The sequence below is a fragment of the Zeugodacus cucurbitae genome, chromosome 5 (assembly GCF_028554725.1).
Source record: "Zeugodacus cucurbitae isolate PBARC_wt_2022May chromosome 5, idZeuCucr1.2, whole genome shotgun sequence".
In the NCBI taxonomy this organism is placed as follows: domain Eukaryota; kingdom Metazoa; phylum Arthropoda; class Insecta; order Diptera; family Tephritidae; genus Zeugodacus; species Zeugodacus cucurbitae.
In genome coordinates, this window is record NC_071670.1 from 68,731,744 (window position 1) to 68,875,922 (window position 144,179).

Genomic DNA, 144,179 nt, shown 5'->3' on the forward strand with positions numbered 1-144,179 from the left:
CGTGTAAATCATCGTAATCAATTTGAGCAAAAAACTAAGCAAAAAGAGAGCAAAAAAGATGTTGAGGTTCAGATATGTATGTGTGTTGGTAGCGACTTTTTATGTTTGTAGCCTCTTCAGCGAAATAATAAAATGAAATAAACTTGAATTTGATCTTCTTGCGATCATTATTGTGTGTGTCTGTATGTTCGCACACGACGAACGTCAACCGCAGATCAGTCGCGCAGACGCTCAAGTGTCTTTGGGACGCTGAAATTAAGAGGCGCGCAATAAAAATGCGAAAAAAATCGAAGTTTCAGACGGCAAAAGTTGATAGATGAGCGTTTATTTTAATTATGCGCTTCAACAAGAGGAAATTGGATTAGTCGGAAAGCGGACCAGAATTTCAGAGAACCTTTGAGCGCGCTGAAAAAAAAAACAATAAAACGAATTAAACAGCGAAATAAAAGTTATAAAAATGCGCAAACAGCCACTTCAGCGACGGCAGCAACGCGAAACACCGCCGCCTGAAATGTGAACTTTTCGAGCTGGACATTTTTTTTCCAACAACCTTTTCTTCAATTTAGGTAGCACTCTGCCACACATCCTTGGCTTGACTACACAAGAAGTGCCTTTGTTGCAGTTGTTGTTCTGCTTGATTATCTGCTGTTTGTGTTCTCAGGGCCGGCATCTGATTTCAGACGACATTAAGCGGCTCTTAAATGCGCAATTAAAGCAGATTTTCTGCAGCTCATCAGTTTCGTCAAAAAAAACTACAGCAGCCGCCAACAAACACTCACACAGAGTCTTGAATGACTTGTTTTGTTGTTGTCGTTATTGCTTGTCAGCTCAGCTGCAGCAACTGCATGCGCCGGCAGAGCTCATTATGAATTTAGTAGCAGTTGAAGCACGACAACAACTACAACAATTATGACAACAAGTAACTTCAAAATATTTATGTGCAATTGGGAGCCGTCAACAACAGCAACAACTTTTATGAGTCCGTTTTGTGTAGTTTTCGCCAGTTCTTCGGTGGCTCTAAACGCAATTTTTATGACCAGTTCCTGTGAAAAGCTACAGCTTAGTCTTGTTTGCGGTGCGCTAAAGTATTTTGTGCCATAAAAGTGTGGCGTGTGTACTCCACTATACTCCACTTCACTCCGCTCGGTTCAGCTGTCCACTCGTTTGACTGATAACCATAAACCTCAAGTTGTCCCTAATAAAATTGCTGCGCTCATCAGTACCGTCATCAACTTTGCTGATTGTAAAAAGAGCAGAAACCTGAAGATGTGAGTACAAATTTATGACTGTAAATATGTGCATATATAATATTATATATAAAGATATATAGGTCTGTTTGACTTCATTGTTGAAAAACAAAATGAAATACTACAACACAGTTCCTTAAGTAAACATCTGATGTGAAATGTATAAAATCTTATATGGATTGAGTCAAAAAAATATTTTCAAACCAATTTTTGTATAAAAGAAAACAAATGAATTCAAAAATATTATTTCATTAATTTTTTCCTTTTTTTCCAATCCAAAAGCCTTGCTGTCTTCATCACATCTTCTCCTCATACTACATCCTTCCATCTTCGTATATTCATATCCTCCACATGTCCAATTTTTAATGACGGATATCGTCAGTAATTTATGATGGCTCATAAATTATTTTGGAATTTTTTGTTTTTGATTTGCGGTAAATTTATACTGTACAATTTGGAATTTTTATTAATTATGATCCCTTCTCGGGTGTGTATTAAGTTAGTAGAATTAACTATAAAGATGCATTTGTGAGTAGGATTATGGCAGATTGATGACTTGTACGCTATGACTCACATGTGAGTCAACTGACAGGATTCGAAGACGAAACAAATTTATTGAATGGAAGTATTAAAATCAAACTGATTTTATAACCCAACATTTTTATCTCTACCACAGAAGAGAACTAGGCTGAGTAGGCCTTTGTGGGCAATACAAATGAGATATTATAATTGACCTCACAATCTCTCAAGAGATCTATCGCACTAAGAATGTTTCACTTCTTTATAATAGTTTAACGGTAAGGAAATCGGAAAGGCACGCCACTATTGTCTATAGAAATCCAAAACAAAACTAAATAAATATGGTAACACTGATAAGTGATTTCTTCTTCTTCTATTTATATTATATCAGCCTAAATCAAAACTATCTTATCAACTGAATATTAACCCATACGAAGGAAATAGATATTGGCATTTTAACGACACAATTTGGAGTTGATATTGCACTAATTAGAATATTTCTCTTCGTAGCCCATGCCACTGGCGCCTGTACTCAGCATCCCCCACAATTGTGCACGACTTCATTGTTTCCAATTTGCAGCATCACTGATTTTTCAATTACCAAACGAATTCATTAATATTAAAAATCATCGAAAAGTTCTATATAAGTATGCACGAAAGTCTATTGTAGAGAATCCCGCACTCCTACTGCCCGTTAAACGCCCTTAATCAGGCGCAATCACATTTTTTACGCAACATAAAATTCACCACAATCAAATTGAACAAATGAAACGCTCGAACAGTGGAGAGCATGAAGAGTGAATGTTGCAGGAGACGAGCTGCTGGCTAAAAAACGAAATGAGTACAAATCGTACTCTGGAAGAAAAGAAAAATGTGTGAATATTGAAATGGAAATGAAAATGAAAAAGTGAAAACTACGCGCAAATGACGTTAGGCATCATTTGCGTTGATGACAGCCTTAAAAAGTGGAACGGAACAATGGCGAGCGGAGCTGGTAGCGCGACTGCGGATCTCCCAAAGGAGTCTGAAGCGCGAACAGTGAGCGCATTGCCTCGAGGACAGTAAATAGTATATGAAATTGCAGAAATTAATAACTGAGTGGGTGTTTATTTCAACAAATATTCACATAATACAATAGTACGTAATTGTATGCTTGACGGGCGGGAGCGGCGTGTCTATTGCATTGCAAATGGGAATTTCGGTCTCTAGGGTATGGAAAACAATTAAACATTTGCTATGCTTCAAATTTTTTTGGAATTTTTTTGCACTGTTAACTGTTTGCATTGACTGAGAATTGAATTGGAAAATGTAGAAGTCAATAACGATCGTTGGATTGGGATGGATTTCTTAATTTTAATTTCAATATCCTTGAAATGATAGGATTTATTTAATTTTGTTTTAGAAAACAATTTTGTTATGGAATAGACTTTAATGCATTTTACTTAAAATTCAAGGGCTAAATCATATCTTTTTTAAAGAAGTGTAGTTCCTGGAACCTACTTGTTAAAAAATAAAATAACCAAAACCAGTCGTAAACTCTACGACCAAAAATGATGCGCGCTAAAAAGTATGCTTCAGTTATATCTTCTACCCTTAAAAATATGCAACGAATAGTGTTTTGCAAAATTATTTGGACACATTGTTGTTGCATGTAGACATATTTATTTCTTGCACCAAAAAACATATGTTTTCAACACGTTGCAACAGAACCATCAATGAAGAAAACATTTAGAACTACAACAACAACACAGGCAAATATAATAAAGACCACACATACGAGTGTGAGCAAATTCTGCGATGAAATAGGTTAGTAAACAAAAATTGCATCAATGCAAATAAACATTGAAGGAAGGGTGGTGAAATGCCGAATTGGTACACGTACATATATATGTACATCCGTTCGCCAATACAGGGTGCACCGAGGCAGTCAAAGACGTTTGATGTATGTAAACAATGTAAAGGCAGTTGCTTGTCGATATGATACACTAAGTTGCATTGTTGTCGGTCTCAACAACAAATTTCGATTGCTTTGTTCGCACTTACGTAACATACACGTGAATATGTAATCGCCTCTGTATGCATGTAAGAGCAACAATAATAGGGCAACGCAATATTGCACTTCTGCTTCCACGCGTTTGCAATTTTGTCTGTTTTGCCATTGTTGTTTTCGTTTTTTTTTTCTGCTCTTCATTGCTTATCTATCCTCCGTTCATTTGGGCAAAGATCTAAGCGAGTTTCACTTCCCTTTTCTCCATTATGCAGCAAAAGCCGACAATTACCCGAGAACTACACTTGAATGCCTTACTCACCCTCAGCTCATTGAACATATTCGTTCTTTGTTTGGTCGTGTACCATACATATGTATGTATATGGAGAGATAGGGTTGCCAAGATACGCGTTTACTTTCGGTATTGATCGTGCTTGCTGGGTGAAGATCATTAATTTTCAACACAACCTAGAATATGCTTCCGTCTCCGAAGCCTATTTCTTTTAGCAAACCACCTAGTATTGCTTTTCCATAATAGAACCTAGCTCTAATTACAAATATCTAGCATAAAATTATTTAAGTTGGCTTCTAGTATGAAATCTGAATGTTACCTCAAAGAAATGAAAATGTACTCATTCCAATGTTTCTTCTCTAGGATTTTATATTGAATATCCGAAACACATTACTCTCAATAACATGCGACAGCTCTCGGCGGAGTTTCGTAGTTACAAACTGTTTATTTTTGGTACACGTTTTTCCAAAGTACAACAGCTCTGAGCTTGAAAGATATGCAAATAATGAGTATTACTTTTCTACAGGGTACTTATTGTGAGCTTCGATGTGGCACATTGTTTTCATGCACACCCTATATATCTGCTGCACAATGGCTTTCTTTGCTTACAAGTTTTCGTTACAAGTTTCGTCGTTTGTTTCCATCAATGAGAAGCTTTTTATACCCTCTACGATACTTTTCTATATATCCTCCAATATTGCTTTTCATTTGCGTTGAAGCAAGGCGTTTGTTGGTGCCTCTATTTTTTACCAAAAAAAAATTAGAACAACAATGTACAGAGACAAATAAAACGAACAGCAATGCGAAGCAAGGAAGCACAAATGCTCGCAGGCCCTTTTGATAAGAATACATGCGACAGCAAGGATAAAAGTAGAAGGAAAGTAGTAAGATTACAATGCGCACATTCGATGCGAAGACTTACAAATATACCTTGATATAGATGTGTCACACACATGATTTCCTTTACATGCGCTCGCCTTCGTGTGTCCTTGTAATGGAACTCGACGTACAGCGGCATCCTGTGCACTTGTCCTAACGAGAAGCCAGCGTGTTTACACCTTGCAGTATGTTTACTTCTTATAGCGTTCTTCATTTGCGTTCCAATATTTACCTACTCGCTATCTCTCTGCGCTAGTATTTATATTTGCTCGATAGAAATCGCAACGACGAAGGACGCAAGGAAGTGCCATCCGAAGACAGGCGCCACGCCCGCTACTCCCACCACTCGAGGGCATATCTGCGCTTGGTTGTCGTGGCGTATTTTGTTGTGTCAACCTTCATTTATGTTGTTATTTCACCTGTGTGGATGTGTAGCCCCGCTCGCCTTGCCAAGGAACACAATTTTGTTGCACAACGAAGTAAGCAAACATTGTTGCTTGGATTTCTCGCAATTCCTCGCAGGCAGTTTTCCCAAATTGAGTGACTGTCACATGGACCAGGACTTCCAGTTTGCCGCTGCTTCTGCCTCTATTGTTAATATCGTTTTTGTGTTTATGTTTCGTTCATTCTTTGTGTCACCTTTTGTGCAAATATTCGTTCTTTTTCTTTTAAACAAGACACAGTGACACAGGTGAAGACAGATCTTCTGCTAAACCTGTGAGTAGAAGATTAATATTGTCAAGTTTAAAAATTTTTCTGTCTTGAATTCCTTTCGAATAGCAAGATTAGTTTGAAGATGATTAGTTAGGTGATTTAAATGAAGTGGGCATACACTGAACTGGGTTCAAAAACCTTCGTCCCTAAAGCTTGGGTCATAATGTGACAATTCTAAAACGTTAGAAGTTGGTTCCAAAAAATATTCAGAAAAGCAAATAAAATCGCAAGCTCTTGGAATTTTCCCCCACCAACCGTCGCAGAACCTCGGCTAGTTCCAATATTCTCTGAGCCGGTAAAACAGTTTCCAAAAACAATTATCATCTATAAATATTATATGAGTAGACCTTTACTTACAGAAATATTCTCAAAGATTCTACTTCACCGGTGGAGAGTGTCACCTGAGACTAGGACGGGACTCTGAACTAATTTTGAAGTAATGTGTTTTGAAACTGTTCTGGAAATAGTGAGACGATCTATTGCTTCGGTTTAGTTAGGACATTTTCTACAGATTTTTATTATTGTATTTATTTTATACACAAATTTTAGACTCAACTGAGAACATTAATCCTCAACACATTTAAATAGAAATTTAATTTTGATTTGCACTAAAAATTCTTGAATTAATTAGATGTGAATTTAATTTAGTCTAAAAATCAATCTGACACATTTCGCACGAAATTAATACTCAATTGGCTCTGTGTTGCATGAATATTTATAGCAAAACATACGTAAATTAGTAGATTTGTCACATTTCTTGAGAGAAAACACCAAAATGCCACAAATAGAATTGCTAATCCATGCGCAAACCAATTTCAGATGTGTTCACGATTTTATGACCAAAATGTCACATTAGCCATTGTGTGGTGGGTCAACGAAACCACACAACCTGTGCGCCGACTAGAGCGCTGTATATAGAGTTTGTGTTTTATGAGGAACTTTTATGTATTTTATTTGACACTTAATTAAACATGTAAATTATGGACTTAACTTAGTTGGCGGCGCGGACGTTTGTCTTCGTACTTAGTGGCTCGTTTCGCATATTTATAGTGGAGAGTTAAGAACCATTATATTTAGTTTGAATTAAGATTGAGCATAAAGATAAATACACACAAATAGACTTTCGTGTTTAAATTAGTTACATTAGTTACGTATTTAGGAGTTGAGTGACAGATTAGAGGCACATTTGTTGCTCATTCACTGGGTGACTCTTAATGGCGGCTTTTATGAGGAAATCTGTAAAATTAGTACCTAAGATGAGTCTGGCAGATAAGGCTGCTGGAGAGGCTGTTCATATTAGTGTCGCAAATGATTCTAAATTAGTTGTTTTGTACTGTTATTAGTACGTATGAGGTTGTCTGATCGGAGTACTTAAAAAGTTTTACTTAAAGATTGCTATGACTCTGGCTGTTGATATGGTTTATTACCAAAGACAAATTCCTTATGTTTTTTTTAGAAATAGCCCAGAGAAAAAAGATCGAGAGCAGAAGAAGATAAAAATTTTATTTTCAATTTGTAAACTGAATTTTTAAACATCATTGGTTGGGTGGTCTGATAGTGGTCATAAAGAGTAAGGTGGCGTAAAAACACAGCGAGAGAGACTCAATTTAGTAAGTGCATAGAGCTTTAAATTATTACAAAGCGGACGAATGTTTAGAAGTAGTGACGACTAAGGACTAGTTTCAAGATTGTTAAAAAAACAAGTCCGAACCTCCGAACCTGGAAGCAAAATGTCATCACACGATCATGAAAGAATATTCTAAGCTCTTTAGTATTTCTCAAAAGGTCTATATTGATCATTTCATCTAATGATTTAATATGTCTTCAATGATATCTGCTGTGAAAAGTCTCGAACTATGAGAGTCCACAGATCGGTTGAGGATAGAAGAACAATCTGGGAGAAATAAATTTCCAATTGGTTGTATCTAAGCCCATTATATTTAGAAAATAATTTTCAACAACTTCACAATGCCGGTAGTACAAACTTATCAGAAAAGGGTAAGCCCGACTCAAACGCCAGTAAACAATAAGAAACATGAATGGTTTGTTTTGAAACTTTACCTTTTGTTTCTATTATAGTGGTAACGTGTATTTTATAGCACTCTCGTTTTGTACACTTGTCAACATATAGTATGTTAACTATTTTTATTATTCCAACTAACTGCTGTGCGTTGTTGTTGTGCTAGCTGTGAACTCGCCATCTCCGCTGCCTGTTGTCGTGGGCATTTTGTAAACTTTTATCGCCACCAAGCAGAGCTGACCAGTTCACCGGTCGACCAGTTTCTTTATCGCGCCCATTCGCTATTTATGGCTTTCGATTTTGTTTTGTACCAGCTACTCGCTGTCGATATGAATATTTTATTGAACTATCTCGCGCGTTCGTCGCCTGCCTTCTTCTCCGCAGCATTTGGCCGGATGGGTCTGTGATTTTTTGTGATTTTGTTTTTAATGTAATCAGTAATCAGTTCGTAATTTAGTCAAAAGTATTTCGTGGAAACGTGAACAAAAACACACGTGGAAATAGTCATTCGAAGTGACAGGCGACATTGTTTATGGGCTGGCAGCGCAGGTCGTTGCAGGTGACACACACACATACAGACATTTGTAGAGGTGAGCGATAAACGCCTTAATTTCAATTTCATTATCTGCAGCTATAGCTTTATCACTCGCTGCAACTGCTACGGAAAATACAAAAACAAAGCAAACCAACAACAACAATTAAATTTTGTTGCCTAGCGAGCGCTGAGGCTTGATTAATTTGATGTACAATTTCATTTGCTAAGATTTATTGCTGCGTTTGTTGGCACTGTTTGGAGATACATATGTAAATCCATTTTGTCAACTCTTTTGTTGCTGCTTTTGTTTTGTTCGTGTTTATTGCGGTCTATTGTATTGTATTGTGTTTTTAATTTCGTACTAAATTTTAATTCGAATCGCTTCGCTATTGAATTCCCAACTTTACATTTTCAGCTTTGAGTGAATTCCACTTTAAGCTATTTTTAATTTCTTTGCATTTGCATTTTAAGCTGATTTATATTTTATTCAAATACATATACAAAAAAAATAAAGTTGTATGTAAATATGTATGTCAATACATCGGTGCGCCCGTTTAACCGAAAATTAACAAAGCTCAATAGGTTTCTGCTGTGCTACACGCTTAGTTTTCAAACAATGCGCTGAATGAGTCGTTTTTATTTGTGATTTGTTATTTATTTTCTTCCCACTTATCGTCGTCTAAGATCAGTTGCTAATAATGAATTTACAGCTTGCGGGGACAATGCTATTCATTATTGGTGCGGCGCACAATACAAAACGTTCAAATTTTTAACTAAATACGATCTACATATGTTTTTCTTTAAGCACACACACACAAACACACATTTACTTAGAGCGATGTGGATATCAGCAAAATTCATTTCTTCACATGTGTACTCGTATACAAAAGCTTCGAGGTGGCCGCTTATGGCGACTTGTTGAAAGCCAAATTGCTCGCGATTTATTTTATTGGCTGCTTAATAAACGAAGGCTTATTCTTTCGAAAAATCAATAATTATGAAGAGTAATGAATTGCAGCGTATTATAATAAAATAGTTTTTTATCGACCGCTTTAATGAGAAATTTGTTTATTGATTTCAGTGATTTAAAATATAATCATTTGAATTGAAAATTTTAGTTTTCTTGGAAAAAAAATAAATTTTTCTTTAGAGATCTTCCAACTGATTAACAATTTATTTGACAATGATAATATACATATATTTGAGGTGTTGAAGTGCTTGGAGCTGCGTAAGCTTTCCTATAAAAATAGATCGCCGGAGTTAATGATAGTTTTCCAGAGTTTAAAGTAAAATAAATAAGTTTCTAAGCTTTAATTTAATCTAATAATTTGCGAAGAATAAAATTTTGTTATGGATCGGTGAAAATATCTACTTTTCTTTTCTTTAAATTGCAAAAGTCAACGGCATTTAATTATTTACATCTAAGATGATGATTTAAGGACGATAATATATAACTAATGGTTTCATCTACTTCTGATAATTTTATAATCGAGATCACACAATAAAAATATGCTTTTAGTACTAGCTCGGCCGATACAATACTCATAACAAATAGATACCATTAACTTCGACTACCTTTAAGCGTTCAATATTTATCTCACAATAACTAATTTGAAACCTTTAAAGTCACTCAAGCGTTGCATAAAAGATTAATCTAACATTCAGCGTATTAGAAAGTACTCCTCGGATATCATTCTTGAAAGAACGTCATTCCACGACTAATTTGTATAAACTGAAAATGAATGATACTGAAGAAGCCTCCGCTTTTGCACAATATGAGTTTGAAATGTAACATGAAAGGCAAAAATAGCACCACTAAGCAATTTCGGCTGTACCTACAAAATAAAATAAAAAGTTAATCAAGGAAGATGAAGAACAAACCATCGCTTATTGAAGACAACGTCTTGATTCGTGAAACGTTAGGGTCACACGTAACTTCGTTCTGTGTACTGTCGGAGGTTAAACTGTTACTTATCAATAATAAACCCCGACATACCGAACTCCCCTTTATCTGTGGTCCGACCCTTTCGAATCAGCTAGTTTCCTGGGCCTCCCGTTAAATGACCACGATGACAACTAGATTTAGGCTTTGTGCTTCAACAACAGGGAATATCCTGTTTGAGTTATGAAAACCAAAAGCCGTCGCCATGTCTATACAGATACTTTCAATCATAAATCTTGAACTCTCTTTCTTTCTCTCTCCATTAATATTTTGAATGAGCTTCTATTCAATTTACAGTTCGCATCCTGTTGTTTTCTCATATCTTCAGCATTTGGCATGCATTAAGTAACCCAACTGCTAATGATTTTTTATTAGATTTTCTGTTAGAAAATAATTTTATGTTTTCATTTCATGAATTCAAATGATAATTCTTCCAATTCATCTAAAAAACAATGTTGTCTGTATTCGTCAAATCCATCACCTGCATTGTACTCAAATCCCTTTAAAGTGACTTGGCAAATTTGCTAAGATGTATGAAATTATACAGTAATAAGCTCCAAAACTCAATATTTCCTACATCGCTTATCTCCAATGTTGTGTGTGAACAGTATATCAATTGGAGTATCAGAGCAATTGTTGGCTAACCATACAAAATACTACCGAAGACCTGCAGCGACACATAGCGGCGGACGCCGGCACTAACACAACTCCAATTAGACACCACCACCAATGCAAGTGCGAACACCGATTAAACTGCGCAACAACACCCGTAAACAGCCCCCATTACAACATCGAACAGAAGAGCCACTTAACAACAACAATTCCGCTATTCTGTTAAAACAACAAAGCAATAGCTGTTGTGGTGGAGGCAAACATGTTCAGCACGCGGCAAAACAACGCGAACATGTTCGTAAACAATTCGAAAACGCTGCAGGGGCTAAGCGAATGGTTGGAGCCCCACGTTCCGCTGCTCCTGCAACATGTTGCGTTGGAGTTCGCTTGGCACTTGCGCACTACTAAAATCATGCAGACGCTGCAATTGGGGAGATGGGCTGTTGCAAGTGGAGAATTTCCTGTGCAGTCGTCACTGCAGAGCAGCGGCTGCACTCTACAGCTATTTTCTAGCAGCGCTGAACTAGACCAACTTTCGCTGCATGCTGGCGTTTAACCTCAGCGAAGGTTAGTGGCGCTGCAACAGCGGCTGCTTGAAGGGTGGTGTGCAGCCTAGTCTGCATGAGGGCACTTCACTGATGGTCAGCGTCGCTGCTTGCTTCGACGCGCACAACGCCAGCTTGACGATGGCTTGCGCTGCTGCTCTCCTACTCTCCACAAAATAATCCAATTAGTGTGGCTGGGTTCTATGAGCATCTTGTGGTGGTGGTGCATTGTTTGTAGATTCGGGTTCGCCTGTCAGCCTGCCCGGGATGACTCTGGCTTAGCTCCGGCTGTAGTATGTGCAGGCTGGTTTTCGCTGGCATTGCTGTTGTTGTGCCTACTAGTTCGCTGTATACCGACGATAAACGACGATGGCAGCGCTGCCGACGTCTGGACTTCGGCGCGGTCGTGTCGATTTTGTAGAAAATTTCTGCAAAACACAGTTTAGTGTAGACTCCCCGAGGTTTCGGTTGTATCGACAGTAGTTGTAGTGCGTGTGAGCGAGTCGCAAAGCCGTCGGTGTTTTGATTATTTGGATTGAAAGAAAAGATATTGTGCTTTTAGAAATCTTCTTGTTTTTTTGTTTCCTAGCTGAGCCACACAGTACGCGCTGGCTCTAGCGGTTTTGCGAAAAAGTGAATATATAGGTGTGTACCGAGGTCCACGGTGTGTGCGTGTGGTTGTGTGTGCCACAGAAAAAATCACGTTTTCAAGCGGTCGATTAAACTGCGATTAAAGCGTGACACCGTTCGTGTTGTTTAGCGCTTTGTTGTTGCTGGTCTTATTGTTTATTATTGTACTAGTTGTTGTTATCGTTGTTGTTTTGGAGGTCAGCGAGCGCCAAACGTGTTGTTCACGCGATGCGAGGGCAAACGTCACAAAACGGGTGTGCAAAATCGATTGCGTGAATAAATATAAACAAAAATGAAAGCCAATGTTTTTTGTTGTAATTTTGCTTGTTTTTGTAAAAAGCGATAACAACTGCAATTTAATGAAAGGAAAACAATAATTAAATTGTTGTGTGTTTCGCTAGTAGTCAGGGCTTATATGTAGATAGAAGTGCAGGTGTTTTTTTTGAATGCAATATGGCAACTGCAATAATTAGGAAGTGGGAAAATACTCGCATATTCATCTGGTTTTATATAGACATTTTATTTTAGTCGTTATCTAAAGGCGTGTTTTACAATATATTAATATATAACGGCAGTTAATAAAGTAAAATGAAATGTATTTTTTGAAAATAAAATTTTTAAAGAATAAAATCCATGCAAGTCCATTTAATAAAATTATGTTTTGGGACAATTCGTCTCTACTTCTTTTGTGTTTTTATGGTCTATTGTTATTTAGGGATAGGAAATTACTTTTATAACTCGGTAAATTGTACGACTTTTATGTCTAAAAAAAAATAAGTTTATAAAAAAAATATCTCCAAAATTCGTTAAAATAATAAATAATTAAAATTAGCCATTAGAATATGAAATCGAATCCGTTTGAATATTTTTTCAATAATAAGTAAACTGTTTATTTTAAAATATATTTTTATTGATCCACAAAAATTTTATTGAAGGAAATATAGTGGAATTTGATGTTATTGAAATAAATAAATCATTAAATTGCTAATTGGAAACTTATTCTCGAATCCAATTGGAAATCATCATCACTTTCTGTCAATATTATCTCTTTAAGGTCACCTTATTGCTAATTTTGTTTGATTTTCAGACCGTTTTGAATACTGAAATTTAAACTTGCCTAATTTGTTGTTTAATTGGAGAACTAAATATATTGGCTCTATAGGAGTTTCACCAAATTCAACCAAATAGCAATACTTTAAGCATAACTCAGGTGTTTTATATTAATATCAGACTATTTCGAAGTACCTTAGAGTATTGGATGGATATTCACGCACATGTTTAACACTTAGAAATTGCATTTAAATTACCTTGGGGATATTTTCAAATAGTTAAAAACTTAGAAGGAACTCTCTACCAGTGAACGCTATGATAGACAAAATCATATTTTGAATGAAGAGCTACTGGTTTCTTTACAAAATTTATGTATTTTATTTATTTATAATAAAACAATCAAACCGATAAACTATTATTTAACAACAAACCCGATTTGCTTGCAGATAAAAAATCAATCACTAAAACACAAATGATCTCAACAAACTCTAAAAAGTGTTTGAATAACTCTAACTAAAACAAATCGAAACGTAAGCGTGAAAAAAAAATAAAATATAATAAAATAAACAAACATTTAAGAGTCTAATAAGAAAAGCAGAAAAATTAACAACATGCCACATAGTATAGCTGCCACAGGTGCAGCATACTGCAGCGCCACTTCAGCGCAGCTGCTGACACCCACTACACACAAGCGCTGGCTGACACTGCTGCTCCTCGGCTGCGTGGCCAGCTTGTGCGGCACGGCGGTGCAAGCCAGTCCGTTGGTGCCACGGGTGGAAGCACAAGACCTAACGGGCTATCAGCGTATGGCGAAATCACTGAAAGAGCCGAGTTCGAATGCGGCAGAGACGCGTGAACAAAGGCGACGTGTGGCATGCCGCCGTGCTTGTTGGGCCAAGGTGAGTACATACAAAGATAAGCACTTTTTATGATAAACAAAAGCGAAACAAAAGGAAAATATGTGCAACAAAGCAAAATAAACAACACTGAAAGCATATGCATGTATGTATTGATGTGTGCCTGAGTGTGTGTTTTGGCAACACATGTTTTCGTGTCGTGTAATTGAGGGGGGGAGAGTTAAATAGAATTGATAGCAAATCCCTTTATGCGCCGCATTGATGGAATCCTATTGAATTTGTTATTTTTGTTTTTCAATGATTCTTTTTTTTCGTTTGCGAATTTCCGCAATTACTTTGATGGATTTGTTGGATTATTTTCGGCGTTGTTGCACTCCAATACACACGGAAATATGTGCATACAATGTACATGCCACATCCACACAGGCGCACATATGTTTGTTTGCTACAGATGCGGGTTGCTTGCCACAGCGCTTGCCAAAAGGGGTCGCTGGACACACACATACATGCCATACAAAGCCTGTGGCAAGCGGAGCATCGACTTGGCAGGCCTTACATGTGAGTCACTAAGTATTTGCCACATAGCCATACCCACATTCAACCATCGGAAAGTCCCCTTACTTATTACTTCCTCCTTAACTCAACATTTATATTCCCACCCGCACCGTTATGCCGCCGCAATGCAGCGGATTAAATGTTTTCATTTCGCATTTTCATGTTTTAATTTTGTACACGCTTAGAATTTTAAGCAGTTGGAAAAACAAATCAACTCTCCAAGCCACTACCTTAACTTGCTTACTTGCCTAACGGTACATAGTACTTGGTATGCATAACTCGGTCGTACGAAGTGCATAAGCGCTCAAATACACTGACAGCCCAAACAGCATGGCAAAAGTCCACAGCCCTCAGCCCATGTGACTCAGTGCTTAGCCCTCTTCTATCAAACCGCCTTCATTTCGTTTGTTTCCAGTTCCAAGGGCTCCTGGGGGAGGATTCGCTGTAATTTGTGGACAGTTGCATTTCAAATGCCTGCAGGGCAATCACATCAGGGCGCCTTCGACTAATGAAAATATACTGGCAAATGCTTGTAGTACCCGCATTCGTTATGAGGAAAGTTGCATTAGTTGGGCTGTCATGCCCATTTGCGCATAGTTCAAAAGTATTTGGGATACAATTAATTCGGAAATATTATTTTAAAGCTTCATTGTAAAAAGTTTTAGTTTTCGGACATATTTCAGTACAAATTTGGTTTGAGACTCTTATTTCTATTTGATTTCACGAAAATTTATTTATATAATCATTTATTAATCCTTTAATGTAAGTAACAGAAATAAAAATAAAGAGCTCAGTTATTATTACAAATTAAAGTACAAAAACTGTATCCTACATTTTCTAAAGAATTTTAGAAACCGAAAAAGGCAACATTTTTCCTTTGTTTCCTCTTTTTGTTGTCATAATTTTGTCGTAAAAATTAATGTCAACCTTTTACTTGTTTAAATTTTCTCAATATATTTTGTTAATTGTTAATCGCCAAATGATAATTTAACACTTCAATATTTTAGTTGATTTCGGAAAAGAACTTAGATTTTTAAGTTTTGGGATATTTTGTGGGATCCTCCAATATTATATGAGAATTTTATAGAAACTCCAGCAAATCCCCGGAAAAAGCTCATCTAAATATATGTCTTAATATATTCATGGCATAATATCATATCAAGAAGTCGTCTCAGCGAATGAGGTTAACAAAATTTGCATCAAAATTTCAAATTAGAACAAACAGATTACTGCCATTACTCCTTCACATATGATTCTCAATTTTATACTTTTTAGAAACAACCTCAAGTTTAGAATTGGTAAATATTGATATGAATCATCAATTTATGCAATAGTATAAAAACTGAACTCTTCTATGAATCCTGATGCTAAAGAGAGAATCTTTGTGAAACTTTCCAATATAATTTTTTGGAAAATCAAAATTCTGTACGTAGCAAACACTACATGCGCAGAATTTTGTCTTTGTAAGTTGTTTCGTAAACATTAAAGAGAACGAAAAGTTAAATAAGTAGTAGGAATATGTATCAGTAGTAGAAGTTATTTACAATACTATTTTTTTAAACATTGGAAAATGTTTTATGAAATACATTCTGTAGAAAAATAATAAGAAATTACTTCAAATATTTATTTGAAAATAATTTCTTTCAAACTTTTCAAAACTAATAATGGCTAACAATCTCTAAAATATCGCCGCGAGTAAACTTTCATGAAGATAATTTGTTTTGTTTAATTGTTATATTTATTATTTTTATAATTTTGAAAAACATTTTTTCAGAAGCGGCAATTCTACTCATAACTGCTTTACAACTACAAGTCTTCTGAAATACCTGTTTTCTCCAATATTCCAGTAATATAACTACATTATCAATTTTATTCCATTAAACATGATAAACAAATGATACTGTACATTGCACTAAAGTTTTTAAGACTTTTGGTCTTTCAAATGACAATGATTATTAATAGAGAGCAAGACTAAGGCAAGTTATGTTAGGATATTCACACTAGTATTATTAGGAGGACTATATGATACTATTAAAAATACTTATTTATTTAAAAATTTTATAATAATTGTGAATACAATATTTGTCATCACAATTTATAAATGATGAAAGGCTTAGAATATAGAATGTTGAAACATTATATTTCGAATTATCGATTTTTCGATAGTGGACAAAGTATCCTTCAGGTGTTAACTTATACTGGATCAGTTTCGATTTTTTGTGAAAGTCCTTTCGACCCCGACATTTTTTCTGCGGTCGTAAAATTTTTTTTCTATTGGGACCAGAAAATAATGCCACAAAGAGCTTACAAACAATATTCCACGTTACCACTTTTGCAGCTTTTATTGTGGGCGCTACAGAAAGTTGCTTGTGAGTAACATTGGGACAAGGTGGTATACAAAAATTAAAAAAGGAAGTTTTCATAATAAAAAAATAAAAACATTTTGGTTTAATGTAGCGTCTCAGTACGCTCGAAAGTTTATTATTTTTTGCAGAGACACGACCATGCCTTTGATAGTAGTCAAAAGAAAGGATCCATCAACACCAAAGCTCTTGCACAAATACAAAAAAAAATTTGCTACAAAATAATAATATTTCTAATTTCTATATATTTATCAAAATATAGAGATGACCCTAATGTGCATATTATTTATATATTTTATATGAGAGTATAATGTTTATGCTCGCATAAATACCATATGACATTTGACCCAAATTGACCTGATGGATCGGCAAATAAATACGTACACATACACACAGCAAGCACATACTTGTATATTTAAACATTTAACAATGTTTTTTCAAACAATAACTGCCTTGAATTTGATTTCGAAAATGTGCAGCAGCTGTGAATTTGCATTTGTTATTCGGACGCAAAGAGGCCAATCAAAAGTGAACAACGGCAAGCCGACAACTTTCTGGGACAACTTAGAAGTGCGCAGCACAAACATGTGTGGATAATATATACATACAAATATATATGCATTGACATATAGAAGGTACAGAAACTAACGGGTGATTTTTTTGAGGTTAGGATTTTCATGCATTAGTATTTGACAGATCACGTGGGATTTCAGACATGGTGTCAAAGAGAAAGATGCTCAGTATGCTTTGACATTTCATCATGAATAGACTTACTAACGAGCAACGCTTGCAAATCATTGAATTTTATTACCAAAATCAGTGTTCGGTTCGAAATGTGTTTATCGACAAATTTTGTTCAGCGATGAGGCTCATTTCTGGTTGAATGGCTACGTAAATAAGCAAAATTGCCGCATTTGGGGTGAAGAGCAACCAGAAGCCGTTCAAGAACTGCCCATGCATCCCGAAAAATGCACTGTTTGGTGTGGTTTGTACGCTGGTGGAATCATTGGACCGTATTTTTTCAAAGATGCTGTTGGACGCAACGTTACGGTGAATGGCGATCGCTATCGTTCGATGCTAACAAACTTTTTGTTGCCAAAAATGGAAGAACTGAACTTGGTTGACATGTGGTTTCAACAAGACAAGTTTCAAATAAAGAACCGATGAGATTTTGCAAATTTTATGCGTTTTTTTTTTTTTAAAAAGTTATCAAGCTCTTAAAAAATCACCCTTTACTATGTATATGGAAATGAGTTTGTATACAAGTATGTGGAAACATTAAAGGCAACTGTGTGGACTGCGATGCCTGAAGAGTACATGGAAACTATTACGCACACTTGGCACTCAACTCGTATTTAGATTAAATTAAATTTTATAAAGTTGTGCAATTCACGAAAAAATAAAACTTTTTGTTGCACATTTCCATTGGGAATGCTCGAGTGAAATTCAAATTTGAAAAGAGCAGCGTCAAAAAAACTGGGCAAACAGTTGCATATGCGGCAGCAATGGCACTATTGGAGGTATGTGGCATGCAACGATATAGATAGTATATGTAGGTGTGTGTGCCACAAACAAAAAGTATGCGTGTGTGTGTGTGCCATTTCGTTTTTGACAATTTTGACAATTTCATTTTGTGCATTGCTGACAGCATTTTGTCGTGCAACGTGGTTGTTGTTATTGCTGTTATTACATTGCAACTATGTTGCATAACCGAAATGGATTCACTATGCAACGAGTTGTTGTTGCCACCCGGAACGTATGCTTTTGCGGGTTTACAGCCAAAATGTGCCAATTTCTGTGTACTTTGCATTCGCAAACGTTCATCGCTCCAACTGGTTGGTTGGTTGTTATCTGCTCGTATTTATATTTGCTTAGTTGTTACATTGCAGTGCAAATGCGCTCGAGTATGGCTGTGTGTGTGCATTTATTGTGCAATTATTTGCATACTCGCAAAACAATATGCAAATTGATAAAACGGAAATGCAGCACTCAAACTCAGCATGCCACACAAATTACTCGCATACACACATTTACATATTTATATTGCACACACGCATACTCACAAATGAAACTGCTTGCTGATGATCACAAGTAAATGCAAATATTTAGGGAAATGAACTGTTTCATGTGTGGCAAAAGTAAAAGTGCTGCAAGGCACATATACATATAGATGTGAGTGTGTTGCTTGCTAAGCGAAAGTTCAATTTGAAATGGTAATGGTACATGGTCACTTGACTGTTCAAAATATTTAAATTAAAAGGAGGGAACTGCGAATAGTTTGTTACTAGTTTTTGAGAATATAAATTCATTATTGCCAAATTGAAAAAAAAATATACAGGGTGTTCCAACTTGTATCTTCAGTTTGTAAACACTGAATAACTTTGATATTTACTAATCGATGGAATTAGTTAGAAATACTTTGAAATCTCGAATTCAGTGCAATTGTAACACCGAAAATAAACTCCAAAATACATTGGAAAAAAATCAATGCACGGCATCAAACATACTATGAAGAACATCCACCAATCTTCATCTTTTGTTTGACCACGGGACAGTGAAAGATGGTCAATATGCAGTTCATCAGGGAAAAATATGCTCAAGTGTACCGCTTAAATAAAGCTCTCTCTTGGAAAATGTTGCTCAGTAATCATAAGAGTTGTATCGTCGTCGTTTTGGAATTTATAGAGGTTGAACCTGATTTCTGAAAGCAACTTGTAGAGAGCGATGGAACCCATTTCACATTGTTTGGATGAGTTAAGAAAGAAAGTGGAGAACGAGTCAATATAATCCTAATAAACACGAAAAGTCATTCCTTGGAGTGGCAAACACTTCTGCACTTTTCAAACAAAAGAAACAGCCGTTAGAAAACGATATCAAGAAGGTTCTACAACAGATTATAGGGTCATTGCAACATTCTCAGGAATTCGACATATCTTGAGTAATTTTGTACGGATATTGGAAGAAGAAAAATGCTCAAAAATATCTTCCTGTATGTACTTCTGTATATGAACTCGAGTCAAACATCCGCGAAGAAATAAAGGATATACCATATCGGTATGATATGCTAGAATTATCGATAATGTATCTAAAATGATTTTAAAATAAATCGTAAAAGTACAAATTTAATAAAATGACTTAAAATAAAATGGTTAAAATGATAATATACAAAAAGTCCAATAATTTGGTTTAAGGCAACAACAAATTTCAGAATATTTCCAAGATCTAAAAATTTAGCTTCTTGCGTCCCAGCACTGTTTAGCTACATATATAAGCCATACATCGTCACTAATTTCATACAAATTCTCACTTTTATATTACCTTCCACCGAAATAAATATATGAACATATAGCATCGAAAAGCTTAAGCTTAAGCTTATAATCTATATATGTATAAACACTCAATACTCTTTCATTTGCAACAACACTCGGATACTCTTTGCAGCATATTTATTTTTAATCCAAACAGAAACAACACAAGCGCTTTTATTGTGGTTTGTAATGCTGGTTGAAGTAAATAAAAGTAGAAAAACACAACGATTCTAACCCCGCTAAGCGCACCTCAAATCTACAGTTAAAAAAATAAAACTCTCCGCTAACACTTTTCTCCCCTCCCTGCACTTTTCACTTGCTGCTTCTAACGCTTTGTTTCCGAAATATCGATTTTCACACACTCGCCTAACGCTCTTCGCGCCTTTACACTTATGACCATACACCAACACACACATACACATACATCCACATTAATAAACACTTCAGCCGTGCTTGCTTGTGTTTGTTGTTGAGGCGCCGCAAAATCTGCTACAAGGTATTTTGCGAAATTTCAATGCCACAACCGGAGCACACGGCGCTACTCATCACATTTTTCACCTTTGCGCAGGCCACTTGAGCGTGCATTCAACCACCGGCAAGCGGTGCGCTGTGTGTGTGTTTGTCTGTTGCTGATTTGCATTTGTAGTTGTTTTTGGCTTTGAAACTTTACGCGCCCAGGCCAACACTTGAACTTGCTACCCGTCGAATGAAACTTTCAATGTTACCAACACAACAACAACAACAACAGTGACCATCACACACATTCATAGGAAGGCAGCCGGTCCGTGCGCCTGTTGGTATGCTTCAAATTTATTTCTGCGCCGCATTCATCACTCAGCGCATTCAAGTATACTTCAGTTTTAAATAGAAAATGTTGCGCACACCCCCTCCACGCGCTCTCCTCAACTCATGCTACTTGAACGAAAATATTAATGCAACAACAAAATAGTAAATAATAAAAAAGGCGAAAATATGTCGAAAAGCAATCGTACAAAGTGAAATGAAAACCCATTCAATTCAATTTCGGCGCTCGAAATGAAATGAAAAATCTGAATGAATGAATGAATGACTAACTGACTGACTGAGCTGAATGAGTGAATAAATGAAATGAGCGCGCCGCAGCCGGGTGAATAACTTTAATGTGCGCTTACCCGAAAGTCGGCGTGTGTTCGGCTTCATTGCTCAGCTGGCAAATGAAAAATTGAACTTTACCTTGAGAATTAGTTAAAACAGCAGACGCACACAGTGAAATAAAGTGTGTTTTAATTCAGACGCTGAATGCTGACTACAGCAAGGGTCTGGCTGCTGTCTGCTGTCTGGAGTCTGATTTTTTGCTTTCCTCAGCATTCGCATCATTATTTTTCTCGGCTACAAGTGGCCACTTTGCATTCATTTTGGAACAACATTTCGACTTCGAAATTTACATTTTCATATTTTTATTTACAACAACACCCACTCACACTAATACACACGCAAACATATTTATATACTCAGCTGTTGGTGCTTTTAGCCAGCCGGTTGGCTAAGGTCGTGTAGTGTGTGGAGTACACTGTGGCTGCCTCAGCCAAGTGGAGCGGCAAACAAATCTGCCAAATTAAGTCGAATTCTCAGCTCACTACGGTGCGGTGTGTTGTCGGGTGAGATATGCTTGTAAGCACTGTTATATTAAATAATATAAATAATATACATACATAATTTGCAGACTCAATGTGGCATGTTGCACTTAATTTATTTAATCAAATTTAAGTGCACTCTCATGAGCGTTCGAAATCATAACATAAAAGGGGTTGCAACTACTTTATACTTTATGCTTTTACATGCGTAAAGCTGTGTGTCTGTGTGTGCGTAGACAATTTCAATATGCCATAAACACACATCCATAAAAGTATTCGTCTTTTCAAATCTGATGATTTTCCTCAATTGCTGTAAAAAAAAAATGAAATAGTCCAGCTCTCAAGTGCCGTTTTTATTTTATGTACGCATAATTCTCAATTTTAACTGCCAATTGAGTTTGAGGAAGTTTTCATATCGTAAATTGCTGACATGCAATGAACCATGTGATTTAATTTTACCACTCTCTGTGGTTGTTTTTTTCCTTCTTTACGATTATAATGCTTAATTTATGCATTTGCCTAATTGTAAGAGTAAAGAAAAGAGAAAAGGAATGGATATCATTTTTAATTATTCGACTTTAGTTTTGATTGGCGGATCAAAAGCGTTGCTAATTAGTGGACTCATCAATTATGACACAAGATTATGGATAAAGCAAGGCATAATTGTGTAAATAGTTCGATGATTTACTCAAACCTAATGAAATCAAATCCAAAAATAGTAATAAATTGTAAATTTAAAGCCAATGGTTTGGTAATTTGGTTCCATACACTGCTTTACTTCGTAATGACCAAAGATCAACCTGACTTTATCGAGTTCAAACTTCATATCGAAAACTAATTCAAGACAAGATTAAATAAACGATAAAAGAATCTCCAAACATTACAATGTAATACACCTTACTAGCAACTTAGGCCTTAGAGTGACACAGTGAAATGATCTCTTTGGATGCGGTTTCCATAACTTTTCCGAGCTTCTCGGTTGAAATATCGATGATTCCATAACAAATGTGTGCCTTAATTTCGTCAGTCGTCCGGGGCTTAAGCATAACTTTGAGGCCTAATTAGTTAATGTAGCCTCTTTTGAACATCAGACGCTCTATGATGTCTCATAGACCTCATAGAAGTATTCCGTTCCTTAATAAGGCAACTCTGTCTCTATGAATTCGTTAATATACTCTTTTTTCTTTCAGCGTTTTATGAGCCGCCCTGTACAGCGATTTTCGAACCATCTTTAATTAAATGCTACAAAATCACTTCCAATATTTATAATATAAATCCGCTATTTAAATGTTCTCACCACAGTGTTTACTTGTAAACAACGATGATTCCTTTCCAATTAGTTAGTCTTGGTCCTCTTATCAGAAGTTACGCACACTTTTGAATAAGTTTGAACTTTCGCCAGTATTCACAAAAAATTAGATTATAAGCAGACGCGAGTGAGCAGCTCACGCCCATCACTGTAGTAAACTCAATATTCAAGCTTCACATTTACACTCACCGGCTACAAGTACCGCCACTGGTGAAGTAAGTAATGGCCGCTGATAAACACTTGACAGCAGCAGCGCTAAGTAGACACTTAAATGAAACTAACTGTTATTACTTAGTAAACGTTGCACGCCATATTGAACCTACAAGAAGTCTGATTAGCACACGCGCTAGCTTGCAAGCTAGCACCTTGCAACAACAGACAGCTGTGAAACGTGCAACATACAAAAACATGCTACCACAGCCCAGCATCTACGCTGGCGGTCTGCGTCTGCGTTCGTGTGCGCTATCAAAATTTTCAACTAAATATTTCCCGTTTTTCAGCAGTACTTGCTGTCGTCCGCACTGCAATTCGGGCAACAGCACAGCTCTGGGATGCCTGCAATAACAATAAAAGTTGTAATGCTGGTGTCGGTGTTGCAGATTTTTCGTGCTAATGCGCTTGCGCGTCTGTGTAGTGCAAATTTAATTTTTTTCCGCTTTGTTGCACTCACCGTGCCACAGCCGCAAGCAGCATTATGTAGTTGCCACCGCTGTTGCAACGCGCCAGGAAGCGTCTTAAAAGACTTCACCTTTGTTTTGGACGCGCGCTCGCACACACCTCCAGTTGCTGCAGGAGCCTATGGCTTCTGTTGAAAGCTGCCAAGTGTGCCATTAGAGGCCATAATGGCGAGAGAAAAATATCTACGGAGAATACTAAACCAATGGGTGGATGGCCGTTGGTTGCAGGGCAGGAGGTGAGCGTGAGTTGCCATGAAGCAATTAGGAGTTTATGGCATGTGTAAACACATACTCATCTTGCAGCATAGATACTAGCAAATGAAGTTACCCTTGATTAGCCACATTAAAAGACCACAAAAGTGTCAGACAAATGGCAGTTATGAGGTTAATGCTGATTTATGTGGAAGACAGTGAGAAGATCGTTGAAGACACAGTAAAATACTTTGAAATTGGTGTTCATAGTAGAGACTATAGAAGTGAGAATATAATAATTGAGTACTTAAAAAAATATTTGAAAAGTCTACAATGAGTAGTGTTCAAGTGACCCGAAAAGGTAACATAAGGGTTAAAATTATTTGATTCATTAAGTCTTTTTGAGCTCGTTGAAGCCAAAATTCATCAATTTTTCCACATAATTTGGAAAAAGAACACACTTAATATGCATCTTAGAGATATACTTCGAAACCCTTAAGAGTTTTGATACAAGATATGACGAACAAAATTATACATTTTGGCTCTAAGAAACTCTATATAACGATGTAAAAGAGCTCATGGCAACCTACAGCTTTTCAATGTTTACTATGCCTATAGATGTCACTGCAATATCAGCATTGTGTCTGATCATTAAGCTTTGCCTTAAGGTCTAAGCACAAATTCCACTAATGTTCACATTGAGGCCATGCGAAAGGCAAACTCATGGCAACATGTGTGCGAAATGCCTGAGTACACGTACTTTTCCCGATTTCCCAATCTCGCACTCGGACCTTTAGGTTAACGCGGCACAAAGTCACAACTCAACAATTTTAATGGCGTAAACGCAGCGGGATAAGCCAAAAGCGAGGAATGTTCTAATACCGTATACAATTTTTTTTTTGTTTTTCAACTTTACTGTGCTCATGTAGTCCCAAATGTACGCGCCGAACGACGCCAGACACCAAACGCCAATCTAAGCGCAACTGCACACAATCAGCGCCGCGCATGAGCTTCAGCATGAGATAGGACCGAACTGTGATGAAAGCCAAAGCGCGGTCCGCATTTCCTTTGCTGTCGCTGCTGCTGCGCTCCATATGTCATTTCTACGCACTGTCAGGCTGACAGCCTGTCGCTGTCGTTCATCTATCTTGTGCTGGCTGGCTGGTTGCTGCCGCCGCATCGCACATGTCGCCAATCATTATCAGTGGACGTCATGCGGCAGTGCGCGACTTGCACAACTCGACGGTTGTGCGAATCTTCGCCAGCAGCCAGTGTTCTTCACTCAGCAACCCATACTAGCGAGGCCGAGTCATGCGCGCTTATCTCTCGTCTGTGCACCCATGCACCGCGGTTTCGGTGCAACTTGCCACATTTTGTTGCACGTACCATTCATATGTCCATTCGGGCCGTCGTCCATCTATTTGTCTGCGGTATGGCTGACATGTTGCTGCCACTGCCACGCCAATGCAGTTGCTTTTCAAATTACACTCTTATTGTTGGAGCTTTTATTGTAGCCCTGGCCGCGGCGCGGCGCATGCGTACGTGCAGAAATTGTTGTGTGTAATTAATATTGTGTGGCCGGTGCACATTGGCCGCCAATCGGTTTGGCGGAATTCTTGGCGCAGCAACTTCCTTTTCAACCACAACTCAAACGGCTGGCAATTGCGGCATTCACATTTCAACGCAAATAATTACAAGTTGTTGTCTCTCGCCAACAACCTGCGCTCTTCGTTCCGCAATTTCTTTCATCATTTATTTCTATTATTTGCTGCGGCGTTGCATGCAGACGTTGCGCTCCAAATGCGAACTGATGCCGCTGTACGCTGGCTTGCTTGCTTGTGGCATGCAACACATGCGTTGGCTACGTGTAACTCATGCTGTGCTGCAGCTTCAAGCGTTGAGCGTGCAGCGCAATCACAATTACAGCCATTCTCGGTGAAATTCTAATAAAATTGTTGATATGTGTTGTGCGCATGCGTAACAAATGCGCGGCAGCCAATAGCAAATACAACCCAGCACTCAACAGCAACACTGAATAGCAGCGCGCATAATAAAAAATGAAAATCACTAACTTCAGTTTGCCAACACAATTGGCGAAATCGCATGCGGAATTCATTTATGCTTTTGCATTTTCAAGCATATTTCTTGCTGTGTGTTGCAGAAACACATTCATACACTATGATGATTGCAATTAATTGATTCCTTCAGCTTCGGCGTTTTATTTACCGCAGCCTTTGATTTTCTAGCACACACGACTTGACCGCGTTTCGCTTGATCTTAACGCTCGGAGGGCTTCGAAAAAGTAGAAACGTAGTATTAGGAGAGGATTTGGGAAGTTGTCGTGGTTATGAACCGATTTCATCCATTTTTCACATGTATCATCAGGGTGTCAAGAAGGTATTATGTGCCGAATTTCATTGAAATCTGTCTAGTAGTTCCTGAGATATGGTTGTTGACCCATAAGTGGGCGATGCCACGCCCATTTTTCATTTTGTAAAAAAATCTGAGTGCAGCTTCTTTCTGCTATTTCTTCTGTAAAATGTAGTGTTTCTGACGTTTCTCGTTAGTGAGTTAACCCGCTTTTAGTCAATTTCAACCTAACCTTTGTTTCGTTAAGATATCTCAATTTTTACTCAAGTTATCCGTTGCATGGACAGACAGACATTCGGATTTTGACTCGTCTCGTCTCCCTGATCATTTTGATATATATAACCCTATATCTAACTCGTTTAGTTTTATGACTTACAAACAACCGTTAGGTGAACAAAACTATAATACTCTCTTAGCAACTTTTGTTGCGAGAGTATAATTATAATACTAAATCAAAAAGAATAATACTTGAGTAAAATATAGTACCACGCATAGAGGGTCTTCAATGACTAATACTCAAATGACCCGAAAATGTAACATAAGGTTTAAAATCTTTGAGGTAATAGTTAAATTGAAGATAAAACACACCCATTTTTTATACAATTTGGAAAAAGAACACACTTTAAATACACTCTGAAGATATATACTTTCATCTCTTAGAGTTTAGGAAGTCATTGTACTGAATTCGTAAGTTTTTTCGTAGCCTCTCTCAGCTCAAAGTAGTTACGTAATTTTCCAATACAATAGATTGTTGTCTGCAATTGCAATTGTGGTCTATATGATCACGAGTATTCGGATATATACGTGTCCATCTCTATCTATCTGGTACCATTAGGGGAAGATTTGAGTCGACTTTATTCTTTTTGGACACCATAAAAGATCATCAGAAATGCCTTTAGATAGTTTGAACTATCTTAGATATTGATCGACGTGTTTGGGATAAGATCAAAAGGAAGCACAGAGGTCCTCATATATGTTATAAATGGGACAAACTGAGATCAAAAAAATGGCGGAGAACACCTTCCGTTCAATCACGTTTAATCTGCTCTGATCAATATTACATATAAATAATATTCCATTATAAATACTACTTCATATTTTTTAGCAACGTCAACTGCCATTTATCAATATATTACATGGCACAAGGTTGAAGCACGCGTCCGAACGCAGTGAGCGCTTTGTCGCCAAAGTTAAAAGCACTGCGTCGGAACAATGTGCGGATAAAGCTGATGTCATACCAACCATTGTGCATTCCGCTGCCGACCTCTTTTGTAGGTGCAACATAATTTTGCTAGTCTACCGGCAGAGTGCTCCACATGGATACCTGTGTATCTTTATGCGCTTTTGAAATGTCTTGCGCCATTGTCTCTTTATAAATATTAATGTTCATATGTTTATGCATTAACTGTGGCAAAGTGGAAGAGGTAACTTGCCTCGATTTCATAGTCGTTGCATCACCGCTTATCCTCTACAACTACATCTTAAAGACTCGCTGGTGCGCTCGTGCCTCATGTCGCACCTTCAAAACGATTGTTTGCTTTCGCTGCTTTGCTTTCTTTCCAACTGTCATGTGGTGGTTTTGCTCGTTGCAATGCCATAAAATAACATAAATCATAACTTTTGTTTGGCTTCTTTGGGTCACTTGGCGATTTTACAACTTTTCGATGGCGCTGGAGTTCACTTGCGACTTGTGAGTTGCACGAACACTTTAAGCTTCTAACTTCACAATAACATGTTCACGGATTTACATGTTGCAACATGCGAGAAAGTTGGACATTTTTCTTTGTGGTTTTAGTTTAAGCGAGTCCTAAGTACCGTATTGACTTTTCCCATATACTGGTATACATATATTCTTTTCTGGTAGCATCATACAATTCTATATTAAAGTGATGAACGAAAAGTATACAAATATTTTACTCTTTTCAAGATTTCACTCTACGCTACCACCTCTCCTACCTCCACTGACATGCCGAAAAAAAACTTCGAAACCTGTCTCCGCTAATAATACAAGCAATTAATACTGGCCTTTGGCTCTCCCAGTCGACAATTGAATTGCTCTCGCTTAGGTGTCAGACAGCAAATTGATGTTGTCTGACCAAATCGTCATTTATCCAATGCGCCGACGGACGTAGCAAGGCAAGATAACCAATGCAGTACCCGAGAGTACCATCAATCATCCGTTAGCGTGAAGAAATTTTGAGAGCAAAGATAGCTATCATTAATTATAAGTTTGCCGCTCATAACAGCATTGAGGCGAGTAATCACCTGAGCAAATGTTGAGCGAGCATAGAAGAGGATATCAAACAGACAAAGACAATTCGATTTCGAGTAGAAAATTAAGTTGGAAAAGCACCTGTTCTTTCACTGCAGCCGCAACGAGCGGTGGCGGGAAGCGCCACTTGTGGACATGTGGTCACACTGCCACAAATGGAGTTAATGAGTCATGTTATGGCAAATATTAATGGATTTGCTTCGAAGGTGTAATTAGTCTGTTGCTTGTTTTTAATCTCCTGAATCGATTATCATTCGCCTTCGTAATCCTAGCTGCTGGTTTTGAATTTTTCACTATTAATGTGCGACTTTTCCTGTCATTGCGACTCATAAATTATTCAGTGCGCTATAAACAAGTGTTTATTGGTATTATTATGGTGTGTCATAAATTCAGAATTTTGTTCAGCTTTAAAGTAAGTTGCGATTTTATAACCTCACTCCTTCACAGCATTGCTTCGAAGTAAAAATTGAGCTGCGTTTTGCTTTCTAAAAATTTAAGAATTTGTTTTGAAAAACTCAGCTAACTCAAATAAGAAAAAAAAACGTGGAATGAGTTATTGAACAATTAAACTTCAATTGGGTCCCGAAAAATAGATAAATTTCTACTTTCTAAGCACCTAGTCATCTATTTTCAGATTTGCTTTCATAGGAGGAGTTTTTAATATCAAGTCAACAAAAATTCGCGTCCAATATAGATTTAAACTTGGTAGAATGATTTTTTGAATTATAGAACCTCAATTGATTCCTGAGATATAGGTCTCGTATCTGAGGAACTAAATAGATACTTTTAAATTTTGCAACCAGAGGAACTAAATATCCATTTTCGAATACGGTATTAAACTTAGAGTTTTCTATGGTTAACTTAGCCATGACAAGACAACAGAAATTGATATAAGGCAATATATTGGATATGAGGATCTTTCGGAATAATTTTTGGGAATATTTGTTCCTCGTTCCCGACATATAGGTCTCTATAGGGCCAATGAAATTTCGACTAAAATTTGGTGGAAGGCTGTTTTGAATTAGCGAACCTCAAATGATACCTGAGATATAGGGCTGTATCTAGACTTTGAGGTACTATGTAACCTTTTTGGAAATCCGATATGAAACGGAGGTTTTTAATTGGTCAAGGCTAGTATGTGAGCCAATCAAATTCCCCATCGAGTATAGTCTTGAGTTCAGTGGAATGAACTTTTGAGTCTTCCTCCACTTTTTATTAAAGTAGATGAAGCACTGGTATTTGCGAAGCTACATATTTGTTTCTAGAAAAAAATGCATGTAAGTTCGTGTGTTTATGTGCCTGACAGCAAAAAAGGCACAACAACAAAATAATTGTTTGAGTTTGCAATCAAAATATGACTGCTACAATTGCAATCAACAATTTACGAGATCTATCTAACTTATGTGTGCCTTAGTGTGGCACACACAACTGTCGGAGTTGCCACATGCTGCTCACGCCATGTAAATTATTTGCCACACGGACACAGATGCTGGTGCATGCAGAAAAAGCTTTATGCACAAGGCAACTGAGCAGAAAATTAAAAATTGTAGCAGCAAAAAAGAGCGGTAAAATAATTGCAATTGCTGTTGCAAGCAAATGTGTGCAAATAAAACGTAGCAATGCAATGGCAAAATATTGCAGACAAACTGTGACTGAGAAAGTGCACGTAATGAATGTGCCGAGCGCCGAGATTTGCTGCCAAGGAGTACAGGAAAATGAAAACATTGCGAAATCTAATTGAGGCTGCTGCATGCCACTCAACGGTGCAACGTGGCAAGCAGGCGAGTGAATGTTGGTGCAAAAGACAAAAACAAAACCACAGCACTACTACCTGTTAACGCTCAATTCATGCAATTACATAGTTTGCTGGGGGGAGAGATAGCTAACAGCGGGAGTGGAGGAGAGGAGTGGGTAGTGCGAGCAACTCGGACAGGCTGCAGCGATCACATTTAATGTTGAACGTTTTAATCAGCAGCAACAATAGAAAATCACGTATAAAGCAATGCTGCAGAAAAAAGCAGAAAATAGCAACAACAAAAACTGTATCACTTGCCTTTCGCAGCAGTGGCATCAAAGCAAAATCACCAACGGCACAAAAGCAGACGGGTCAAGAGATACTGAACAACAACAAGACAAGGAACCATGAAGATACAAAAAGTTAATGTAGTTGTTTTGTTGTTGTTGTTGTCGGCAGTTGCAGATCTGCATGTGCGATTGCGCTTCTACGATTCGATTGTAATCTCTGGATACCAGCAAAGACAGCAACAACAAACTAACAATTACACACACACACACAGACATTCGGTTATATAGTCATTTGTTGTTGTTGTGTGTTGCCTTCCTGGTATGTGCAAATTTCTACCTTTACATTTTAATGCAATGTTCGCTTTTGAGTTATGAGATCACTCGTCCGCAGCGTCGCGTCGCTGAGTGGCCACCGAGGAGATCATGATACTGTCAACGGATTGCATAAGTCCCCAGTGGACTATACACGCTGTACATGCAGTGAGGTAGCCCTAATGGGTTGAAAGAGGAAGCGTTGCTGGGTCTGCCAGCTGTGGCAACATCAGCTGCAGGTCAGTTTCTGCTAGTGCTTAGATCTAATCACAGGGCTTACTTGGAAATTTAGTTGGTCTAGTGAAGAGCTCGGGTATTCCGCAAATGTTTAGAGGAATGTGCCAAAAATTTATTTCGCTGGAAAAATATCAAATCTAATTAAACAAGGACTTTTAAGATCTTAATCTTTTGTTGGTTCCTTTTAAGGTCATATAAATTTACAGAACTCTATTTTAAAGGGACTCGTTTTAGATCTCATTTTCTTTAATTCTATTTCTAAGATTGTTTTTATGACCGCAGAAAACCTTTGACGCATACTCCGGAGAGTATACTAAGTATCAGGAACTGGGGAGCCAAAAATGTCGTATAAGTTGAATTGGTTGAGGAATGGGTTCTTAATAAATAATGCCGAAATCCGACAGGCAATGAATTTCTAAGAGAGGTTGAAATACCATTGCGACCTATTTTGAGTATTTTTTTGGTCTCATCCGCTAAAATAGATGGTAGAAGACTCTTTACTACGATTTGACGATTCCCCTCACTGTCACTTTCGATGACGTAACTTTGCTTAAAATCTTAATACCTGTGAACCAAAAGCAAGCATTCTAGAGGCCTTAATCTTTCACAAAATGGCTTTATTTCTCTCCAAAGATCTGATCCTAACAGATATTCGAAATTTTTGTCTAAAGTGGTTTATGCAGATACAGAGCATTCTAGAATTCAATAGAAGAAACATGAGTCCTCACTTTCATGTAATGTAATACCTAAGCAAAGTTATGTAATCCTAACCTTATTTTTTATTTTATACAAGAAGTAATGAATTTCCCCCAGTTTACTTTTCCAATTTCACAAAATGGATGCACGCACTTGTCCATCAAATAGCGCGACTTGAGGCACTTGTTGCATGCAACAACTGAAATTTAGTGCCTCACAATTTTTTGCACAACCAACCAACATTTAGTTATTTTCCCAACAATTGCCGTGGAACACAATGCTCGGATGATGATGATTGTTGCTGTTATGGATACTTTAAATTGTGTACTTGCAACAAATGCGCCCGACGCGGTGCCACTGCGTTGATTGGATGCGCGCTTTATGCAAGTACAAACAGCAAGCAATTTGAGCAAAGTTGTCCAAACAACAAAAGCAACAACAAAGCGCTGTAAACAAACAAAATAAGGAAAACAACAAATTTAAAATCTTCAGCTTGTTGATCGAGTTTTTTGTTGCTGTTGTTGTCTTTGATATTGCTGCTGCTTTCGAGCCTCGAAATTTTGTTTGTATTTACTTGTAGTATTTTCGTTTTTTTGTTTTTCTTCGTGCAACGTGTCTGCTGTTGTTGTTTTAGTGTTTTATACTTGAGTCTTCTTTTATTGTCTTTGTTTTCTTTTGCGTCATTTTTGATGATTATTTACATTTCCTTCAGCTTAAGAGACATTGACTGACTTACAGTGCGGACAGACAGCCGGAACGGTACCGCGGTTGACGTACGATGAAATGGATATGTATGGATGTATGTAGTCACGCTGAACGCGGCACCATAATCAAGCGAACCCAGCACCGCTCTTCGTACCCCATAAGCGCGGTAATCGACAACGTTGCCTATATTGCGCTCGAGCTGACCATTTGGTCGCGTCGTATGTGTGGCTGGTGCTGCTAGGGAGTCCATTTGCACAGCCTGTTTGTGGCTGGCTTCCCCACGATCGCGCTTCGTCTTCACCGGCACACTCTTCCCGCCTCACTGCCCCGACTATGGCACCACACGCGCACAACGAACCGCCCTATGCTCGTATTCTTTATTTGCCGGTGACGTTGACCGGCTACCTGCTGCGCGTATGCGTCGTTGGATGTCTCTGACAAGGCAGGCTCCCTGCCTGCACGACGAGCTGACGGACTAGTCGACTCAGCCGTGGCCATACTACGCCGCTGTGTTCGCGTTGTGCGCATCGTATTTGGTTTTTGGTGTTCTCTTTTTTTGGTTTTCTGGCGGAGTCGTGTGTATCCATTAATGCCATCAATTGGAACATTACTTAAGTATGGGTTTCTGGCTTGCTGTTCGTCGCGGCTCGATTGCCTCCACAGTCATTTGGTCATCTTGTGTTTACTAAAGTCTCCGCTCGCCTTCCGCTTCACCTTCGCGCACATCAACGCTGCGTTCTTCAACATCAACGCATACAGGGAACACACATCCGCATGCTGGTCTCGTTCCTTAGGCCTCGCAACGACAGCCCGTTGTTATTATTATCAATGTTTTCTTTCTCTCATTGGTTGTTGCTTTTATTGTTATTATTATTATTTCTTGGAGCTTTTGTTTTTTCACGTCTGCAAACGTTGATTACGTCTGTTTTCTTAGTTGTGCAGCTGAATCTTGCGCTAATAATAACAAATACTTTAAGCGCTCGTCGCCATGTAGCCCAGTTCCAATTGCACGTGGTGGAAGGCCAAGTCGAGCTCGAAAAATCAAACTAATCCAACACTGATTGCTGCTGACTTTGAGTCTTACATCACGTTGCACAAACACAGCCACAAACGTGCGAACGCACTCGAGTCGCCAGCGGATTGATGCGCTCAGTTCGTACACCACATCATCACGGAGTACGACGGCTTTTTGCCATGGTTTCACTCGCGTGCAACATTTCAACGCTTGCCCGGCAACTTGCGTTTTGGGAATCAAGTTTTCCGCGGCTCTATGGTTTCGCATGCATTTGGGTTATCGTTCGTTGCTGTTCCTGCCTCTGCGCCCTTTTCTTTGTTTTCGCAGCTGTAATGATGGCTTTGGTTCTCTTCGCTGCAGCCCCGTCTCTTACCTTGTGACGACAGTTGTGCAACATTTTTGGTTCAACCTCCAGCAGCCAGTTCATTAGAAGTGGGCAGGCGCAGTAAGCGTCTCTGCGCTGTCCTCTGCATGGAAGTGAGTAGATAAATAAAGCAGAGTGACGTCGGTAAATTTCTGAAATTAAAGCCGAGTCGAGGTAAATTAGGGAGTAACTGTTGAAAATCTGCCGTCAAGCTTTGAGCTATCAACTCAAGATAGTTGTGAATTTAGTTCGGCTGAGCTAAAATGCTAAAAGCAAGTGGAGGTTCGGAGGTTCTGAGTTAAATATGGGTAAAGTTTAAAGGTTTTGATTTGTTCTTTATGATATCTAGCTTCGACTCAGAATCGCTAAAATGAAGACAAAGCTTCTGGTGGAAAGGGATGGATATGGATTCTGGATTAATTTTCGTTACAATAATCCTCAGAGAATCACTCACAATTCTTTTGAGAATAGAGGATTAATGCTTCATCGAACCAACTGTTCATCGTCATTTTCTTCTGAAATCATTATTCAGTCGATGGTATCAGTTGTAGCCAAGGTTGGTCAGCTGTGATCTGAGAGCTAAAGTTGAGTTCGCTGTCTTTTCTAAAGTATTACTCAGCATTTTTAAACACAAATCCTTATATAAGATATCATAGATTTACCCATATCTTTTTCAGGGTCTCCTACAATATTTGCAGTATGGTCTATGGGAAAGTCAACTACAATGTTTTACAAACTCATTCCATTCGCTCGTTACAATCTATTTCAAGAATATATTGAAATCTTGACATTTAAATATATTCTATTATTGCTTAAATCTTAAGAAATTATGTAATAAAATCTAACAATTTAATTCAGAAAACCATTACCGCCTTCTGAGAGCCAACTACTCAACGTCTTAATTAAATAATTCGCTCAAGCTTAAACTTAATCAACAGCAGCAGTGTAAATAAGACTGCCATAGAAATGAAAGCAAAAAATTAAAGCAAAATAAGCAGTGATAAATAAACATGAAATTCTTACAAAATGTTCAAGCTGGAAAGCACAGCATTTGAGTAGTTGCCGCCTCGCTCCTCGCCGCTGTGGCATTCATGCAGCTCTGGTTCGTTCCCAAGTCCCAAGTGTTGGCTATACAACTGATGAAATGCCAGACATTCTACACACATATCGCCATTGCAATTGTTTGCTGGCACACACACTCACACTCTACATGCTAGCACTGTAGCTTGCAACACAGCTCTCGCTCCTCGGCTGCCAAGGCAGTATATCAGCTGATGCATGCCTCATAAAGCTTCCGCTGTCGAGTTGTGCTGCTCGCTGCTCATTAGACTCTGCTCGGTGCTTAATTGTATTGTTGTTGCTGCTGCTGCACTACACACACAAATTGTTATTATTATTGTTATTGTTTTTGATTTCATTGCTGCTGCAGCTGTTTTGCGGCTGCTGTGGCCTTTGAGTGTGTCGGTGTTGCTGCAACATCTTCATTTTCATTTGCGGTTTCCACTTTGCGCTTAGCTAATAAATATTTCTCTTTCATGCTTCACTTTTCTACTGCTCATGCACTTTTTATGCTCTCAAGTAAAAGTTGTTGGCTTCTTCTTCTATTCTTAAAGTGGTTTACCGAGCTTATATTTAGTATATACGAGTGAAACCTACGGGGAGAAGTGAACTAGTTGTAGGTTAAGTAACTCAGGTCTAACAAGTCATTAGAATATTTGGTTCTACAAGATCTCAGTTGTTTGATTTTTATCAGATATATATGAGTATCTCCTTCAATTAGCTGTAAAATAAAGATTAAAAGAAGTTAGAAATGTCATATTCGATTCGCCACTTTTCCGCTCGCTACTTTCGAGTTCTTTTAACAAACAATTCAATTGATTTTAATAAAAGAGAGTATGTGAATTCTTCATTAAAGTGGTATAACTGCTTGCCTTGTCACATTTTAATTATGCTTATCTCTGTAATTTATACCAGTTGTTGTTCTATTTGCTATTTGCGAAAATTCGGCAAAACAATTGTTTTATGCTGTGAGACATCTTTAAAATCAAGCTCTCTGAAAGGTTTTAGATGATTTAATAACTAAAACTAAACGAATCTACAAGGATATAACGTTGGACCTCATCATCTATCATAGGAACGACCAATTTCGACCAGATCTTATGAGATTTTTTACTAAGAGGGTATTCTATATAAGTTTGTTCGCATATAGTATGTTGAAATTGAAAAGGAATTTTCAACGATGCTTTCCGTAAAGCGCTTCAAATATGAATATATTCGGTACACTTTGATCGTTAATCGTCGCAAGCAAGTTGTGAGAATGCTCAGAGACCTTCGATATTTTATATTTAGCACTCTTTTGAAAGAAATAAAAATAAGTAAGCAGATGGCGCCACAGACTCTAAAAGTAAAATAAAATATCCTCATTTCAATTAATATTTCAAATTTCAAATCTGAACTTAACCACCCCTCTCTCCACATTTTATCCAAAGCATATTATCAAATGTTGTAGATTACTTATGAAATTCAAGCAACTTTTAAAATTATGAAAGACCAAAAAGTGCGATAAAAAATTCTTAAGAACTTCAGTTGCCTGCCTTGAAACTTTTTCCTCCCTATCAACGAACCGAGTGCCTCATACATATGTTCAAGCAGCCACTTCTCGAAAGAGACATGCAAATGTACGGTATACTATACCCACACACACACACAAACATATGCGCGCAAAAGTGCACTTGTGGATGCCACTTCAACATTTTGGGACAATTTCTAGGGAGCGCGTCGCCGTAGGTGGAACAGGCAATGCTGCCCTGCCATATGCAAAGCAGCAACGAAAACAAAAGCAACACACATATATGTATACATGTATGTAGGCTGCTATGCGACGCGGCAGCGCGTAAATTGGGGTTAATATATGCGCGCAGCCGACGCTAAGAACAACAGCAATGTTGACAACCATATTGTTGGTAACTGCCACAACGACGCGGCAGCAGCTGAGGAGGAGGCGCAGCACTTTTAAGTTGTTTTGTCGTTATTTATTATTTTTGTATACATATTAAGTTTTCCCCCTTTGCTTGGATGCAGACACATATGATTGTTGCTGTGTGTGTTGCATATAGCCTACCGCTGGCTGTGGTACATTTGCTGCAAATAGCGGGGCGCAACAATGGCGCACAACTTATCTTACGTTAGTTTCGCTGTTGTTGTTTTTTATCTCTATTATTTTTTTTTGTTTTTGCTGCACTACAATTGTCATCATGTTGTAGGGAGTACAAATGGGGCAGAGTGACATGATTTCCCACATACATTTTAAAGGAGGGGGAGAGGCAGGGTTGCACATACACACATGCATTTGTGGAGCGTATAGAAGTGGATGCTGCTAAATTGTTAATGAAATGGAGCGCAAATGCAGCGCAAATTTATAGCTAGCTCTGCTCTGCTGCTCTGCCACAAGGCAATGTGGCATGAACTCACCTCGTTGCTGGGTTGCCCAAAAGTACAGTTAAGTGGCCGGCAATCATATGTCTGTCAGTGTGTGCATGATGAATACTTGGTGCGGCAGTGGGTGGCTCGTTGCTGCTCCGTCGATATGTCACGCGTTTTAGAATTTCGTTGTTGTTTCATTTTTGGTATTTTTTGAGCTCAATGTCGTTTTATTTTCTTTCGCTCATTTTACATGAAAATGTTTGCCTTGGAACAAATTTACATGCCATTATGAGTTGTACGAAATATTGGGACGCTTGTTGCTGCTAAATTTAGAATTTCGTTTCACTTTTAGAAGCGTCTCCACATACTTATATGAATACTTATTTAAATGTGAGTGTGGATGTGCTTCTGGGTTAAGAGTTTAACATATTCTCGTTTAGGGTTTCTTTTCATGAAAATTTGTGTTAAGGGCTCTTATTTTTTGGAACACGAAAATAAGTCAGCAAATATGCGAGAAAATAGTTTCAAGTTTATTCTCGTAATGATGTAAGATTTTTTGGTTTTAAGATGTCTATTTGTACTCGTAAATACATACATTCGACACATATTGGTACTATGCAAAAGCAATTCAGATCTATCACAGCAAGAGATTAAAGTATATGCAAGAACCCTTTGGATCAGATATTGAAGGAACCACTTCGAATTTGCTACGGTTTCTTTATAGGATCAACAATTATTAATATTATGAAATTATTTTTTGTCGGATGGACAAAAGTATGTAGACATTTCCTCCAACTCAAATTCACTTCTTCTACATACGTATGTACATCATATATTTTTCTTCAAATATAAATATCTATTAATTGAATCTCTGCGCTGTGGGAATTCCCTGACATATTTATAATCATAGAAAAGCATGGAGCGTCTTTCGAATAATTTGATTAGAACGAGGCGACAAAAGCTGTGCACATCAATTACCATATCGCCACTCAACGACATACCCAGCAATACATATGCCACAGTCTCATTTCACCCACAAGCCAGACATACGAAAAGCGCCACAAAACAATCAAAATAATAACAGACTCTAATAAAGCATTAATACAGCCGGCAAGCCATAGGGGGCTGATGAGTGGGGCACAATCGATAACTTATTTATATATACATATATGGGTCTGGTTGTGTGCTGTTGTTGTTTTTGTATGTAACTGCCATATAAAACACACAAATCGCGTCTAAATTGTTGTCGAAGTTGTTATTATTTTTGTAAGCGCTGTTATTGAAAATCAAAAATCCAATTCCATCAACGTCGAATACACAAACATATTTACACAGAAATACATATGGACGACGATGTAGAACACTTCCTGCTAAATAAATAGAGCGCCCAAAGTGGAAGCCTCTTAAAAATAGAAAAAAAGGAGAGTAAATCAGAGTCATTGAAAGTGAAAAAGGAAGTAAAGCGACGAAATAAAAACGGGAATCGACGAAAAATCAATCAACGAAATAAATCAAAATAATATCTGACGGCTGAATAGAGGGGCGTGTGAGCGCCATCATGTACCGAGCGGTGGGGGGTACATATGCCACGAGCGTGTACGGGTGTGAGGCTGCAACCGCGATGGCATATACTTTGCAAGGCGCTGGGGTAGGCGGATGTCGGATGCGCACGTTTGGAATAAAGCCGAAAAATGCGAACTGGCACATTTTTGGGCTGGCGGCTGCTGGTCGCTCGCCATGCTGGCGTCGCTGGTGGTTTGTTTTTGCTGGCACAGCATTTTTGTTGCTGGATGCTGGCGACGAAATTCAATTCATGCGGTCGCGGATTGACTGGCTAACGATTGCCTGACTGCCTGCCTGCCTATCGGCCGGACGACCTGCCCGACTTTGGCTTGCCTTTTAGGACGAAATTTGATTAAGCCATGAAAAGGCCAGCCAGCCGCGGCTATAATAACACAAACAACAACAATAACAACAAGCACAATAGGAATAGCAAAGTGGCAGCCACAAAAGCGCACTTTATGTGGCAGCTGTTGAATAAAACACAAACATAGCGACGAAGAAAAAAGTTGCGAAGGAACAGGAGGAATGCGAAGAAAGCTAAAACTGGCCTGGCCCTAACAACAACAACATTGGCGGATGTGGCAACATTGTATGGCGTATTAGAAGTTTCAGCATGAAGTTAATTTGGACACAGCTCACTTTTATACTCGAGCTCGTGAAGTCGCGGCCGCTATTCAGGCATGCGGGAGCTGTAGCTGGCCGGTGGCAGCAGTTCCGCAGCTTCATTCAGCGCAATCGGGTGTTGCGGGACCGTGTAGGCGGCGCTTTTCAAGTGTGTGGTCGCTGCTCAACGTTCTGCAAAAGGGAATCAAGTCAAGTCACACTGCCGCCGACGTTGGGGATTAGGAAGAAGCAATTTTGTAGCGGTGTCATGTTTTCGTGTTTGTTCGTTTATTTTTGCTTAAACTTTCGATGCTTCACAGGCGATTTGTGCCTGCCACGGCGGGATTTGTAAAGATTTCCAATAATTTGCTTTCGTTATTTCGCGTAAAAGAAATAAAAATTAAATTTTGAGCTGGACTACAGTGGATAAATTGCTTTCGATAAAGGGAAAACTTTATTTATTTTGTATTTTTTTGTTTGGTTTAGTATGGGGCTTGAATATATGTAACTTTAAAAGAAACATTTTTTAAAGATTGACTCTAAATTTTTAATAAAAAATATTTAAAAAATATATTCACGTATTTCATTCAAAAAGTGAGTAGAAGACAGCATATGTTGTTGTTGTTTCAGTAGTGCAAAAGTTTTCTTCTGAAACTCGGAAGATATACACAAAACTCACACTCAAAGAAGATTTATTTACAAACTATCAGTAGAAATCCTTTCATCCAAGATATTCTCCTATATGCTCAAATCAATTCGAGGATCCATGAGCTTGTTAATTGCAAAACTAATTGCAATTCGGCGCTTTTACTGCCAGCTGACCGACCAAAAGATTTGCTACCGTTTGCGAAGAAAATGTGGGTAATCGCAAAGAGATAAAAAATTTCTCAACAAAATCCAGCAAAAGGCTTTGAATATATAGCCATACTCAAGTGCCACATGCAAATAATACACATACGTGCAACAACACCGCCGCTTTGGGCGCACAATGGCCAACAAGGATGTTGTTCACTTGGCCGTTGTTCACCGCTTGGCTTGGCCTGGCTTGGCAGGGAAGTAACCTGTTCACCATAAATCAATCAATCACACAATTAAGAGAGTTCCTCTGACACATTTAGTGTCCAATTTGAATAGTTGAACGTTGAGCAAAGCACTGACCAACAAAGTCAAACCAGCGGCCGCAGAGCGACTGGGGCAGCGAGCGTGTGTGTGTGTTGACCATACAACTGGCAGTGGCAGCACTAGCGCTTATTGTCATTGTATGTGTGTGTTTGGGTTTGTGGCTGACATAAAAATGGCTAAAACAATGCAACAATTGAGCTGACGAGATGCAAACGAGCAGCCGGCAAGCAGTCGAGCAAAGAAGCCAGTAGCCTACCGGTAAAGCCAATCCAGCAACGGAAATGTAAGTTTGGCTGACAAAACCTAAAAAACAACAACGACAACAAAAAAGTTGATGAAGCGACAATAGCGCTGCAATTGCTTTTGTTATTGTTCGTCGGCTTTTTGTTGTGCGCTTTTGGTTTTTTTCTGCGAGGACAAAACGCAATGCGACGAAGCGTTGAACGGCCAATCCATTGTGTCGTCCGCTGATCACTCACTGCTGGCATATGCTTTTGTGTGTGCGCCAGAACACAATATAAGGAAGAAACATGTCAGATCGACTATCAGCACTTTGGCGACTTCTCAACTCTTTCTACAACCTTTGTGTAGCGTACTAGCCGCAAAGGGACCATATTGAATTCACTCTCAGGCGGGTCATCTCAAGTTGGGTAATGTGCAGGTATATATGCTCAAGTTTTTTTTTTTAAGTTTGAACGTATACCTAGAACTGTTATTCACAAAACTAATGTTGATTAAGTGTCTGATATTTCAGTCAACGAGCTTTAGTGTACTGCTAACATTTACACATTCGACGGAGGAAAATCGCCAAAGACCTCTTCACTTTCATCAAGGTTTCGCCTTTTCTGGTTGTGGGGTTTTAACTGGTTTTATACAATCGACGTCCACTTGAAAAGGCTAAAAACATTACCGAAAGCCGGTTATAAGAGTAGTTTGTAAGGAATATTAAAATCTTCCTTCTGGACTGTTATGGCTTTGCGAGATCAGGACTAAAACATCTTGGATCCCACATCTACGGCCAATTAGGAGATTTGCCATCGATGGAAGACGCTTTGCTGTTTAATGAGGTCCAACTAGATAAGTCTCCTGGTTTCGAAAAAGTCTTGTCTCAAAGAGAGTATCCCAATTATCGGGATTATCCATAGAACCTAACATAATCTAATCTAGATTAATGATTCAAGGTTTCAACTCACTAAAAGCATAAACGTACTCTTCTTGGGATGAGTTCGAACATCTGTTGTTGCTTTAACTCGCAATATTTTAAGAAACTGCCATAAGTACGTAACAGCTTGTATGTTCTAATAACGATCTAATAAGTTAAATACAACAGCCAATGTCTTAGAAAATTTAAAAAGAAAAAAATAAAGAAATAATGATAGAAAATATCTCTTAATATTGCACGTGCTTAGATTTTAATTTTTCAAATATCCGTCTCTCTTTGCAGTATGTTCCTGAGAACGACGATTGCCTAAAGGACAGAATATGTTATCAGGTGAGTCAAAATCCTATTACATTCCTATTTAAGCGTAATAACTCAGAAGCATCTTCCGCTTTTTCTCACAACAAAAGCTTTTGAGCATAAAATTCCTACTTCCATATGTATATTGTATGTATGTATATGTAAGCCATGTGCTTGTAGACATGGAATTAAATTTCATATTTGTTGCCAACGCTGTTTGCCAGACACGCGTCACGGATTAATGTCAGTTACATTTTAAAGAAAGAAATTACTTTGTAACACATATTAAAATAAGCCTGCCTGATAGCCACATTATACAACAACAGCCGGCAGACAGCGAGGGTATGTAGAAAATTTGTGGTGAAATTTAAATGGACAGAAATTAAGGCAAATGCGTTAAAATGCCACTCAGCGAAGTGCAAAAATATGAAAAAAATCTCAGCGAAGACTGGCCGAAACAGCAGTTGAGGAGTTTATATGTAATATGTAAATCCATGCAGATATATTATCATATAAGAAAGTGCGCAGCAGGCGCGCAAACCTCCATACATCCAAGGATGTTAGCGCAACAATCCAATTAATCACGCCGATGTTGCCAGCTTTAAGACACAACAGTAAGCTTCGCAGCGCGGTAATCACATATGCAGATATATATGAGAGTGTTGTGTCCCAACTTACCTTTAAGAATCTTATAATAATGACATTAAGCACATTAAATGACAACTGAAACTGGCTGAAAAGCTGCAAGCCCAAAAGCTTAAAAAAGCTGAAGCGACATAAGTAGTTGAACATACGAGAGAAATAAGAAAATACACAAAAGAATATGTTGCATGAACCAAATAAAAAAAAACGAAACAACAAAAAATCGCCCAATAATTCCACTCACTCGAACGCTGAAATGTGGCGCAAAGTGGCCGCAAAATACTTGTGTTGAAACTCCACTTGCGAAGCCACGACAAGCGCTTTTAAAATGCGGACCCTCACGCACACTTTCGGACACTCACATACACGTTGAAATGTTTGTGTGTGCGACGGATGCGTGTGTCGCAGGACCTTCGTCACTCACAATGTTGTCATGTTAATTAGACTGACAGTTTGTACGGATCAATTACAGGCGCTGTCAGGCGAACGCCGGCCCGGGCGCGTTGGCATCCCAGCGCACTGGACCGGACCACGCAATGCGTTGTTGGCGGCAAAGGTGCACATACAGGCTGTGGAGGTACGCTAGTTCCACTCCACTTCGGTTCACGTAACGCGTAAATTCTTTGCAGAAATATGCCCACAGCTATGCAGCGTACTTTTTCCAATTTAGCGCTTGAATCGTTTCAGTTGTATGCACCTTGCCTTGCTGGGAGTCACTAAACTCCATCCATGACAAATTATGAAATTAAAACGCCAAAAATGTGCGATTTTCGTTCTTTTGTGATTATTTTTATTTATGAAATCATATTTTTCGCTTCTTGATTGCTTGGAACAGTTATGTTGCTCATCAATTTGCCACTTTCAGATTTTTTATTTACATATTAAACGTTTCGTCACATCAGTGTCGTCAACAGGTGTTCCACTTTTCAGCTCTAGAAAAGAAACATTTAATTTATCTGATATTCACTGAATTTTTCAAATTAATCGTTTTTAATATCAGCAATCACTCTCTGAATAATGCGTTTTGAAACTAAGAGTTCTCAATGGTACGTCTGTAAGGCGGCAAAAAGTAACCAGGAAATATACTGTTCTATCCAATGGAACCCGATTAGGTTTTACGATAATAAATCCTCTAAATAATGTACGTAAGCTCACCTGGTTGATTTCAAGTTTAAATTTAAGCCAAGCCTTAAACCAAAAGAGCCTTCCATTGTAGGGAAGGGTGATAAATCAAGATATTTGTAGCTAGACATTCTATGACTGAGCAATATCGATGTAGTCATAGAAATCGTTTCATCAATCTTCGTTTGTCATCGGCAACGGTCAAAAGTACGAAAAGCTCTCGGAGACACTTTTTTCAAACTCTCAGAGAGGCCACTTTGGAAAATTGTTACTTTGTTGCTATCCTGATCCATTCTAAGAGCAAAATGCTCACTTCGAACTACCTTTAACATTGATGAATTGTTGCTTTCGAGTGTTGTTTTCGGATGTAGAGGCACGAAAGCTATATCTTATCCGCTTGTCGAAAATATCTCGAGTCTGTTTTTCCTTCGATGCAGATTTAATTGATGCACTCTCACAGATGGTGGTGAACGAGGACAAGACGAAATATCTCCTGTCATCAAACAAACAGTCAGCGCATTCGCGTCTTGGCTCCCACGTCACTGTTGACAGTCATAACTTTGAAGTTGTAGATAATTTCGTATACCTAGGAACCAACATTAACACCGATAATAATGTCAGCCTTGAAATCCAACGCAGAATCACTCTTGCCAACAGGTGCTACTATGGACTGAGTAGGCAATTGAAAAGTAAAGTCCTCTCTCGACGAACAAAAACTAAACTCTACAAGTCCCTCATCATTCCCGTCCTACTTTATGGTGCAGAAGCGTGGACGGTGTCAACATCCGATGAGACGGCACTAGGAGTTTTCGAGAGAAAGGTTTTGCGGAAGATTTACGGTCCCTTAAACATTGGCAACGGCGAATACCGCAGAAGATGGAATGATGAGCTGTATGTGTTGTTCGACGACATAGACATAGTCCAGCGAATAAAAAGACAGCGGCTACGCTGGCTGGGTCATGTTGTTCGAATGGATGAAAGTGCCCCAGCTCTGAAAGTTTTCGATGCAGTACCCGCTGGTGGAAGCCGAGGAAGAGGGAGACCTCCACTCCGGTGGAAGGACCAGGTGGAGAAGGACCTGTCTTCACTTGGTATTACCAATTGGCGCCAAACCGCCAAAAGGAGAGATGCGTGGCGCACTGTTGTGGACTCGGCTATAACCGCGTAAGCGGTTTCTACGCCAGTTAAGAAGAAGACTCTCACAGATTCAATTGAAACAAACTCAAAGATAAGTTTACTGCTTTTCCGATATTGGATTGCAGGAGCAATATTTTTATGGTTTAGATATATTACTCTAAACCCAAAGCTTTCATTTTGTGCAAATAAGAAAATACAAAAGGTCAGTTGCTACAACTTCCAAATAGAAGAAAATTTTGTGCGCATTTTCAAATGAACTTCACCCCTTCCGCTAAAAACACTAACAGGTCTCAATCAAAGAATTGTAAACTCCAATAAAATACACGTGTAAGCATTGTGAATAAAAGCACAAAGCTCTATCTGTCACTTCAAATTACTACACAGTTTCATTGACCACAAACTCAAAGGCCTTTAACGCTTTTGAAACTTTTTATATTTTTTTTTTTTTTTACAGCACACCTTTTCATTAAAACTTCTGTGACAGAATCGAATATGCCACAAACAAGTGCAACATTGAGCAAACGTTCATCAGCTCGCCGAATGTGTCTATGTTTGACTACACTTTGACGACTTTTTTGCACATTTCTCGCTGTAAAACAAACACCCAGGGACAAAGGTTGAAAAAGTTAATTTTTTATTGATTTTCATTCACACTTTGCTTTGCGCACAACTCTGAAAGTAGGCTTCGAAAAACGGAAACTCTGTCTTTTCTGGCCCAAACACAACTGCAGTGGCTTTTTGCAGGCGATTTTGGTTCCCAGTTTTTCTACAAACTCTGCTATTATGGCGTCCAAGGTTTTAGAAAATCATTTTTTTTTTTGTTTTTGCATTTGTTTAACAGTCAAGTGCGCAATGTTTGCATCAAAGCTTACCAAACTTTGATAAATGACAGGCGTGCGTGGCGAAAGAGTGAGCGAAGGAGTGTGTTGCATGCATAGAGAAGAGATTCTACAATCTGCTATATATGTAGAAGTATATGTGCGCTGAAACTTTTTGAATGCAACTTTAATTGATTCGTTGTGCGCCGCAAACGTGCCACAAGCAATCCGTTGGGGCTGCAAGGGTACAAAGTCATATACACATATGTACATATATCAATAAAAAATGTGCAAAAATATTGCCGTAAATGCTTTAAATTCCGAACTCTTTTCAAATGTGACTCTTCGGTGCATGTATGTGGCTGCCACGCGCATGTTTTGCACGTACGTTGTAGTATACTATGCACACTGATTTTTTGCGAAGGTCACCTTTTGATGTGGAAAAAAATGTTGATTCTCTTTTAATTTAACGCAACATCCTTCACCGTTACCCCTGCCAACCTGCCACACTGTGAGCGTTAAACAAACTGCATTCGCTGGAATTGCGTTGAAATGAATTTTTGTATGCACAGACGCAGTGTACACAATATGTGGCATGTATTTCCTTGTGTGTATATATATATATACATATATGCTGCCACATGAGCCACAAACAGTTATAGTGCCGGCTCTTATGTGTTGCAAGTGAGTGCATTGCATGCCACAAAAGTTCTTGTGGTCGAAAAGTTGGCAAACATCAGCGCGCCCACCGGCCGGCGCATAAATTGTGTCATCCACTTAGCCGCCGGCATGAAAGGGCTATTGATATGCGCTTTATGGCTTTTTAAAAACATTTTGGTGGCACTTTCGGTAAGTTATTAAATAACGAAGGTTACTGGTGAGGGTCACATGCCACATATTGTTGCAACATGCATGCATGTGTTGTTGTTGTTGCTTTAATAAAGGCGACAGCTTGTATTTAAGTCAACCTGCTGTGGCAGCTATTTAATCCCATTAACACCATTGACGCTATTTGTGCCACTTGCAACAATTCATTTACATATTCATGTGCGTGTGGCATTGCTGCGTCTGCCATTTACAACGCTGTTGTGCCATAATTTGCTACTTTGCCGAATAGCACTTTCTCAAAAGCACGCAGCACACACACACACACGCACAATGTTGCCACATGCCACAGATGTGCGTCGTGGCTGTCTCAAACGCCTGGCATTGTGCTTACGCATTCACTTGTGTATATGCAATTGTTGTTGTTGTTGCTGTTTTCAGTACAATATGCACTTGCCACACCGTTGCCAGTGTACTGGTGTCTGTGCCACCTACGCAATGTCGCCCGAACGCCTTTGTGTCTGCTCAGCTGTCGCGTAGCTGCTTCACCTTGTAACAGTTTTTTGTTTTTATTTGCTGTGGCACGCATCTCTCTGTGTGTGTTTGCGCGTTTATTGAAAGCCAGCGCCGGTGCATGGCAAAGAAAGCAAAATATGGCACTTCACTTGCGGCATGGCCGACACTCTCTCCTTGCGTCTTCTGCCTTTGTTACAGTTTCTTCTTGCGATTTTCTACACATTACTTGCAACACGAAGCATTGTGGCAAGGTTTTTATGCACACTCGACAGTTTTCCGTTTTACTTCCATCACTTTTTCCATCGCATCCCATGTTGCACGGCGCGGCTGCAGCGTCGCATTTACTGCCACACATTCATGGCGGCCTGCTGAACTTGGCTCCAGTTTTACAGTACCGTTAGAGTGACGCGTGTGGAACGCATTAGTTAGTCAATGAGCGCTGCTGCTGCACGCGCATGCGCACATACACTGATGCGCTGCCACTCACTTTTGCTACGGCTGCCAGACAAACAGTTAGACAGACAGTCGCACACGTAACCCCCCACCCAGCGCTAACAAGCCACAGCGTTGGCAGTGGTGGTGGTGATGGTAAAAAGCAATTTATGCAACACAGGAAGCGCTTGGAGTGGCACAGCAGCAACTCAAGTTGTTGCAAAAATTTTCCTTCCTCGTTTCGAGGGATTTTTTCACTTTTTCTCTTCGCATGCGGCGCGCTGCTGCAAAAATGCATTTCCATGCTGCAAAATTACAAAAACAACACACACTGAGAGATTGAGCAGTATAGCATAGAATGGCACAAAGAACGGGCGGATAGACAGACAGACAGCAATTGAGGCAGCGCGGCGTGCAGCTTGGGCGCATAGACAGCCGTCAGTTGTGCGCGCCACAGAGTCAACCAGCCGCCTGACAGTGCAGCAGTTGCATCATGAATAGATTTAACTTGTGACAAATTGCTTTGCCTCCTGTGTACACGCCAAGGCCCGCTGCACTTCATTCTGGCTTTATTACTTTGCTTTTTAGCTTTCCTTTTTTTGCAGCTTCGCCTTCTACATATGGCCCACTGGCCCTTGCCTGTCACATGGTTGCATAGCCGCTCTGTGTCTTTGGTGCAGTGACGTCGCCTTGTTCATCGTTTAGCTTTTCATTTTCATTTAATTGTTGTTGAAGAGGCCAACGACAACGTCACTAAAAGCCAGCCACCTCGCTGCTCCAGCGTCGTCTTCAACAACGGCCCACCGCCCCGCGCCATCAGTGGCAAGCGCACTGCATTGTGCCACTGCAGCAGCTGGGGAAAATGGGAAATTCTAAAATGAGAAAAATGCTAAGCGCAGCAATGCACTTCAAGGCGTGTGTGTGGCTGTGCACTTGACGCGCTGTGTTTGTGTGCGTGTGCACCACTTCCGCGCTCCACTGGGAGCCTGTGTAAATTAAGTTCAGATTTAATTTAGTGCATTTAAAGTGCGCACTATTTCTATTTGTAGAGAATTTATGGAAGACTACTGCTTTTGTAGTGGAACCACAAGGAATTGTGGAGAAACGTGTAATTTCTTGGAAAAGAGACGAAATGTTCTGGAAAAAAAATGAGCACACAACTTGGTGAGGACCTTGTGAAGATAATGTATTTATGAGGCATGCCTGAGTTAGATGAGTAGTTTTTCCTCTTCATTCTGGAAATTTCCAAGCAGAAATAATGTCAACAGTTTTGTTAACACGGGTTCAAATATGGCAGTTAGAACAATAGGCTTTCGGCATCGTATCACGTGAATATCTATAGGAACTCCGTTGATACATTTCCAGGTGAGTTGAAATCATCTTGGCACTTTTGTCCAGGTTTCGCCAGATTGAGGACGAAGGGTCTCGGTAGTCATATCTTCGGCGAACTCAACGAACTGGCTGGCATTGATATTAGCTGACTTAAAAAATTTGCCACAGACTCCAAACGCTTTGCCGATGCGTGAGAGTCGTTTTTAGCTATAGATAGGAGTATTGTCATTTGCATTACAAAGGACCAGCATTTCCAGCTGTCCAAGTGGGATCCGCTGTGAGCTTAAATGATGTCGAACCTTGCTTGTGTTCACGGGAGTCATGTACATCTATCACAACATGATCGATCTGATTGCGAGTGATCGAGGGACAGCTTGATGGATTTTCTAATGCTGGAATCTAGTACTACAGGCCACCATATTTCGGGACCCAGCGAAGTCGATCAGGCCGTTTAGCGATTTTTCGTCGTGGAGGCTGAATTTTCCGACTGCTGTGCCAAAGACCTTCTTTACCCACCCTAGCGTTGAAATGGCCAAGCACGATACGTTCTAGGCTATCATAGAAGGTATCTTTGATTACATCGTCCTTCTCTTCCGTCGGGGAGTGGGCACAAATATGTGATATGTTGAAGAACTTCGCTTTGATGCGGATTGTGGCTAGACGTTCATCCAAGTGAGTGAACGCCAGGACTCGACGGCGGAGTCTCCTTCCCACCACGAAGCCCACACCGAATTTGCGCTCATTTATATGGCCGCTGTATGTATAGTTGTCACAAGGACCCACCTTCTTCCGTCCTTGTCCCGTCCATCGCATTTCTTGGATGGCGGTGATGTCAGCCTTTACTCTAACGAGGCTGCAGTGGTCGTAATCAAAGTTGGGGTTCCTTATCCGAGACGGTTGTTTCCTGTTTCTATAGAGTATCAGCTATTCAAAAAAAAACCTCATTTTACGATCCTCCAAAATTAGTTTGCTTATTTTTTTTTTAATTTTCTGAGGTCATCATAGTTTAGATCATCAGTTACGAATGCATAGTGGTGGCGTGAATAGGCCAAAAATATGAAAAAATCTATCAAAAAATATTTTGTCAAACTATAAACGAATTGTTTCTAAAATGCTCTAAAATGTTGCCTCGGATACACCGAGCCTAGATAATAAGCATTAAGCCACTTTCTGGTATCAGTAACCTTTCTTCATCAAACATAGTATTTTTCTAAAAAAGATGTTTTATTGAAAAACTGATCAATTTATAGATAGTAGCTTTTATAGAAATACCTCTTATGAAGACGCAACACTTTAAATATTGCAAGAAATTCAAATTTATATACATTTTCTAATAAAAAAATTGCATTAAATATATACTTTGCCCGAGACAACGTGACTTAATCTGAAATTTTCTCAGTAAATTTTATTCTATATATTAAATATCACTTTAATCCATATTACATAAGTTGTATTATTATATAAGTTAATTGAAAGCAATTTAGCTAAGCACACACTGCCTCATAAGTGCATACATAATGCAGTTATATAATATTAATTTTTCTTATATAAGAAAAATGCAACTGGGCAACTGAAGTGGATTACAATACACAATAGACAGATTTTCGATAATCCATTTTAATTAGTTTTCAACACAATGCACAAGTATAATAAGTTATTAGACACTACTTCAACTACACACATACATACCAGGCTTTACACGAGAGTACCTACGTATGTGTGCGGCCTGTTTGTTTTCCATTAATGAACTCGTTTGCTGACCTAATTGGAGTGACAACACATTCTAATTAAACCCAAAGTGCTGATGACGAAAATTTATTAAGAAAATCTACATATTTTGGAAATTCGGTAGAAAAATGTTCATTAGTCGTGAGAATATGCATGCCAATAAGATTTGTGGCATGGAACGCCAATGCGCCAGTGAGAGCTTTAGTAGTGTGATTGGTTTTAATTTAATTAAAATTCAGCAGCAACACATACACGAAGAAGAAGAAGAGCAGCACACATGGGAAATTGCTCCTCGTTGCCTGCTTGTGGCGCTGCCACTTCAAACAAACTAAGTTGACATTGTTGAAATTAAAATCGTAGTGAAATTGAATTGAAAATAAGGCGACGCTGTTGATGAGTAGCAGTGGCAGCGGCGCAAAGAAGGTGCTTGACAATATTAGCGAGGCAAACAAATTGTTTGGAGAGCGCATGGGTATAACGAGAGACAAGCTAGACTTGAGCAAGCAAAGCTGCCTACACACTTGAGTGGCTTTCTGAGCGCTGTGGAAGTGACACCTGCCACAATACGCCCGTGTGTGTGTTGTGTTGCAGCAATCTACGCCTCTCAGCGCAGGCATATTCAATTTAGTTTTTGTTGCCGTTGTTTGCCAGTTCTTCTTCAGGCTTCCCTGTCACCTGTGCTGATAACAAGCCACGGCTGTTGGAGGTTCGGTAAATATTAGTTTAGCGACACTGCGCCGCGTTGCATAATAAATAGCAACAACAACAACAAGTGTTGTTAAATATTAAGCAAGAATATCATGGAGAAGCAAACAACTACAACTGCAGGTGGCAGCAAATTAATAAACGAAATCCACTTGGAACAGCAGCAACAAAGGCGCTGCTTGCCACAACTGAAAATGTTGCACGCTTCTGCTGTTTAACAGCAACAAAAAGGTGACAAAAATGCGCCACGTGTTGTCATAACTAATGAGCAGAGGGAGCGTGTTGTGGCCGTATTGTTGGTATTATTAATTTTACTTTTTTTGCTTGTTGCAGGTTGAAGAATAACATAAATTCCGCAATATAAATAAAAAATTAAAGTTGCAACAACATAATATTCATTGACACTTCTTGGCAATGCGCAGAATGCGTCAAGCAAATGTCCAACATCAACAAAAATAATAGCAACAACCTTATCTCTTTTTCAGTGAAGAATCCAGTAGTGGCATCACTTGCCACAACTGCAACATATCAATTTCATCTACAGCAGCAACAACAACTATGCTAGTTGACATAGTCATTTTGCAGCGAAAAAGTTGCTGCTGATGCTACTGCTGTTCGCAATTATTATTCTGTCGCTCATGAATTTTTCCAACGAGTTCGGTGTGTGCAACTTTGAAACGAAAAATAACTGAAATTAATGAAATCGCTACAACTTTGTTGCCTTTTTTCGCTAGGGTTTTTCGGTTTCGCTTTTTCCTGCCAAGTCCGAAACAACAATGGCATAAAACAAAGCGAATGCGAATCAATTTCGAGCAACTCATTAAAAGTACACCGTGAGAACTTTCGTCTTTTCTTCACTAATACTTCTGTAGAGCATTCGTGCTTTTTGGCTGTAAAGTTCAGAAAAAATAGAGTACGGTGCTTTTTATCTTGTGAGTGACCTGATGACCTCCCGAGCTTACACTTATACTACTGAAGAGCTTTTAATATTTTTCAACAGCAAAATTCTGAAAAATATTATTACGTTCCTTTTTTTGTTTCTTTAACTAGTGAGTGAAATCACCTCCTGAGCTTTCACTTATACTCTTATAGAGCTTTTGTGCTTTTTCTTCTGTAAAGTTCGGCAAAATATGTTGCAGTGGTTTCTATTTTTCCTTACCCTATGAGTGAAATCACCTCTGAGCTTTCACTTATACTCGTATAGAGCTTTTTTGCTTTTTCAGCATTATATTTAGAAAAATTTGGTACGGTGCTATGCTTCTTATCCTTTTGAGCTTTCACTTACACTCCTGTAGAGCTTTTGTGCGTTTTAAGCACCTTTTCTTCCAGTGCATATCCCATTTTATACATTCTAGCAGTTTCCACTGCACCATGGAGCCGGGCGAGCTCTGTGTCTCATTACACTTGCAACATACTCGCTCAGCGACAAGCAAACTTTAATGCAACGAAGTGATAAAGCAACATTGCAGTCAGCTAACAACACATTTGCAGCGCCTTATTATGCGCATCATTATCAAGAATATGTAGCTGCAACAATACACTAAATGAGCAGTAACAAAAATAACAATCAGCAATGGTACTATAAAAAGCAACAATGCAACTAAACGAAGATACGACGCTGCATGAAAAAGAAGAAATTGCAACGGGCACAGCATGGACTCCGCAGCGTTGAACAACTTTTTTGCTGTGCTACATTTATTGTTGTTGCTTTGCTGCTGTTCTTATTGTGCAGTTTATGTTGGTTGTGCGGTTGTTGCAACAAGATTTATAACCTACGAAAAACTGTCATCATGGTATTTTTGCCACAGCACAGAGCAACAACAACAGTGGTGGTGTAGTAGTGGCAACATTGGCAACAAAAAAGATGACATTGTCTGTCAAAAATTTCAACATTTTCAACAAGCCGCGACCAAGTCATAGCCGCGCAGTAGAAGCTGAGTCCAAGAGTGTGGCTGGAGTAAAAAAACAACAGTTCAGGAGAACGATACTGCTTGCCGCGGAAAACAATTTTGTACAATTACATCCTAAGCGGCCTGGTGGCATGGTCCATGGTCATGTGGCATAAATGACCAGAGCAGCATAAGCAGCGACAGCAAGAACCACAACCACAACAATGACAATGATATTCAAGCGCATTGCAAAAATTACGAACGCGACCGAGGAAAAAAGCGCATAAATAAATAAAACGGACAGCCTTGAAATGTGAATGAGAATAAAGCGCAAAGCAAAAAAGTGGCATAAAGAGAGCATAGCGGCCAGCGAAATAGAAGTGTGGTGCGCTATGAAAAAACGTGCGTCGTTTTTTGTCGCTTAAATCGCGGTGATAACAAACAGCAACAACAACAATTGCAATGGAAGCAAAACAACACTCAAATTCAAGAAAAAATCTAAAGAAGTTGAAAAAAAACAGAATATTCCACTGCGTTGTGAACGCGTAACGAAACGCGCTTACAACGCGGGCTTGCAACATTTAGGTGCACAAACACACACAAATGTATGCCTCCAGGCATAGCAGACCAACCGGCCGTGGACACTAAGTGCATGTTGACAAAAATCACACAGCCAATCAAAACAGAACAGGAGTAAAGCGAAGCAACAGCAGCAAAAGGGAGCTAAAGGTGCAAGGCAAAAACGCGAAATTTCAAGTATGACAGGAAAAAAACTGCATCGTTTCGCAAAAAAGTGAAGCTCAGCAGAACTTGCTAAAGCGCGACAAGCGCGAGATAAAAGCAGCGCAACAAAGGACACAAGAACGCAAGCGAAATGACAACAGGAAAAAAGCGGAATGCATCACCTTGTTGCAAGCGCACATTTAGTGGCTTGTATTTTAGCTGATGTTGTGGTCATTGCGCTCGCTTTCGTTTTATTTCTGCGCGCACAAGCTTTCTTATCTAGCAGTGCTGAAGATTTCGCAGAATGCGCACGGCACTCGCTAGACAAGCTCGCGGTACTCGAGGTACTCGAGGTATATGTGTTTGTGTTGCACGTGTGCGCATTCTTATCTTTATGGCACAAAATTTTATGCAATATTTTTGACTATCTCCGCGCTATTCTCAGACATTGTGAGCATCTCAGATGGTAATAATATAATTTTAACGAGCTTTATTTCGCTCTTAGTAGGTATGATAGGTTTTTATAGCAGGGAGCAATGTTTTTGCAACTATTCCCTGATCTCATAGAGTTAAGAAGCTTCCTGTTGGACTACTACTTACCAGGAAGCTTACCAGGAAGTTTAGAAAAATCGCTACTTATCACAAAAAAGACTGGTAATATAAAGAAATTTCTTGACGAGTGGAATTAGTGAATGAAAACATCAAACAATCCGTAAATGATTTGAGATGGCCTTAGAATAAAGTTTGAGTTAACTGACACCTGGCACTCTAGATAGAACAATTTTTATACCAAAGCCCTGGGTTCGGAGACCATTTCAATATAAAGAAAAAGATAGCAAAATTATTAGCTCGGACTTCGAGTCATTCCGCTTTCAACTTTGACCTTCAGTAGCAATCTCCTTTTCTCAGATCTCTGAATTTGGAAAGAAATCGCCGATTATTATCATAGCAAAAGTCGAATCACACTACAAACACATTATCGAAGACGAAAAAAGTTGCTGTAATCGGGAATTCCATCACGATTGGCATCGAATAAAATCGGCATTAAGCTAACAATTTTTCTTTCATTTAAAACGATGGGAACCAAGTCGTACGGTATACGACGAAGAAGAATCAAGCCGACTCATGGCTATGAGGTAACCGCAGCCATAAAACCCTGGATCCATCACTTTAATACACACAAACAATTTAAGCAAAAAAACAATCGTCTCATCATTTCGTGTTAATTTATTTGCTTAGTTCCACCTAAATACCACCTAAGTGGCAACATTTAAGCAAAATTCAGCAAAATGGAAAATAAGCTATCAGCCATGTCAACAAATTTCCGAAGATAAACGCACGCGAACATACAGACATTTAGCTCATCTTGCTCACTATCGCCATGATATTTTGGTATTTTTTTGGTTCTGTGTATTCCCCTAGCACTCTCATTAGGCCAAGTCGCCGCATTGACAGGCTTATAAAGGAAATCGGGAGTTGGGGCTGTTGGGGCAAACAAAGCACGCCTTCAAAGCAAACACGAAGACAAGCGTTGTACAAAGAGTTTCGGCAAATAAGCTTAAATGAAAATCGTGCAAATAAAAGCAGGCGGTCGGCTAGCAGCAGAACCAGAAGACCAGCCGGTTTGTCTCAGTCGCGCTTGACATACCTGGAACAATTAATCATTGCAGTCTGACCGCTGACACTAGCCCTGGGAGTGAGAGTGAGTGTAGAAAAAGCTTGCTTGCGATTTCGCGTGTCTTGCCGATGCTACTTATTCTTCCTTTCTTATATAAAGTATACGTTTGTATATACATTTGCTTTGTCTTTCGCCACTTTTTTCGGCTGCGGCGTTGCACTGCACAGCTCCGCTCGCGTGGCTACTTTGTTTATATTAATAGTCATGCCACGCCTTTTCTTTGTTTCAATTGTCATGTCTTTGCGCCTCAACACGCGTGTAGCACAACGCTGCTCAGGCTTGTGGCATGCAACACTCACGTTAGTTAGCCCGAAAGGAAGGAAGCAGGGTATGCTGTTATGTATTTGTATTTAAGACCATACATGGGTTTGGGGTTGGTCCGAAGCGAAATCGGCAACTTGAAAATGAAAGCCAAACAAGAAAAAGAAAGGAAAAAACAAATGAAAAGAAAATGAACTCGCAGCGACTGCAGTTTTTGCTAGTTGGAATGACAGCTGAGGGAATAAATGATATTATACTTTTGTTCCGGTCGGCCCAATCTACTGATGTGTGACCGCGTCCAGCTGCTTGTAGTGCGAAATGAAGTTTGATTGGAATGGGAGAGTTCAAAAGGACTTGCCACCGATGAGTTGCTTATGAGATCCAACTAAGTTGTGGCAAGTTCGATAAAGATATCATTGCATATTAAAGTAAGTTTATGCTTAAGTAGAAGCTCTCCAAAATGCTTATTAAAGCTTTGGCGCTTATGCAGAGGCAGAGCTCCATTACTATACAAAGGCATGGAGCATACCTCACTTACGCTCTCCAACTCATGCCACGCTAATGCTAACCGTAATTAATCATTCGATTCGGAGTCTGAGCAAAGACGAAGCCGACACTTCACATTTTGCAGTGATAAATAATTTTTTTGTCACAGTTTCCCCCCCACCAGTGTGCGCCACAGGCTGCTGCGAGTTTTGGTGACGATTTTACGACGTAGTGTGGGAATTGCTCTTACTTATTGTAACGGTATTGCCGACCCTCTCCGCTCACGCTTTAATATGATGACATATTCAACAGCAGTGAACTGTCAAAAAAAGCTGATTTGGGGAAGCTTCGACATTAATTTTGTGGTAATTTTAACGAGTGCGGAAAGCTGGGGAGCTGAGACTTGCTGGAGGCGTGGGTGTTGAAGATTACACAATAACAAGGGGGAGGGTGTGTAGCACCAAGGCGACAAGCATAATTATAGTGTCATTAGAAATGACTTTATTTAAATGACTACAGCGGAAGCGCCACAACAAAAGCGAACAGTAGAAAATTAAGTTATTTGGGGCACATGGCAGCATCCACTGGTACTCTGTTGAGTACCAACTAAACTTTAGTTTAACACATGTTTTACAGTTTCTATAAACTTCATGAATTCTGTGTCCAACCCTTGCTACATGAACTCTGTCTGCATCATTTTCTGTAATACACTGTTCGAGAATCATTTTCATCATTTAATTAAATTCTAGCATTAAGACAACTCAACCTAAATGAGTTGTAAAGCCGCGCTAATGATCTCAAAGCCCAAATAATCATCAGCAGCGTCTGACATTCGTGTCAAGGTCACTGGTAGCCCTGGATTAGCTTGTTAGTTAATGAGTGCAGATGGAGCGGTTTGGTTGAAAACGCTTAATTAATGTGAGTTCAGAGCTTCACATATCTATTAATAATCAGCGAGTACTTACGTATGCCATATTGTTTTCTGTGCGGTACTTATAGGAAGAAGGAATTGGAAACTAGTGTAGTTATATGTTTCAAATAAGAAATGACACAAGTCTTAAATGATTAATTTTGATTAAGAAAATACTAAATAAGAAATATTCAAATTATTAACACGATATTTTAATTTTTTTCTTTACAGGTAAACATGTGATGATATTCTAATCTCAGCGTTTGTTTCGCAAAAATATGTATGTATGTATATTTTCTTGTCGATTACTTGATAAGGTTGCAGCCGCCTCTAATCATTCTTTACGTTCCTGATATGGTGCCCAATGAAGTAATTGACGAGATGCTGTCACCTATGATCTAGAACAGCTATTAGAATATACGTTTCCAGAACTCGAGATCTCTAAAGAATTAGTCAATGGTTTCAACGAAATATTCCTCGCATAACCCACCTTTCCAAAATGATCTGCTCTCAAAAGAGCTAAATACCACAATATATATGCATACGTTGCTTCAGAAGTGAAAGCTATTAACTCGGAGCTTCTGTTGATGGAAGATATAAAACATCTCTTGATAACTTCCAATACTCAGAAAGCTTGTAGCACTTTATTACTCATATCTAGATTTAGCCCCTGTCCTAGTACAAGAAGCGGTTGTCCTCCATGTATCTTTATTAGAGACAAAGGTGAGTACGTTGAAACCTCTTGTGGAGTTTTCTATATAAAGATCTGGAATTTCTCGTAATCCTAAATCAGATGTAGTAAGGAAAAACAAGCTTACAGATTAAAAGGAGAAATTTAGGTATGGAAAAATAAAAATAACTATTTTTTATTTTTCATAACTTTTTATTGCAATTTATTAAATATAATTTCTTAGTCATGAGTTGATTTACTCCTTCTACAAAAATATACTTCTCCCTGCTATTTTAAACCCGACCTCCACTTTGTCTCCACAGTAACAAGCTTTCATTTATCACCTACTTTGGTATCGACCAATTTGAAACGATCGAGAAGTGTGTCAACACTTGCCACAAATTGCGGCACAACAGCAACCCTAATTGAGGTTATTAACTAACCACCTGCACCGCACCACAACAGCCAAGCAAAGAAAAAATATATGCAAAAAATGAAGAAAGCAAGCGTAAGGTGAGCAATCGAAAAAGGCAACTTCATTAGCAATGTTTTACCTACGTAACGGTGAACGATTTTTTCTCACGCCCCAGCAACAACAACAATAACAGCCAAAGCGATAGTGAGTGTGTCAGACACGCCCACTTTTGTAGCGTCGATTTGTACGCCCACCACAGCAAGACAAACAGTAAATTTTGCAGCAAAGCAAATATAAAAAAGAGAAAATGAAAATGTGAAAATTGCAAAACATAAAATCGGAGAGCAGCCAAGAAAGTGCGGAGGAGTGCGTTCTCTACCTTTGAGTTTGCATACTATTACTACATTGTTTTTGTTGCTTTTGCCAGCTATTGTTCGGTCAGTTAATGTTACTGTTGTTTATTTTTGTTTTGGCGCCATTAACGTGCCTTTGTCACCCTGTGGCCTAATAGCAATCACTTGATTGCCTGAGCAATAGCAACAATGTCAGTTTGGTGAAGCCAGTCGGTCAACAGTAACAACAACAACAGCAGCAGGCACAAGAAATATCTAATTTTTTAGCAGCGCCGCCTATGCCCCATTACACCGCCGACCGGCAGGAGACCAGCAGCAACGCCGCCACTGTTGAAGGCCATCAACGCTAATGGCTGGCAATCTTGGCTTGACGTTCATTTCAATTTTTATTTCGCTTTTATGCAAAGCAGCCAGTCAGGCAGCCCTTGAATGAGTGTGTGGGTGGGTGGCAAGCAAATTAAAACCCTACAACAACAACAACGCTAAATTAGAGCTTACAAAAGGCAACAATAGTGTTGTGAAATGTAGCTTCCTCTAAAGGAAAGTAAAGGTGAAGAGGAAGTGGGAACGGTAGCTTACCGTCGGAGGTGTTGCAAGGCGCTATATTATTGTTAAACTGCCGTTGAGTGCTGCGGCATTCACACGCACTTGCCGCTAATATCCGGCCATCACATGCGGCAGCTTGTTAAGCGCTGACTGAGCGCCGCGTTAGTTGAGAGGTGAGACGGATCTGGGCAGCAATGGCCGACTGACAATCGGACAAACTGGCTGAAATGAAGTTAGCTCTTTCCATTTCCGCTTTAACACATTTCTTTGTTGCCTTTTCCGTCTTCAAAGCGCGTGTGTGTGTGTAACAAACTGCAAAGTGCTCAAATGCTTCACGCTGATCCTCTGTTAATGTGCGCCACATAAATGCGTAGTGGCTGTAGTGTGCGGAGAGTGGATTTACGCAAATTGCCACGCGTCATGGGTGGGCGGACGCCTAGCAGCCCCGCCCTCCCCCGCTCCACTGCTTGTGCTTAATTTCCCTAATGAAATGCAGCGGCGTAATTTGCCTGTCGGCTCGAGTCGTTCTCACTATTCTTTTCCTTCTAAATATTTTTTCCGCTTCCTGGCCGCCTTTGATTATATTTGTATTCTTAATTTATTTGCCTTTATGTGTGTTGGTTTCGCTTAATGTTATTCCTAGTAATAACAATTTCATTTTATTACAGTTATATTTCCACTTTCGTTATTTGCGATTTCCATTCAACTGAGTTTCATATTCATACATACTATATATATGTATATGGTATTCTTGTTTAGATGGAAGGCGGTAATGAGTCGACTCGGAGCTTGTGAAAGATAGAGATTCAAAAAAAAAATGTTTCTTTTATTATTAGAGAGTAATTCTTAGTATTCTTTAAGAGATTCTTCACCATAATATTCGCTTTATCTAGAAACTTTTTACGAACGTTCCTGTAAATAAAAGTCATACTCAAATGGAGCTTATAATCTTAATATATTTTTTCGAAAAAGGTTACTCTTTGCAATAAGTGGATAATGCTTGAGCTAGGAGGTTGACCCTGGGTTTTAAGTTGTAGTTATAGTTATCTTAGAAATTTCTTTGGGTATGAAATTAGTATGGTTAGGTAAGATCCTAGCCTAGAAATAATGTAACCCAATACGAATATTGGACCTACACGAACTAAAAATCCATCTTATAATGTGTACCCAATTCCTTCATCACATTTTTTACCAAAATTTTTACAGTCATTTCAAAGTGTCTATCCATAAAGTGAGAGTAACTAATATTCCCATCCGTCCGTACTAAACCATATCTTATTTGTTTTTATACCATTCCCTTCTCTGTTAGTTTGCCACTTTTCATTTTGTTTAATGCCCTTCAATGCTCGCTCATTTGCACATTTCAGCTATTTATTGTCGAAAACCCCATCCTGAGAAAAGAGAAATACAAAAAGTTTCTATTTGCTCACTATTAGAGCTGCTGCTGATAGCCAGCCCAGCTCAACTGTTGTTGTTGTTTTTATTGCTGTGTCTCTAATGAGTACGCATGCATAGGCGCCACAGCGTGTTTAATGTAATGTAATTACGTAGCTACCACTAGCGCAGAGCCTTCCTGAGATCTCGCTCTACAGGCGCTTAGCATAGCATACTTATGGGCGCATTAGCGTGTGCCGGTAATTAATGAGCACTCATTTATTTTATGTTGCGGCTGAGCAGCATTTTTTCCCATTTTATTTCAGCCTCTCATTTATTACTGACAAGCCGTTGTTATTGCCCGCTTGCCACTGTTGTTGGCCATAATTTTTCGCACAATTGAAAGTGCCTTTTTCGCTTCCATTTTATTTGATTGTTTCTCTTTTTGCTGTTTTTTTTTCATTGCGCGGTAGGCTAATTTAACGCTTAAAGTGTCCACAAATTTGGCTTTTAATTAAAATTAGTTTTGCGTGTTTGCTCCGTTTTTTTTTGTTTACCGTTATTCTTCTGATATTTCCGCTAAGTCCGGCCAAAGCATAAAATACACAAAAATTATTTCGGACCATTGCACGTCGCGCCACTTGAAATGGCTTGAAATGAAAATACAAAGTAATTGAACTCGTCGCGTTTTTCAGGGTCATGGCGGCGTCGGCGGTTGCTCTCCGCGGCGCCCACTCAACAATCGGCGGCGTTTGACAGGTTATTAACCAAATTAAATGCCAAACGGACTGTTCCGGTGAGAAAAAGCTCGCGAAAGTTTCTCTTAAGCAACTAAGTTTGAGTTGCTCCCTCCCTCCTGTCAAGAAACTGAAAATGTCAGAAAAGTTTTAATGGCCAACGTGCGACCAACAACAACAACAGCGCGAATACAAAGTTAGTGCCATTCACCTTCACTCCCTCCTCCGCTTAACCGCGTAATGCGCTCGCTTTTTTGTGGCGCAGCAATTGCAAATCAGTCGAAAATCCTAATAATAAATTGCCACAAAAATAGCGACAGAACAATTACAAAAGACGCAACAACAACAACGAGCACAGTAATAATACAGAAAATGCGACAACAACACAAAACTTTCGCCGTCACAACAATTCTCTCTATAAAAAACGAGAGAAACCCAACAAACGCGCCACTGCATTTGTCATTTGGAGTTGTACAACAATGAAAGTTGTAACGGCAGCAATTACAACAATAGCAATAACAAGTATTGAAGGCACAACTACAAAGTTGTGCAAAAAAGTTTGTACAACCAAATTAAACTGTGGCTAAAAGTTTTACCCATCAATTGTTTTTGTTGTTGTTGCAACTTTTTATTTTACTGCAACTAACGGCTACAGATATAGTTTATAAATAGATTTGATTAACATTTAATGATGTAGGTTTTCGGTTTTAAATCCGAGGTTTATTAGAAAAACGTCAGAGATGATTGGTCTTTTGGTGAACGATTTTTAGAATTAAATTTGAATATTTCCAATGGAAAGTATTAGAAAGTACAATTCAAAATCTGAAGTAGAGAACTCTAGAATCTCTAAACTGTTCTAAATAGTTCCCGAAATGGTGTTTATCCTATCTGGCATAATACCTTTCTGACCCCTGTCTGGCATAATCCTTTCTGACCTCTTTTAATACTTCCGTGTAAATCTTGATCCTCCAATAAATTCCTTTTTGAAGTATTATTTTGGAACGGAGCACTGGACTTCAATATATTAGGATTGGTATTGATCTTAATTTTAAAGAGAACTTGTTTGTGATATCATAAGATTTCGTAGATGGATCTACACCCTAAAGTATCTACAAATTCCCTTGAATCTGTCAAAGTGTTTGATTTCAATTCTACCTAGTTTGTTGGACGGTTAAAGGCATGAGATTCAAGATAGTTGAACCATATATACCAGTCAGAGAAAATTCTGCTTCGGTTTCTTCCAATTAACTTCGACGATTGACATCGGGCAAGATATCTCTGGTCTCATCTAACGATTATTGCCATGGATAACAAGCTTAGTGGACATCTCACGTCGAAGACTCATCGCATGCCAATATTAATCGAAGCCATTTCCAGCAGTAAACTGTTAAAATTACTTCACTATACTCGTATATTGTATTAAGGAGGACATGTGAGGTCAATTATAGATACTTTCGAAAAATATTCTTTGAAGTTGAGAGAAAGTGTGATATGAATTTGATATATCCATAAAACCTGTCCGCTTATATCATTTGTTTTCAAGAGTATATTCTATTTTAACAAAAATTGTTAGAAGTTTAGAAATTAGCAAAAAACTTTAATTGACTCGACAGCAATGCCATCTATCCTATCCAACCAGCGACAGGCTAGAACAAAATTTCATGAAGATATACAAAGAAAAGCAAATAGTGATACTTAAAAAATAAGATGTAGTCGTCTAAGATGAAACTGGTCTTTTGAAACTCTTAATTTCAACAGAAACGGAACTAAAATATCAGTGTTTCAGTTACTGTTTACGGTGTTAACAGTAAGAAACCTCAGGGTTATTAGTTAGAGAACCTTATACAGGAAAGTTTTTCGAATCAAGAAAAACGCTAGTAAAATGAAATGATTGCTTTTAATATAATATAAAAACGCTGAACTTTTAATAACTTAAAAAAAAATCGCATGCTACTTTTATTTATTTTGAGAAAATATTATTATAACGGTAAAGTTAAGAGAGGCTTTATTACTTGCTTTGTACTTAATTGATTTATAACCCACTTAAAACAAAAGGGCGCAGAAAACTTGAAAGCCAATCCAGAATGTTACATTACACATTAATTATATTACGAGATTACTGCTTTTGCTTATGGCTTCGCCTCGGTGGTGGTGTGGTAATAAAACGTATTCAGCGAGCGCAATTTAAAGAAAAGCCAATAAAAAGTAAAAATTAGGGCAAAGAAAGGGTCATTAAGTTTATAGTGTCAATAAAATGCACGCACGTTGGCGAGCACGCAAAGACTGCTTAAGAATTAACGACGAGCGCAGGATGAAAGGATTTTCCAGAAGGCCAAGGAGAAAAGAAGAAAAGTTCATGGGGCTGAGCGATTGCCGTCGTGCGCGACAACAGGATGTCTAATTACGCACGAATGAGATTCATTAACATTTTCGTGCGAGATAAAGCCACCTAAAGTGAGGCACAACAGAGCGCGCCGGTATAACAAAAGGCGGACTACAGATGGTGTTAGACGGTAAGTGGATTGTAATCAGTTGCCCCTCGAGATGAAGCAATCTTGGCTGGCAGCGATGACAAAGGATGCACAAGATTGAGGCAGATGAAAGTTAAGGAAAAAGGAAAGCGAAATTTGAACAAAAAATAAAGGATGAAAGAGGTGGGTTGGGAGATAGATTGAAAGTGAGCGATTTGAGGGACGAACCTAAGCTAACAAATTTTGAATGAAGGCGACAAAAGCAAACAACTTAGAGTCCCCTCCCCCTTACAAACACAGCTCTTTGAATTTGATTTAAAATTAGTTTACTTTAGGCCTATTGTTATTTTAGTTGCTGTAATGTTTTCATTTTTTTTTATGGCTGAAGGGCAGGGCAGACTATAGCTTCAAAGTCAGCCGTATTTTTTAATAGCGAGAGGGAGAGTGTGTATCTGAGGAGATAAAAATATCAGCAAAGCTTGACGTTCTTCCACTTTTTACTATATTTGCGGTTGGAAAGGTTAGGAAAATCGATAATTTATTTTCGTCCCTAAATGTAGGCTACAAAAATTGATGGCACATCGCCTTTTCGTTGTTTTTCAAAACCGATGTAATAAGTTGCTTCTAATGTTAGGCATTTTTCTTTTGGACACACATACATATCTCCGTTATTGATTGCTTTTATTTGCTGACATTCTTCTCTGTCTGTGTGTGCTCTTCCACGCCATTGTCTCTTTTAAATTGCTGCCCATTTTTACGCTTGAATGCATCAATTAGAGCAAAAAGTCAAGCGTTATTTGCCTCTGCAATGGAATCACAAAACCAACAACAAAATAACTACAAAAAACATTACGAATATTTGATTTTGCCTTGTTGTTGTTGCAAGAGCAGTAAAATTTATTTCGAGCATTTAACTGTGCTGCTTAAGTTGGTCGTAACAAAATGGCCAGCTGATGATTTCCAGACAGTGAGCATCGTTCAACTATGCTGTCGGCTCTTCCAACGTTGACTTTTGTTTGTAGTGACGCTTCATTTGCGTTCTCCACGTCAATTTTATATAATTTTATTATTTTTCCTTAACCTCCACTTCGTTTTGCCACTATTTCTACAGTCAAATTTGTTGTTAGATTTGTAGTTTTCGTTTAATTGTGCTGCTTAACTGAGTTCACATTGCAATTTGTTCGCGTTCTCTGCTTGTATTTTGCCAAAATTGCAACGGCTGCGACAAGAATTCCAATTTATTTCAGTCGCTTTTTCTGCTAGGTCTTCTCTACAGTTATTATTTGTCATTATATTTGTTGTTGTATTTTTGCTTTTGGTTTGTGTTTTTGTCTCGTGTAAATTGTGCGAAAGTTTCCATTTTATCTGTTTCCGCACAGCCGTTGTGTCCTTGGCTTTCCTGTTGTAAGTTTGCAAATATTCTAGTATTTCGGCTTTTCTTCACTTTCAAAGTTGGCTTAATTGTGACATTTGTTCTTAGCATTATCCTTCGTAGAATGTGCTTAGCAGACTCTCTAAAGTTTTGTTGAAGTTCTGCTGGAAATGGTGCTTTGAACCGCAGCAATTTGGTTGGACTTTTTAGTAGAAGGCCGAATGAATTTAAGCTGAAAATATTATAAATTAAAAAAAAAATATCCCTTTAATTATACACGTAGCATTTTTATTCTGAAGGCTAAATACATTGCTTAGCTACGAAACGAATCTGAATTTTCACGGAATAGAGCTCATATAGTATATCATAGATATGCATATTCACCGTCGGTTGTGTGTTTTCCATATATCATCAGTAATTATTAAGATCTTAATCCTCCAATGACCACTTTTACGTTCTTTGTTCATTTTAAAATAGGCTCCATTTCATATTTTATACTTAATTTTTGGGCTCAGTAGCGAATTTTAGAAAAATAAAATGGTTGGATGGAGACTAATCTGTAAAATAACATAATTGAGTGGTGACGACGTAGACACAGTTTAAAAGGTGGCTAAATCGAATTTGTAATCTATAATCTTTCATGACCCTAAATGTATGCTTCATAGTTTGATTCATTTATTTTCATATGTTGCCGAATAATTTGACTAAGTAGCTCGATTGGATTTATGTTATCATAAGAAAATATCAGTCTAACATATATTAGTTATAAATACTCCTTCAAAATTTACTTGAGTACCTTGGAAACACTTTTTTTCAAGAATCAGTCCCAGGCGAAATTTAGAGCACGAAGCACTTAAGCATGAATAAATTTTGCCATTTATAAGTGCCACGTATGTGCAACAAGTCGAAAAAATAAATAAATAAATACCCGTAGACATAGCAAATCACTTGCCACAAGCAATTTGCTGCCTCAATTCAGCTGCTCCAGCATTGCACACACACATGCCTTGTTGTTGTTGCTGTTGCCACATAATAAAATATCGAATGACACATTGATAGTAACAGCAGAACAAATAGGCAAATGAAGTTGGCGAAAGTTGCAGGCATGGCAAGAAGAAATTACAACAAAAACAATGCGCGCGCGCTGTAATGATGCAAATAAAGAATGCCATCAAATGAAATGGTGCGGCAAGAACAAAAGCGGCGAAAAAGAAGGACCGCGAATAAAAATAACGGCAGAGCATAAAATATATAATGGCAAACAACAAATCAATTGAGAAGATCAAAAGAACCAACAACGGTTTGTGCCATGCAATTGTTTCGCGGCAGCGAGGAGGAGATGGAGGTAACAACAACACAAACACACGAGTTGTTGTATTCAAACACATATATACATACATATATCCATACAACGCCACCGCAGCACATTCATCTCTGCAGCATTTGAGCTGGCAGTGCAACACACCCACTCGAGTTCAGCACCCAAAACCGGGTTGCCGCTTACCACTTGCTACATGCTACATGCCGCTTGCCGGTTTCAACCCACACACACAGGCGCGATTTCGCTGTACTGACACTTTGCGTGGCATGACGCTGCACTTGCCATATACCGTTATACAAACGTTTACATGCTCATCTAGTTACATACAAGCACGCCACATCGCAGCTTCGGCAGCCAGCTGCCACATAGCGTAAAATCGAATATCACATTACCACAATTTAAATTTTATTACATGCGACACCAACTCCAATCAGCTCCAATTTAAACTATTTCAGCTCGCTTCTCACATGTCGCATTCGCTATGATGCGCTGCCACTTCACTGGGGCACACAGAGTAGCTCAAAATGCCACTTGCCACTTTGGCGGTGTTTGTTTGTGCGTTTTTCGCGAATATGTCCATGTGTGTGTGGGTGCGACTGTCTTTTGATATTGGAAACTTAATGGCGCTGCTGTTGTTGGGAGTAACGTGTGGCTGGCAATCCACCGGTGAAAGAGTAGCACGCTCAGTATCAGTGTCGCTAGTTGCTGGTGAAGACTTCGCAGGCATGTTGCAAGCATATACTCGTATTTATATACATACCTACTCACTTACTTTGGTGAGCATTTGCCATATTTACAAGTGATTCTTATCGCTTTTGTGTTTGGTGAAATTTGGTCCAAACGTTTTAGTGCTATGTGCTCTTTGTTCAGGACTTAAGTGGCGCGAAATTTGAGAACTGTTTAAAGTGTTTTACACATATATATGTCTCATACAAGAATAAATGATTAGAGTAGATGTGGCGAAAAATTGGCTGTTAATGGTATTTAAGGTATTTCTTATAAAATAATAATATGGTAGGCGACTGACTCATTGAGCTCCTCTAAAAAGATTGAATTTGAACTATATTTCCAAGTAATTGATGAAAATTTTGAAATAAATCTATGATCGAGGTAGAATTACAACGAATAATAATGTTGCTGGAAAACTTGCTTCTGTTTCTTCAACGATCTATCGCTAAATGTAAAAACTAACCTCCAAAAACTTAAATGTTAACCTTTTAAATTTCTTTCTTCTTTTTCTCTACCATTAATTCCGATATATTTGGCAAATCCTCTCGATTTGTAAATCTTCGTCGTATATTATTTGTCGATAATATCTCTCTAACAGATACAAGTAATTTGGTTTCCCGTTATATAACCTACATTTTTTCTGATTTTCTCCATTTACTGTTGTGTTTTGTACGAATTGTATGAATGGCATAGTGAGAAAGAAGAAAGTTAATCGTTTCGTAGAAGTAATCGATTGCTGAATTTTCAGCTTGATTTGAAGGCAATTTCGTTGTTTGGCTGGTTGTTTGTTGTACAAGATGTAATTGTTTGTATAATATATCGTTCATAGATAATATGTATGATGAATCTTTTTTCTTTAATAGAACGATTTGCCAAATAATTTTGTGTAATAAGAGTTTACCGTTCTTACATACTAGACTAAAAGATAATATTACAGTTTACTCATTTAGCAATAAAAAAGACTGACGAAAAAAGAAGGATTAAATAATTTAATTGATTGCACAACTTTACCATTCTTAAAGAAAGACATCACTTGGTTTTCAAAAAAAAATCATTTCCTTTTCAGAAGTAGAGCTATTTATACCTAAAAAAACATCACCTGAAGCTCCAAATCGGTTTTCATTACACCAACTGTCCTTTGATTACATTATCCCTTTAATCTTAGCATTGGAATAAAGTCATGAAGCGCTAGTGGTCTTGCATTCAAACTGAGAAACTCATTTACTTTTTCAATGTGTAGGCATATGATGCCTTGCCATGCATTAGTTTCCCGATAGAGAAGAGAAAAGCAATCGACCAAAACGTGCCAATCGTTGAGTCATTACTGAAGCCCTACAAAAAAGATTACAGTAAGAAGGCCACACATGTATGTATGTATATTTGCATACAATCGACTCGAATAAGTATCTACTAAAATGCCATCCAAACTAAGTACTAGTAACGGCTGTGACACAATGTAGTAATGCCGTGACAAATGTAAGCCCTCAAGGAAATCCAGCAGCTCAGAACAGTGAAGAGTAGCCGCGATGGAGGTGTGGCGGCGCTCAACAAAAAATTGGGTCTACGACATTTCAAGGTCAAAACCAAACGTGAGGACCTCAGTTCCAATGGTTAATTTTTTACCGAAAATATAGAATTTCAAAGGAAATATTTTCCTTATAACAATGTGCCTCTATAAGAGCGGGTAATTACTTCTCCTATTACCTATTACTTCTAAATTAAAAGTAGTCGAACCAAGTAAATAGTTTCGTTAAATTTTCAATTTTATTTAAAAGATAGAAGAATTTACTATTTTTAAGGATTAACTTCTATACATGCTATAGTTAAAGCGATCTAAATAATTAACAAAATATATTTTTTCCAACAAATTTTAAATAATGAAATATCCAATATTTGCATTTTGTGCAGAATTATCACACTTCAATGTGTCTTCTCCTTATTATTCTTGCGAACAAGTGCAAATTGTAACCAACCCCAGAAAGCACGCATCAGGCACATGATCAACCAAAGCACCAAAGTAAGACCACCGAATAAGATCAGCATGACATCAAGACTATGATATTGTACGACATTCAAATCCTGCCCGGAGCAATGTAAATGTTTTGCGCCCTTGTGTCGCACCACATATTCCACCCAGTAGACAGCCAGATCTAGAGGCTTCAACGGCTGATCGCGATAAATTGCCGACACAGTGGCCACACGCTCCATATAGCTCCCGTCACTCAGCATACGCTCAATGACCGACTTAAAAGTGTCCTTCGTCAAACTGGTGTACTCCAGTTTTATGCCATAACCGCCAGCCTCGGCGCGTTTCATATTGAGAAATTGATCGCCGAAGAACGGTATGCCAATAAAAGGTTTGCCATGATAAATGGACTCAGTGGTGCTAAGTAGACCCCCGTGTGTGATGAAAAATTTCACATTCGGATGCGCCAAAATGTCGTCTTGTGGAAACCAATCGCTAATATACACATTATCCGGTTTGCCAGCGAGTTGTGGATCTTCGAACTTCCATAGCACACGTTGCTGCAAGCCGCCGAATGTCTCAAGTATTGCCTGACGTTTGTCCAATGGCAAATATTTGCTACGCAAATTGGAACCCATCGAGAAGTAGATTACGCCATGTTTCGAACCATTTATAAAGCGTTCAAGATCAGCAGGTAGTGGTGAGCGCTTGCGATTGATCTGCATGCCACCAACTTCTATCTGATTATGCACATAAGGGCGTGAGAAGCTGAGCGAGACGTGCTGATTGAGCAGCACCAATGCGGAATTGCGACGCACCGCATACATATCCCGCTTGTTGTGCGGAAAGTATTGCCGATATATAGCGGCCTGTTTTGGTAGATAATAAAGATCGAGGAACAAACGTTCGAATACACCAAATGCGAAGTTGACGACGCGTTGCCATAACGTCATGCGATCATTAAATGGCAGCAGAGCGCTTGCCACATACGAAGGTGGACTCGGTGAACCGACCTGTTTGATTAGACAAAGTAACAAACCTTAACTTATTGTAATTTATTTCAAATACCAACCATATCTGTATTCCATGGATGTGCTCCAAAAGTACCCAGACCTATCAGTGGTGCATTGTAGTGTTCGCTCAGTCCAAAAAGCGATTCGGACATAAAAACTTCATTTATAACGGCATCGAAGCTCTGATTGCTAGCAAGTAGCGCTTTAACGGAGGTCTCTTCTAGAAACGTGCGCGTAATGTTGAGACCCAGTTCATGGAAATTTAGCACATTTTCTATAACACTCAACTCGACAGTTTGCAGAAGAATCGGCGCCATGCCTGGGGAAAGTAAATTAGAATACCTGTAATATATTCGTTGATAGTAATGTTTCTACTCTGTAATCTAAGCCGTATTAAGTTCGCCACCTCATTGCATGCAATGTTTGATTTTTACTGTCTAATTAAAAAAAAAAATATATTTTTATAAAGTACTTTTAAATTGCTTTGACAAATTGAATTTAAGCGATTATGAGTATAGCTCGTTTAAATCATGCAAATGCTGGCTAATGTACTTTTAATTGTTAGTGCCCAACTAGTTTACTCATGACAGTTGCGTGTTCGATTCGCCCCTCTCTGTGTTTAGCGAAACAAAGGCCGCCGTTACCCCACAATCATTAAATCGCGTGCTGAGAATTGCAGTTTTCTAACCTTCCTCTCTGTAATTTCTACAGTTATATGTTTTAATTAATTTATCCGACAGAGTTTCAGCTTTATATACTTTTTATAAAATAATTGTGAATTGAATTTTGTCTCAAGAGTTTCACAGTGTATTCGAAAAACTCAAAATGATCTGAAAAATGTATACCCTTATTGTGAAGGCTAACAGTGCGGGTATTGTGATCGCTAGGGAACTATATACCAAAATTAACATAATCGTTTTCTAGTATATTGCTATCAATAGCAATGCGCAAAGCAAAATCATGTTATAATACCCAGGACAAGTGGACTACCAACATTATACTAGCAATCATTCTTAATAGTCGTGTTAATGTTAGGACCAAAGCTTTACATTATCTTTACACTTTAAGTTGTTTTGAACACAAGACAATAATAGACAACACTCACTCTCCATATGTGCCTTAATTGTCGGTGTTTCGATGTCCACATAATTCTCCATCGGCTTCTTCAGTGGGAATGGCGAAATGACCGTAACCTGGTGACCTCTGCGCGCCAGCTCCTTCATCAGCGCTGAGCCAACGATATAGTGTGACTTTAGACCGGTATGAAGAACGCCCAAGAAGCGGTAGGCCTTTACATTGGCGGCACACAGCACAACTATGACCATTAAAATGACACTAAACAAATGCATTTCGTTTGACACTCACAAAATAAAACTAAAACAGATATTAATGTAGTTGAGTGTACGAAAATTATTTAATATAAGTGTTTCATCCACTATTTCGAAATTTCATTTATTTTATTGAACGTTGCGCGTTTTAAGAGCAGCAAGTTTCTGAACGCCGACAACACAAATATTTCATTATATATCTGAATATTTATGTGAATAGACATATACATCGGCATTACACTTGTTAGTAAGCTTCCGTGTTCATACTCAACGTTTAGGGTACCCTCAGCTGCGATTGAGAGAAATAATAATTAATTAAAAAGCGCACAATATTATCGGTTTGCGAACGCTTCTAAAATACATACAAGAATATCATATATGATATTAGCTTTCTTCGATTCGCCACTCGTTGGAGAGTAGCAAATCGAACAAAGCTTCCAGATATTCACCCATGGTCACGCCCATAAAAAGTGGTAAAATATAACATACTTTAATCAAAGTTGTTGAATAAAATTCGCTTAATTACCTCGCAACCTGTGAGAAAATGGAATGTGTCAGATAAATTGTATAGCAAATAACCGCTTATTCTTGGGTAACCGCTCATTCTTGGGTTAAAACTGATATTTCATGCACTAATTGACCAATTTTCACCATACTTCCTTAACGTCCTGGATATACTTTGAAATTGGTTGACAACTACGGATACTTCCATAGACATAATTTTTAAGTCAGATTCACTTTACAATACATAAATCAAGAACCCATGAAGATATCGGAATAAAACTTTGCTCAAATACCGCATTGGACCACTCATCCAAAATTTTTCGAAAACGCATTATAAGTTCTCAAGACCCCAGATATCGAAATGAAGACCTAAGTTATTTTTTACCGAAAATATTGGCTCATCTCTCAGATATTTCATAGAAATATGCCTCTAGTTCCCACATACCTAATATTAAGATTTTAAAACTTAGCCCTTCCTTACTTGTTCCTAGTGAAATTCTCCCTACAGGGAATGTATTTATGACATAACCTTAAATGTAAATGACGCTCTAGAAAGTTTGCCTTTAGGCCGTTTTTGTATGCCAATTTTCTTTGTTCCTTCGTTCATTGCAATTTTGAATTTTACGACTCTCAAGCGAGCATGAAATGTCCAAGAATATGCGGCCAATATCTAGTCGTAGCAAGGCGTATGTGGAAATGACACAGTTTGCAATGTCCAATGCCTGAGCCGAATGTCATGCTTGCATATGAAGTACAAAAATGGTTAAGGATATTGTGGCTGAGAGCTCGTACGAGTTCGCATATGGTATGATGGAAAGCTAATAATGCAGAGGGAAATTTTTGGCACAGAGAGCATTGGTCGCCTTTTTCAGTACCTAGATCTTTAAAATTCCGAAAATTGAGTAAAATTTTTTTTTTTTAAATTTATTTAAAATTAAAAATAGTTGGGAACCCCTTAAAATATATTCTAATGTTATTTTCAACGACTGGTCCTTCTAATAAGCTTTACAAAAGCCAAGTCGTATTTTCACCGATTTCCTTTATTCAACAAAACTATGATTTTTGTACTGTTCATCAAGGAAATTTAAAATTCAACAGACAACCATCTCCAAAAAAAAATTAAATTCCGCACTGCTTGCAGTTATAAAGTCAACTTGTTTATCTTGTTTTTGCCCTCTTGGAAAATTAAAATGGGCTGTCATGTCAAATTGGTAGACAACCGTGGCAAACAAATCTCCTCGCTCCACCGAAGAATTCCCTCGAATCTCGCTCACTTTTTGCCGCTCTAAAGAAAGCTGCTAGTCTCGCGAGTTGCTTGTTGGCGTGTTAGTGCCAACTTTTTAATGAAAAATACGCTAACCAAAACAACTGTAATAAACACGAAACAACAACAACAAAACCAAGCATAGATGGCAAGCAACAAAGCAAGTGGCACATAAAGGTTAGGTGAAGGGAAGGTGAAGGGTGAAGTAGAAGGAAACAAATTTGGAGTAACGCCGCGTTGGCACTCGCTAATACGAAAGCAAACAAACAACAATGCAAACATACTCTACACCCATATGTGTCTGACATGTGTTCACAAAGTTATAGGCTTTTTGTATGGATATACACACACACACTTCCGCATATCTACCTGCAGAATGGAAATAAATTTCAAAAATGTATGTAAATGTGTGTACTCAAGGAAAAAATTTGCCAACGCGCCAACATTACCACCATCAGCAGGAGAGCCAACACCAGCGCACCACACAACACCAACAAAAGCAAGGCTTTCACATTTTTTGTTATTGTTCGTTCGGTTTTATGAGACAGGCGAGCAAATAAATTTCCTTTTCTATTTTCACAGTTTTCTCCAGCGCACATGAAGGTACATATGTGTTTTTATGTGGAATATAGAGTTGTAGAGGTGTACGTATGTATGTAAAGGTCACAACAACAAATAACGGTATATAAAAGTAGCTTTTTACGAAACGTTGACTATAAGCAAGATCGTAGGCTCACTTTGAAAATATTATAAAGAGATCAGCAAACTGAAAGAATCAACATATATGGTTAAAAGCCTGAAAGTCTTGGAGACATCTCTTGAAACAACTCCTTTTTAATTTAATATATTAATAACTGAGTTATATATCTAGATCTCATTTGCGCGAAATATTTTTTTAAATAGCCCTATGTCATGATTTATGTCAGCATAAAGCACCCCAATTTCAGAAATACCAAACAGTTCGGCTTAACAAATTGGTAAACAAGGATCGATAGTACCAAATTTCGAAAACTTAAGTTGAAATCAAGAAAATAAAAGAACCAAATTCAAAAACTCCAACCCAATAAAACCAATAATAACACAAAACAAAAATCTCAAAGAAACAATTAAATAACATTCGTTTCTGAAATTCCGCTATGACGTCTAGGGTTTGTCCAAAAGTTCAGTAATCCACAGGCATGAGATCAACTTTATCTAACGGTAAACATTTGCATGCTAGGTTGCATCAGAACTTCTTCTATATACGAGTACAATGATTATTGGCTATTTAAACTCCCCTTATTTAAACGAATTTACCTTCACCTTCACTCTTAGATTGCTCCCGTAGCTGATGTATGCTGTGTTTTGAAAACTTTACCGATTGCATTGTGTTGAACATAATTATTAATTAGGTTGACAAATATTTGCCTACGATATTAATAAAAAACAGAAAATGTTCTGTGTGCTAGCAAAACGGGAAACGAGAAAGTAAGGTTGAGTGTAAATATATGTGACTTTGAGGGTGAAAGGCAATTTTTGTACAATATACTGACTGGGTGTGTAAGAATGTTCAAAAGCAAAGTCATTCATAGTAAAACGAAGGGTGGCAAACTCACCGGCGCATAAAGGTGGTAAAATAAATGGTTATTTGAGGTGAGCTTGTTGTTGTTGTGGATAGAAGTTTTAAATCTGTTTTGTTGTTTTCATGTATGTTTGCACATTGCCAGTTGCCTTCGCAGGCATTAGACCTAGTGACAGCAGCTTTAAGGAGGGCGCCTTACACGCACCTTTAATTTCGGCAGTGGTTCGAAAGGTTTATGTGTTGGCAGCTGAGGAAACTTTATTGTAGTGATACGCCTGTTGGGTCATAAAATTTAACACGGATATATGTATACAGGCAATTGTTGTTTGATAGGGTAGTACACCACTACTCTAGTTGTTTTGGGTATAAAACGGGCATTAATACTGACTGCGGTGACTACATATATACTATGAAGGACTTCTTAGCAAAACAGTATATATATTGATAAGTATTATTGAGAATTTCACATATTTTTTAAATAAAGACATTTTTTGACTATTAATTACAGGAAGCTGAAAAAAAGTTTAAATCTATATTATTTTAGCAACCCTAGTACTTTTTCACACACGTGCATACATATTTAGATTACTTATTTTATATATGTATCTATCTATTCAGGAATCTATGTGTGCCCATAAAGTATACGAAGCTCGTGCCGGTGCGACATTTGTTAGTAAAACATTTAAGCCTTTGGGAATTTATGTGCTCGTACTCACACATACATTTATATTTACATATGTATGAACTGAGGTATAAGTATGTATAATTGTGAACAAATTCTTTGTTGGTATATGGTACCTTGGTAATGCCTCTCCCTTAATAAACCTTCCCCTTACAACATTTTTCATTGACATTTTTCGAACACATTTTCTTCAAAATGTCCAGAGTAAATAGTTCTACGTTTCTCTGATACACAATTACGGTTATTTCTTGAGTAAGATTTTTTCCTATATGATATTTCAACAATATGAATTTTCATCATTTAATCAAAATCACTTCCATATATTTGCGAATAAATTTCGAAAACATAACTTTTTACGAATAGTAGATCTTCTATATACTTTGTAACTAATTTATATCGACTAAAAATATTGTCGCCTCACATCAAGTCAATTATTTTTTAATAAAACATTAAGTTAATTCTTATTTAGCACTTTAATTGCTAACCAAACCAAATTAAAGAAGTCAAGAAAGCATTGGACCAATGTCAATGGCAGCATAATTCAAAAATGACGTCGGATGTGTAATTAAAAGATAAGAGCCGAAAGACATGAAAGACAAATTTTATTATAAAGAAGGCACAATATGAAATGATATTTTTTTTGTTTCGAAAAAATAATTGTTTAGTTGCTTGGCGAGGCGAGAGTCACAAGCAAAGTAGTAGACAGCAAAATTCAGACGCACAACTTACAGCTGAGCAACCCAAAGTCTGAGAAAAAAAAACACAACGCTGACTAAAATGACTCGAAGGAGTTTGCCGCTGACGGCTGTTGCTGCTGCTGCTGACGCAACTCAGAAAAGGCGAAATTAAATTACAACAATTCCCTTGGCAAAATTATAATCAGACTGCTAGGTTGCTATGTATTTGTGTCGCCAGTTTACGTCTTCTAAACGCATCTTCGCTGCTTACACACATTTTATTTTATTTTCTTCCTTTTTGTGAGTTTTTTTCGCAATTTTTTTGCTGTTTCAGCGACGCGCATGACCTTTTCTCGCATGCGTCTGCGTTTTGCTTTTTTATTGCGAGCTTAAACGCAGATGCACTGCCTGATAAAGTTCCTGACTGTCTGCCGGCTTTCTTTTGCAGGAGCCTTTTTCTGTAAGTTTTTCCTTTCTTTGTTAAGATTTTATACATACATACTTGTTTATAGTTGTATATTACCGAGTAGAAACATATGCCGGTGAATCGGTGCATCAGTTTATAACAAAAAAGTTCAGTATTATATGTTTTAGAGTAATATTTTTGCAGGTTAATTGGAAAGGTGGTCCGTGTAAAGTGATAAAAAAATAATTTTGGTCTACAGTGCCTTGAAAATATAATTTTTTATGACCAGAAGTGTCATCTTTGTATTCAGCCAACGACATTCCATACTCTTTTACTCACCAAACTTTGGAAACTTTTCTCAGGTTGTCTAAGATTTTCAACATGATACCATTAATCTGTTCAAAAATCACTATAAAATATCCATTTCAGACCCTTAAAAACTGAAATTATATCACTAAAGTCTTGAAATGCAGTGATAACAGGTTGGGATACAGTGGAACCTGCTGAAACTCTTTATGAGAATGGTGTTCTTTAATTAACCTAAACAGCTTTTTTTTTTCTTAAAATTAGCTAATAAAATGTCGAAAAACTTGAATATATTTATATATTTTTCTTTTCTTATAAAAAAAATATATTTTATGGGCCACCTGCATTTTCTATCTCCGTGCCTAATCTATTTATTTAAATAGGCACTTATGCAAATTTCTTGATTAATTTAAATATAATTTTGCGCATCACTGAAGGTAGACTATTTTCTCGCTTTTCTGCCTTTACTTTGGCGTCTTAATAATTTAAAGTCTACTTTTGAAGCCTAAAGCGTGGAGCAACAGAGGAAAAATTCACCAGCAACAAGGAACTTATTCTTACCTTACTTTACTTACTTACTTCATCCTTTCGTAATTTCGCGCTCAACTTTGCCACAGCAAGTTTATATAATATATATATATTGTATATGTATTTGTAAGCTTGAAGGTGTATGCGCTATCATACAATTTGTGTAATAGCATTCTTCAGATTATTGCATTTTTCTTTTGGCACAGCAACAATTTCAGAATTTTAACGAAATTTATAAAATTTCATGTCTTTCTCTCTCTCTTCTCTTTGCAGGTAAGCAGCCGAAGCGCTAACAAAAACACGAAAAATATGTGCCCTTTGGCGCGCAATTGCGATGTGGGTACGCTCACACCGCCAGGGCGTATACGCAACACACGAAAAATATGCTTTATATGTGGTTGTGTGTGTGTGTATTTATACACACTCAAACGCACATAATCCGCCAGTCAAGATAAGTATCTGCACACAAAAATATACATTTCCTCCAGACATAAACTTAATGATGTTGCTTTGTTGCGCGAAAAGATAATTTTGTTATATTTCGTTTATTTTATTTTATTTTATTTCACTTTTTTCCTTTTGATATTTCATTTTCTCTATGCCTTAAATAAATATATTTGTTTATATGTGTGTGCATAGCTCGCAGCGACAAAAGTTGTTTTTCGCCCTCACACAAAGCGAAGCTTGATTATTTTGTAAGGAAAATGGAATTTCAGGATTTTCAGCGCAACAAAGCAATTTCATGCTTGAGACACATTGCTGCAAACATTAAATTGGCAAAGTAACAGTAGAAACAATGGCAGACACATGCTAAAGCACTGCTGGCGGATAATCAGTTCTAAAAACAATATGTACTCGCTGTTCGATGGGAGAGCTTGTGGCAGTGTGTTTAATGAGCTCGTAATTGCAAACGCTTAATTTTGTCAAGCAAAAAAAAAATATTTTTTATGTTGAACATAGCAGTAAGCGACAACAAACTATATAAATCATGAAAAATAAAAAAAAATTGAAAAGTGTTTCTGAAAGCTTACAAAAAGCTCTTCAAAATTTGAACAAAACTCAATTAATCGTTTAATTTTGTAAATAAAATTTAATTTTTTGTGCTGATAAAACTTTCAAAACGTGTTTTTTGAAAGTGCTTTTAAAAAGCTCTTCAAAACTTTCATTAAAACTTTCACTTGTCTATCAAAAAATAAATTGCGATTTGTTGTGCTGAAAAAGTATTTCTGGAAACTGCTTTCGAAAAGCTCTCCAAAACTAAAACTAAACACAAATTAATAAAGATCTATTAATCAAAGAAGAAGTGTAAATCATCAAGCATCAAAAAAATTTTGTTTCTAAATTTTTCAGCAACTGAGAGGTAATTGTCAACTCTTCAATGTTCATAATGGCTTACTTTACCAATATTTACATTCACTTTTTTGCGCCAAAATCGTGATTGGGCGCAATTATTTACTCACCGTCGAAGCGTTTTGTAGGCGCTCACTTTATTATATATTTGCATTTTACGCCGTTTTAGCTAAACAATGGCTACTTCATAAAAGTGCAAAGCTAAATTGAGCAAGTAATTACTCAAAAGTCTGTGAAAACGCTCACCGCGCGCCAACAAAAAGCGTTTGCAACTAACTTTTTCGCCGCCTTTGTAAGCAAAGCGTCGATTTGGTTATTATTATTTTTTACTTTTTTTTTGCTTTTTATTTACAAACACATTTCATTTGCTGTGTAACGGCTTTTGTTATGCCTTATTGAACGGCAAAGGTGTTGCTTGCCCCTTTTCTTGCTTTGTTTTCATCCGCACACGCTGCGCGGCTTTTGTTCAACCAGTTTACATAGTTTTTAAGTGCTTCGGCGCTTTTTCGCTAAGCTTTACAGTGAGGGAAAACATAAAAATAAATATTTGCAGTTGTTGCGTGTGGTTGTTGGATTTCTGGTGGCTAGGGCAAGCACATAAATTATGCCACGATCAAGACAAACCGTAAGCCAAAAATGGTTTCTCTCAATTCTGGTGATTTTTCTTTACATATAGAAACATATGTATAGTATATATAATATATAAAATAAACATATTTTTTGTTGATACTCATGTCTTATATAGCATATCTGTATGTAAATACTTTCGTTAGAGTTAAGACCATGAATATTAAATTTTTTTGGGAAAGGGTTAAAATTTTTATTGAAATTTAATATTAAATGTAATTTTTATAATAAAATAGAACTGTGTGTTGGAAACAGCTTTTAAAGTAAACCAAATTCATTTTCCATTCATATTTTCGATATAATTTAGACACTTATGCTCAGAATCTGCGATTTTCAGCTCATCAGCATCAAAGCATTTACATATTATAGGCTACATAACCACAATTTATTCAATTTGAGAAGATATTAATAATGTGTGAAATGAAAAATTTGCCTATTAGGACAGATCAAAGCTCTTTCTATACTCAAAATATTTCTTTAAAAAGTTTACTATCTAGCAAAGGCAATCCATGTCAAATATTTCTTTAAAAGTTTTCTCTCTAGCAAAGGCAATCCATATCAAATATTTCGAACCATACCATACATATATGGGATACCAAAAGCTTCTTCTTAAAAGAGATTTTTCTATTAAAAAATACTTTCCAAGAAATCCAAATTGATATTTAATAGATTTATTCAAGCTATGAGCAGGCATGAACTATTTAGTGGATGACTAAGCTCGCATACTTCGAAGCAAAGCTCTAAATTTAAAATTAAGATATTTTATCTGTCTCTAATACATATTTACACAAGCTTTACGTTTTCCCTTCTAAACAAACAAAACTAATAACAATATGCTTCAATTAGCTCTTACTTAGCTTTGGTGGCGAATCGAACAAGCAATTCGCTTAACTTTAAAATTGTGATTGTGATTATTAAAAACCCCCTCAAACACACTTCGCCTCCGCCACTGCTCGCTTATTCACTAGTAAAAGCTATTTCTTCTGCATGCCAATTCCTATTAATTCACACCCGTTCGGCAACGTATACGCGCACCCACTGCGCCATCAAATAAATAAAAATATATTGTTGATAATATTTTATTTATTTATGTTGCGGCATAGGCAGTATATCCAATTTATCAGTAAGTGGCAGCAGACACCGGGAATTATGTGCGCTTAAGAGGCTTGAGAAAATGTGCCAAAAATTTGCATGAAATTTTACGCAAAAAAAAATAAAATTTCGCACAAAATTGCACGGCATTCGGTGAGGTGCTGTTGCTGGTGTTGATTATTTGCATTTCGGTAATTTGTTGTTGCTCTTGCCGGCATTATCGCTTATTTTGGTAATTCGCGGCGACACAAATGCGACAGACAATGCAATTTATGCAGATTTAATGCCATATTTGTTTATATGCACACTCAATGGACGGCTTGTAAATACTACAATTTTGCCTGCGCCACTGCGCGGCGGTGCTACAAAGTATGTTCAACAGTGTTGCTGTGATTGTTATTATGCAAAAATTGCCAGTTTTCTACATACATACATATATATAACTTAAGTATTGCATTATAACTGTATATACACTTACGTATATGTATGCACATAACTGGTAAGTGGTTACGTAGTATTTGTCGCCTTTGCGGTTTCTCTGTCATTAGGTAATAACATGCCACATTACGCAAGTTTGCAAACAATTTCATTTCAAGTCTGTACTTCGGCGACACTTTGGTGCAGCTCGCGCCAGCCGCCAGCTGGGCACTTGTGCAACTGCTTGAGCCGTGGCTTGTATGGCTTCCGCTGTGTTGGCCACACAATCTGTTCACATGGGCGCAGCGAAACCTTTAACCCCAGCGGCGTATGTCACACTAGTATTTGTGGAGGTAATTGTTTTTCGGTATTATTGTTGTCGCCACGCCCTTTTTTCAAATTATTACATCAATCAATAGTATACAATATTTATTATTGACCATATGGCGGGTTAAATGCTGGGGTTATGCCATAATTTTCAGCAACAATTCTACATTTACTAAATTAATGAAGTAGTTAGATCGCATGAAGAATTTAAAGCTGGTACTTATGAAGTTCAATGTTTTTATACTAATTTGTAAGTCTCGTACCCTAAAGAAGCTTTCAATTTATTGCATAAAAACTTAAATTTACAAATTTTTAATAGTTTCCATAGACGAGTTCATTAGATTCGAAAGAATTACCTATTTAGGGGTATACCCGATATAGAGTAAATTGAAAGTATTTCCTAATTTTCCAATCATTTTAAAAGGGAGTTCACAAATTAGCTAAAAACTGTTTTTTTTTTCATAACAGTAGCTCATTTATATAATGTTCTATTTTTTCAATCTTATACAACTGATTTCTGATATTCATGAAATATACCGCTGCATCTCACAAATCTGCTGAAAATCTCAGATTTGTTGCGATTTCTACTTTTTTCACTCTTTGAACTTAGTGAGTGTATGCTTGGCTAATGTTAGAACACTTTTGTATAGTAATTCAATATGTTTGATCTTGATGTGTGCAAAAAATTATTATATTTCCTCACCCCTAGTAATAAAATTCGAATAAACCCAGATCCTAAGATAGCAACGGAATATGTCTAGCGATATAAACGATTTAAAGTATTCATTTGAAGCGATTTCGTTTCGGAACAAATGCTCAGCTCTACAACTGCTTGACTAGCGGGTGCCGAATTACAAAGGCAAATGCTTTCAATGATTTCCCCATAAAACACAATCAGCGTCTACAATGACTCACTTCTCCGCATACTTTCCACACACGCTCCAGCATTCACTTAAAACAAAAGTGTTCAGCAACCAAAGAGGTCTTTTGAAATGAGATGCTGCAGCCCGTGGTAAGAGACCGTTGGCTGTAGATGACTGCAATTTAAGCTTCCAGTGTCAAACGATATAAACAGAGATCGAGTAGTGGAGAATGGGAGATGTGGCGTAATAGTCGTTGGTCAAAAACGGCGCTCAATCGACTGCTCTGACTGTGTAACAAGATAAGCTTTTTGTACGAACAAACGGATGAGCAGAAAAAAATGCGGCTAAGTGCAACCGGGCAATGCGACCACTCGGTGGGATGCCATGCTGAGCTGCGAATAACAAGCGAGTCCTGTTTACACACTCATTCTCATTCACATCCACAATTCCATTAACTTTTATAGTCTCCATTCACTTGCAACATTTCCTCAGCTGAACGCACACAGTCGCAGTCCAAGCGGAAGTCAGTAAAGACATAATGCGGGAGCTCGTGGGGAGGTAGTGTCGCAGTGTTGCAATTTAATTTCGAATTTGAATTCCGGTATTTATTACGACGGATGCTGTAAGCTGCATATGCGAATGGCACACGGCGGCGAGTGTGTGTCCACCGACCGTGGAAAGGGAAGGAAAAAACGTCAACAACAAGACAAACAAAAACGAAAGGAACACCGATACAAGTCCGATATGAAGTCGCATGAATCGATGGAAATTCGACAAGATATGGCAACATTGTTGCACGTTGTGGAGGAGCGAGCTACATAAATGACGCAAACGCTAGAACAATTGCGGATCGGTTGGGGGTTGGCTTTGGCTTCGGCTTCATTATTGCGATTCACTTAGACACACAGGTGTGTGCTTGCCATACTCAAATGGAGAAGACAAGTATTCACATGGATAACTATGTGGCAAGTCGGTGCAGCTGGCGCTGAAGGACACCGAACTGCTGTGACAACAACTCGCCGTGTCGCACTGTTGCACACGTTGAATGTGTCACCTCATCGATGGCATTAACAGCGACAAGGAAATTTGACTCCTTCAACGTGTTGCCACACACTTCAATGCGCTCCCTGCCTCCCTCAGTCATCGTAACTCTCGCCATTCATGCGCTCGCTTTGGTCGTGGCGAGTACTTTTTAATTCCATACCCTTGTACTTGTTTCTGTCCCTGTGCACCCCCTTCACCACCATAAGTTGCTTTTGCATTTCGCATAGTTGTTGTTGCCTCTGTTTTGAATTGCACCTATGAAGTTCCGTTGCTTCTCTTGCATGCTTCGCTCTTCGCTTTGCATTTGGTTCTGGCTTTTGTTCATTTCCTGGAATGTCTCAGTGTTTTGGCATTTAAACTGATTAAATTCACACAACGTAAAACCGCAAACACACTGTTTCAACCGAAAAACTTTGTTTACGTCCAACTGCACACTCTGCAGACACGCTTCCAGCCGAAGTGGAAGGAGCAGGTGTCTTTTTGGGCGCTTTTGGTTTGCTGGACAACGTGTAATTGTATGGATTGGGATTGGGAGAGGTCGAAAAGGGTTGACAATTAAACGCAAAACTTAATTGTGTACAACAAGACAAGCCAGAAAAGGTTGTATGATAATCAGTTTTGCGGTTTATGGACGGTAAGAGACAGCTGAAAGCCACTCACTCCAATCAATTTAATACGAGAATTAAGTAGTTCTATGCTCGAGAGTTGGACTGCAATGCAAAGTCGCACAATAGTTTTAGGTTTCAGAGAAAGTTTCCGATTATTAATTTACTGACCACTGGTAACAAAATAGTGATCGATGGACTAAAATCATGAATGTCTTAGCTCTTTAGCTAGGCATTGGAGGAGATAGTGTCGGGATGATTCCACCTTCGCTTGGGAAAATCTTTGGTCTCACCGCTTTCGTGCCGATTAGACAGTACCCTGTCAGCACTCCTATGATTGTGGCAAGATGAATATATCTGAGGCAGAGCAATTCAAAGGAGCGCTTGTGTTTCACTTCTGAAGGATCTAAGTAACCGCCTAAGCGGAGTTAACGCGGTGTCTGTATGTCCAACGCATGTGAACTACGGATTACCGACTTATTTCTAATCCGTTGACAATGTGACTCTTTTACTAGCTTATCGACTTTACACTTCCCTCTAATGATTTCAAGAATTTCTTTCTTGAGTCTTTTGGAAGTAGCTTCATCATACTATTTGCCGAATAGTATCTCAAATATGGAAAACATGGAAGATACCGCTCTTGGGTTAACTAGAGACATTATACATATTCTTACTGGATGTCTTCAAGATAATTTTTCTTATTCTGTTATCAATACCAATCTTTCTAACACTATCGTGGAAAGTCTTTATATAAGTCTGGATCCGGATCTACTTACGATATATTCTAAAAATCAGTAAAAAAAAGTCGCTCTATCCTCTCCCTCTCTCCTTCTCCCATTATCTCTCTCACTCTTTCAATTTAGATAACGTTAACCTGTTTGAAGAGAACAGTAACCAAACCGCCTTGGAGTCATCCAAAACGATTAAGATCTATTAAAGAGAGGGCTAAAAATAGCTTACATGTATGAAAAATATGAAAGTCACCCATGATAACATCCAGCATTTCCTGTCAACCAGTCTTGTGTCATAAAATATGACGCACTAAAAATAGACTGAGTGCCAGAAAGAAATGCGTCAGAACTACCTTGCACTAAAAGTGTCTACGGCATTACAATTTATGACAACAACTCCATTTGAGTAGACGGACCAACGCGCCGCCACACGAGTGAACCCCATCGATGTCTACTTACAAATATGGCAACTACATTTTGTATAATAACTTGGCTATAAAAGCATACATTACTAGGCATGTTGTACTAAATCTGTAAAGACTACAATGTACGAAATGATAGATAACAACACAGCAACAACAACTTGTTACTGACCGACCAGTTTTATAAGGTTAGCAACAAGTATGCACTTCTTGGCACTTTCCACACAGCTGATGGATCACTTCGATGCCACACACGAACAATGGTAATGGGCATGTACTCGGCGAGCACAAACCACCGAGCTGTGCACGACCGACTAAACAGCGCTGCTTTTACACGCATCTCTGGCAGACGTCTCATTAGTGTCAGCACTTTGCCACTGGTACGACTGTTGGTCGGACCAACCAGTCACTTGGCGCATGCACGTTGTCGCGTGCAACAGAACAGGTTCACATTTACCAGGCATATGCCGGAGTAGTAGTTACTTTTATGATGCGCGTGTGTGTTTGTGTGTGCTTGCAGACGTGCGTAAACTGACTTCATAATGCATTTTCAACATTTCTAGTTTCCTTAAGCGGCGTCTTGGACTCTATACGTTTACAAGTTTATTGCCGTAATTTTATTTATTCGCGGAAAATTAATTTGTAAGCAACTAAATAATTATGTTTGCACGAGGGATTCGTCAGCAATTATTTATTTAATTACCTTTTTTTAGCGAAATACTAGCCTTGCACTAGGCTAAGCGAGAGAATTGGCGGGAATGCGCTGTTCAAAAGGGCATAAAATGTGGCTGGTGGCTCCCTGTGGGGCCTTTTGGATTTTGTTTAGTTTGCTTTTGCATTTGTAAACTTATTTTGTTAGCGAAATAAATTAAAATTTGCACGCAAAAAGGAAGCACTCACAAAACTCTGCAAATTAAAAGAATTTCTATTGAAATATCATACTTTTTTATTTCAATAAATATATTTTTTAACCTTTTCACATTGAACAACCACCAAAATTTGTTATTAAAACACAATTTATCAAATTAATTTACTCCCAAAAATAGTGAAAAATGTTTAATACTTACTATTATTTTAATTACAAATTAAAAATTTCGCTATATTTTGACAGAATTCACATAAATTTGACCCTTCACAAATTATAGCATTTAAAATCACATATTTTTCTCTAATTCATTTGCATTTTCTGCATGCCTGAGCATTTGAAATTGGCAAAAAAGAAGCACAATGACATTCAAAATACTAAAATGAAATTACTAAGTTTATAATAACTAGCTTTTAATTAGAAAAACGATTTTTTTATATTTGCCTAGCCATGCGTAATATTAAATCATTTAATTCCGAATTTGTATAAGTGATTTTTTATTAAATTAAATTATTTATAATTATTTATAAATGAGATTAAATTATTTTTTGGAGTATTTTTTGCGTCACAACTTTACAGAGTACTTATAGTGGATGTGTTTTTTAAAGTTAGAGAACTTTTATTTGAAACATAAGATAAATTAAATAAATTTATGGAATTTAATATTTGGGTATATAATCAACGCAACTGCGTTCTCTGCAGACCACCTCTCAAATTTGGAACCACTGAATGTTGCATTTTAACATGTCAATCGAGGCATGTCAGCATAGACCACAGACTTGAGAATCCTACACAAAAAGTAGTCTAACAGAGTAAAATCACATTATCTCAGATGCCAATTAGTAGGTCAATTTTTTGATAGACTGTTGCCAATAGGTTAGCTTAGGTTGAACGGCTGACCGTCTCGACAAGTGTCGCCAAGGATCACACTTGTAAGCTGAAGGCTTCGATCCGCGGTGATGCCAAAATACTGCTAAGACATTTACATATCGTTAAAGCCTATCACAAATTTTATGCGGCGGCTAATGTCCATTCCAGCCAGTTCGCTTGAATAGCCAACCTCAATTTTAAATTTCAATGTTACAAAAAGGAGGAGGAAAGGACTTGATGTTTCCACCTTCCCTTCCTAAAAATAGTTTGCGGCCGCCAGGATATATATATAGTACATATAAGCCCAAACGATTACCCTCCTCCCGCCCCCCGCCTGGGGCGCAATCCTCAAACGAGGGGAATTTGCTGAGTCATGAAAGGCAACAGTTTTTTAAGCGTCGAGATCTCAAACTGCTCAGCTACAGAAAGAAAAAATTCAGCAGCTAAGATTTAAAATTTACAAAAACAAAAGGTTAAACATTTTTTAATGTTACTTATTAAGCGAAGACAAAATAGTTTTTTTGATGTTAAAGATCGAATCAGATCTAACATCATCGCATGTAGTTCACTATTTCGCAGTGGACGGGGAGTGCTCCCACCATTGCGTCAAGGTGAACCATTTTAAGATAAAGTGCTTTAGCCGACCTCTTGCGTTCCACTCTGGGTCAAAAGGATTTCACAACCTACATTGTAACCAAACGTTAACCGAACTCACGAGGAATCCATTTGTCCATGCCCAGAATGAAAGAGGATAACAGATCATCGTTCCGTTCTCAGCCTTGTGAAATAGGGACACGATTGGCCTTTTAAGCGAGCTCTGCAATAATATTGGCTGAAATATTTAACCACACAAAAAATAAAATTTTACTGGACGCAAGGGCTTATAAAATTGTAGTACAGAAGCGAGTTTCTGAAATAAATTAGCACGATTTCAAAGCTTTCTCTGGAACTGAAACTAAATATAACAACTAATTTGGCCTCTAATAAAAAGAGCCTATATTGATTTCGATGCTATGTAAACTATGATGAGAAGGTGAAGAATTTAAATTACCAGTTGGGTGTCCATAATTTGCTATACTTGGAGTGTTAAAATTATTCAGTATTGATTTTATAAATATCCAATATTATCCGCGATTTGCAAAAGAAAAAAGTAGATGACTCTAATTCCCAGCTATTAACAATCAATATTTATTTTTAGTACAATAAATACTTGCCACTACTTCTGCAGTCCTTTAGTATTCATATAATGCGATTAATTTGTCATGTATTTATGCTGCAAAGCGCTGAACTGCTCGTACTTTAGCCACCAGCAGCGCGTTATTCGGACAGCGCATGCGCAGCTACTTAGCGATGCAGCGAGTGTAGCTCATTAAGATCGGTAAGCAGCTACAGCAATCCAATGCTGCAATGCGCTAAAACTATAATATTTGCTGTGTTGACTTAAATAGTAGTTCTGGGAAGCATTTGTGTGTGGCATCAAATTGAAATGTTAAACATTTGCCTGGAATTCCAGCAATGATGCAACGATTAATTCCTGGCCATCGCTGTCGCTGAGAAATGTGTGGTGGCTGGGATTTCTAGGCGTGCAGAGGATTTTTAAAAGTGAAAACGTTAATTTATTCAAAAGGAACGAAAACAAATTACGACTAATGATGGTGGTTGCCACCAGTCAAAAAAAGATTTTCATTTAATGTGGCAACTTCTAATGTCTTTTATTGACTCCATTAGTTACTTAAGTTATGCAATTAAAAGTCTAATGGTATTGTAGAAGTTTCCGTCTCATTTCGTGAAGTCCATAAAACTAAACTTTTGTCTTCTATTCGTAAAGCACATTTCTAAGAAAGAGCTACAACAATAAAGCGCAATCAATGTTGAAGCTGTGAGTTTGGGCAGAAAGCAATTAAAATTGGAAAAACATAAAACAAGCCAAGAAAACACACACCGACTATTTAAAGAAACCGCCGCTATTGAAAGCGCGCTGCCATTGATGCCACAATGCTACCGTTGTAATTGTGGCAACAAAGGCGCTTTTGCTGCTGGAATTTTTGTTATTTCAACTGCCGGCGCATACAATTTCTTATTTAATGCCCTTACCGATTTTTTTTTGTAATTTGTTGTTGTTGTTGCTATTGCTTTTGGTTTGTTATCTGCCTACTGCTGATGACTTGTCATCGTCGTCATCTGAGGCCTGCTGCCGCTACGTGATGTGTAGCGCTGATTATTAGTATTATGTTTTTGTGTTTCTTTTTGTTGTTGTTGTTGCCCTGCTATTGCCACTAACTGGGCTTTTACGGCTCTTCAGTTGCTTTTCTACTTAGCCGCCAACTGCTTATCTCAATTACTGGTGCTCTTGTGGTTGTTGCTAACTTTGTTTGGCTCTCTGTTATTGTTGTTGTTTTAATTGTAAAGCGCCGCCTGCTGTTGCAGCTGCTGACGATGTCAAAAAAATGATGGGTTGGATGCCGCAAGCAGAAATTAACTGCGGCAAACTTTTCTTCTCTTTCTTCTGTGCTTCTTCTTCCTCAGCTGACTCCATTTCAACACACTTAAATGAGGCGAAAAATGATGTTTGTGACTGCTATTAAAAATTTCATTGCATACTGGGAATTTTCTCGTGCACGTACGTGTACTAATGCGGCGGCCTATGCGAGCCGGGCGCTTGGGTGCACCCTTTTGTATGCTTTCATTGCCACATCGAGTGGCGCCAGCGTCTCTAAATGCGGCTTTTGTGTGTAATTACTACCTGCCAGTCACTTAATTTTAATTAAGTGTGTGTGTTTTGCTTTCGTTTTTTTTTTTAGTTTCTGTCCGTTTTTGCTACTTGTCAACATGTTGACGAAATATTTCATGACATGTTGCAAGCATTGTTAAAATTTTTTTTCTAAGGAAAACATTTCTTGGCGACATTTTGCGACTCATTTGCGATATTTTAGGTTTAGGTACATGTATGATATTTAAAAGGTGAATATCAGTTTCTGCATAATTAGCATACAATGTGAGAGTTTATTTTTTGCAACTTTTTTCCCAATTGGTTGAGGCATTGGACTCGTATGATACCAGAATTCAACTCAAACTATAAATAAAATTTTAAATATTTTTGTGTAACGAATCTTTTTGTCAACATTTTCTTGTCCATTTTTAGGTATCGTATGTCAGTATCTTAATTTTTTCATCAGAAATTATTAAAAAAACTTAATATTTTTTTTTTCATTTTTTATCAATTTACATTTTCGTTAGTTAGAATTGGTAATGATTACTGAAATTTTTCCTGAAATAACTGATTTTTTTTAAATTCAAAATAGCTCATTGAAATTGAATGCAACACTGCATATGACAGATGCATAGGGGTCAAATCGTATCTGTCAAACACAGGCATCATATCGGAAATGAGGTCAATTCCTTGAAAAAATATCGCATTGCTTCTTCTTTGCTTTTCTTTTACGCTGTTTTCTTTTATTGCACTTCAGTTCCATTTTATTTTTTACTACATACACACATTGACAACTCTGCGCTCATTTGTGTGTGTGTGTGTGTGAAATGTCAATGAAACATAATTAAATAAATTGCCACGCCACTCGATGAAAATAATTTTTTGTACACATCGCGCATTCAATCGCGTTTGCAGCAGCAGTTGTGGCTCTGTTATGCAGCTTCAACGATTTACTGCATTCACTTCTGGTCATATACATGTAAGTTTGTGTGTGTGCATATCCGTAGATTTGCGGACATTACGCTGCCGTGAATGCGTTGAATACGTTACGAGTGTGAAAATCGCGTAAAATTTTCATGAAAAAGTTATACATTTTTCTCTCTCAATTGCATTATTGAAAAATGCGAATTTAACGCATAAATGCGCATACAAATGCCGGGCATTTACGGTGTTACATACGAATATACATATTGAGATGAAAACTATGTGGATGAAAATCGCTTATAATTACTCTATTCATAGTTACACTACTGGGGGAGTTATCGCACATTTCACACTTTGTTTTTAATTCAAGAAAATGTTTATAGTTTTTTTTTAATAGTTATCTCTTAAAACTAGATCCTGCAAAAAATTGCAGGCATATTTAAAGCTAAGATACTGGGACGACTTTATACTGTACATCCATAACAACGTGAATGCTTTTTTCTGCGTTTATTGTTGGTAAATGTTCCTGGACCAATCTCTTTTCAATTTTTAGGAACAGTTAATGGCCAAGTGTTTAGTACATATGCATGTCACGCGTTGAAACTTTAAAAGATGACAGCCATTGGGATCTGACACTTGCTGATGCTGCTTTAACGTCCTCGCCGAGTAACATTCGTCAACTATTTGCCATTATTTTGACGACATGTTTTCCAACACAGTGATCTACATTGTGGGAAAAATATAAGAACTACATGACTGAAGATATACTCTACCGACATAAACAAATAAACCACTCTACAAACTTAGACTTCACACAAGATATATATAACGAAGCATTAATAATGATTGGAGATTTATGTATTATGATCTCATGTTCACCACTTAGTCATTATGGTATTCAATCTCCTGATCGCTCAGCTACAGACATAGTAAATAGCAAGGCGGTTTTTTTTAATTTAGATGCACCAGGTGGGACCGGTAATACATGTTTGTTAACGTTCATTCTTGCGAAACTACGGTCACAACATGAAATTGCTTTAGCAGTTGCATCATCAGACATAGCTGCTATTTTGTTGGTTGGTGGGCGGACAGCACATTTTGCTTTCAAGCTACCATTAGATATTCATAACAATCCAAATGCAATGTGTAATATCAAAAAAAAGAAGCGGAATGGCAGCAGTGTTACGGAAGACTTCGATTATAATTGGGGATGAGTGTACTATGGCTGATGTTATAAAAATTAAAGTTATGTTAATTTGTGTTAAATTTTGTCTTTCAAATCCTTCTTGAATCACTCAGTCACAGCAACGCGTGGCCGGGTCTGCTAGTATTGTATAGAAAGTCAGAAGCAGTATTTTCCTAAAAATAATGTGCCTCTATGCAAATAATTGACAAAATAACGGGTGATTTTTTTGAGGTTAGGATTTTCATGCATTAGTATTTGACAGATCACGTGGGATTTCAGACATGGTGTCAAAGAGAAAGATGCTCAGTATGCTTTGACATTTCATCATGAATAGACTTACTAACGAGCAACGCTTGCAAATCATTGAATTTTATTACCAAAATCAGTGTTCGGTTCGAAATGTGAAAATCCGCTTTTTTATCGACAAATTTTGTTCAGCGATGAGGCTCATTTCTGGTTGAATGGCTACGTAAATAAGCAAAATTGCCGCATTTGGGGTGAAGAGCAACCAGAAGCCGTTCAAGAACTGCCCATGCATCCCGAAAAATGCACTGTTTGGTGTGGTTTGTACGCTGGTGGAATCATTGGACCGTATTTTTTCAAAGATGCTGTTGGACGCAACGTTACGGTGAATGGCGATCGCTATCGTTCGATGCTAACAAACTTTTTGTTGCCAAAAATGGAAGAACTGAACTTGGTTGACATGTGGTTTCAACAAGATGGCGCTACATGCCACACAGCTCGCGATTCTATGGCCATTTTGAGGGAAAACTTCGGAGAACAATTCATCTCAAGAAATGGACCCGTAAGTTGGCCACCAAGATCATGCGATTTAACGCCTTTAGACTATTTTTTGTGGGGCTACGTCAAGTCTAAAGTCTACAGAAATAAGCCAGCAACTATTCCAGCTTTGGAAGACAACATTTCCGAAGAAATTCGGGCTATTCCGGCCGAAATGCTCGAAAAAGTTGCCCAAAATTGGACTTTCCGAATGGACCACCTAAGACGCAGCCGCGGTCAACATTTAAATGAAATTATCTTCAAAAAGTAAATGTCATGAACCAATCTAACGTTTCAAATAAAGAACCGATGAGATTTTGCAAATTTTATGCGTTTTTTTTTTAAAAAGTTATCAAGCTCTTAAAAAATCACCCTTTATGATCATAGCTTCTCCTAGTCCCATATATGTATCTAATATACGGATTTTGAAACATCCGGTGGGTTTTTTACCGTATACATAAATATGTCGGTTGATACGATGAGAATACTTAACGAAACTGAGAGTACAGTCTTGGACATAGTGTAGCTTGGTGCCAAAAATTAGTGAAATCGGTTCAGGAATTTCCTCAGCGCTCATATACTCTATAATCATTTTCGTTATTCTAGTATAAATTTACCGAATGGTTTGTTATCTCAAAAAATTACATAACCCTCCTTTGTTTTTAGTTTAAATTCTTAATTTAGTAAAATATAACTTCTGATGCACTCCTCTGCTTCCTTATTAGCAAAAAATATTATATTTGAAACAGTATTATGCCAAGAGAAGCTTTCTACCTTAATGTTTCATGAACCTCATTTGTGTTTACTTAATTTATCTAACATTTTAACAGTTTTTAGTATACTCTCATAAAAGAGAATATCTAAAAATGTTAATGTCCAGTTCAAATCATGCTTATCATAAGTGAAATCTACATCAATTACTTATTAGACTTCCAGAAACATAAAAAGAAAGTAGCTTTTACACCCACTCTGCCCAAGAAGCCTTTTACTTGTTACTATATCACACATTTATCACAACTTTAAACCCAAACACACGCAAGTAAATTGAACCCACAATCGGCTGAGACTGAAAGAAAAATTAATTACAGTGCGACACGACAAACAAATGCTTTGTGGCATATAAAATATCGAAAACAGTGAACAATAAAGAATAACAAAAACAGCGCAACACAGCAGCAACAAGTTTTCGTGGGCAGCTGATTAATTTTTTACGATGCTCCAATAATCAGCTTTGCTACTTACTTCCACTATTTTCTTTCAGAGCAAAGAGAAAATATCACTTTCCGGCATTCACTCGAATGTGTCAGTCCATTTAATATTTAAAAAGCAATTTTTCCTCAATTCTTTAAATGACTACTCTTCAAATACTCAGGTTTTATAGGCGTAAGCCACATTGCTGGGCGGTCGAATGCAATCAATAGCGTTGATTTAGAGTGCAGTTTTCTGCTTTCTTCTCACTAAGCGCTCATTGTGTGCCACTGACAGCGGGCTGCCATGCAACGCTGTCTGCTGACTGGCGACAAACTTCAAATGTGTCATATTGTTTAAGCGTTGTTTTTGTTTTTTTATGTTTATTATACTTTTTTATTCGACTTTTTAATTTGAATATTAGACACATTATTTAGGCGATTGTAATAATCGTTTCGCTGCGGTTGACAGTCGGTCCACGCTATTGTGCGCCGTTGTCACTGCAGCTACTGTAAACCGTTGAATGGCTGTGTCACTTTGTCTTTGTATTAGCATTAATTCGTAATTTTTCCGTATTAAAATCGAGTTTGAAAGTATTGTTCGGCAAAGTGATGGGCTGACAGTCAATTTGTTGCGCTTTGAGTGGTGAAAGGAAAAATGGATTTTTTAACTTAAATTTATGATTATGGATTAGGCCACCTAGGTTTGAGGCATTTATTAGTTCGTAAATTTGTGGATTTTAATTTTTTTTGTAAGACTCTTAAATATTTCAGTTTTATTTAAATTAAAAATAATGAGTCTGTTGAAAGGTCTGAATAGAATGAAAATGGTCGAATTTTGTTTTTCATTTGTTTTAATGTAATATTTATAATTGGAATAAAATTAAAAATAATCACTTTAATTTAATATAAACACTTGCCACACGCCCTGCTTCTTCATAACAACTGAAATTTTCGGCTTACTAATTTCTCTAGAGGCTTTCGAATAAAATTTTATTAAGCATTAACATGTAAGTCGTAGAAAATTATTTCGTTTGAGATGCTCAGCATATACGACTCCGCATATTACTGAAAACGACGGTACTTAGGCCCCCAGAGACAGCGAACAATTTAGAATTCGCATTTTTACTTCAGTTTAACTCCTTTCAACGCACTTTGGGGCACAAGAGCGCTTGCTGCCGCAACAGTTATTGAATATTTAAACATTTATAACTGGAAATCGACAACATTAAAACCTCGACGACATTAAAAACATCACGTAAGTGCTATAAAAAGTGAGGCTGTATTTCCGTATGTACTAAAAAGAAGGTTTCATGGTATGAGAATGAGCAATAGAAGGTAGTGCAAGGATATTGGCTTCCCTAGACGACTATACAAAAGAGAAATGTTGCAGGTAGGGTTACGCTGTGGAAATTTAGAGCGCAGAGAGGCAAAGAAAATCGTTGCAGAAACACCAGCAGCGAAACGTTGCAACTTCCGTTTCTGCACACTTTCATTCCGCTAACAGGACTGCTGTTGTGCCTAGCCCATGCACAACGTGTAGCAACGCGTCATAAACTCAAATGTGTATGGCAAATATCAAGTGTTCTATATATACATATCTGAGTATATTTGTGCCATATATGTATACTCGTAGATATGTAAGAAGAAATATTTGTTTGTATTTAGCACGGAAATAGCTGCTTACCAGGCTACAAACGTAACCATTGTACCAAATAATACAAAAACGACTTTCATTTTCATTTTATGTCCACAGGCAGCAACAAAAAAACCGCGCATAATCATGATTTTCTTCAAATGCACACTCATACGCCCACAAATTCATACTTAGCTGTGTGCGAATTCCTTTGCGTTTTGTTTTAATAAAAGTTAAAAATATCACAGAGAGACAACACATCCCTTTATTATTAGAAAGTCTCTCTATAAACAAGTATGTTTACCCTTATTGCTCTTAATTCAGCAGAGGAAAGTGAGAAGGCAGCCGATTCTCGCGAAACTCAAAGTTACTTTACAACTGTCTGTGGCAGCGAAAAATACTTAACCCAAGAGACGTTAAACTTTTGTGAATAAACGTCATGACGCACGTGTCCTACCACGTTTCACATTTGCATTTTGAAGAATACTCGGAATTCTTGAAATGAAAATTCGGTAAAAAATGCTCAAGCTGAGTAATGCTGATATGCTTGTGTAGTCCACCTCAACTGCAACGAATAGCATCTATCTACTTCTATGACAACTGTCCTTCTTATTGATGTGACTATCTTTAACTTTATTTTTTGCTCTCGGAGAGTATTGGGTCCTATTTTTAATATATTCTATAAGCCTCTAACATTTTAAAATCAGTCTAAAGCTGTTTAGAAGGACAATTCTCTCTCATATCATTTCTCAGTTGTCACATCTAGCGAAGTCACAAAACTTATAAGACCCTTAAATTTCAACTAAACTTCGTCATAGCTCTTGATTTTATATAATTTTTATATATACAATAACCGCTGATGAATCGAAGACGAATCTCAATTATTCTTCTTCACTCTGAGAACCAGACACCAAAAACTTCGAAGAAGAACCCTCTGTGTTTTAATACATGTCATTTAAATTATTACTCAAATATACTTGGATTAATTATAAATTTCCGTTAAACTTAATAAACTATAATTTAATTAAACGAACTCTCGCTGTAAATTTAATACAGAGAATCTACAGTTATTACAGCAACTTTTACTACCGTTTCTTTTGTGGCAAGTGCTGCATGTGTCTCTCTTTTGCTGGCCACGCTTTGCGCTCGCTTTCGCTGAGGGCAATTTCACCACTTCGCGATAGTCAAGTTGGCTGGCAAGCAAGTCGCATAATCAAATATTGACTGACATCGTTGAAATTACCATAATTTGCGCATTGAAATGCAAATTTCGTCTGCAGCGAATAAACTTTGCAGCCAAGCGACGCGACTGCTAAAGGTGGCAACCACAACAGCCAACAAACAGCAAACCGGTAGACTTGCGAAAAAGCGGTAGACTTACACTCACATAGCTCTTACATATATAAACTGTTATATATATGTAAGAGACGCTTGTGTTGTTGCATGGAAAGCATGCAACACCGTACTGTTGCACAGTGCAAGCAAACACAGTGGTGGCACAGCTGTTGTTGACATCTGCGGCTCGAACGGTGGTGGCGTTGGCGGCGTAGTCACCAGACGCTCCGGCACACAGCCACTAAGACGCTGGGAAGCCGAAACGTGCTCAGCATATTTGAATATGCAATAAGCGCTGCGACGAACTGCTACTTCATTACCATCATGTGCTGCCAGCACTGCCAGCGCCTCCAGTTTCCAGTTGCAACTCTTCGCCACAGTTCGCTTACTCATTGCAAGCAATCAATGCAAAGTGGCTGCGCCGGTGGCAGTGCAACGCTGGTTTCATGCTTCGCTTTCGGCGCGTTTACATTCAAATTTAGGCAGGTCGGAGGTTAATAAATTTATGCATAAAACTTATAAATTATGGCCAATAAAACTTAACGTAATTTCGCTGATCAGCAAAACTCCACTGTGTGTATATAGGTTTGCCAAAAAGGTGTATAGTTGAAGGAAAAATTATAAGAGTGAACGATAAAAAAATATTTATGGCTTAAATAATTATTGTAGTTAATTCCAAAAAGGTTTCTTTTAGTTTCATAATTAGGTGTGTAAAACTGTAGAAAATTTTCACAAAATATTTTTAAATATTTCTTCAAAGCTTGGTATAGTATAGTGCTTAGTGTTCCTATAAATAGTGTTGAAAATTTCATCTCGAAAATTCTGGTACATTTGGTAAGATTGATCTATTGTTTCATAGTGGTTCTCAGACTCGGCAATTACTTCTTCATTGCCGCAAAAATTATTTATAGAAAGCATTTTCTAGGCATTTGAGGACAGGAAAATGTCGAGGGAAGTCAAATCCTTCCTCCTTCTGATCCAATTCGAAGTCCAATTCTAAAAATTTGTATATCATTTATTTTGATGAAATTCATTTTAGAATCACCCAAACCCACTTGGTAAATTTTGAATAATTACTTTGGCTGTCGTGGGGCCTGTGCAACACTCAGCAAACCATTGTTTAGTCAGCAGCACTTTTTTCTATCAAAATTAGAGACTCTTTAAAACAGGAACGAATTGAGATTATCTTTTATAAATTTTTCCTAGTTCCTTAAAACATAAATTTCGGCTCTAAGATATATTTTAGAGAGTACCACCTGAAATATACATATATATATATATATATGCTTGGAGTGTAGCTTCACACTGCAAATTATGCATAAAACTTAAAGCTTCAGGGTTACATAACCTCTCAAAACCCCATTTCTCATACTGTTTATGAAATTCATAATTTATGACAAGCATAACTCCCTTTACTATACAAACGGACATAAATCAACTGCAAATATAGGTCGATCATAAGCCACATGGTAGGCAGAGTGTTTGGGCGGGGCTGCGTAAAATCAATGATAAGTAGCGATGACCCAGATTAGGGTTAGATAACGAGCTTATTAGCAGACAATATACAATACACACACACGCATGCAAATATGTAACTATCTTTGATATTTATTCTCGTATGCATTGGCCATTGTCTATGCAAATGCAGTGCCACCACAATAATCGCTCATACCTACTGCTGCTGCAGCAACAACAAGGAAATTGTGCGTAATAAATTTCCTTTCACCTTTGGCCGCACTTAACGGCGATACACTTGCCAATGCATACTTGAGTAAATGTATCGCATGCCTTCACATGAACTTAATAATGTCTACACACACACATACAAATATATGTATATCTAATTCATCGCAATGGCATACATATATTCGCTACAGCAAGGCATATATACTAACCACTCGTGCGCAACTTTTTGCTTCAGTCTTCCTTCATATACTTTACAGTTAATTTTATTGCTCCTTTTTAGGTCCCGCACATAACTTCTACTAACGACATAACGGTACACTCTTCATTTTGTGGAATCTATGTGTGTTTGTGTAAGCGTGTGTGCGCGCTGCAGCTATTCATTTTGTAACCCCCATTATGGTTGCTCCGTGTACATTTGCGTGCCGCCTCTTTGGCGCTGCCTCTAATGCGTTGCTTTTATTTATTGAAATTTTATGCATTTCCGCTCGTCGTTTATTTTGTAAATCCTTCGCTACTTTTTCCCTCCACAACTCTGCGAGTATTTCATATGTGAGTGGCACTGCCGCTCATACGCATATTTATTGCGCGGGCATTTGCAATGTCGTTTAACCCTCCCTAGCTACAGCTTTGCTACATACTCGTATGTGGATGTGTGTGTGAGTGTGTGTCGCTTTCATTTGTGTTCGCCGCTTTTTATGTATTTCATTACTTTTGTTTATTGCTAATAATTTTTGTACGGAAATGTGTAGTCGTTGTTGGCTTTTTAACCTAACTGATAGTTTATTATATGGATACAAGCACGCATATATTCGCTAGTGTGCTGCGGTTCAGGTTTGTAATACTCTGAAGTGCTCTGTGGTACATTGCGTATACGTCACATTTTAGTTGAAAATTACATATACATATGTGCGATAAAATGAAGCGAAATATGATGTGTCCCAGCAGAAAATATTTAAAAATACTCATTTGGAATACCTTTGGATAGTTTTCAGGACTTTTAAAGTGGATTCTCTTTAACATTTCTATACGAGTATTCTAGAGAGTAGGCGTTTTGGTACTTAGACTACATATTGATTAGAGTAGATAGTTTGATTTAGTCACTAATAATTCATTTAAATCATCGCAAAGTTATACTTGTTGTTCTAAACATACCTGAAACTTAGATACCAAAAAACAAGATGAAGGCTTCAACGCCAGTATGTCAGTTATTTTCAGTAGATATGCATATATTAGTATACTTCTTCCTGCAGAGCACTTTTTTAATAGAAAAACTCCTAAAATTCATTCCATATAATTTTGTATAATTGCATACTCATATATTGTTTATAAGAGTAATACTTGCACTATGATATAGCATTAATTTTATACCGTTTTTTGATTACAATAATAAACATGTTTAGTACACTTAAAATTAATTCTACAGCATTTCAAGAAAATTAAAAGAAAATGTATTTAGTAGTAAAAGATTTTTATATAACTAACACAAAACTAAACTTTTTATGTACTATCGTAAAAAGAAAATTTTAAATAATATAAAACTTTATGAACATCTGGCAATATTTTGCAGACAAAAGCTTGTGAAAAGAGGAATAATGAAATTAATCCAAAATTTGGTACTTACAACCTCATATGGACTACTACTCACAGTTACTCTTTCAAAACTAATATAGTAAAAATATTTGAAGATTGAACTTCTTTATACCGTCTTAGGTTCACTTTGTAAATTATTTTATTTAATTACTAGCCAACTGCTCTTTCTAATATTTTGACGATTTTCAGTTTCAGATAGAGATTCTCCATCACGGAGTCTTTTTGATACAAACAAACGGAAGTCTTCCATAAACAGGAAACATTTATGTTAAGCCCTAAGCTGTTTCCGTCACACAGCACTTTCTGGAGTGTTCCGGCAACATAGTTATCCATATCCGGTTCCGGGTGCCCCATTTCCGGTTCCGGTAAAATCATATCCGGTTACCTCATGAGTTCAATGACCTCACGTGATGGCATTTCAAGATCACGTGATATTTTTGTTTACAGGTCAATGACCCCGCCCAGATCACGTGATGTCACATCAAGGTCACGTGACATTTTCGTTTACATTTTTGAGTGAGGTCAATGACCGCACAATGATCACGTGAGGTCATTTCAAGATCACGGGATATTTTTGTTTACATTTTTGAGTGAAGTCAATGACCCCACCCTGAACACGTGAATTCAAGGTCACGTGATGTCCTCCATTTTTGGACTTTATAAGGAAATGCCTGAAGAAAACGATTCCTCAAAATTTCATTGACATAGCTTTAGTAGTTTATGAGATATGGCAAAAAAACTTAGTAGGGGACGGGTCGAGGAATCACGACTACTTTACATATAACTCAATTTTGAATTCCATCTGTTTCCTTCACTTTATTAAGTACTAGCCGGTCGCTTGGCTTCGCACGGGTTGAAACAAGCAATTCAAATGTTTCCCGTTTCTTGCGTGGGTTAATTTATAAAAGAAAAATGAAGAAAATTCGATCATGAAATTATATTTAATTTGTAATGAGCTAAATCTTGATTACGACCTCTAGTCTTTGGTGTCCGATGTCTTCCTCTGGGATTATGAAGCGAGCTTATATATTTCTAATATTTTGACGACTTTCAGTTTCAGATTAAGTTTCTCCATCACGGAGTCCTTTTGATACCCTCACCTGGGAACTATTTCCAAAAAGTTTAGATTCTATCAATAAATATAATTGTTGATCAAGTCTACACATCAGTTCGAATTCCATTCACAATTATTTTCAAATCCCTTTAAACTACTATTTCTTTGATTATGTTTCTAATCAAGTAAAAACAACTGACAAATAACTATCCTAGAAGTGTGTTTTCGTATAAAAACATGTTCCACTGCAACTCTCATAGTTGTAATTTAATAATTTCTGTCATCTGGCAACATTGACAGATGCGCATGCAATTCGTAATTTCATTTAATGTTAATTACAAATGCGAATATGTGGATCTGTCGCCAACGGCAACAACAACCACACACGGCTGCAGTTGCAGTACAATTTTCATTAATTCACTGTCCTAATTATTTGCTGTTCTCCCCGGTGTAACGGTGAATTTGCATTAACGCGTACGCAATTAAAATATACGTTTCGGCGACAGCTGTGTATCTACATTTGTTGTTGTTGTCAACATTGTTGTTGTGGCAAGTGTTGTTCATGTGTAGTGTTGTTGCATTAGAAGTAACACCTGTTTTGAATATATCCAGTGGGAAAACTACATATTGATTGACCAGCTGTCTGACGGGACATTTGATTAGCTGCCCGACCGTCTGCCAGTTGTTTGTTGGTTCAAAGTTTTTTCTTCTCCAAAGTGCGCAAGTGTGGTCAATGGCTGCCGATGATGCTGCACTGTAAAAGGTGGTTCGAATGCATTTTATATTTAATATAAACAATAGAGTGATATTAGGTTAGGTTATACTATTTTGACTGAATTTACTGAACTACTTCAATTTTGTGCTTTGCGGTACCATAATTCTTGAATTATAGAAGGTGTGATAACTTGAAGACTTTTCCCGAAAAATCTGCTAATTTACAATTTTGAATACCAAAAAATATGCCTGTGAAATTTAAGAAATGAAAGACTCGAGATGTGTCAAACTTAGTATTGTTGAACCGACAAGAGATGTATTTCATTGATTCCTCCATAGTTTAGGTGCCTCGTGTCAATCAGACAGTGACTAGTCCAGATTCCTATTACTGGAATTTATGTTTCTGAGTGTAAAAAGTTCAAAATTATACGATTATCCCCGGAAGAAAATACCCTGCAATGACTTAAAGTTCTATGTTAAAGCAAGTTTCAGGTAATCAAGGTAACTCCTACCAGCTCTCAATATATTAATAATGAAATGAATGTGTAATTTTTAACGACATCTCCAGTTTCATTCTAACAATTATCTGTAACTTTCCAACGACCTTATACTCACATGAGTTCCATTACTAAATAAGTCGATATTATAATACCGACTTTTCATAAGTCGGGTTACTAGGGCCATTTAGCATACTGTGCCCTGATTCTATCTGAAGTAAGTTGCACCTTGTAGCAAAGTAGACACAATTTTTTTCAATTAGCCAGTGTTTGAACTACCCGTTACTGTAGCCTACAGTCATATACATGTGTTCATCTATGATTAAAGCGAGCAAATACATTTGTATTTTATTAATCGTTGTTGTTGTCTGCAACACATAATGAGCCATGTAAAACTGACCATTTGTAATAAATTACCGTAATTGCGCGTCATTAAAAATTCACCGTTCATTCTACACAAGCAGTCAGTTAGTTTGAAGTTTTTTGTGCACCGCTTTGTTTATTTCATGTTTATTTCAGCACAATTGCAGCTTTGTCTGCAAATTTATTGCTTTCATTGAACACATTTGTTTGTTTTCCTTTTTTTTTGGAGTTTGCATTATTCGGCTGTCATTAAGTGCATTTTTCAAATGAATTTCTATTGATTTTAGCAACATTATTTATTTTGTCGTTTTTCGACATTTATTTACTTGCAATTAATAAATGAAAACATTGTGATAATGAGCCGCGTCGGGTCGCCTCGCGCTTAACCACTCAGCGTTCTCATTAGAGATTAATGCAAGCCACCCAATACCTTCATAAACACATACGTGGACATATGCGGGTTGCAAGTACTTGTTGTTAGTGCTTGAGTGTGTGTGTTTAATATGCATAATAAATACTTCATGCCGTCTGGCATTTGATTTCAATTGGCTTACGGCGTCAGCGGCAATTGACTTCACACTGGCATAATGAACGGCACCGTCGAGAATTGAATGTTGCACGATGCATGTTATATGTATATATATGCTGCAACTGCTGTTTGTATTCATTACCATATAACGGTGCTTTGTCATTTTACAACAATTTCATTGCAATTAATTTCAATGATAGCTTTTTGCTGGCAAATCAATTGATTGCTTGATTGGTAACTATGCGAGCGAAATTTGCCGTTAAACAGTTTGCTTTAAATGTTGCACATTCTGTGCTTTTATCAAAAGGTATGTATGTATATGTATGTGTGTGTGTGTGTGTGAAATGCATATTTGCTCAACTAATCAAGCATACTACGAACAAAACACGTAAATGTCCACAGCAATTTACGTAATTTAGAATTACCAGTTGCTATTCAACGGTCTGTTTCAGCGGCTTTGTTGGGAAACTATACATATTATATGTACATATATTGATTGATATCCAAGAGATGTATGTATTAGGATAATAAAACCTATATGCTTTGTCAAAATAAAGATATTTGAATAAAGGGCTATAATTATTGTCTGTATAAAGTAATTACTGTTCTATAGACTTACCAATAATGAGCGTAGAACTTTCTGATAGTAGTGTGATTCCAAATTCGTCAAATACAACAATAGTCAATCATTTTATTTTTTAATTCTTACCATTGTCAAAGTTTCTTAGATCCTAAAAATATTATTTCAATATATAATGCTAATTTTAGCTTCAATTAATGAAACACTTTTTCAATATTTTATTAAAAAAAAAATAGTTTCCAATTTATGGCTTTGCTATTATGCAAATTTTATATTAAGAATCCTTGATCTTGATCGTCAACTAATAACGCCATTTCTTGAAGTGATGATGGTTCGTGGCATGGTCTTGCTAAAAGCATTCGCTACTTAGATTATCGACATTGACATTCCACAATCAAAAATTGCTATACATTTGACCCCTTTGAAAGCCGACAATTGGCTCCATCTTCGGTTAAGGAAAAGTGTGGTATGTCAACTCTAGGTAGAAAGTATTCATAATATATATGTAGTTACAATAATATATTTAGTGGTTAAATCGGTAATGACTGAAACTCGGCTTTTCATTTTTTCAACTCAAGTTTAGTAGAGTTGAAACGGGCTTCCGCACCAACCCGCAGTCCATTGTGGCCTGTTTATTTAGAATGGGTTTCGTTACAATTATATTACCTTCCTCAATGCTCTACATTACTCGTTACAAGACCGCCCAAATGTCATTCCTCCTAAAAGTATGCATAGAGTCCGGCCTCTAGTTCCCGACTTTTACTGACCAGTTTTTTTTTACAAAAATTTTGTTTTTTATTATTCACAAAATACGTGAAAATGTCTTAATAACATGCTAAAAAGGTGTTGCTAAATACGTACTTTAGATCAAAGGAATATAATATAAGGAAGGAATTATAATTTTGTGGTATTGTTCTGATTTCCTTGAAACCTACATACATTCCGTCTCAAGCGTTAATGTTTATGACCCACAATATTAGCGAAATTAAGCGCCAACGGCATTTTGGTAGCTAAAATAGCGGCGCTTTGCTCCCTGTTATTAACTTTATTTCGGTGGTGGAGCTTGCATGTGAGAAGCAAATTTAACTTTATTGCAACTTTCACACGCTGCGACAATCTTTTAAGCTTCGAAAGTTGTGTTTCGTTTATTATATATTGTGTGTATATTCTAAAGGTTTTCAGCTAGAAGTGTGAATATTTATTTACTAACAACATTCTTTAACGGCTAAGCTATTCAAAGCGTGTTTATGACCTCAATTTGTGAAAATTTAAGTAAAATTGGCGGAAGAAAGTTAGTACTGGATTAAATCTTAGGAATGTGTATAGGCTTTGTACTAAGAAGATAGTTAAAATTAAATATTTATAGCTATCGAATTTTAAAGAAAAAATAAGTACTAACCTGATACATCTTGCGAGCAGTATGATTAGATGCTTTGGATAAGCAAAGATTTTGAATTTCTTTAGCGAGAGTTAAGTACGTGACTTCTGGACAAAATGTTATAATTCCGATCTCGAGAAATGCAAGTTTTAAAAACTTAATATTGTACCTTATTTATCAAGTCATTTCTATGTATGTATGTACTTCTCAAGTGTCCCAAGAGAACTCGAGGGTTGGTCCACCTCAAATGGTGTGAAATCCCCTCTAATTATTTTGGGTACAGAAGAATTTATTTATATGTATTTCTAATTATTATATATACATTTATACATAGACAAATCAATATGCAGATTGTTTCTCCAAGAAAAAAACTGACACCTCCAAAACCACTCGAATTGAAAGTAATTAATCACTGAAAATGCTAACGATAGGAAAGCACTTCACAAGTGCATAAGTACAAAGTTACATATTTGCATACCTGCCTGTCTGTAGAGCGACCCCCACTGGAAGCAGGCTGCCATAGTGATTTGCGATATTGGCTGAGGAGCCAGCAACAATTGCGAACTCGAACTAAGCAAAGCAACCCACAGACTGGCCACTCAGCCAGCTACTTAGTTGGTTGTTTAGCAAGGCACACCAGCCAAAAATCACCACAGCTAGCGACTGCTGGCAAGCGAGCTAACTCATTTGGCCACCAACTGGTTTTGTTCGATGCTCAAGCGGGGCTTGGCACATTGGTAAATATTGTTAATGCCTTAACTATATTTGCTTATAATATTATTTTTATTGCCGTGCAAGTTGCTGCAGCGGCAATACTTTCGGTTTATGCATCTTCAGCGAATTCATATTTGTAGTTTTTCTGTGGCACACATTAATAATTTAAAATGCCGCTATGCATTGTTGCTGGTGCAGGCGTTCGCAGCAACCAACAGAGGCTCTCATATGTGTGTATGTGTGTGTGTTGCTGCTTGTAATCACAGCTTGTAGCACGATTGCAGACAACAAACAAGGCGAGTCAACAGCAAGCGGATGGACCCCCTGAAGGCTGTGCGGACAGCAAGACCAGCGCATTGAGCAGACAAAAGGCGACAGACAACAAGCGGAGCTCCGTCGCGTTGGACTGTGTGGCATCACCAGCAACAACTATTTATTTATTTATACGAGTGTCATTGTTGTTGCCGCTAAGCTGGTGCTTTGGCTGGTTTGTTTTATGATTTTGTCTTTTGGAAAATTTTGCATTTCATTTCGACAGCCACACTCTCATATGTATGTATGTAAATGTGTGCCGGAGTCATGTCTTGCCGCTGCACAAAAAATATTTGTTTTCCTCATGCATTTTTATTTTTATTATATATTTTTGTCTATGCCTACCTGCCACAATGCCACAGCCAATTCAACGCTTCAACACTTGCCCATCTGCGGAGCGGCGCGAACGCCTCTCCCTCTGCTGAGCTCCATTGCTTGTGTTCGCGTTCTGCGCGGGTGACTGTGTGATTTAGGGGCACAGCTGTGCGACTGCAGGAAAATATATATATATTATAATATGTAAATACATTAAAAGCGTCTCAGCTGCGCTGGTGAATGCTCCACTCACGAGTCCGCAGCTCCGAGAGCTTATTACCCACTTTTAGTTAACTACAGTTTATTATTAATTTTTTCCGCCTGCAAACGGGGCAGCATGAGTGAAAAATTAAAAGTGAATGCCACAGTGGGTAACACAAGTGCGACCGTGTTGCCAGCTGAGAATTTTTCACAGTTTCACAACACCATGTCTCACACACTCGTGCTCTTGAGTTCAGCATTGCGTTTTGCACTTAGCAAAGATTAATGACTATTTATGTTTATTTAGCAATTACATGGGTTTGTCGCGCGCTCAATGGTGTTCTTTTGGCTACAAGTGCAGATATTTCATATTTCAAATTTTTCAATTAATTTTTAAGAATGGTGGCCTTCATCTATCAAGTGGTAATTGTGTTGCTTTGAGTACAGTTAAAATGAGAATATGAATATAATATGAAAATATAATCAGGTGTTTTCAACTTTTTCTTTCTCATCATCAAATCGAAACCAAATTGGGCTTAAAGTAGAAGTCTAGTGATACCAGCAGCGATACCAGAACCGTAGGATTTAAGTAAACGGACTGTAGCGGAGTTTAATATTCGACCAAGAACAAACAACTCGACAACATTTTTCACAAATTTTACGGAATATTTTTTGCCTCTACAACAACAACAATTGCAAAAAATATTTTCTACATTTGCTCTTCTGATCTCTTATATTGTAACAAGTTTGAAAAAGGCCACGAAAGAAAGATATCCGTTATAAAATCTAATCTAGTTTTAAGCAACTCGCGAGTCGCCTTCGATAGCTGTAATAATTTTCTTCTATTTATATGCTTATGATGTTCTCTGTAATATTTTAATTGGTTCAAAGCTGTAACTGGCATTTGTTCTAACACTTTATAAAAAAAAGAATAATTCTGTAAAGAGAGAGGGTACTATCTACAAAATTTTTGGATTTATTTATCAGGGTATCACTAACCTCAAAGATCTTCGGTTCTTAGAAAATCCTTCGATCTAATCCTACCCATAATTTTTTAATATTCTTTACACTGCGAATTCGGTGATTTTTTTTTATACTCTCGCAAAAACTGTTGCTAAAGAGATTATTATAGTTTTGTTCACATAACGGTTGTTTGTAACACCCAAAACTAAACGAGTTAGATATAGGGTTATATATACCAAAGTGATCAGGGTGAAGAGTGGAGTTCAAATCCGAATGTCTGTCTGTCCGTCCGTCCGTCCGTCTGTGCAAGCTGGAACTTGAGTAAAAATTAAGATATCTTTATGAAACTTGGCACACTTATTTCTTGGTACCCTGGAAAGGTTGCTTTCGAAAATGAGCAAAATCGGACGACTGCCACGCCCACAAAATGGCGAAAACCGAAAACACATAAAGTGCCATAACTAAGCCATAAATAAAGCTATTGAAATAAAATTTGGTATGAAGGATCGTTCTATGAAGGAACATATTTGGATGTAATTTTTTTGGGGAAGTAGGCGTGGCCCCGCCCCCTACTAAGTTTTTTGTACATATCTCGAAAACCAATAGAGCTATATAAACCAAACTTTCTGCAGTCGTTTTTTTTGCCACTTCCTAATACAGTCCAAAAATGAAAGAAATCGGATAATAACCACGCCCACCTCCCATACAAAAGTTAGGTTGAAAATTACTAAAAGTGGGTTAACTCACTAACGAAAAACGTTAGAAACACCAAATTTCACACAAGAAACGGCAGATGGAAGCTGCACTCAGATTTTTGTACAAAATGGAAAATGGGCGTGGCGTCGCCCACTTATGGGTCAAAAACCATATCTCAGGAACTACTCGACCGATTTCAATGAAACTTGGTTTTTAATAGTTTCCTTACATCCCAATGATATCTTGTGAAAATAGGCCAAATCGCTTCACGACCACGCCTTCTTCCAATATACCAGAACTTTGAAGACGATCTGAATCGTTTACTTTACAATATATAAAGTAAGCACAAGTGAAGATATCGGTGCAGAACTTTGCACAAATTCTATGTTAATAGTGTGGCAGCCCCATTCTAAAAATCGCCGAAATCGGACCATAGGTCAAGGCCCCATATATCGAACATGAGGACCTCGGTGCTTCTAGCCTAATATTATGGTTTCCAATTTTCAAAGGACTTTATACAATATATAAGAGGAATATGTGGGTCAAATTGTGTATTATATAATATAAATATAGTTAAATAATTAATAAATTCCGAGAGTATAAAATGTTCGGTTACACCCGAACTTAGCCCTTCCTTACTTGTTAATCTTTACTTTTGTTCCTCAGAAAGTCAGCTTTATTTACTAGATAAAATATTATTATTAAATGAATGAATGGGATGTTCTCTAACTTCAAACAAGTACCTCGTTCTTACTCTATAGTAGAACATCCTGATCTATCATTGCCACATTATATTGATTACATCTGGTTGACCCTGGCGACACAGTCGTTTCGATTATAATACAAATTTTAATTGTAAATTTAATTCAAATACATCACTCAAATATCTATGAAAAATTTCAATTCAAACCTATAGGTAATACCAAATCTTCAAGACCAAAGGTATACAGTATATAGTAGTTTGCGCTTAAACTAATAAAAATCAGGGCTCTCTGAATCAGTATAGCTGGATCTGGTAAACGATTAAATATTGTTTCGGAGCTAAAAAAACCTAATACAATCTATTATATGAGCAAGAACTTCAAATAATTAAAAAATAACTGTGTTTTGGAATTAAGTTGTCTAAATCTTAAAAATCTAATATACAAAAGGGCCATACGTCAATATGGCCATACTCAGGCCTTATAGCAAAAAAGTCACCAAAAAATACTGATTTAAGTGGGGAAAATGGCAATCAAAAAGCGTTGAAGCAGAAAGCAAACCTCAAATTGCGAATGATAAAAAATTACACTTGAAATCAAAATGGAAATAAAAAAGTTAAAACTAATAAAACACGGAAAAGGCAAACAAACGTAAATTGGTGAGCAACAAAAACCGCAAATCACATAAATTATTGCAATAAACAAACATAATCGTAATAAAGACGATTTACGAGCACAACTTAAGGCAACACAAGCATAGAGCACACAACCGAACAAACAAACAGCCGCACAATTATACAGGCAAACGGAGAGACAGCACAACACAGACACAAGCGGAGCTTTATAAATACAGGAATACAAGACAGATACATGAGCCGTGAACAACGGCGGTGAAGAGGCAGCAGCAAGCTTTGCTTAAACAAATAAATGTCTGTTTGTGCACATAAATAACAGCGGAGAAATTGGATGGCTTAACTGGGTTGCCTGGAATGCCAAGGCAGGGGTGGGGGAAGGGAATGCCAGGAGTAGTTTTTGATTGGAACACAGGCAGGGTGCTGTGGCAGCTCACACATGCTTTCATATATATATGTATATATAGTATGTCTAGGGAAGCTGTGTGAATTCATATGGGTGCATTTGAGGCTCGAACTACACTACCTGGCACTATTAGTTATTTACCTCGCTCGCATTACAGCAACCGCTTGTGCCGCAGACAACCACAAATCGGCGCTACGCGAAAGCAATTCGAATTAATAAAAGTTGATATATGATCATGTGAAAAACACAACTTACATACACATATGCATATACATATATTCATGCATATGAGTCCACCTAAAGAAGCTGGCTTCATGGAACCCTCAACCGTTCTCCAGCAGCCGAAGCAGGTGCTGCATGGAGGGGCATTACTTGCGAAAATCAGCAGCAAGTAAATTGTGAAGCGTACATGTAGGGCTGCTGAAGGGAAGGCATGAAGGAAATGTGCCTAGGAGTATCCGCATTTAACTAGCTGGCTATCTTTACGCCAGCAAGGAGCTGGAAAAGCGTGGACAAGCAGGATATGAAAGCAATGAGTGGAGCACAGAGTCTCTCTGTATTAATATTTATATACATATATCCATGCGTGTATCTTGTTTGTGGATTGGGCGCCAAGGCGACAGTGGCAATTTCACATTCGCTGATTGCTTTGTATGCTGCGGGCAATAAGTCATTAACCAAAAAGCAAATGCAGGGATTAGCTCAAAAACAAATATGCTAATAATATTCGCTGTATATTTTTTGTTTTTGTTTTTGCTTTTGTACTCAGCCGCAGGCGTGCATGTCATTTGCGAGCGTAGTAATATTTATTTATTCGCCTGCTGTAAGCATTACATGTGTAAGTACGCACAGATTACAACTGCGAAAATATTAATAAGTATGTCAGCGTGTAAATAGTTGCGGGCATAAGCAACGCCAGCCTCCACTCCTAAAACTAATTTCGGTAAATATACATATATTCATATTTGCTTGTGTGGAACATATGCGAGAGCTCTTGCGCTGTGAATTAAGGAACTAAAGTTTTAAATTGATTTTTGGCGTACAGAACTTTTCACTTAATGCGATTCTGTTAGTTTTGCTATTCACTTAGGGAAGTTGTTGTGCTTAGAAAATTACATTTCAGCTCATTATTGTCAGAACGTGATTAATTACAGTAGACTGCAAGGCAGAGAGTGCGCTCAGTGCGTCGGTTCGTTGGAAGTAATCACAAAGGCAGTGAGTACATATAGTAATTTCTTAGCTGTTCTATGAAATGAGTTGTTGAAAGAATTTATTGAGAATGAAGGCATCTTATTGTATGAAGAAGAAGAAGACAGCTTACTTATTTACTTATATTAATCTTATATTTTCAATTTTAAATGAGCAGCAAGGCAACTCAATAGTTAGTTGTAGTAGTGAAATATGTATGTACATATATTATATGTAAATAGTTTTTAGAATAATGGCACACTGATATATGAAGCACACATATATCATCCTCGTATGCGTATATCTCTTAATGATTCATCACTTAATTACTGCAAACATTTTATCACTGACAAATGTTTATTAGTCCTTCATAAATAGATCTGTTGCTGGCAGATTGTGTCCCATATGACACGCAAAAGTACAAAATGAAAATAATTAATTATATTGTTCACATTCAGCAGCTTCTCAAAAATATACTCGTAAAATTCTTGTTCAAGTTCATGCATAATCTCCCTGAATAAAGTCTAAAATGCCACTGGGAAGTTTTTTAATAATTTAATGAGATTGACATGCTTTTGAACAACACAGTGATATCTAAGCGTTGCATGAATAATTTCGCGAAAAGACTTGATTCTAGCAGTATTATATATTTCTCAAATAATTTGGTGCTACTGAGGTGACAGATCATTGACGGATGTTGTTCTTGACTCATTCAGGTTACATATGATCAACTTCCGTGGTAATGACGCCAAAAAATTCTCACATTTTTCTCTGATAATATGCGAGCCACAATCCATATGATCCATAAATTTGATCGAGAACAACGAAATGCCAAAGCATTATTATAGAGAGAGCTAGAAAGGGATAGAGAGAGAATTTGATCTCAAATGTTTTTTTTTACTAATTTTCCTGATACTGTAACTAGAAAGATTTCGAACAACAGCGGACACTATCGAGACACGTATAACTATTCTCATTGATCGTATGCTTAAAATCGTATGCCAAAAATCACGAACATTTTCAATATTTCCAATAATCAGTTACTTCTGAAATTTCAGCGTATAATGCACCACCTCCGGAACTGTATTTTCGCTATTTCATATTAAAATAAAAAAAAAGATTTTACTTTTACATTCTATTTCCAGACTTAAGTAAAACAAAAAGTTAAAAAAATTATCCTTTTCTTTTTATTTACAGTGCTATTTGAATTGTGCAACACCAATAACTTCGACAACAACAACCACAACAAGTGTAACTACCACGCTGTCAACAACTACACCCAATGCAGAAAGACGTCAGTTACAACAACAACAACAATTACAAACCCAACAATCATCCAAAATTAATAAGCCAATTCAGGAAACTTGGACGTTGCACACAGTTTCGATGTTGCAACAAGACTCATTGGTGCTCGTCGACATCGCCTGGGATGCGCTAAATACGCCTAATCAGTGTCTCATCAGCTGGGAGGTATCCGGCGGTGGACTGATGGGTAATCTTTTGACCGAGTCATCGAATGTGCAGTTATCGCTGTGGCCGGACACAAAGTATCGCGTGAAGGTCACCTGCAAGAATAAGGTGAGTTCAGGAAAAATATTTATTTTTACTAAATTTAACGTAAAACTATAGCTACTTGTTTGAGACAAGCTTTTAAATCATTAACTACCGCATACGCGTCGCTTGCCACATGCCACTGTGGCACCATCTATCGCTTCGGCGAATTTTTAATAATTTTTTTCGGTAAATATTTCCGCAAAATTCGGAAAAATACGTGCTGTCATGGCCGGCATGATGCATGCTCGCGATAAGCGAGCTAGTGTCAAGTGTGCGCCACAGCTGCTCGTGGGTGTAGCGTTAATTGAAAGACGTGGAAAATGCTGTTAGAAACGCTTGGTGCTGTTCACACAAATTGCTGCCTCGTGTAGGCGCGATAATAAATGAGTTTTAGTCAGAAATTTGAAAGTAATTAAATTTGTTGAATGGCAGTAAATAATTGGAATGCGAATTGAATGGCTTTCAGATTGTTAGTTAGTTAAATTTTCCGAGCGAGACTTTGTATAGTTGTGAATAAGGTTAGAATGACAGTCAAAGCGGGAAGTGTATACAAATAGGAGGAGCCTACAATATAGTTTTAGCTTTAATTTGAGAGATCTGCTATAGCATCCTGATAGCTATATGTTGACTCTATATGTCGGTATATGTGGCAACCTACAAACAAATTTAAATAATCTATCCAATTATTTTCCTTATAGCTTTCAGATAGATCAAGAGTTTCAATCATTAAAAAATATAAGATTACCTCTCAAAGAGATCTTTTATAATATTTCATATACATTTTCCCTTCATCCCACAGCTCACCGGTTTCATGTCCCGCTCGCTGCCACTGAGCATTGACACATCCGAGGCGGTGATTGCGCATGACCATAGTGGCCAACATAAAACTCAAGCTCCCGATGCCACATTAATCTCGACAACAACGATCGACAGCAGAATATACGCACCCAACAAACACGAACAACAACCCCAACACATTACCAACAATGGACTCGAGCGCAACAATGACGATATGGACGCAGACAGCGTCTCGCATTCCAATGGTTACATTGCTGCCGACGTCGATAACACCGCCGTGTTGCCATACGACGAACACGATGATGATCACGATCAGTCCGTTGAAGCGTTGAATAGACACAGCAAGTTCATTTTCAACTGGCACTCCGATGATAGCGACATCAGCCTGATTGAACCGATGCACAAACCCGATCTGAACATGCTGCACACGGCCGTTATCGATATGCACAAGCCAATCATTTTCGGTTTGTTCGCGGGCATCATTATGCTGGCGTGTGTGTTGTTCGCGTTGCGCTGCATGCTGCGGCGCCGGCACTTGGCGTTTGAGAAGTCCATGCTAATAGCCGAGGAGGCTGCACATGCGGTCATGTCGGTGGCGCCTGCCGAAGTGGCAATGCGCTATGCCAACAACAAGGCGGCGGCACGAAAAGCCATGGAGGGCGGTAGGCCTGGTTGCGGCGTAGGAGGTGCTGGCGCGGCTGCTTTTGCAGGCGGCGCGTTGGGCGCGACGTCGCTGGCCTATCAGCGCAGCAGCGACGAGGAGGAGGAGTACGAGCGCGGCGCCGCGGAGGAGGTGTGTAGTAATCCGGCGATTTGCTCGAGAAATGCGCTCAAAGTGTAAGCGCGCTCCGAGGGGAGTGTGCGCGTCAGTTAGTCAGTCAGTTGGAGATGGAGTGTGGGGTAAGCCGTGGCGTATAAGTGACATGTATTGATTGAGATTAAAACAGGAATTAAGTAACACACATATACTACAAAAACAAAAAAAAAATAAAAAATAATATATTAAAGACGTAAGCAGAAAGTAAGCTTATTGCTTAGGCATACAAAAGCAAAAACAAAAACAAAAACAAAATACCTATATAAATATCGCTAGTTTTGTAAGGACAAGCATTAAATTAGGTCTACAACTAATATGTATAAATATAGAGCGTCTAAGTGCAGTGCGTTGTCGTCAAACTAAAGTAATTTACAAATATATATTCTGTAGATGTTCTCGACTACTTTTTGAGATAGACATAACCTACAATTTAAGCCAGCATATTTACCTAGAATATGAACAAACAAACAAACAAGCAAATAAGCTAATGTGTAGTCTACTTGCGAGTGCAGTCACACTCGTGCGCATAATATCAGCATTTAGTCTACAAATCAATATTCATTCTAAATAATCTAAATAATCATGTGTTGCGAAATTACGATGCATTTATGTGATGCCAAGTTGAAACTGTGTGTGTCCACGCAGTGTGGGGCACGCACACTACATACATAGCATATGAATACATATATATATATAGAACTACATATATATATTTATAGACTAAATAGAGTTAAGTTTAATATGCGAAATTCCATAATTCATTATTTACAGTCGGTTGATTGCATTCATTTGCGTTTGCATTTTGCTGCAATTAAACAGTTATGCATGCGCTATGCTGTATGATTGGGCTGTGCGCTTATAAGCATGCGTGAGTGTGTGTGAGTATGTATAAAAGTGTGCATGTGCATGTGTGCGTGTGTTAATTTGAATGCGCTTGTGCAAGTTTAATTACTAGAAACTTCAACTGACAGCAAATGGGAGTATGTGCATATGGAGTATGCATGCATTGAAAATACATATACAGTTATAGAGTCTAAGTTTTGTGAGCTTTCAAGTTGAAGCTTAAATTGTATATAAAGCAAACCATATAAATGCCGTTATATTATGTTAATTGCTAGAAATTTTGTGTGTCAGCAGTTGGCGTTTGAACCGCTGGTTCATAGAGATCAAATTGGAATGAAAAATAAAGTGTTTAGTTTGAGATGAGGATTCTTCATGGAAATTTTGGAGTTTAATATTTTAGCACAGAAGAGGTCTGATACATCCTTTTATTTATTTTTTGGATTCTTTTCAACTATTTTGTGATAAAAATAAGACGGATTTTACATAATTTCATCTATTTAAAAAGTAAAAGCGCGCGATATCGATAGTTATGGGCGGATAGTATACCATGTATGAATTAAAAGTGATGGTCTGAGACTTGACCAACTCTTCAGTATCTGTCTTTACTTCGTATTCTTATTTTTTCTAACAGCAAAAAATTCAACAAAAATATTTTGTCTTTCAAAAATGTCTTAAACCCGGTAGAAACATACTCAAATGTTTATTTTACAAAAGCAACTGTTTATTACATACAGATTAGGGGAATTTCACTTTTTAAACCCTTAAAACATCAACTGCTGACAATTCGATATAAATTTACACAAAAAAGAATTCTGAAAATTAAAAAAAAGAAAATACAAATATAATTTTAAATAAAATAAAGTCAAAAATGTACGTGAATAATTATTTTCCATTTAAAATACTCATAATGTAGTGGTAAACTTAATTGCTCAATTTGCAATACGATATGTACTATGTGCTTTGCTTTTTAACATTTGACTTCGGCTTGTTGCTACTTTAGAGACTATGCTACGCAAATCAAACATTTTTTATATAAAAATTAAATTATATAAATGTCAAAACCCCCTTACTTGCCCCATAGGAACCCACACATTAACACTACCTACCAAGCACCTCCTAAAGCACACACACCCAACTTCATTTATAAGTGTCTTCAAATTTTCCAAAAAGAAAAAAACACAAAAATTGAAAGCTTCCAAAAAGAAAAAAGAATTAAAAAAAGATAAAAAAGCGCTGCATTCGAGGAAAAAGCAAAAAATCATATTATTTTTTCATTATTCTAGAAGGACGCATAATCAAAACTAAGCCAATTTTTTAGTGAAAATATTAATGAGGAGAAAGGAAGGCAAGGCATTAACAGCAAACATTTTTTAATATGTGTGTATTGGTGTGCAAATAATTAGATGTTAAAAACAAAAACAACGCTTGTTTACAGATTATGTGCTTTATCAAGCGGGGCTTATTCGGGTGGGACATGCGGTGGTAATGCCAGCAGTATAGTTTGAGGTACTACAGTGCGTATGAGCAACATTGGTGAAATGTTGCAGAGAAATGTTGCCGAGAAATGTTGCTCAAATGTGTCAGATAGCTGAGCCGGCTTGAATTTCATGCTTTTAAATGGTAAAGCGCCCTACAAACTGCAAGCCACCGCCTCCCGCCCTCACATACACACACAACCATTTTATACATACAAACAACACAAACATACATTTTGGCATGAAACTCAAAACTTTAGGCATATAAATTATAAGGCAAAAAATTAAAAATTAAAAAAAATATATTGAACAAAATTCAAAATTTAACCGTAATTGTATTAGAGAAAAAAAATAAATGAAAAAATTAATCAAATTAAAATTACATAAGTACGCGTATATTTGTACATTAAAATGAATGTGTAAAATTGATGTGAATTTGTGTTTCCGCTAGTGCAAAAAACACAACACCGACAACAACAACAACAAATAAAATTTGAAAAAATTGAAATTGAAATTAAAAAAGAGACAAACAAACGAACGAACAACAACAACTGAAATGCTTCCTTTGCGCAAGTGTGTTGCATGTTTTTTGCAAAGCAACCACGTAAACACAAATCAACAACAAAATTTAAGCAAAAATCAAAATGATTTAAAAAATTAATACGATACGAAAAACAACAACAAATGAGCACGTCGATATTCCTTATTAAAAACAAACAAACAACAATTGTATGTATGTAATGTGTGAATAAAGCGACGAAGCACTTTCCACACAAGCCACTAAAGCGCTGAGGAGAACTACTTTTTTTCGGCCATTCTTGTTGGTGTGCGGTGCGGAAAATGCGGACAACGCTGCTTAGTTAAGTTTTTTCTAGATGCTATTATTTTGCTTTAAATGTTTTTTGCTTTTTTATGTGTGTATTCATTTCTCATATAATATGTATAGTAGAAGAGAGAGAGAGAGAGTTAATTAAAATTAGTGAATCAGTAATTAATCAAACATTTCGGCTAAATAAGACAAAATTTTTCATATAAGGTGTATCAAAGTAATTAGGAGAAGCTTAAAATGCAGTTAGCGTGCAAAAAAAATTATAAAAATATTAATAAAAAATTTAAAAATTAATCAATCAAGTTTGCCAAATTATTGTATAAATCAGCAGTAATCAAAAATTAACCCCAGTCGCTTCCATTTACCGATAAGTATGGCGTTGCGGCAAGTTATAGAGTGGAATATGCAGGAATGAAGCTTCTGTTGCATTGAAGGTTTTACGACCTGACTAATGTAATAAAATTATGGAAATAAATTTATTGCATTTAAGAATTTAATAAGTAATATGACTTAATTGAGTAACATAACTAATTGCACAATTTGCTAATTGACTAAATTAACTAATTGAGTCTAAATTAACTAATTGAGTCAATTAATTAATTGAGCAATTTGACTCAATTAAGAAACTGACTCCAATCTCCGTGGAAGAACTCTCCAGCATATCCATTCGACTTCTTGCCAGCAACAAGCTTGCTTTATGAAAAAAAAACTGCACAAAATCAAATGACCCCAACCACAAAAATCCACTGCACTACCAAATTCCCAAGAACTTCACTAAGTCCTTACCTCCGGAGAATGTACATACAAGCTGAATGAAAACAAAGAAACGAAGCATAAATTGATTGAAGTGAAAGCAACATTTCTATGCGTTAGTTACTGCCAATATAAGAAGGATTAAGAGATTAGCATTGCCACGAGACTTTCATTTAAGTAATGCCCGCATTCATGCGATCTTACAGGCGATACATACAAAGATGTATTTGCATTGAAATTGCTTATACATTCATGCGTTCAACCATTTTTGCATAGATTCATTCGCTTTTGCTTTTAACCAAAATATGTATCTCTTTGTATGCTTGAAAGAAGGATTGTATACATCGTAAAGCATATAAAGAAACAGCATTAATTATATTAATATAAGGGCGTACGAATGCATTAATTCAGACACAACATGCGTCTCATACAGTTTATACAGCCACATAAGCAACACTGCGTTCAATCACTGCCTTCAATCATCGCATATTATATTTGTATATATCCGTGTATGTGTTTTTGGCTTCAACGGTATTTAAACGCCCATTCATTCCATAAATCCATATGCATTTTAATATATGTATGTATGCTTGTATAATGCTTTCATTCAAATATTCAATCATTTAATCAATTATTCAAGATATTCACTCATATTCTCATTGACATTTAATAATTCACTTAGTAGTCGCAATCGCATTGAATACGCATCTGTCATATGTATGTATTGCGTGCAATAACCAACAACACACCATTATACATTCAAGCAATTCATCTCAGATAGTAAGTAGATAGTATTAACAGTAGGATAACCGTACATACCGAACACTATTACCACTACATAAAGCATAATCATAGATAACGAAAACACATACATACAATATTGAATATTGAATAAGCCAGTATTTGATTGCGGAAAATATAATAGTAGTATGAGTATATACCGCTGCGTACTATTCATCATTCATGCATGCAACAACAAAATATAGTTCGTAGCATGTTAATACAATATCTGTGTGATACACACACTCTACTACAACATAAGTGATTTTTCAAAGGTTATTGAGCAGTCATTTTACAAATAGCTACAAACACAGGCCCACAAAAGGTAATCATACAAACTAATTTATATACAATACATATATGCAATAGAAAATGGGTTAAAATGCAGCAAATGGTCGGTGAGGTTGAACTCTGAGATATAATTATGATTTGCACCATTAATTTTCTAATTGATTAATTTGAAATAGCACTTAAAGAGAGGTAAAGATGCAGCAAACGAAGCAACATTGTGTTCATGCAATTATCTTTAGCATACCTTTAGGCTGCACTTAGTTTTTTTCGTTCGGTCTTTGTTTAAGTTCTCAAACGGTTCATTTAAAAACTGTGTTTGCTAAAAATTTTCATTTAAGAAGTTTCCAACGTGCAAAAATATATTTTCAGAGGATATCTTTGAAATCTATTATTATATAAAATCAAATGCAGCAAGTTTAAGTTGTTATATAATATTCCTTTTCTCTTAAGAGAAATATCCTTCTTATGATTGTAGATTTTAGATAATTTTATTAGAATCGTTTGTGTTCCGTGAGCTATATAATTTTTGGAACCGTGAGACACCCTTTCTTCGTTGGATTCATTCCTATGAATACATATGTCTGATAGCAGATCTCGAGACCTATTCAAAATTATTCATTAGAATTGTTTTTGAGTCCTAAAATAAAGGTTAATAGTTCCTGAATTGGAATTAAATGCGAATTTACCCTCAGATTGTATTAGAAATGTTCACAGTTGTTTATACTTTTTTATTAAAACCGTTAAGTAATTGGTTTAAATTAACGAATTGCCAGTGATCTCCACCTCATAAAATCTACTTCACTGTCCATTTGCCGCATTTATTACACAAATCCCGCTCAACTTACGAAACAGTCAATACAAAGTGAGACATTTTACTAATAACTATAAGAAATAGACCTACAAAAACAACACAAAATAAATAAATACTAAATGCTAACTACAATAATTCGCAATAAAATTGTACTGTAGCTAAATACTATTTAGTTAATAAGCTAAACAAAAGCGTATTTACATACTTAAATGCCGCATAAATAACTAAACTATTAATGCAAAATAACTGCAAGCATAACGGCTGAGAAGGCTAAATTAACTGTAAACCATAAATAAGACTGTAAATATTAATTTTATAATTCTACATAGAAGTAACTAAGAACACCCTAAATTAATAAATAACTAAATAAAGGAGTTTAATTGCAAATGGCAAACAAATGCGAAATGCTTAGCTGCTGGAGCAGTGGGGTCAAATGCGACGCACTGTATTATTTGCGAACCGTTATTGGAGGTATGCAAATGTGAGAGAAGAAATTTAAACACCTTGCATCACACACACAGGCAGTTATATGCTGAGAGAAGTCTGTGTGGCCGTTGCTGCGCCAAAGGACATTAAATTCCACTCAAGCAAGCGAGCGCACGAGAGTGTGGCAAGTGTTGCCTGTATGTGTGTGTATGTGGCAAGTGCTTTTAGTGGCGCAACAAATAATGCAAATTTCCGATGTGTGCTTGCAGATTGCGACTAATTGCAAATGCATTAAAAGTGTGACACATTTTGTAGCTGGAATATATGCGAGAGCAAAAATATCCAAAATATTAGTTAATAATGCATTAAGCAGACATTAGGCAGCAACAACAACAAATTGGCATTAAAACCACTACTTCTGCAAGCACACATACACAAAGGCGTGCTTACTAGTTACTAATACATTATGAAGTAGAAAATATTTCATTTCCGGCATGCTAGTGTGTGTGTGCCAGTGTGTGAATAAATTAATAAACATGAGCGCGCTGAGCATAAGCCGGCTAAAGAGTGTGTAAGCTCCATTGTTTTCAGCTAATCGGCAAATAATCAGAAAATTGCATTTTAAATTTAGTTTGCAGAGCAAACACAGACACGCACACACACACAAGTAAATGACAGCTGAGTGTGCGTGTGTGTGAAAATGTGAAGAGAATATATATATATATATATATATATATATATATATACACCATTCTATAATTAATTAATGCTTATTATTGTAAAATATAAAATATTTTCAATTAAAATAAATTATAGAAATTATATTTGCTGCGTTGTGTGCTTGTGAGTGAGGCTTAAATACTGAAATATTACAAAAAATTAAATATATAAAAATATAATAAAAAGATTTAATTTTGAATTTTTTTCAATAAAAAAATAAAATATTTTTATGAATAGAAATTAATTATTTAATCGCATAAAAATTAATAGATTTATTAATATTTTTTGTTTAAATGGTTATTTCCGGTGCCGTAGAATCAAAAACGAGTTCAGCAATATATTAAACTTGAGTCACACACACAAGCACACAACTTTGATTGGCGAGCAATTAATATTTGATCAAAAATTTAAAAAATATATAAAATATTAAATTAAAAATAAATAAAAAATATCACAGTTTAAATTCCTCCACAAACCTTTGTAAAATATCTCAGTAGCAAGTAAGTTAATTATACTCATTCTCATAAGCGTCATTTTTGCTAGACTTAAAAGTACTCAATAAACTAAAAATGTAATTTAAACAAAAGAAAAACTGTTTTTGAAGTCATTGATAAGCTAAAAGTTTTGTCTAAAATAAATAATAATAAATTGGCATAACCAAAAAAAAAATATATATATAATAAAAATAAAAAAATATATAAATATATAATATATATAAATAAATAATAAAAATAAAATAAACTAAATATAATACAACTAACGCTACACATTACATTTATCTACAACAAATGTGAGAGCAGCAACTATGAAAAAGTTAAAAAGTAGCATTCAGCAGCGTTACTCCATATTAACTAGCAGTAATACTACTACAACAAAAGCAGAAACAAAACACAAGCAGCATGTGCGCATGTGTAGTGTAGAAAGCTGAGAATCGCTTCAATTTATGTATAATATTAAAATAAAACAAAATAAAGTACAGTACATAAATTGTATTCGTGGAGAGAAGAGAAGTGGAGTTGCAGCGCGAATTCGTAAATGTACTAATGCTAAGTATCAATATTTATTTGAATTTAATAATAAATTAAAAATTAATATTAAAGTAAACTGAACTAAACTAAACTAACTAAACTAACTAAACTAAAGAACTAAGCAAACAAATAAAGTGGAATTTCAAATTTAAAATATAAAATTTGCATCAAGCTTTTATTTGAAGAGAATATGAAGGAATAAATAAGGTAAGTATATATCTATAGGAACAAATGGGTGTAAAAATTCTAGAATTTTTTAATGTTCAAGAACAACAAATAGTTTCCAGAAAGAACACTCTGAATGAAATATCCACCTTCTCCGAGGTTCCACGTATACCAAATTTAAGCAAGATTTCTTAATTTCTACTAAAGTTATAACTTTCTCGGACAAATGGACAGACTGGGAGTAACAAACGGGTTGTTTATTCGATTGGCTATTTTCCAACGCTTGGTGAATCTAGGACAGCTGCTGAGATGTCCCCGTTTAATACTCTCGTTAGGAATTATAGAAATTGAAACATGAAACATTATACTGGTAGTCTTATCCTTCCAAATTACTAAACAAGTAGAGAATAACTTGAGTCGGGCGGAGCTAAATGTTAGATAAAAAGTCAAGTCTTGTGAAATATCTATAAATCTATGAGACTGTTCCATATTAATTAGAATTAAACATCCCTTGCATGGAACTGGCTGTATAATAAATCCATCAAGTAGTCATTAATGAAATTTCCCTGAGAAATTGATCACCACTAACTATATTTTCGAATATTATTTTAAAAAGGCAACGAGTTGGCTTAATATAGGTTTTTGAAATATTTACATTACCTTTTTTGTTTTTTTTTTAACAAAAATGACTTCAAAAGCTAATTTTAGTAAGATTCTTCAAATAAATATTCAAACAGATACAATTTAAACAGAAAACTTCACAAAAATTAAATTTACCCATGAATTTCCTCACTTTAAAAAATATTCAAGTTCACCAGCCACTTCTGAAGTTCAACATCCTCGAAATGCATGTTATAAACTACCGTTATAAAAAAGCTTGTACTAAGCTTTAACAACACTTAAACAGTTATGGTACTCACGGAATGCATAAATGTTTGAACTATTATACCGCTATTCACATATGCTTGTCTGTGTGTGTGTGTTTGCGGCGCTCGTAAGAAGACACTCCTGTCGGGGCGTTAAAAAATCAACGAGCAACCGGCCATTCATGCAGCCACAACTACAATTGTAATTACTTCCGTTAAAAAAATGTTTAGTGGCACTTAAAAATCACTTACTTAATACGCCGGCACACCAAGTCCACACGGGCTGCGCACAATGCAATAAATGCAAAAAAATGGAGAAAACTAAAACTAAAATACTTGTAAAATCATTTTCAATTATGTGAAATAAATTCAAGCGTACTCCTGCGCAATTGCCCGCTTGCCCGTTCAGCCATTGTGTGCTCGTACTTAAGTGCTTATAGTCAAGCATGCATATGATCATGTGTGCACGGCTGAGACTTAAGGAAAAGTGCAAATATTAAAACTATACACTATTGTATGTGGAGTGTGTGTATAGCGTGCATTTATAACGGATATATTATGAAGTTTGAGCGTAAAATGAGTTTTATTTTGCTTTAAGTATGCAGTAAAGGGTGCGACCACAAATGGGTGGAATTGAGCTCACTGCCGTAATGAATATTCATTGAGCCTTATGTGTCCATATGTATTTAGATATATATCATTGAACTTTTATCTACTGGCGAATTTTTATATTTTCACGTATGAGTCATACTTAGCTCATATAAAATGAAAAAAAAAAATATTTGAAATCGAAAATCAAAATACAACTGAACATGAATGAAGTGTGGTCTTTAGTGTAGTGCTGGGTCAAATCTAATTCCGGTGTTTGACTATATGCAGTTTCGATTTTTGGAAGACCTTGGAAAGAGAAATAGTCTATTGACACCCTTGGTCCTTCGTTTTCGTTGGTATCAAATTTCTTCTATGCGTTAAACTTCAAATTACCTTTTCATTATGTGGAAGGAAACACATGAACCATATGTTGGTGCATGAGCCTTATTATTATTGAGTTCCCACTAAAAATTGATCAAAAAAAAAAAATCCAAAATACCAGCCTTGTTGTTGTTGGTGTGGCGGTTAAATATATTCGCCAAATAATTCTGAGGAATGCTTCCGTTGATTGTTGAACAATACTTTGGTAGAATAGTCCGGGTCCGTACTGGTTACATAGACCTGACTGTCGTAGGAACGGCGGGAATGAACTATTCTAAAATTCGGTATTAGGCTTACATCCAATGATGATAGAAGTGAATATCGACCCATTATGTTAGATCGTGGAGTCATCAACGAAAAAAGGTCTTCTATGCAATTATATGAAATTTTGAGAACTAAGAATCTATCACTCTATAATTACAGGTTCACAACAACTGGTATTTATTCAAAATCAAGTTGTTAGGATTGTACAGATAATGGAAGGAATGGCTTAGCGATGCAATTTAATAATTTTTTTTTTTTTTTGAGGAGTAATACCATATCCATAATTATCTACAGAACTACAAAAACTGTGTTCCGACTATTTTAAGAACTTCTTTTCTTAATTGGCAGACAAATCTCTGATCGTGTGAAAAATATGTGATAATTTTTCTCAAAAAACGAACTCGCCTTAAAACTTATCAGTTCTTCAATGGTCAGATAACCAAAGGGCGCATGCCATAAATATGAAAAAAGATTAGAAGTTAAATTGTACGTTGCTTTAAACTCTTTTTCGCCAATTTTTTATTTTCATGTCAGCTAATATTTATGTTTTTACACATATGGTACATACATGCATACATATATATATCAAGGTTTATTTAAATGTGTATGTAGGTTAGTTGCGAGTGTTGACACGTCATGTTCACGTTTACGTCTGAAATGTCCACTTAACAAGACTTCTGTGCGTGCTTAATGCTCATGTCGCGACTCAAAACACTTTTGTATATAGGTACATAAATGAGTGTAGAAATATGAATATGCAGCAATATGTGGCTCGCGAACGTGTGGAGCCCTACCGCGACACATTTTTGACAGGCATGCCACAACGAAATTTACATATCACTCAAACTTCTCTGCCCCTATGCTGGCATAAGCATACAATAAATAAAATATGCAGTAACATAAATAATACTTATACATATGCGAGTACAAACATGCGATTAGTCATAGGTGTAAACACACTTTTTCTATTTTTTATGCTTTAATTCAAGCAGTTTGTCTTGGCATTTTTATTTTTATTGAAGGCATAACACTTATGAATATGAAGTGCGAATGTAGTTAGCATATAAACTGGCAAAAAAAAAGGAAAAAAGAAAGAATAACAAAGAGTATTGCAAAAAAAATTATGACACACTTGGAGCCGATTAACTAACACAGTGTTAACTAGTGTCCCCTCAGGGTGCGAAGCTTAACGCTATTGGAGCGTGCCGCGAAGGTAATTTGCTGAAGTCAAAATATTAAAGCCTTAGAAAAAACGATTTTTTGTTAAAAAGAAACTTTAAAGCTGAAAGAGGAGTTTTCATATAAAATACATATATAAAGAAGATACAGAAGAAGTGGCAAGATTATTCTTCTTTTATTCTTAAGTAATAGCAGGACTCCTACTTTACTTCGAAAGCGGATAAAATCTTAAAATTAGCCGGAATACTCCCACACAACTAAATTCTAACGAAACCCCTACGCAGCAGCTCCTAAGATAAAGCAGCACAAAAGCCTAATTATCAAAATAAGGCCATACACGAAAATAATAGCGGTTAACTAAATACAAAAGCAACATTTGTCAATACAAGGAGAGAATACATAAAAGCCCCTCATAAAGAAGAAGGTGAGTGTAGCAAGTGCGAAAATGCCGTTAACGGTCATTGTCACGCCCGAAACTTTCACACAATCAACGACGACAAGTGGCGACAAAACATATGAAGACATTCATTCATTAGAACCATTTGTCAAACGAGTGGACACAAAAAAAATTGTCCAAAGAAGATGAGAACTAATAAGATAAAGGAGGCCACACAGAACCTTAAGCAAAAATCACTTTTGAATTGTGACAAGCTATCTGAGTATGTGCTTGATTGCGTCTATTAGAGAACGGTATATGCTCTGAATGTGTCTGGACAATGATTTAGGTGAAATGTCACTACGTTTTATAGTCCGTTAAACTGTCACTGAAAGGAAAAGGTAAAAGCGAAGAAAGGATGTCAAACAGTAAAGTAGATAGCAGATAATTATTCGAAATATATAATAGATAATGAAGGATAAAACAAGAATTTCGCAATGGCGTAAAGAAAAGAGTTAGAGAGTGATGAATTGAGCAAGCCAGATCAACTGTTCAAATAGACTGCCAAATTCTCAGAACATGCGAACTCTTAAAAAATATTTACCGGTTTTCTATTGCAATGAATAATTCTCAGTAGTGAACTAGACCTTGGTAACATTGAGGAGAGCGGCTATAATAGCGGTATTTCACTTAGTATCGATTTCAAAATTTTAATTTTGTTGAAAAAGAATGGAGGAGCAGAGAGATGGCGAATCGATACAAAGCTATAAAGAGTATAATACGGGTTACTAGAGATATAAAATTATAGGTTAGTTTCAACTGACTTATAATATATAAAGAGGATACATAGGTCCCACATAAATAATAAAAATTTTCTTTTACGTTTCCTTTCTTCGTTTTTTTTTTGTGCTTACCTAACCTACCTCTCACATCTCACATGAGTTACTACAACAATGATCTTATTATTGGGTGTGTTCGTTTAATTTCTACATTGAAGTCAACATACTTGTGAGTATATCCATTTCAAATAAGTCCACCCACAAACTAATGCGAATGGCTTTTGAAGCTATCATAGATATACCCAACACTGTAAGACGATCTGAAGGAATTATTTTTCTTTGTAAACACACCAATTGTCACTTGAAATTCACCCACCATCCCAAATGCCACCCACTCTTCCTCAAACTTTCGGATTTAATTTGCTCCGATGGCAATCAGTCATTTGCCACACGACAGAGACACATACAAATTTACACATGTGTGCAGCTGCCAGCAGACGCGGTGCAGGTGATTTGCTTGATTGTGGCATGTGCCAACGCTTTATGCCACAATGTACCGACGTTCGACAACAGTTCGTCAATGAAGCGTGTTATTGGATGTGAACTATAAGACGCCCAGCTATTCTTCATTCGCTACGTCAGCCACTGAATTGTGCACAAAGCTGCGTTGTGTCGACGGAGTGGAGGGTGGCAGCAACGGAATTGTCATTGATTCGCATCCTTGAAGACGCACAACGAAAATGGCGTATGTGTGGGTGTGGCGACAGACAACTTGTCAGGTGCGATGGCACATGGCGAACAGTTATTTCAGCAACTGAACTTTCAATGTCAAAGTTGTGACAAATATTTTCTCGCACTACGGTTGAGGTTGGTTAAGGACACACGTAAGAGCTATTTACCGTGCGCCACATAGTGTACCTGCTACACGCTTTCCACTCATTCGCAAGTTGCTGCAACACAATAAACTCTATTTTGTGCTGTCCCGTGTAGTTGTGTTGTGTTTTGTGTAGCTGTTGTCATCGATGACATTCGAAATCTTATTAAGGTATTTACTTGTTGTTCGTGCCGCTGCCTGCAGCTCAGCTATTATTATTTGCTGCAGAAAATGTAAGCTGCTCTCCGCGTTGGCGTTGCTGTGTAGCAGCCAAAAATGCTATTTACAAAATACAAAAAATATAAAAATGAAACAACAACAAAAGCAGCTTATAGTAACTAGCTGTAAGACGTCGTCATATCCTTGAACTATTTCCAGCAGCTCCTTGGCTGTTGCACGTTGCACCATCGCTGGCACTGTTGTATGTGACAGCAATAACGTTTTCTTCAATTTTCGCTGAAAAGTTGTTGCAAGAAAATGATTTTCGTTGAAACTAGTAGAAAGTAGATTCAAGTGACAGCGTGACATTTACTAGAATGACATGTTAAAGCATTTAATTATTAAAATTACTGCTAATATATCGGTCAAATATATGTGAACACACACTCTACCTTCTTACAACTCTTGTTACAACAACAAAATCAGCTTAAAGCATTTATTTGCCAGCAATGTGTGTGTGTGTTTGAGCTTTCTTGCAATTGCCCTGATGACAAGGCAAGGCCAGTATGGGAGCAATCGTTAACGTCCTTGACTTGTCGACCGCTGTTTTTGACATAACGGTCGGCTAGTAAATCGATTGCTGTTGCCTGGCCATCGCTCTGCTGCGTGTGTTGCTGTCAAGTGCAGTCGTTGCTTTCTTTCTGATTGCGACGAGCTCCGTTTACAGCGCTTTAAATTGGTCTCAATGCGAGTTGCTTTTTCTTGTATTGTATGTAAGTGGATGCATGTGTATTTCGTTTGCTTCTTCATGAAAGCTCCTTTTGCAGTTGCTGGTTGGCTGCAATTGACCGCTGCAGGACAGAGAAATTACTCAGGACATTTTTCAACTGAATAACTTTTGGACTTATTGAATTCGAATCGTGTTTGTACATCGATACTAAGCAATGTAGTTTACAATTTTACTGAGAAATATACTAAAATTCAACTGTAAGCAACAATAAGAAGCTCATACTGGTTTTGAATTTCCAGCATTGTTGAAAAAGACAGCAATAATTGTGCAGTTATGATGCTAGTATGAGATGAGGCAACTACATTTTTTACATTTATTATTTTACTTCAAAGATCATTGTAAAGTTTCTAGGAATTAAGCTAAAGAGCAATTATTTGCAATATTACGAAACATTTTAAAAAGATTTTAATTCGCTTTGGCTGTTTAATAAGATAATTAGACGTCTTCGATTCGCCATTTCTCTACTCGCTATCTACGCACGCCGCGATCTTGACACACAATTTTCACGTAGAAGCAACAGCAAAGTCAATCTGTTGAACTATCTTCAGGAGAGTATGCTAATACTTCATTTCAAAGTGGTATAATCGCTCATAATCTATGTACCATGTACATAATGTAATACACCTATCACAACCTAATTTTAGCGTTAATCGGATTATATTCCCGTACTTATCCATAAAAAATCTGGTGGTTCAATAGACCAAATAATTTGTGGGTTCAGCTTTAAAGACAACGAGTTCTATCAAATTCCGGATATGTCAAACTAATGGATTTCTATGAAACCGTCGTCAATCCTGGCTTGGTCACGGTTTGCGCGGACTCACCGTGATTCAGTAGCGATTCGCAGATGGAAATAAAGTCCATGAGGTTTGTTGGCACCCACACATCGAGCTTTTTTTGTATTCAGCCTTATTTTAATCAGTCCAAATGTTTTTTTTTCTTGCAATATTTAGCCCCGGGAAAATAGAAACAGTACTTACATGACGGACGGTCGGACTTCACCATTTCCCTAATTTTTCGCTATACAGTTGAACTTCCCTAACTCAAATCATAATAATCCAACAAAAAACTTCGAGTTAGAGAGACTTCCGAGTTACAAAAGGTAATTTGTATGAAATTTGACTTATATTACCAATTCAAGAGTATGGAGAATTTCGAAATATAGATGTTCAACAGTATTCGACAATTGGCCCTCCTGAGCGTGATGCATCCTTGACATCAAAAATACCGGTATGAAATCAAACCAAAATTGCGCTTGATTGGCTGTTTCAGTATTAGGACGATAAACACTTTTCAACCGCCTTTTCGTTTTTATTGAAATACTTCTTTTTCAGTAAGCCCTTAGCATATCAATATTCCAATGTGCTGGTTTCTAGTTCTCAGCTTCTCTCTGAAAATTCTGCCTTTCCTATCAATCACCGCTAATATGTATATTTTGTGAAACTCACCTTCAAAAATTTAATTATTCATATTCTGAAACAACCGTAATACACCCCGCTTCAACTTACCACACAGTTTAGCCACCATAGTATAGGAATTTTCGGTTGTAACCGGATCGGATAAATTTGTATGTACACACATTCACACTCGGTGTGTGCAATATATTTTGGAAATTTATAACAGCTTAAAGGTATGAATGCATAAATATGTGTTTGTGGCAACAACAAAATTTTATGACACAAAAAGTCCGCACATCAAAACTCACAGGAATGTTGTGGTAAAAGTTTATAGTCCAACGTCTATATATGAGAGTGCTACATGCTGATCCACACACACCTGACGCTTGCGGTGGCGCATAGTTTCGGCAACCAACTGCTGACAGACCCTCCGCCCGCACAACTGCCCGCCGAGTGGCAAGTGAATGCTAAAAGCCTTTGCGTACAGAGTTAAAGTTGGGAAATTTCGAAACTTGCTTGATCCTTACGGAATTGTGTGTTGTGAAGTGTTGAAGTCGAAAGCAAGCCACGCCTGGGAATATTAAAAGGCTTGCATATAGAAACGCTTTAGAATTATTAGAAGCTGGAAAGTGGAGGAGAGGCTGCGAGAGAAGGCTAGTGCTGTGCGGCAATGGAAAACACTTACCCGAAGGCAAACCGCAATTTTTATTAAGTGTGATTAATGCATAGGTAGAACAAAGTAAACTTCACTTAAGTTAAAATTATTTGCAAAGCAATTTAATGGCAAAAGCTTACGATAAAATCTACATGCAACTTGCGGCAGAGAGAGAGTTGGAAATATATCTATATAGAATAATGAATTTAAACAGCAAAATAGAATGCTTTTAATTTTACTTTTGCACTTTTAAGAAATTGTGTTTAAATGAGACAGAAAATATTAATATTAAAGCAAGTTTACAAAATGGCTCGAAGAGCAACTTCTGCTTCGTCGTCTTCTTTCGACTTTTCAGGCATAAATAGAAATCAAAATTGTCAGCCACCACACAAAAGGCACAAAAAAAGAGTAACCCAACTGAGGAGTGGCAGAAAAGCATTGAAAGAAAGTCATTGAATTGATTTGTATGGAAAACTTGACAAGGGATTCCCCGAGGATGTGCCAAAGCCAACTGCTGCTGCAGCAATTCCATGCGACAAATGCCAAACGAACAAGCTGGAAGTGCTGGCTGAAAAAAATTGTGTAGCTGTAAAGAAGAAAAAACGGGCAGACGAGAGGACGAGCTGTGACAGACAAATAGATGAGCTCGGGCTCAGGCAGAGTACGTGGTGCATCATGCAGCCAGTCAACGCCTTGCACCACACAATAGCACTGATTTATTTTCATAACAATGAGCAGTGAAAGAGTGCAAATAGTAAAATAAGAATTGGGGATATAACAAGTGAAGATAGCAAAAGAATGTGTTAAGAAATCGCCAACAAAAACATGAAAATCTGACAAAATATGAAGAAAATCACTTTTAGCTAAGCTGATGGCGGGAAAAGCGTATTATGTGCGGCAACTACAGCTGAGAGGAGAGACAGGCAGAGAGAAGAAATGTGCAGAGAGGCACACTAAGACGGCTGCTTAAATGATTGCGGAAGTGAACCCACAATTTGTCGGTTCGATTTGCTTCCACTTCGATTTCAATATTCAATCCCTGCTGCTGTTGTGGATTGAAAGAAAAATTGTGAGCGGAAATAGGGGGTGCCACCTACATTTGCCTCACTGCATACTCACAATAATCAGTGAGATGACGAGTAAGCATTTGAATTGTGTCTGTTTTTTTTTTTTTTTTTTTTTAGTTTTTTAATGGAAGATTGTAATGCTTATAAAGGGTAAGAGAATTATGGAAAGAGGCTTTTGAAGTTGCCAAATGTGCCACAAAATTGATTTCAATTCGATAAAATGTATGTAAAGAATGGAAAGGGGTATACAATTTAAATAGAATTTTCGATTTAAAGAATATTATTTTGTCAATGTGAATATATTGTCAACGGTTAGTTAAAGTTGGGTAGTTAGTGGTTGGAGCATCCAATGTTGCATAATGTCTAAAAAGCTGTATTGATTTTCTTTTAGCCTTCAAATGATATTAAATTGTTAAAAACTTAGGTCCATTGTGTTGAAATTTAACTCCACAAAAAGCTTTTACTAACATTTTTACAAGAAAATTTTGTTATATATGATTCAAAATGCATTCTAAAGCTTGGACTAAAGCTCTGAAGCTTACAGCTAATGCTTGTACCGAAATTATATTTTTTTCTTAAAGCCAAAAAACCTATTGGCTAGAGATTATAGTTGACTATAACCAAAAATGCAGTCGAACGCTTGAATTAAAGCTCTTTAGAGCCTGAATTATAATTATAATTTTTCTAAATGCCAAAAAATCAATTGACTATAAAGTATTTTAATAGAAGCCAAAATGTCTTCGAAAACATGAACTAAAATTATAATTTTGCCATCAAAAGTGATTTTGAGCACAAAGGAAATAACGAAGAAAATATAATAAAACGGTTTATTGAATTAAAAATAATCAATTCAAAAACATAGGGAAAAGAATAAGGTACGGACAAGGATGCGTTGCAACGCTTACTCAAGTACTCAATAACAACGCAGTTCATAGTTATATTTACTGTGGCTCAACGCATATATATATATATATACCGATCACATATGTACCCATTTAATATATGTATGTAGAATATGTATACTCGCATATACATATACATAGTTCGCCATTTCATTTGCTTTGTCGCCAAATCGCCGCATTCGCGCACTCTTCGGGGTTTTGTCAAAATCGTTGACAACTTTGACAGTTTTAAGCGACTTTTGAAAAGCGACAGCAGCAGCAATGCGCTCAGAAATGCCGAAGCGCAAAGGAATTGTTGATGGGCCCGCTTTGAACGCATTTACGAATATATATATTTCTGCGGATTGCACAAAGTTATTGACTGGCACAAGAGTTGGTGACCAGCGACGACAGGTTGGTACTACTTATATATTCCAGTGGATTAGCCGTGGATTTGGTGACGACATCGTAGTGAGGCGTAGTGCATACAGTGGGTTGGTTTATATGAAAATCGAAGCAGTTTGACATTTTTTTGGATGTAGAGTCAACATATATTAACTTTTTTTGTAATTGAAAACGCTGTGGATTTAATGTAGAGATTGCAACAAGCTTTCAAAGGCACTGTAGTTACCAGAAAATAATATGCACAAGAAGCTTGAATGATATTATGGTAGCGATCACCCTTCACCGACTATATATCTGTCACCAAAAGCTCCTCGTAACATCTAGTATCGCTTTTAAAAGAAATACCAGTCTCTCATTGAGGCGCATATCGCAAACATGAAGAGGGGGTAGTTAAAGCTTTGCTCTCCTCCAATAAAAAGCTTTCTATAGATGTAAAAGCTCAAGGTGTTTATTGGAAAGTAAAATAGTAATATCTTTTACTCACCGACAAGCAGGACAAACTTACGCATTAAGCGCACACTACGAGCTTTCGATGCATTGACTTCCGACATCAAAAAATTTCTGAACGATATTTTCAGACAATTCGGAAAAGACTAAGGGGTCAAAAAAAACTGAAATTATTTTCTGCTTCTTGGTATATAGAACTGAACTTGGTCATTTCACCGTCTTCACCAACAAGCATGTGCTGTGGATGATACGACTGAGGTACGTAATTAAAATGACATCTACTGACAGCTGACAAAATGTCCGTTGGTCATTTCAAATGACGATATTCGAAAAAGAAGAAGACAAGTACTGCTACAACTACAACAGCATAATTTATTTTTTATAGCCTTCATTACGAGCCAAAAGGAAAACGAGAAAGAAGCCGAAGGGTGGCTTGAGAGCGCATCGCAGGAATTCCTTGTGGATCAACGTGCGCTGTTGTGCACATAAATTGCAAAACTATTAAAGTGTTTACGAAGCAATGCCGCAATCCACCAACAACCGCCAACAACGGCCACAACTTGCCGAGCTGTCGCCTCAATGTTGGAAATTGTTTATTTCACTGCCGCAACATAAAACAGATACTTTATATCATTTGGCGTAATTATAAAAATTTCAAATCACTTGCAATCCGGTTAGATGCGCCGCAACCAAGGATCCCCACGCTCAGCATAGCGATTGAGCGCTGAACGGCTGAAATGGCAACCCGTTGCCAATTTGGCTGTGAAATTCAATTTCCATATTGATGGTGTGCGCTGTGCCGCAATGTCGATGTTCTCAGCGTGCGCACACACAACTGCTACAAATACAACAAATACACATGCAGTTGTTGTTGGTATTTATTGATTTCGACTTTTTATAGATGTGTTCCCTTTTTATGCATGTGAGCTGTATTCTTGCTTTGCTCACTTTATTATGTCTCTGAGTGTGCGCATTTTTTACATTTGCTCTACGACGCCTGCAGTTGTTTCAATTTTATTGCCCAATTTAGATGCGTTTGTTTGAATATTGAATATAGAAGTCAAGTAAACATCCACTGCCAAATTGGTGGATGTATGGGTCGTCCAAAGGCAAACCATACAACCATTTACTCGAAGGTTCTGACAATGATTCAAAATAAAACAAAAATTAAATAAATAAAGTTTGAAAAATGTTTTTGAAACCTTATGTCAAGATATGGTATCTCTCAGAAAAACCAGGTACTAAACTAAAAACGCGTAAAGCTCAAGTTGTTCAAGTCATTTTTGGATAAACCAATTATTTAAGAACACAAGATAGGTATTGATATCAGTGGATCAAAATAATAGAACTGCTCATTAATGATGACAGGTAGATAAGATGTTCTCTATATAATGGAACTGAGGTGTACTCCTATCGAACGACAAGAGCAGTGGTAATACACGAACTGTAGAAACAATCGTGGAACCAGTGCACTAGGTAACAGCAGATTCTTCCAACTACACTATTAACGAACTTATTGGACCATAAGATAGAATAATATATATATCTCAGTCCACAAGACCTAAGCCTTAAAAGATCGAGGAGAGACTACCTTTTAGTCTTAAAATTTCAGTTTTTCGTGACAATAAAACCTACCCTGGAGTACTCAACTTCTTCAGAATACATCTCCAAAACCAAGAATCACTTCCAGACGTTTGACACTCTACGTTATCTCAAGTCCTATCCCTTTCAGGTGATTTTTTCATCGTAGAGAGGATAATGAGAACAAAGTATAGAACTAGAAACAGTTGGATCTCCATTTAAAGACTACATTGGAGTGGTTTACCTATCTTCTCTCCATCAAAATCCTAAAGGCCGTAACAAATATTATTGTATCTAAATAATGTTAAGTGAAATCGTTGCATAGGCTCATTGGGTTATAAAGGTTAAGCATACGCGCGTTCGAGGGTTAGTTGGGAAGCGAATTGGGGAAAGAAACAGCGAAATTAAATAGCAATATAAAATGAACTAAAGTTAGTTTTCGTTTTTTTTTCATCGTACATATGCATAATTGTTGTTGTTATTGCCTTACAGCGAAACGAGTACAATTTGGCTGCTTGTTGCTTCAATTTCATGCGTCGTCCTTTTGTTGTTGTTGCTATACATTTTCATTGCAGTTGATTATTTACTTGTTTTCTTTGCGCTGCAGTCGCCGTATTTTTATTACTTCAATCGTAAAAATTAATTTTCAATATGGAATTTCACTGCAGTACAAAATGAACTGGCATTACGAGCAAAAACAACAATCAAAGCGCAAAAACAAATGCAATGCAACAAATACAACAAACAGCTACCGCCGCCAAAGGAGGCCAGCGAGAGACTTGGGGTTACTACTTGCTGCAGTTGCAACACGCCAAAGACATTTTTATTGTGCGGCAATAATTCTTCCGCCAGCCAAAGTACTAGCCAGCCAGTCAACCAGCCAAGCTTCGCAGGATCAGCCGCCGCGGCTTTGGCGCTGGATTTAAATTTCAGTCGCGGCTGAAAAACCTACAATCGGATGGGCTGCCTGATTTTTATTGCAAATCGAGTGCAGTGCAAAATAAAAGAAATTTAAATTATTTTATTGGCGACGCGGCTGATGGCGCTGCTGTGCGGTGGGGGTGTTGGCAGCAGAAACCCTGCCGGATTCCCAGTCGCATATGTAGATCCGCGTATATAATATGTTGTGGCAATCAGCATAGGGCCAAGGTAATAAAAATTTACTGCGCAGCGGAGAGGTGCAACGCAGGCGGCGAAGACAGCGGGTGTTATGAAATGCAGTTGGTGCTGTGCCAGCTGCCTGCCACATTGAAATTACGACTATTCGGTTTTTATTCCACGGTACCTTGAAAGTGCGCGGTCCGGAATAAACAATAACCATATTTTCTTATATTATTTGATAAGTTAATTAAATTATTCAGTAACTGCGTGCAATTTGGAGGAGACAGTGTCATGCAAAGTACGAAAGATCCACTCAAGTGGTCACACACACTTGGCTGCAATCGTGTAAGCTAAAAATTCAAGGTGAATTGAATTATATTTTAGGTGGAGGAAAACGCGGTTTTTGTGTAAAGTTGTTTTGAAAGTGTGAAGAAGAAAATTTTCTTTGTATTAAAAAACCATGTAATTTTTTCTTTTATTGAAGTCAAAATACATTTCGATCTAATTGTAATTTAATCTGGTCGAGAAATCTGGTCTTTGTAAAGGATGTCGAGATAATGCCTGACCGCTAGCGGCCGCATTTCACCCAGTTGGTGGATGGTCAAAATCTATTTTATTTTCTCCGATAAAGAAATATTTTCATAAGAGCTTTGTATTGCAATCTTATAAAACCTTTACATATTATAAAATACTCAGATCTATTAGAAGCTAAGAAAATAATACATCAGTACCACTAAATATCCAAGACCAATGTAAGCTGGTATCAAAGTATTCTCTCTGGCAGCGAAATGTACTTAAAATCACACTGCTCTACTCTGAAATATGATCACGAGAATAAAAGTAACATTATATTATAAAATTATACGATCACTCGTTAAGATATTGTTTTTCACATAAAAATATTTACAGGATACCGATAAAGTAATTAAAGTATCTTTTATGGAATAATAATGTAAATATGTAAGTACATTCACTTAAAAGCAAGTGAATCAGGGAGATGTTCCGTAAGGAGGAAAAGGCATTCAGGGTGGAGCACGGCATGCAGCGGTTCTACGCCAAACAAAAGACCAATCGGGAGGTTACAACACTAAAAGATTTAAGTGTGTAATAAACCTATCAAGAAACAAACTAAGAATACTGGTGGGACTGTATACAGGTCACTGAAAGCTCAGGAAGCATCTATACAATCTGGACATGGTCTCATCAGGAATTTGTCGCTTCTGTGACATGGAGGCTGAAACTCTTCTACACCCGCTATTACAAAGTGTGACACTTCAGGAATAGAAGTAAAATTTTGGGAGTTAGCAACCCAACTGAGGAGCGCTTCGACTCACTTACACCTAGCACCATTCTGGAATTCATCAGAGTGCTTGGACTAATGGAGTCGATGTAGACATCGAGAGGTCACAATAGACCACAGGTGCTGTGCATACATCTTCTAGATTAGATCGTCTGTACCCTGCTTATTAAGTTAAACTAGGACTCGTAATCTATGCCTGTTTGTCAAAAAATTATATGCGGAAGTTATACTATATTTATTTTTGACGATGTGAAACTTTTTCGTTTACCTTGCTTGATTGTTCAATACATATTAGCTCACGAAGACAGATATCTAAGAATTTAAATACTGACTGTAAGAGTTTTGTCGCAAAGTTTGAATGATTATTCTATGGCATAAAAGGAAGTAAACGTTTGATAGATATATGTATGCTGCTTACCCACGACTTCTTCAAACATTATAACGAGATTTTGATATTATATCATAATCCAAAGAAATTAATTTAAAAAATATCATTAAACTTTTTTAAGACTCTGCAAAAGTCAGACAGTTTGGAAGGATACTAAACTGCTCGTTAGAAGCAACTCACTTGATCAACCAGTGTCGGTTATAATCACTCCGCAGACACTAGCATAACATCTCTCCCTGTCTCTCTCTACTATATGTAACTCCACACTTACGCTTACTTCATTAGTCGCTTTTATTGCGAATTTGGCGAAATGCATCAAAACAGGTGTGAATATCCGCACAATAAAGCGGCTTTAAACGATCGTTACGAACACAACGCACGGCAAAGAAGTGTCAGATGTGTGCCAAGGGCTTTGTGAAGTTGCTGCTATAAAAAGTGCCTTATTGCCGATCAAATCACATGTGTTACGATTTGGAGTGCTGTCTTCGTGTCAACGCTTTTTATTTGTGTGCTCACCGAATTACAAACAAAAATGTTAACAAGTCGCACAAAGCGATGGTTCGCGACGCAGCAACTATACAACTATGCAACGATGTTGCAACATTGCTTGCGCTATCAACGGCATTTAATCTTTTGAGCTGCAATTTCATATCGTCTTGAGCCTCATTAATGCAATAATAATATCACACATTCCTGCCACAGCAATGCCGTCCAACGGGCAACTAAGGGCCCAACCAGCAACAACAACAACACCAGAAATACATGTAAATATGTACATATGTCTTGTGGCGATTTGTTGAGCCGATATGTCGGTGAGTTTTTACTTTTGCTTTTTTTTCACCGCTTGCAGCTCATAAAATGTCACATGAGCTTGCGTGGCAGCCAGCCGTCGCCACCGCCAACTGAACAACACACACACCCGAACTAAATCGATGTGATGCGGCTGCCACATGAATGGACGACGATATCGCGCACAGCAATTGCAACTGTTCGTAGCTGATAAGCCGGTGCCGCGGAACGAGTTGTGCAACAAAGCAACAGATTATCCCCACAAAATGGCTAATGCCCCGTGGCCTGCGCAACGGTCTACTTGCAACGCGCGTCCAGTTGAAGTGTGTATATATAAAATATGCACTGCGCCCCACCATGTCTCTACGCATGCGTGCCACTCCAGCGAACTGGCCAGTTGAGCGGCCGTCTTGCCAGCTAACGCATTTGCATTTTAAATGCGACACATTTGTTTGCGCGAAGTGAAAATGAAAACATCAAACCGAAGCAGCGAAAAAAGCAACAAAAAAGACATCTATATATATACATATATATGTATGTATGTATATACAGTTGGATGGAGCTTCCAACGCCTGTGTCTCAGCTTTGCTTCTCAGTCGCTTTTTGCGTGTGCGCGTTCCAAGGTGCGTCAGCTGGCTGCCTGCCAGTCTGTGCCTTGCGCCTTGCCGCTGAGCGCGACAATCTTATCTTAAGCGACATTCAATAAATGATTACTGCGCATGTAGCAATTGTGTCCGCTGATTATGCGGATGCCGTCGCAGATGCGCTGCTTTGCACTCACGTGTGTTGATTTGCATGGCAAATTGTTGGCATTTTTTCCTTTTCATGTGTTCATAAACAATTCACGTCTTTTTGTAAAAATACTAGCTTTGTATATTTCAAATAACTCTTCTATAAGTAAAAATATCAGCTGCTCTAGCCAGATTTCAGAGTTTCAAATATTTGTGGGTTCTTTGTGACTCTTTGAAGAGTATTCAAACTTCTGGATGCGATGTTTTATACAAAACCACATATGAAGATCCAAAGACTAATATGTACTTAGAATTAGCTTTTTTCTAGTCAGATTCAGATCTTAGAAATATTCGGAAAAATCTGAAAAAGAAGGTTTTATTATATATCATCCATTTTATGAACTAAAACATTTGAAAAAACATTACTATGAGAGAATGTTGAATTTATATCAAAACAGGTTGCAAGAAATATCGTTAAAACTTGATTTTCTCAATTTAATATATTTTTTGGCATAGTTGCCATCGTAGTCTTTAGTACCTACGATTATATCTTTAAGGCCGCTGCAAACCAAATCCGAATTATTAAAATTGGAAATAATTATTTTCCTCTTCTTCTTTTTCTTCGCAGTTTCGTTTTTCCAAAGTTCCGATAACTCTATATAACTAGGCGATGAAAATCCTTACCTTCTGTGGCGTCATCTCAAAAAAGAAGACGAACTGTTCAGCCCACCTTACAGAATCGGTAATGAAATTAAATAAGTGTCCACGAAACCTATCTGATCTCATAAGAGATTCATAACAAAAGACTCAAGTAGTCATAATGTAACGTTATAGCGCGAACATCGTCTCTTATTAATATCCACTTGGATGTACTTTATCACAACATAATTTGACATTGAATGAATCGAATTATTAAAAAAGTAAAAGCAAAGTTCTTCTAAAAAACCAAATCTTCCAAACAAATTTTTTAAAACTTATTTTATATCTTATATAGCAGATAACCATGTGGTAAGTACCACCCCTGAGATACTTAGTCTAAAATAGATTTATAAAAAATGAACCACATTATTGTAGCTATCGTTTCACTTTCAAAAAACACAAAGCCGAGATTTCACAATTAACCCACCACTAAAAAGTGTGAACCAGAAATAAATTAATTAACAAGTTTACGCCACCAGAAGCAAATAAGAGAACTATGTATTTCGTTAATTACATACAACAAACATAAAAATCTGTACGAATACAAGATAAAAACAATATTCAAAATATAACAATGCTGTTTATTCAGTAGCAACTCGAGAAATATTAGCGAGATCTAATTGCTGAGATGAATACAATGAAGTATTTTCATATGTGTATATTAGGGTGGTCAATAAATGTAGTATGAATCGTCTTAAGATGTTTTCTCAGAACTGAGTATCTAAATATATGTTGGACACTATATATACTATTTATGTCTTCAGTGAAAAATGATGAAGGCATATTGAACTAGTAAGGTAATATCAATAAGTAAGTGAGTTGAAATAATGATTTTTTATGAGCCACCTTAATGTGCATATGTAAATATTTCATTATCACTTAAATTTCATGCTTAGCTTAAACTGCATACGACTCCTAATAGATACACTCGCGAAGTAACAAATGTATGCAAAGCAAATTATATGTATATTTGTATGTAGACAGAACTTTGTACATATACATATATGTATATTTTATGAATATTTATAAAGTAATGTATGCGTGTGTGTGTGTGCTGGCGTGACGATATCGCATGAAAATGCGAACAACAGTTCCATAGTTCCACTTTGCTGAACATTATGTTGAACGCCCAATTACAACAACAACATGCCGCAACAACTACAACCACCGCATAGCTTTAATGACAGTGAAAAAAGTGAAAAGAACTTGCAACAACAACAATCACATTTTTAAATAATAATAATAATGCCGGCAAAGCAGAGCAGAATAAAGCTGTGCACACAAAAAAACTTCAAAACTTATAATTGTCGACGGGAAGTGAAGTACCAGAAAAAACAACAACAACAACAAAACCAAAACTTCACAACTGGCTGAAAAAAATAAACTTAAAAGGTAAATAACTAAAATACAACGGAAAATGAAACTCCACTCCCTTGTCGCCGCACCCCTCCCCCGCCACCCGTCGCAACCAAAAACAACGCACCGCAGTGCACCCATTTGTGCAGCTCTGATATCTGCGGCAGTGACAATGTCAGTGGCTGGCAGCGAATGTTAGTTGACGGCTTGCGGCAGCAGCATGTAATATAATTCCCACCACTTGCCCATTTGGCATCGCCCGAATTGTATGGAATTTCAACCGCAGCCATTCACCTAAAACACTGCACAATTAATGACAACAATTGCTGGTGTTTTCCGGTTGCCATGGCATCAGTACCAGCCCAGCGCTGCACTCAAACAACAAATATGTGTAGAGTAACTGTTTTGTGTGTGTGTGTGTGTTTCTATGTAAATGCACGTATATTTGTTCTTGCCACACACATACTTACATGAAGCTTTGGAAATTCTGTTGCACGTTGAATGTGTTTATTCTGCTGTGCCGTCATCAAATCAGAATGTGCGTGTATGCTGGCAACAAGTGGCGCATAATGCTCCAAAACGGTGGAACAGTGGGTCCAAGTAGGAAAAAAGGAGGAATTTTTATTTGAAAGTTTTGTTAAATTTTGGACTCATATCGAGTGAGTTATAATTTCATTAAAATTAGGTAAAGATATCTAACTGTAAATATAAAAATTAAATGTCTAGGTATTCGGTCGATATGGCGTGTCTCATAGCTAAACCTTCATGTTGTAATAGCTCTTAAGAACTAAATTAAAATAAAGGTTCGGTTTAAGGAAACGAACAGAATCAAATAAAAAACTCATTCAGGTAAGGTAAACAAATTAAAATTTTCAGAAACTTTTAATTCCAGCAAGTCTGAGAAAAATAAAAATAGTGCCTTTAGTTGGAATTTGGTCTTTCCAGATTTTATTTGGTTATCCCTTCTCTATTTCTTTCACTACAAAACCACTTTTTCTCTCTTTCTTTCGCTCCACAACCAATCATTTGTATGATCTTAATCTTCAACTTCGTATTCCATGGTTTTGCGATACATATCTTGGACTATCTAATTCATATTTCTGATGGATTCTTATCTGGATCGCAGAGATTGTAGAGTCGAAATCTCACGGATAAGAAAATAGCAGTAAAAGTGTTCCAATTTCACATTATGGTTAGATTGTGTTTCACCCATTTGGTCTAACTAGAGAGCTAATGAGCAATTCTAATTATGCGCTTTTCAAGTAACAAAATAAAAAAAAGTTCCAAAAGAGCTATTTAAAGATATTATCGTGCATAATTGGGGTCTTAGTAATATTACGAAATTATATTTTAAATCATAAACATTTGAATTAATAAAAAAGTATTCGCTTTTTAAGCTACAATGACACACTGTACCTTGGCGTGGGGGGCTCTGTTTAAATTCTGAGTGATTATGATGCAAGCTCATTGTTGTCGGTTATAACTATACCGCTAGTGAAGGTGGGTAACTTTGCACACAGTTGTACACATCTATACTTAACTCGGTCTATGACAGCGGTGAATTAAATACTGTCAGTCGTTTGCGGAAGTAGAATGAGTGCAGCGTTGCAACAGTGATGAGCTTGACTAACCGTATAAAAGTCGAATAAAATTGTCTGTATTAAAAAAATAGAAACGAAAAAAATTGCAAAGTAGTTCATAATAGTGAATGCAAAAAACGCTCGGACAGACAGCAATTGTTGAAAGGCGGAAAACAGCCAGTGCAACAACAATCAAGGCAGCTGATGATTGCGACTGACAATTGCTTATCACCGCAACAAAGGTGCTTGTTTGCATGCTTAATCAAAGCCACTGCCCAACAGATTTCACTGAGTGTTTATATTTTCCTTTCAACGTCGTGCTTAACAATTTTCAAATTAAGCGAGCGCATGAAAAGCGGCCGATAAATTAGCAGCGTAACTATGAAATATTTAAATATTTAAGTGCCGCTAATAGAGCCGAACAAACAACAAAGTTTAGCGAAAATTCGTGCGAGACGCGCAGTGACTTTGAGTGAGGCATTAGGAACGCCGCCGCCGAGTAACACGCTCCGCCAGCATGTCGACGCTACGCGCTTGTGGGCCAAGCGACTGACTCACAGCCAACGGCGAACGCACGACGCTCGCGACCCTACAACGGCGCTGGCTACAGCTAAGCTCAGTACAATTCAGATCACTACGCTTCAGTTCAGTTCAGTTCAGCTCCGCTATGCTTGGTGCGCGCTTCACTCGTGTGCGTTTCAAGCTCACGCGCGCTTGTCAAACCGTTAGCCTAGTTCGATGGCTTAGCGCTTAGATAACGTTTTCGCAGTAATCAGTAATAGAAATACATAACTCGCAGAATTGAGGTGTTGCGTACACCGCTACTCCACGCTTTATCGTCTTAGTGTTCTAATCAGCTCCAACGGTGTGTCAATGTTGTCGCCGTGCAAAGCGCCTTGGTGTCGCCTCGCCATTTGGCTCATAGTCGGTTTCATTGTGCTGCTCTTGCTGTTGGTGCTCATTGCGCTGACCATCTTCGGCAGTCATCCGTGCGCAGGCGCTCTAGATGGTTGCGACGCGTTCAAATCCATTTGCGCTTCTTATAACGGTGATCATCAGTTCTTCTATAGCCAATGTGATATGTTGCGCGAGAACTGTCTGACCGGCAGCGGTGAGTTATATGCCTACATAGCTTTTAAGCGACTTCTCATTTTTTTTTATTTTTCTCTTCCTCTTCGCGCTGTCTTTTTGGCTTGACTTCGCGTGTTTGGCTGACTAATTGGGTTTTGGCTGTTCGTATTTGCATTCGCGTTTGTTTACAGATTGGCAACGCGATCACTACAATCATTGCAATGTGAATAATTAGTTGAAAAGGCGTGTTCGT

General features: G+C 37.3%; 3 protein-coding genes across 3 annotated transcripts in view; 2 read left to right on the forward strand and 1 right to left on the reverse strand.

The window, feature by feature from the left end:
- The first annotated feature begins 11,666 nt into the window (after nucleotides 1–11,666).
- LOC105215363 (uncharacterized) lies at nucleotides 11,667–120,817 on the forward strand. The gene is made up of 5 exons (XM_011189229.3): nucleotides 11,667–11,937; nucleotides 13,419–13,871; nucleotides 41,998–42,045; nucleotides 112,127–112,507; nucleotides 113,283–120,817. Exons 2-5 carry the CDS (start codon nucleotides 13,584–13,586, stop codon nucleotides 114,120–114,122), a joined length of 1,557 nt encoding a protein of 518 aa, XP_011187531.1. The 5' UTR covers nucleotides 11,667–11,937; nucleotides 13,419–13,583; the 3' UTR covers nucleotides 114,123–120,817.
- Nucleotides 68,956–71,655, reverse strand: LOC105215362 (UDP-glycosyltransferase UGT5-like). Its single transcript, XM_011189228.3, has 3 exons — nucleotides 71,289–71,655; nucleotides 70,243–70,502; nucleotides 68,956–70,183 (listed from the first exon to the last, which is right to left on the reverse strand). Exons 1-3 carry the CDS (start codon nucleotides 71,530–71,532, stop codon nucleotides 69,125–69,127), a joined length of 1,563 nt encoding a protein of 520 aa, XP_011187530.1. The 5' UTR covers nucleotides 71,533–71,655; the 3' UTR covers nucleotides 68,956–69,124.
- Nucleotides 120,818–143,307: 22,490 nt separating the features above from the next.
- The window catches only part of LOC105215364 (uncharacterized), a 1,167-nt gene continuing 295 nt past the window's right edge, over nucleotides 143,308–144,179 (forward strand). Inside the window, exons 1-2 of the mRNA XM_011189230.3 lie at nucleotides 143,308–143,966; nucleotides 144,118–144,179. The exon at nucleotides 144,118–144,179 is cut by the window's right edge and continues 295 nt beyond it. Of these exons, the coding sequence (XP_011187532.1) occupies nucleotides 143,729–143,966; nucleotides 144,118–144,161 (282 nt within the window). The 5' untranslated portion in view covers nucleotides 143,308–143,728 and the 3' untranslated portion in view covers nucleotides 144,162–144,179. The remainder of the gene's footprint in view (nucleotides 143,967–144,117) is intronic.

What these genes read in the sequence shown, in the direction of transcription:
- LOC105215363 (XM_011189229.3), top strand. Translation starts at nt 13,584, where the DNA reads ATGCCACATAGTATAGCTGCCACAGGTGCAGCATACTGCAGCGCCACT. An exon ending in GCCGTGCTTGTTGGGCCAAG is followed by an intron (nt 13,872 to 41,997) that starts GTGAGTACATAC and finishes CTCTCTTTGCAG; the next exon opens with TATGTTCCTGAGAACGACGA. An exon ending in AGGTCACCTGCAAGAATAAG is followed by an intron (nt 112,508 to 113,282) that starts GTGAGTTCAGGA and finishes TTCATCCCACAG; the next exon opens with CTCACCGGTTTCATGTCCCG.
- LOC105215362 (XM_011189228.3), bottom strand. Translation starts at nt 71,532, where the DNA reads ATGCATTTGTTTAGTGTCATTTTAATGGTCATAGTTGTGCTGTGTGCC. An exon ending in AATTAAGGCACATATGGAGA is followed by an intron (nt 70,503 to 71,288) that starts GTGAGTGTTGTC and finishes TACTTTCCCCAG; the next exon opens with GCATGGCGCCGATTCTTCTG. An exon ending in ATCCATGGAATACAGATATG is followed by an intron (nt 70,184 to 70,242) that starts GTTGGTATTTGA and finishes CTAATCAAACAG; the next exon opens with GTCGGTTCACCGAGTCCACC.